The following is a 144,179-nucleotide window of genomic DNA, read 5'->3' as shown; positions in this document are numbered from 1 at the left end:
CGTACTTCTTACATCTCCAGCCTACACACAGTTTGAGCAATTATGCTTTATCAATGATCTTCATTGACACAGTAACATCTAATATATAATTTGCCGCTAAAAGTTACAGGCATCAATTAACTGTTATTTTACTACTGCGCAAAAACTTTCCTATACACATGACCAGTCAAAAGACTCAGGAAGCTTTTTCCACCAGAGTTTATATCTCACAATTCAGACTTTTTTCCCCCTCACAATTCCAGCTTTACATCTTAAAGGGTTAGTTCACCCAAAAATGAAAATTCTGTCATTAATTACTTACCCTCATGTCGTTCGACATCCGTAAGACCTCCGTTCATCTTCGGAACTTAAAAGAAGATATCTGTGTTGAAATCTGATGGCTCAGAAAGGCCTTCATTGACACCAACGTCATTTTCTCTCTCAAGACACATAAAAGGCACATGATTCGATTCGCCAAAGTCACGTGATTTCAGCAGTTTGGATCGCGTGTCAAACTGCCATACTGCTGAAATCACGTGACATTGGCGATCCGAATCATTGATCGAGTGACTGATTCATGGCTGTTTGAATCTTTATTTGAGGAACACGGAAGAGAAGACGACGCTGAATAAAGTCATAGTTTTTGATATGGACTACTTTTATGATGTTATTAGCTTTCTGGACATGGACAGTAAAGTGTGCATTGACTGCATTATGCTCTGGGACTAAAATATAAAACATCTTAAACTGTGTTCCGAAGATGAAGGGAGGTCTTCTGGGTGTGGAACAACATTAGGGTGAGTCATTAATGACATCAATTTAATTTTTTGGTGAATTAACCCTTTGTGCCTTTTACGAGAGAGGAAAAGAAAATGTGGCCAATGAAGGCCTTTCTGAGCCATCGGATTTCAACAAAAATATCTTAATTTGTGTTCTGAAGATGAATGAACACAATCACCCGTCTTACGGGTGTCGAACGACATTAGGGAAAGTAAATAACAACAGAATTTTCATTTTTGGGGGAACTAACCCTTTAAAATGTCTTAATTTTTTTGAGAGTTTATAACTCTCAATTCTGACTTTTTTCCCTAATGATTCAGTTTCATGATCTTTCAATTTTGAACTTCTCACAATTCGGACTTTTTTTTCTTGCAAATACGAGATTATAACTCGCAATTCTGACTTTTTTCCTCTCGCAATTCTGGGTTTATATCTTAAAAATTCTTACATTTGTTCTTACAATCCTGAGTTTGGAACCCTCGATTCTGACTTTTTATTTATTTTTATATCACAACTTTTTATCTTACAATTATGGCTTTTCTCAGAATCCTAAGATATAAACTTGGAATTGCAAGAAGAAGAAAACAAATTAACATATATAAAAAAATATTACTTTTATTACTTATTTCACAATTATTACTTTTATCTTGCAATTCCAAACATGTAACCATTTCGAGAAAAGTCGCAATTACTTTTTAATAGGGACTTTGTCTCAAAATTCTGAGGGGAAAAAGTCTGAATTGCGAGCTATAACCAAGAATTGTGAAATTAAAAAAAAGTCACAATTGCCTTTTATTACATGGCAGAAAGAAGCTTCTATAAAAGAAACAGCTCTTCAAAACATTGTCACAATTCTTTATTTTAAGAAGCAAATATATCTGAAAGTTTCCTTACACTGCATGACCTTCACCTCTTTTCCCAGAGGCATCCACAGTCCTTTAGTGGGCGCGTGAGCCAAGAAGCTCCTGGCATCTTCATTACCAGGGTCATCAGGAATACAATCCTCTGGTCTGTAATCATCTTCCTGCAAAAGCAGTTCTGTGTGTGTATCGCAAAATGTTCACTTAAAAACTAATTTCTAATGTCTTTACATGATCTCTGATGGCATAGGCCTGTTGTAAGAGGGCCAAAACAACTAGAGGTAACACTTTATTTTACAGTATCATTATTATATTACTGGTGCTTGCTTACTGTAACTAACCTTAAATCAAACACTATTCCAAACACTCTATACATAGTAAGTACATGTTGGTAATTACCATTACTAAGTCCTTAATTATATACAATGCACACTGTAACAATGGCACCTTAAAATAAAGTGTAACCCAACTAGCTCATGATAAGTCCGGAGCATTTAATGTCAACACATAAAGCCATGGCCAAACCTTGATGAATCCAGGAGGAGGATTTTCATAGCTGAAAGGAAAAATAACAAAATAAAATTACATACAAGACAAAAGTGCAACAGAAATTCAGCACAGCAGTTTAGATAATAAGCAACTCTATTTTACAAGCATAAGCAAACTGATATTATGCAAATACTCACAAAGTCTCCACATGCTTGAGCTTCTGCACCTCTTGAATCAGTTTTCGGGTTTGGTTCTTGAATTTGTCTTCATCTTGTTTTGACTCTTTGTGCTTCTTTCGTTCATGTCTGTCCTCGTGATGCTCTCGGCTTCGTTTGCGATCTGACATTGTACATTCGTTGGGGGTTGTTTGTTGTTCAATCTAGAAACACATCTTCTGTTCAAAAAGTTAATACTTGAGGAGTATATTGATGATTTTAAAGGCACGTAAGTCTGTTTGTCCACTTCCGGGTGAAAGTGCCTTTTCAAAATAAAAGGCCCACAAAACCTGCATTGACATTGGCATCTAAAATACATGGCGTCAAACACGTACAAAGGTAACTTTATTATACACAAATACATATAAAACTAATTATTTAATTTAAGAATCATATTTTTATTTGGAATTATCTGAAAAGATTGGCCCAAAGTGAGCAATGTACTTTCACTATTACAGTAAATGAACAACTATATGCTTGTTTAAATTTTTATTAACAGAAACCAACTAATTATTATATATAATAATTATACATTTTGTGATTCCAGTTTTCTACAAGTATATGTATGTATGTACGTATACATAAAATGGCCCCCTAATTCACCAATAGAGCATCTTTGGGATGTGGTGGAACGGGAGCTTCGTGCCCTGGATGTGCATCCCACAAATCTCCATCAACTGGAAGATGCTATCCTATCAATATGGGTCAACATTTGTAAAGAATGATTTCAGCACCTTGTTGAATCAATGCCATGTAGAATTAAGGCAGTTCTGAAGGCGAAAGGGGGTCAAACACCGTATTAGTATGGTGTTCCTAATAATCCTTTAGGTGAGTGTATATAGTGTGTGTACTTATGTGCATGTATGTATAGTGTTTTAGGCACGTTAGTATTTTCACACACAAAAATGTTTTAAACCATTTTATATTATATATCATTTTAAAATATAGGTTGGGGCCACAAAAAACATTACAGGTACAGACTAAATAAACACACAGACATTTTTATTTAACTTTTTATTGAAAACAAGATTAAACAACACAATTTAAATGTATCGAGAGGGAAAAATAAATCAGTATGAAATATTTTTGGTCTTTTCTATTTAGTCTGAAGGCAAATAAGCCACCAAATGTAAACAACACAGCACAAATTTAATGAGCATTAAAATAATTCAATGTGTAAGCCAAGTGTAAAGACAATCCTTCTTTTAATGTCAGTGATCCAAACATTGGATAGAAATCTGAATACAAAGAATGAACATTAAACACAAAACATATAAAAGTTATCTTTCTTGTAGAAAAAAAATAACAACAATATGTGGTATCAAGAAAATAATAGCAAATCGTTTGTTTTTTTAAAAAGTCACAGCATGGTTCAGTAGCACAAGATACACTCTTCTACAAAATGATTTTTTTTATTCCACTTGTCCAGATGGATCCAGAAAAAGATTCTTAATGGAAAGAAAGGAAATGTTCTGTTCATTATAACCCAGATTATAATGACTCCTCCACTAGGTGGCATTGTAATACATAGGGAGAAGAGATTGTCCTCCTCATCATGAACTTCAGCAGCTCCTCTCAAAGTGGGCCAGAGTCTTTCATTTTCAACAATCCCAAGGTCTTCAGAGAGATAAGAGGAAGTTCTTTAGACCACCATTCTTACTCTGTTGTTTGTTTTCCAGCATAAGGATCTTTTTGAGGCGGGCGAAAGGTGACGACTTCACACTGACGGACTTTGATGATGAGCCGGAGTTTGAAGAAACTGACCTGTGGCAAGAAAGCATTATTAAATGGTTTTAATAGTTTTGTGAGATGTAGTAGCATATACATTCACAAAGAGTAGCTTACCTTGGTGTGCCACTTGGTGTTCTGCCCACTATAGATTTTGGAGTGGCCCTGTTCACTGACTGTGGAGTTCTGTGTTTACTCGCACTTCCTGGAGTACTTTGGCTCTGTGACAGAGTAGCCAAAAGCTCACGGTTCATTCCAGGTTTTCTGGACACCTTATTACAGGTGTGACACGTTGCCATCTAAGAGAACAAAGTACCTCGGTTAAATGATGGATAAATTATAAAAACACACACAGACAGACACAGACACAGACACAGACACAGACAGACACACACACACACACACATGTAAAAACTATTAATTACACAATCTAACATAAAAGTTTGTGTTTATATAGATATAGACAGAGACAAACTTTTATCTTTGATGTGATCCACATACATACACACATACTGTATATATATATAGCATTGGAGACAATTAAATATTGTCTGGATATACCAATAGACCCTTTTCACAGTTCCGGGTTTCTCAGAGCGGAAGCTGTCATAGTTCGGTTAACTTTTATAGCAGTAAATGATAGTATACATTAAATATATTTTTTGTGTCCTCATTTGCTCAAATAGCAGAAGAAGTGAGATTGATAACGGCAAAAGAGAAATATGTTATTTTTAACATCACTCCCATAGACGCTGTATTAGAAACACCCTCAAGTTGTTTTTTTTTTAAATTTACTGCAAAAATATCAGTGTTATAAATTTACATACAATAAAATATTGCAGTATGTATGATATTGATGACCGTTAGAGCGCGTCATCAGCCAGTGAAAAGGGTCCATTTTAAAATTGCCCGACGCATTAATTTGGTTGTCCTGATAACAAAATTAGTATATGTTTTATCATCAAGGATCAATTAAAATATTCATGCTCTACATAGACAAAACACTGATGTTTTTAATACAAAAAAAATAGCAAAACAATCTGAAGAGAAAATAAAGGATGTCTGACAGCAGAGCAGATGTATTCTTGTGGATCTTAAAATTGGAATGCAAAAATACTGATATGCACAATTAATAAATAATGTTGACAGGCAAGTGTCTCACAAAAACGATCAAGTCAATTGCTCAATCTTCACATGTTGCTGACTGAAACCCAAACAAAATTGCACAAGCAAATACAAGATCAACATAATTTATGGCTTCAGCATGAAAAAGTAACTAAAATGTATAAAAATATGTTTTACTGTGATTAAACCATTGTGCTGCCAAGATTTATACCAATAATAGTCAGCTTTAGCAGACACTTGTGAGCACTTAGCTCAGGTATTTCACACATTGTATATGAACGTGAGCTCTATATACAGCAAGGTACAAAAGTACACTGAACACATGCCCGGAAGCCCTCCACACAGCCAGAACCTGCCAGAGACCGGCACTAAATTAAGCCAACCAACCCCTAGCATTCTACTGACACTTGATTATACAATCTTCTGCTTTATACTCTTTAATACTGACATATTCATTTATTTGTAATTTTACAAATTATTTCCATTTCAAATGCTGTTCTTTTGTAGTATCCACAGAAATATTAAGCAACTGTTTTCAACATTGATAAATGTTTTTGAACAGAAACTGCATATTAAAATGATTTCTGAAAGATCACGTGACACTGAAACTTTGCCTTCATTAAAATATAAAACAATTGTTACAAATGTTAATAAATGCAGTTTTGGTGTAAATAAGAGACTTTCAAAGACATTACAAAAAAAATCTCACAGATCACAAACTTTCGAACAGTAGAATACACAAGAAAAACTTAAATTCATAACGTGGTTATATTTGTTGTATTAATGTAACTTTCAGTATCGGAATTAATCAAACTAAAAAAACTAACATTCTTCTGTGTGGAAACTGAACTTACCGACACAAAGGCTGCCATTGTTTGCTGAGGTAACAGGTGGCTAAGGTGAAATGTAAAATATTTTAGATGATCCACACGTGTATGAGAACAGTGTTTACTACAGCACCCTTCATGTCTGGAGATATAAAGAGCAGGAAGGGCCAATCAGCTGCAGCGAGGGCGGAGTCTGCCCGACTGACTCTTAACTCTGATTGGACTTAAGGAATGCTCTGAGGTGTCCGAACAATCCTTTATGGAATTCCTCAGAAACTTGAGCCAAGTCTTTAAAAGTTACACAATTATTATCAAATAATAAAGCATACATAATTCTCCTTTTAATTCTTCTGTATGTTAAGTACTGCATGCCTTGAAAAGGAAATGTGGCCCAAGTTCACTTGGTTTATATGAGAATTAATTTAAAAAAAAATCCTTGTATGCCACAAAAGTCAATTTAATATTTTCATCTTATTTCATCTAAATAAACATATACAGCAATGCTTTGCCATTTGACTAAAACACTGACCACACTAACCAAAGAGATTTTGGAGAACATTATATCAAGATTACAGCTAAAATTAAAACATCACATACTAGTTAACCACTGCTTTAAAAGTTGAGCGGTTTTCCATATAAAGACAGTAGACTCTGCCACATCCTTTAATCTCCATCACACAGCTCAATCTCAAAATAGATCATTCCCCATGATCAAAATCTGCCCATTAAACATGGTCATAAACACAATGCTCAAAACAAAGACGTCTGATACAGCTGGGCTTGAAATTAATCCTTGGCCGGATTCAGAAGGAGATGAGCGAAATGGACATAGTAGAGATGTCATTCATAACCAGTTTCTATTCCCTTGTTCATAAAAGGAAGGTTCTGGGTCTCTTCTGTAGAGGCCATCTTAGGCAAACATGCTGATTAAAATGGTTAATTTTGGAAACTGTAGGTTAAGTATCTTGCTGGTTAAGCTAGTTAAGAAGCCTGTAAAGGGGACACCAACAAAGCAGCAACTAAAACACAGCATGCCGTACGAGACAAAATATATTTCCAAACAGAAGCAACTAAATTAGCAAAGAAATAATTTAAACAAACACAATTACGATTTGATCTCAGAATTGTTAGATTATAATTTACAACTGCGAGTTTTTATAAAGTCAGAATTGTGAGCTATAAACTCACAATTGTGACTTATAAATTCGAATTGCGAGATAATAAACATAAAATTCTATAAAACAAAAAAATCTGAATTGTGGGACAAAAAGTCACAATTACCCTTTATTTTTTACTCTGTGACGGAAACAAGCTTTCATAAACCATCGACAAGTCAATTAGGCAATATATTCCAAAATGCCTCACAGTCTTCCAACATCATCCAAGCGTTTCATTTTTATGAACAAATAAATGACTTCCTTTCTTCCGTTGAACACTAAAAAAATACATTTCGAAGAATGATGGTAAAATACTGGCAAAAACCCTACAGCTCTCTTGTGTGACACTGATGCAATCAGTCCACATCAGCTGCCAAGAGAACGGAAACAAATAGGGAAAGCAAAACGGAGCTGGAATGACTGCATATAGATTAATCCAATGCCAGGTGAAAGGTCATGCGCAGAGTAAGAATACTGCCAGAGGTTTCTTTTACTTCTAACCCTTCCATTATGTCAAAATGAACACATGTACAGTGAGATCCAAACGTTTTAGATCGTCTTTCTCCTTTAATAGTGAAAATTTGACTTAAAAAAAAGTGTGTGAATTTCATCATGTCTTAAGCCACTGGACTGGCCTACAACTAATGCAGAAATTAATGCATCCATGCATTTTCAGAAATTATGATGCTGAAAATTCAGCTTTGCCAATACAAGATTAAATAGAACATTTTAATATATATATATATATATATATATATATATATATATATATATATATATATATATATATATATATATATATATATATATATAAACAGAAAACAATTATCTTAAATTATAATAAATATCACAATATTACGGTTTTTGATTAAATAAATACAGCTATGGTGAGTAGAAATTACTTTTTTAAAACATAAAATCTTACTTATCCCAAACTTTTTGAATGACTATGTGTGCGTGTCATTTTATATATTTGTTACTTTTAAAGTTAATATAAGATTTGAAAGTCGACTCAGATTTGAGTCATAGATAACCTATATATCATCTATAACAGATAATGAATAATAAAACTGACAGGTACCGGTATGTGCAGGATACAAAAGCTTTGTTTATGTTTGTAAATGCCATAGACAAGCAGTTAAACTGAGCTTTTTACCGAGCTATCCCTAAACTTCTACGCATTTACTGACACTTTGCCTCTCACGCACACACACACATCAGTCCAGCAGATGGGTTTTTGTGTTCTATTAATAGTCTGGGCTCCTGAAATACCCTCAACCCAGCAGCCACAAGCTGGGCTAGACTGTCAGCTCTGACCTTCCTGCTAAGATTCTAGATGCCACAGCTGCCCTTGATATGCAAGTCTGGTGTGTGTGGTGTGGTGTGGTGTGTGTGTGTGTGTGTTCAGCTATTGATAAGTGGAGACCCATCTGCTTTTCAGGGCGATCGATCTGTGGTAGGCCCATCCCCCTTGACCATGCATGGAAAAGCTGCATCACTGATTCGCCCCCTGAGGGGAAACAGGATGTCATAAGCCTAACCTGTATCAAACACAGGCTGGAAAAAGCCACGGTTGCTGGCACAGATGCTTCCCAAAATGTTGAAAGATGCACAAAGATGCACACTTTCATATATTTTAGATTCATTGCACACCAACTGAAATATTTCAGGTCTTTTATTGTTTTAATACTGATGATTTTGGCATACAGCTCATGAAAATCTAAAAAAATTAGCATATCATGAAAAGGTTCTCTAAACGAGCTATTAACCTAATCATCTGAATCAACTAATTAACTCTAAACACCTGCAAAAGATTCCTGAGGCTTTTAAAAACTCCCAGCCTGGTTCATTACTCAAAACCACAATCATGGGTAAGACTGCCGACCTGACTGCTGTCCAGAAGGCCATCATTGACATCCTCAAGCGAGAGGGTAAGACACAGAAAGACATTTCTGAATGAAGAGGCTGTTCCCAGAGTGCTGTATCAAGGCACCTCGGTGGGAAGTCTGTGGGAAGGAAAAAGTGTGGCAAAAAACGCTGCACAACGAGAAGAGGTGCCCGGACCCTGAGGAAGATTGTGGAGAAGGACCGATTCCAGACCTTGGGGGACCTGTGGAAGCAGTGGACTGAGTCTGGAGTAGAAACATCCAGAGCCACCGTGCACAGGCGTGTGCAGGAAATGAGCTACAGGTGCCGGATTCCCCAGGTCAAGCCACTTTTGGGCTACAGAGAAGCAGCACTGGACTGTTGCTCAGTGGTCCAAAGTACTTTTTTCGGATGAAAGCAAATTTTGCATGTCATTCGGAAATCAAGGTGCCAGAGTCTGGAGGAAGACTGGGGAGAAGGAAATGCCAAAATGCCTGAAGTCCAGTGTCAAGTACCCACAGTCAGTGATGGTCTGGGGTGCCATGTCAGCTGCTGGTGTTGGTCAAGGGCAGGGTCAATGCAGCTAGCTATCAGAGGATTTTGGAGCACTTCATGCTTCCATCGGCTGAAAAGCTTTAAGGAGATGAAGATTTGGTTTTTCAGCACGACCTGGCACCTGCTCACAGTGCCAAAACCACTGGTAAATGGTTTACTGACCATGGTATTACTGTGCTCAATTGGCCTGCCAACTCTCCTGACCTGAACCCCATAGAGAATCTGTGGGATATTGTGAAGAGAAAGTTGAGAGACGCAAGACCCAACACTCTGGATGAGCTTAAGGCCGCTATCGAAGTATCCTGGGCCTCCATAACACCTCAGCAGTGCCACAGGCTGATCGCCTCCATGCCACGCCGCATTGAAGCAGTCATTTCTGCAAAAGGATTCCCGACCAAGTATTGAGTGCATAACTGAACATAATTATTTGATGGTTGACTTTTTTTGTATTAAAAACACTTTTCTTTTATTGGTCGGATGAAATATGCTAATTTTTTGAGATTTTGGGTTTTCATGAGCTGTATGCCAAAATCATCAGTATTAAAACAATAAAAGACCTGAAATATTTCAGTTGGTGTGCAATGAATTTAAAATATATGAAGGTTTAATTTTTATCTAATAAAAAATAATGAACTTTTATGACATATGCTAATTTTTTTAGAAGGAACTGTATTATATAATCTTTGGGCAAAGAGGCCACTTTCATTGGATTTTTTAAGGGGGCATCCATGACACACATACCCTTACACATCAGAAAAGCAGATTTTGACATTTTCAGTTAAAAAAAAACCTGAACTACTACTACTGCTAACTGTGTGGATTATTTTGCAGATTTTTTTGTATGCACAGGAAAAATTCCCATGAAAAATCTCTGGCTAATTCACCAAACATTCGTACATTAAAATTACACACTAAAGAAATTTGAAAACATAAGTCGTCTTGAATTAATTTAGCTATAGATGTGTACAGTATGCAACAAGAGAATCAAAAACTATTTCATGGTATAATATGTGCCAAAATGAGTCTTACTGCTTGAGGCCATGTACTCACCCACCACCAAAGTACACACAGTATATTTGTGTGTAAGCAAATTGAGATGCAACCCAGATTCAGTTAAGAACAGTCAATCAGGAGCACTTCAACTCTACACCATCTTTAATGCTTAGATCCATTGCTATTTTCAGTGTCCACAAAGCATTTCAAAAGAGTAGAATCACTGTCCATGCTAAAAATGTACTTCTATAATAGTTTAGTGCACTTAGGTTTTACCCAAATCCACAGACTACATGTGTTCGGGAAGATGAAACGGGTATTAATTCAACTCTCAGCCCGACAAGTAAATAAAAGCATACTTAAAATAACTTTGTAAAGACCTGGCAGAGCTGTCACAAGCCACAGCATGTCAAGCATGTCCCTGCAAGAGACTCCGTGGCTCTAAATGAGCCCCCAACTAACAACAAATACCACAAATCAACAGGCACCATCACCTGGAACTCTACACCACAAAGATTAATCCCAATCAGAAATTTAAAACAATTCATTTTTTATTCTTGATGTTTCTAAAGGTTAAAACTTCTGAGGTGTAAAGCCACACAGAAAAAATATAACACAGTGTGATATTAAGCAGCTGATATTAAAGTCACCATTAAATCAAAATGGACAATTCTTATTTTTTTATGGAATATTGCAGTATTTATTATAAATGATTTATCCATGCACATCTTTTTTTAAATATAATGTGCCCTCGTTATCCCTCTCACTTACGACATCTCTTTTCTTTGATGACGTGTTTAGTATGGCGTAGGGGAAAAAATCGATACAGCATACTAGTATCACAATATTTTGTGCGTGGTTGCCACGTATCGATATTTTCAGGGAGTTAATCTCTATATTCAAAATTTAACCCTAAACTTCATGCTTATAATGCAAGAAATAATAATATTTTGAAATATTATTCTCTTTCTCTCTCTCTCTCTCTCTCTCTCTCTCTCTCTCTCTCTCTCTCTCAAGCTGCACTGAACATGGGCCACTCATTTATGTGTTAATTAATAATTCGACACACAAATGCAAGTCAGCTGCGTGCGGCAAAGCAACTAAACTTTTGCACTATTTGTACACTACCATTCAATCATTTGGGGTTGTTATGATTTTTTTATGAGGTTTTTGAAAGAAGTTACAAGTCAATGTTTGATTAAAAATACAGGAAAAAACATAATATTGTGAAATATTATTACAATTTAAAACAACTGTTTTCTATTTTAATATATTTTAGTAAATAATTAAGTAAATTATTATTGTGATGGCAACACTGAATTTTCAGAATGTGTCACATGATCCTTCAGAATAGGTGCTCAAGTTCTACTTATTGAAAACAGCTTAATATTTTTGTGGAAACTGAAAGTTTGAAATAGAAATCATTTGTAACATAATGGAAACAGTAATACATTTTTTTCAGGATGTCAGAATCGTGTTATATCTGCTAACCGTTGTTGCCTTCATTAAAGGGTTCCAAATCAGTCACTAATGAGGTTTTATGATTTGTTGGTATGCTGACTTAAAAGGCAACTGTCTGTGTAGGCAGTAACTTTCATAATACTTTTTCTAATGATTACAAATTTGATAGCATTAACCTAGAATGAAAAATTATTGATCTTAAAATAGATGGGATGCTAAACTTATGTTCCATTCAAACTGACAGCATCTATTCAAAGCTGACAGAGAAAGATGATCTTCCATGACCTCCACAAAAGAGATTATTGCCTTGAAAGTCTGACCCTCACAGCTAAAAGACTTTCCTCTTTAATGTACTATGGGAAAATATGGGAGTTAATATAAATGAACTCTCCTGACATTGCATTGGCTCTCTATTAAGTTCATTACTCCTCTTGCCAGAGTCTTCCTCTCCTGCAGAGAAACGAATGCCAGCAATGAGTGCAGAATCTAGCAGTCTAACGCCAACCACTCCACCCCCAGAACCACGAGTCTCAGGCAGCGGAGAGCTATGCATCCGTGTACACCAGCACGTACACCTCCATATCATCCGTGGCATCCGGTGCTTTTGAGGGTTACATACTTCTACAAATAACCACATTTTAAAAAGAAACACCTCCAATCACACATTGATCCAGTCACACTTCAGAAAATGAGCTTTTCCGCTCTAAATCATCTTAAGTGGATCTTCCTTAGTTTCAAATCAAAGTCATCCGAGGCTAAACAAATCACTATAAAAGGAGCGTTTCGGTGTCTGATTAATGTCTTTCTGCCAGATGAATGATGATTCATGTGATAGTCTGTAATCATAACTTTAAAAATAGAAATCATACTCCTTGCTAAATTTCCAAACATTTTAAAGTGTTAAATTGTACCCTACAGTCTTCCAAGAGTGCATCAGCAGTAAAGCGCACTCATATAGGCCATATACCAAAGTCAATGGGAACTGCTTTTAGGGCCGCATCAATAATCCTGTCTGTGCCTCCCAAAAGAGGAGCAGACAAACAGATATATACAGGTATACACAGAACGATCACAGAATGATTTTCCCAACTCTATCCGCAAAGCAGAATCCCTGACCTTATTCAATAAACAGCTGAAAACTCATCTCTTCCATCAGCACTTAACTGCATCCTGCTGAAAAGAAAGACATTTCCTCCTCTATGCTTCCCCTATTCCTTAATCTCTCCCTGTTCTAGCTTGTACTATTCTAAGCGATGTCTCAAACGTTGTATTACCAGCACTTCTCATGTTTATTGCATCTTTATGATGAATCCCTTGTTGTATTCCTAAGATGCTTTGGAAAAAAGTGTCTGCTATATGAATACATGTAAATGTATTTTTAAAATGAATTTTGTCCTTCAAGGAAAAATAAATGACTTTACAATAATGCAATTACAATGGATGTCTGGCAAGCAAGAGGGCAAAAGGGTTTAAAAACAGAAAAATGAAACGAGTTGTGGTGCAGTGGACTGTGGTCAGGATGCGCAAGAGCTGCTGGCTCATGGGGAGCCCCGTTTGAATCTGACCTGGGCCATGTCCCAATTCTGTTCCTTCTTTTTCACCCATACCTCCTTTTAGGCCTAAAAAAGGCCCAATACATTTTTTTTTCCGTAAGATTCTGTACGTTTTTTAAATGTTTTTAAAAGAAGTCTCTTTTGCTCACTAAGGTTCAGTTTATTTTATCAAATTATAGTAAATACAGTAATATTATGAAATTATTACAATTTGAAATAACTATTTGAATATAACTACCGGTATTTGAATATATTTTATATACTAATTTATTTGTCGGTAAAGCTGAATTTTAATTATTTTTTAATAAAGATATTTTTTTAACATTATAAATGGGACACTATGGAGGCCGGTTTCTGCCACTAAATAAAAAAAAATTAAAAGAATAATTGCAACTTTTTATCTCAGAATTCCGACTTTTTTTCTCACAATTGCGAGTTTTAAAGTCAGAACTCTGATATAAACTCGCAATTGAGTGATATAGTCAAAATTGTGACTTTTTTTCTCGCAATTGCAAGTTATAAAGGCAGAATTCTGAGATATAAACTCACAATTGCGTGATATAAAGTCACAATTGTCACTTTATTTCTCAGTCAGAATTGTGACTTTATCACGCAATTGCGAGGTAATATCTAAAAATTCTGACTTTCTCAAATTCGCAAATCTGAGATACAAATTCAAAATTTCTCTTTTTTATTTAGTGGTGAAAAAAGGCTTCCATAGATACTGCTATATTGTGAATAGTTTACCCAAATTTAAAATTACTGTGAGGAAAAAAAATCAGTTTTAGTGTCAGTACTACATTAAACTACTATATATAATGTTGAATATAATGTATAATAATGCAATTCTGCTTCAGAATCATGCTTAATTTTATTCTAGTGTCAGCATTGTCCTGTGTATAGGGTTGCCAGCACCAAGTCTAAGCCTATTCATTTCCACCCTCAACATAATACCTAATTTAATATTTTAATCAACAGTAAATCTTTTGTGAACCTTTTACCATGTCTTTGAGTATAGCATTAATATCGTATCAGGAGTATCAACTCGTACACACAGGGTATCATTACACCCCTAATTATGAATGTCTTTACTGTCTATTTTGATCAATTGAATGCATACTTGCTGAATGAAAGTATCTGTTTCTTCCAAAAAGACTTACTGACTTTAATCTTTTGAACAGTGGTATACATATATGGCAACATCGCGTTTGTTCGTTCTTGTTTATATTCATCTAATCTAATCTAATCTCAAGCACCTCTTTTTAAAATACTCAGGAAATGTGAGAGGTAGAAATTGTGACAGCAAATAAACTGAACTTAAGAGGACATAAAACAGGTGGACTTGACCTCACCAGAGAATTGGAGGCCCTTTTAAACTTTCGGAGGACTACAGTCTGTTCTGTGCTCAGTCTTTTTCCTGCCGACTCCCTCCTCAAAAGTTTTCTGATCCTCGCCGAGGGCTTCCGCTTGGGCCGCAGACGCACGTGATGATTGCCCAATTGTTGCCACTGGAAACAGAAGGGGCAGATCAGAGTCTCCGGCAGGGCAGCGGCTGGAATGGTGGGAGAAATATAGATGAGGTTTTTGGCATGGCAACTGGTTAAAATAAAATAGGTGATGCTATGCTCTATTCTGAGGACAGTTTGGAATTTTGGACTTTAGTTTTTCCGATATGTGGTCATCCTACCCCGCTGTCGGGCCATCTCTGAGGTCTGTGAAGGCCGTAGAAATGGATTCATGTTTTACATGAGGAAATGTGGTCGGACTTACTGGGCTTAACTTGGGCTTTGGTTCCTTTTCAAAACCAAGTTTCTGTTCTGTTGCCTAAAGGGTCTTATATAGACTTTGGGAATACATTAAAAACTCTTTACAATGACATACAAGTCTATTAATATAAATAAAAAAGCCATAACTTACCCTTGCTCTGATGCAGACTCCTGTAATAAAAAAGCAGTAAAAGTGTTAGTCTTTAAATCTCAGACTTTAAAAGAGTAAGACTCAAATACAGCAGCTTATTAATAATTCATGGACTTGGCAGAGTTCTCGCGCCCAATCCAGTTTTTTTTATATCTTACAGACCTTATGGGCCAGAGAAACAAGAGAGCAACCATCTTCAGAATTTTGGGTTTTTGCGGTAGCTCTGTATTTTTCTATGGCATCACTGTGGAAGAGTTAATGAAAGTTATCATGTCATCATCTGCTTCAGACATTACAATCAGTCAGCATTGTAATGTCTGAAGCAGATGTCATAACAAATTAGGGATAGCTAGATACCACAGTTTTGCCTTTGGTACAGTACCACAATTTAATACCGTAGTATTGAGATTAAATTGATACCATACAGGGTCTGCCCATTGTACTCATTCTCAAAGATTTCATGTTTATAATCATCACAATAAATCAGTAATTTTCTTGGCAAAGTTTGATGATTCTTCATCAGATTTAGAAGCAAAGTAATTCCATATTTCACTACTACACAGCCCTCTTTATTAATTTGTTTTGGGCATGTTGAGTGAGATTCAACTGATTTATCCAGTTTCTTCCCCTATGTTGTCACATTTGCCAATTTCACATCATGTTTGGTAGCACACAGCAGCATTTCAAGTACCAAAATGAGCAAAATCATGACATGTACTGTTTGAAAGAGATATACCGGTATTTTCCCAGTACCGGCATACTGCAAACCATATAAAATGAACATTTTAAAATGAGTGGTACATTTTTATGAGTTTAAAATTCATAAATCCGTAAGAGCTTGCCTTCATGTGGTGGAAATACAAACCGAAAGACAGAACAGAACCGAACAAGTGCAGCGCTGAAAAGGGGCAGGGCTACATAAAGTCCATAGATTCCACTATGCAGAGTTAAATCTTTGCAACAGGCTATAAAATAAAAAAGATGACTCCCCACTCAGTATTGTTGTCTTCTGACTAGTGAGAGTTGCTGTCTGGTACATTTAATATCCTATTAAATATGTATTTTCAGGAGATCTCACTAAGAATTACAATGTGATTCCTTAAAACTGACATACTGAGGTCAAACTCATGACCATGGATGGCTTCCCATGGCTTTAATATCCCCCAAAACTTTGTTAGTGTGTGCACCCTATTTTTGGACATGGTGATGCGCTTCCTACCTCCTTTATCTGAGCTCCACAATCCTGTCTAAAATTAGTTCACATTGCTAAAAGCTGCCTGTTGTTATTCAGTGGCACGTGCATGGTTAGAGTGGGAGGGTTTTTTTTTTTTATTCTAATCATCTGTGTCCCATCTGCAGCTGTTTGTGACGCCTCAGCGGATGTTTCACAGCATTCCACAGAGCCAGGGCAAACATCTTGTTCCCAATGAGAGCACATGTCAAACACATTACAAACGGGGACAAATTAATTTGTTCCACAAACATTTTCTGTCGATAGTGTCCAAGCTTCCATGGATTTTCTTTTTTTTAATTTTATTTATTTTAATTTCCCATTTGTTCTCTTTGTTTAATTGTATCATTTTAATTTATTTATTTGCTTTAATGACTGAAAGTTGTACATGTGAAGTATTGGAAACATCCACCCAGCACTTTTTTGTTTATTTAAATTTTTCTGAGACATATTTGCTTATTTATTTTTGTTTAATTTCATTTATTTACTTAATTGAATTAAAGCAACAATACAGAGCCCAGCACATGACATACAAGAAGGGAAAAAAAGTAAATTCTGCGCACGTTTTACTATTTCATTGCCTCGATTTATAAATTGTGCGCATGTTTTACTAATTCTTCCCTCGATTTGCTACGCACGATTTATAAAACGAGGGAATGAAATAGTAAAACGTGCGCACGATTTAGCCTACTAGTTTTTTACTGCATGCCATGTGCAGGTGCTCCATAGAACAAAACACCAAACAGTATTTTTATTTATTTGCATGTTTTCTTTTATTAAGTTTTGTTTGACTTGATTATTTCAGTTTTTTTTCTATTTTTTTGTTTAATTTTAACACTTCTGATATTTTCTTAATTTTTTTTAAATTTAATTTTATTGTTTTGTTTAACCCTTAAATTCATGAATGTTTTGCCAATTATTACATATTCGGTTCTTTACCAACCCGGATCTATACTGTATCTTACACAGATGGCTCTCTACCCGTCATGAGGATATAAAACTCTTTTTAGAGTAACAATTACAGAAGAATAAAATAAATAAATCATAATTTGTTACCATTTGGAGTTTGGAATGGTTCAATTTGAGCAGATGTTTTATACCATCATCACTGTTCTCATCAGAGCTCATTTCCCAGTAAATTCAGCATCTGGCTTATATTTGCATCTCAAACACATTCTCAAAACTATCATTTACCACAACTTTCAAATCAATATTTTGATCGCTGACAACTTAACCAGATCCACCGTCAAGTAACAATGACACTATTATTTGATTGTGTTCAGTTCTTGCTCTGCTGTAAATCACTGAGCCATTTCAAGTTTTGCTGATGATGCTTCCTATTCTTTTGTTTTCTGCCTGTGCTAACTGTGAAACGTCACTTCATCATTGTATAAGACATTGCCACCTTGTGAAATTAGGATGAATTGCACTAATTAATTCATCAAAGATTCAATCATTGTTGTGCAGAAAAAAATATACTTGCACTGTTACACACCTCTGACTGTTAGCTACCCTATACAGTCCCTGACAAAAGTCTTGTCGCTTATCTATTTTCTAGAAATACCTGATATTAACCTGACTTTTAATTAATTAATTGGTGTTAGAAATAGCTCATATGAAAAGCTAAAACCCTCCCAAATGATGTTTAATGCACTGAAATAAATAATTTTCACAGATTTTTTTTAAATAATTTAATCAAGACAGAAAGGTCAAAATTTGGCAAGACAAAAGTTTTGTCGCCTATACAGAAATTGAACAAATTTACTGCAAATACAAAAATATGTCAGCAAATTAAGTTGTGGTGCTGTGAGATCAAAATTTAATATCTTATATGACTTCCATGAGCTTGAAGGACTTCATCCATGCGGTTTGGCAAGGATTCATACAATTTATTGATGAAGTCATCAGGAATAGCTAAGAAAGCAGTCTTGCATGCCTCCCAGAGTTCATCAATATTCTTTGGTTTCGTCTTCCATGCGTCCTCTTTCATCCTACCCCACATATGCTCAATGATGTTCATGTCTGGTGACTGGGCTAGCCAATCCTGGAGCATCTTGATCTTCTTCGCCTTGAGGAACTTTGATGTGGAGATGGAAGTATGCGATGGAGCACCGTCCTGCTGCAGAATTTGGCCTCTTTTATGGTTGGGAATATAAGAGGTAGCTAAGATTTCTGGCTCCAGTAGGTCTCCTGCAATATTTGCGGCGACTGTGGTGTAATTCAACAGAAGATTCATCTGAAAATCCACCTTCTGACCCTTTTCCAGCATCCATCCTTTTAGCAGGCTGTGGGCCTTGGCAAATGCCACACGGTTTTTCAATTGTCTTTTGTTTAGTGCTGGCTTCTGGGCACTGATTCGACCATGGAGGCCATTTCGAGACAGAATCCGACAAACTGTTCTGGTTGACACAGGGACTTCAGGTGACCAGGTCTCGTGGAGCTCTGCTGCAGTGGAAAATGGGCTGGCCTTGGATTTTCGAGCCAACAAACGGTCCTCTCGAGCAGTTGTCTTGCGGGGTCTGCCTGACCTGGGCTTGTCAAAAACGTCTCCAGTCTCTTCAAATCTTTTTTTTATCCTCTGTACTTGACGCTGAGACACATTGAAGGTGTCTGCCACATCAGCAGTGGATCTGGTCTTCAGCCTCTTGATAATCAAAACTTTAGTCTCAGGGTGAATCTTAGGCATGTTGCAGTTGATGTGAAAGGGGGGGGTGAAATGCTGTTTCATGCATACTGAGCTTTTTACACCTTTAAAGACTTGGATTCCCATCCTAAACTAGGGCCCTATAATTTCCGCGATCACGGAATCGCGGACGGAATCGCGGAATTGGGATATTAACGTGGAATCTGCATATAAACGCGGAATCTAGTGTTAACGCAGATTTCCCCGGAATTGTACATATTTGTAATGAAATTCTGTGTCGTGTGGGTTAAGAACGTATGTCTGAGGAAAGTGCAGACGGGGGGAAGCAAATCTCCGCGACACAACCCCTCCCGTCATTTCAGCTCGCCCTTCAAAACAATGAAAGTATGGCGAAGTTGGTCTCCACGGCTCTGGTTTCGGCAGCGAAAAAGTTAAGAAACTCGACGCTAACGGCGGTTTCACACTGCACGCGCAGGCAGCTTTGCGTATGGAGAGCGGGAGCCGCGCGCTCGTTGTGCTCAGGCAGCATTGGTCGCGCGCGCACCTGAACCGCGGCTCGTGTATTGCACAGACAGACAAATATTGTCCATTCTGTCAGATTTTCCGGTGTTCTACTCGACCCCTGTCATCTCGTGCTTTGATTTATAATGGGCACATTAGGCAGCAATGCATATCTGCTGCAAATGCGACCGTTTTCCCCTCTGTTAGTCTGTTCCAAACATGCATTTAACATGCTGTAGCCTATGGGTAGTTTACATGATAAGTAACCTTAAAGTTAAAATTAAGCATCTAGTTTTAATCATTTAAAGGGGCCTTTGAAGTTGGGGGAAAAACTTCTGGCAGTGTTGTGTTTTCGTGTATTTTTATTTTTCACAGCTCTGGATATCATAATGGTGATTGTTAAACACATAGAACAATTCACTACATGATTTCATGGTGAAATGTTATTTTTTAATGTTAATTTTCAGCTTTAAATGTTTTACTTAATAGTACTGTATGTAAAAGATGATTCTTATGATTTTTTTTTTTTAGTTCTTTTTTTTAAAAAAAATACTTGAAAGAAAAAGCTACTGGAGCACTTTCATTTTAACTTATATAAACTATTATAATTTATTTTACCGGAAAGTTTAAAGCTAATAACCATTAATATTTGAAGTACTTGAAGTGCAGTGTTATGCCAAATATCATATTTGTCCTAAAAAGTAAATGTGATGTTTGTTACCTCAGTAAATTTAAGGTCATTCCTATTTTTTGTTTTATGTTCTATTATATTAACATTAAAAGCACACTCTTTTTTCACCAAAATAACAGTAAAGGGTAAAAAAAACTGAATTGCCAAACATTTTAACGGAAAAAAAGGAATCTGCAAAAATTAAAATGGAAAAAACGGAATTTGCAAAAATTAAAACGGAAAAAACGGAATTTGGGAAAAAATAAAACGGAATTTGGGAAAAAATAAAACGGATTTTATAGGGCCCTACTAAACCTAGACAAAGTTTCAAAAACTAATGTTGGACGTTTGATGGAGTATTTCTGTGTTAAAAATACTCCTTCCGGTTTCTCACAAGTTTCGGCAAGTTTTTTTCGAGTATGGGTCTACTTGAGGTTAAATAGATCGGAAGGTCCTTGTATGGGCTGTACGGGCTCTTCTCCCGGAAGGGTGCGCGCGCGTGACTAGAGGGAGAGAGAGGAAATGCACGCCGTAAACAGTCTCTCAGGTGCAGATCCAGTCGTCCGTGAACACTTATGACGTGCCGCGCTCCACTTTATTCCTATGGGTGACGTCGAGCGACTTCAACGCTTCAGCACAGCATTCCGGGAAGGCAGCGCTGCATTTGAACCGATTTGAACGCAGAAATGACGGGAAGCTTCACAACATCGCTTCAGTCGCGTCTCAAAGTGGATTTCCACGCCACTGCTGTCACAGGACTTCACCAAATCATACCAAAGAAGTGTGTTTTTGACAGAGCGGCCCCAGCGGTTCGGTCCTGCTTTGGAAGCAGCCGGTGAGTAAATCAACTTCAAATGTCTCTGCTGTTGGCTACCGTCGCATGAGTAAACATCAGTAAACGATACGATCGCGTGCTTCGTCATTCAAATGCGCTAACGGTTAACTGTTACTCCATTGTTGTTCTGTATAACGTTACACTAGTGCAAAACCGTTTTGCTTGCTACCTCTAAGGTCTAGTCACATACAATAGTCCATAAACCGAATCATGTCCTCATAAACTGCGCGTAAAGACACACAAAGGCCCCTAAATACAGTACATACCACAGAGACGGACATCCTGATGTTGCCGTTTCTCCTGTTCAATTTATTTCAGCCTCAGATTTGATTGTGGATCATTATCTGTATTAGCTGATATAGCGATGGGTTTCTCCACGCTTGAGGACATCACCGCTTTGTGCACATTCGTCATTCTTTAGCTCCGCCCACACGATACGCCTCCAGGCGCTCGGTTTTTTCCGGAAAGACTCGGTACAGCCCATATTTCTTTTATAAATATGATAAAACTAAAGACTTTTCGGAGATATGACGGATGCAATACTACTCTATAGGTACTCAAGATTGACATGAGATTGACTGAAACTGAGTGTTTCACCCCCCCTTGAAGGTCTAGTGTACTGGGGTTCTTTTTATACACACTTGAAACCTAATTGATCCATTATTAGTCACAGGTGAAGCTCATATGACAAGGTGACAACACTTTGTCTTTGCAAAAATTGACTCAATGGGCTTTACCAAGCTGTGAATATTAGAATACTTTTTGAAAGTTTTGTTTTTCACTGAAACATTATCACAAAAACTGGTGGGATTAAAATGAGCCATTTCTTGCCAAAAAATCTTGATTAGAAATATATTTCAGCTGCACTTTAGGTCAATTTGTACACAAGCGACAAGACTTTTGTCAGGGACTGTACAATTTCAATGCAATCTTACAGCAATACGTAGCCTACGTATTTAACAAGGTGGTACGTTTTTGTACAATTTGTCTAGACCCCAGTGATGGGTATGATTCTTTCTGTTGACACTTTTTGAAAAATCGTACGAATTTGTACAAGTGAGGTTGAATGAATTCGTCTGAATTAGCCACCTCCTAAAATACTTAGTTCTTGGAATATTTTTTTGGAATTACTTGATTAAGGAATACTAAGAAGGTATCTGATGTCGAACTAAAATGAACAAGGAGGAAGGTAGTGAATGATGTCCCGGGTCACTAAAGACCCATGGTATGCGTTTAAGGGTTAATTGCATTAAAGGGTTAGTTCACCCAAAAATGAAAATTGTGTCATTAATTACTCACCCTACTGTCGTTCGACACCCATAAGACCTCTGTTCATCTTCGGAACACAAATGAAGATATTTTTGTTAAAATCCGATGGCTCAGACAGGCCTTCATTGGCCACAATGTAATTTTCTTTCTCAAGACCCATTAAAAGCACTAAAGACATCGTTACAAAGTCCATCTCTCTATGTGGTTCTAAAATAATTTTATGAAGCAACGAGAATAGTTTTTGCAAAAAATAAAACAACTAAATAACGACTTGTATATCGATGGCTGATTTCAAAACACAGCTTCGTAAAGCTTCGAACAGTTCGATCAGTGTATCGAATCAACGGTTCGGATCGCCAAAGTCACAATATCAGCAGTTTGGCGGATTGACACGCGATCCGAATCATGAATTGATACACTGATTCGTTAAGCTCCAAGGCTTCAGGAAGCGGTGTTTTGAAATAGTCCTTCATTATATAAGTCGTTATTTAATTTTTGCGCACATAAACTATATTCTCGTTGCTTCATAAAATGATTGTAGAGCTAGCCACTGGACTGTAGGAAATGTCATGGTCAATGGAGGCCTTTCTAAACCATTGGATTTCAACAAAAATATCTTCATTTGTGTTCCCGAAGATGAACAGAGGTCGAACGGCCTGAGGGTGGGTAATTAATGACAGAAATTTTTGGTGAACTAACCCTTCAAAACATGTTTATTTTCAAGAAGTTATTTCGTTTCATTTTAATGATTTGTCTTTTTGACTGAAACACACACACACACACACGCACGCAAGCACGCACGCACGCACGCACGCACGCACGCACACACTACTTTCAGTTATTTCTTTTAGTATTATTATATCAGAGTTTTGTTTAACTTTACTATTTTTATTCTTTTATTTATATATTTACCTTTTGGATTTAAAAAAAAGTAATATCGCCACATGACTTCTTCCCCGAGGTAATCTAATTATAATAATTTACCTATAAATAATGCAGGTTCTTTTAAGTGCTCTCAGGACCGAGATAAAGACCCTTTTCAATTTATTTACAATGTACTCTCCGCAAGATTATATCAACAAAGATATAAACTCTGCTCTAGCTAAATCACCTGTGATAGAAATCAAGAAAGAGTATAATGCCCATGTAATGTGCACATTAGTCCACTGATAACTCTAGCAGATGCATCTTATCCCTATTGACCAGCCTGGCAGCAAGACACCTGTGGAAGATACTGAGAGTGGACCTTACATTCAAGAGGGCTTAACACAAGTGGTTTATAAATAAGAACATATCTCATGGCATGGACACTTTCAGACAACAGATTCCAGTAACTTACGTGCATTTAAGCAGTGAGTCAGTGTATGTACCCTGAACTCGCTGATCACAACAAGCCGCCTAACACTCAAAACATCCAGTGCGCTGACCCTGAACATTGGCTTGGGACACATTTAATCTAAGAAAAACATGCCACAACCCAAGGCTTAACGTCATTCATTTTCACTCACTCTGCTGTGAGAACACATAGTCAGTATAAACCAGGTGATTCATAGCAGCATTTAAATATCTGCTTTTTTTGATGATAATAATAATAACGACAGTAATAATAAAAATAATGATTGTTGTAATTAATAATGCTATTTGTAAAAATAATAATAATTATTATTATTAATAAGAAAATTTAAACAAAACAAGAATCTTCAGAAAATCTTTCCTGGCTTAAACAATTGTTATTTTTGTAAATTAATAATAATAATTAATAATGTTTAGTTCTTATAATAATATTAACGATAATATAAAGTTTTATCAGCATTACATGGAAATATCAAGGTTCAGATCCTAATAATAATGATGATAATAATAATAATAACAATAGTAATTTTATCATAAAATAATATTAAAACATTGATTATTAATAGTTGTATAATAATTTATTATTAAAGACCTACGTTTATTTTGACAAATATTAATAACACTAATAATGACTGTTGTAATTAATAGTGTTATTATTTGTAAAATAATACTTATTATTAATGAGAGATGTTAAAAATTCTGAAAATCTTTCCTGGATTTTTTATTTGGCTTTTCACAATAACTCTCCTAAAACAAATAAAGGAATAAAAGAATCTATTAATTAAGAAACTAGTGTTTAATGATGCTACACATGAGACTAAGCTAACACACCAAACAAAAACTCTAAAAATGACCAGCACACTGTTCCAGCAGATGAGATTTGAGTGCACGTGTTTATTTCATCACCTTAATGGTGCATTTCAATTGCTATTATAATTCCACAAATACGAACATAAGATGACTGCACTTGGGCTTTTTAACACATCACTAAAACATTTTTACACTTTTTTATAATTCTCAATACGTGTTGTTCTTTATTCTCTAAAGAACAACATCCAATTACATGCATTAATGCAACTATTCAACAGTAAATAATAGGGTTCACACTCAAAGGCACTGCAATTTTTTTCTAATCTTTTTTTCTAATATGTATTCTCTAAATGTGTATTTACCCAATTGTTTTGGACTGATATTGAATAACTTATTAAATTCACGAAACAAAATAATCTGGTTAAGCTATATTTTGGTTGTATAAAAATACGGGTTTGGAGCAAAATTTGTTGATTATTAATAATTAAAATACCATTATATTATTTAAAATTGAATTTAAGCATTGTATGTTGGCCCTAAAAGATTCAAGTAATAAGGCAAAACATGCATGTAGAATTTTAAATCCTTTTCTGTTTTCAAATTTTGTAAGTTTTCCCCCTGTAACGTTTTTTTCTATTCTCTCTCTGTTGTTTCCTTATGCTATTATGAATGTAATAGATAATAATTGAATACAATTGTGATCCTCTGTATGTGTGGTTTTTGTTCTTGTTATGCAATAATAAAAAAAGATATAAATAAAAACCGTATGAAAAATAAAAACCGTTGTGCTTATCAATTATATGACATAAAAATAATATAATTAAACAATCTGTAAAGGTCATAAAAACTAAAATAACAAAATGCCTTCAAATATAACAAAATGCATTATGCAGTGGAAATGAGGAGTAGCCAGCCATCTACTGGTTTCTTCATGACATTACAGCATATACAGTACAGCATGTTCAAAGTCCACACACAACTCATTAGAAATATAAATGTGAACAGTTGATGAAAACAAGAGAAACGTGCATACTACTTACATGAGAAAGCGCGACTGCTCAGGGCAAATCTCTTTGTAAAGAAGAGAAGCATAGAATAAAAACCCAATGTCGTCTTTGCGTTTACAGGTAGCCATTTTTGATAACAACCGAGCGTCCAAACCAATAACAAATGCTACCTTATTAAATAATTCTGGTGTATAATAAAATAATGTGGAAAAAGTATTTTCCGGTGTTTTCTCGGTCCAGCGTGACTACAGGAAACACTCGAGTCTTTACTTTAAAATTACCCACAATGCCGCAATGCGGGTGAGGAATTATGGGAGTGCGAGTTTTAGTGACACGTAGCTTCTGTGCATCTGTGCTTCAACACCAGCAATATCGTTAAGTGAGTGTTCATCTTGTTTAGGATGTTATTTCTCTACCGCAGATCATCATACGTTCAGTAGCCTGCTACTACTAAATACACGGTGTAATTATAATTACACCTTAGTAGTAGCAGGATACTGATGATTATTAATCAGATTAATCAGATTAAATATCTGCATTTATTTTGATATAGGCCTATATTACATTAACAACGATAATAATGATTTATATAAGTAATACTGTTATTATTGGTAAAATAATAATAATTAATAATAATATTTAGTTCTTGTAATTATTAAATATTAACGATTAGGCTAAATAGATAAAGTTTTCATCCTGAATTACAGGGACATATCAAGGTCAAGATCTTAATAATAATAATAATAATAATAATAATAATAATAATAATAATAATAATAATAATAATAATAAATATAATATTAAAATATTGATTATTAATGGGCTGTTTGTATAATGTATTATTAAAGACACGCATTTATTTGGACAATTAATAACATTAATAATGACAATAATGATTGTTGTAATCAATAGTGTATTATTAAAAGCCTAATGTTATATAATAATATTAACTATAATGTAATATAGGCTAATATAATTAATATATTAATAGCATAATATAATATAATATAATATAATATAATATAATATAATATAATATAATATAATATAATATATGACAATAAGCTATAATATAATTCATATAGGCCTGATATAGTAATATCATTCTTGTTGTCATTATTAATATTAGGCTATCATTTGTCAAATATAGCCTACATTAAGACAGAAGATTTAAGATTTCAAGCGGTCAAAAGAATCCCCGCGAAAGATTCAGGTTTGACAGAAGCTATATTGATTGTTTCAGAAAATAGTTTTTTTTTTCTTCCCGCAATTACTGTCGAGGGACTTAAGTAACCCATTTAACGTTACACGAGAACGGACTCCTCCTGGAGCGTTCGCTGCGTCGCTTCTCATAGACCACAGAGAGGAAATCATCATCACGCGGACTCGATGGCCCGAGGCGCTGCGTCGATGAAATTGGATATTTAAGGCAGCGGAGAAAGCAGTTCACGTTCACACTCAGCGGGCGCGCGGCCAGAGAGACAGAGGGTGTAGGCGCGCGCTCTGTCACTGCCTGACAGCTATATGACACTATAGTGTTGTGAACGAGGCTTCTTATAACGTGACCGAGAAGAGAACAAGGTACGGAAGGACTGAGCCCTCGTTCAACGCGGATGGCTTTTGAGGAGGACCGCGAGCGCTCACTTTAGCGCGCGCGTTACCAGTGCGTCACCTTTCAGAAGAGCGCGTGTCGGTGAACTCCAGCTGCAGGTAGGCGCATACAGCACTCGCACTTTTTATCTTTACAAAAACGTTTAATTGTACTGCGTTTCCTAACTTGTTATTTGACGTTATATATGTTATTATCACCACCACCATTTCTTAAATTATTCTTTCTGAATGTTTGTAATAGGCGACAGGCAATGCCTGCAACCAGCAAATGTTTTCCATTCATTTGCAGCAAAATGGTTCCTTTTGTAGCTTAATGTCTCAATTCACTTCAATCCAGAATAGATAGACATTAGATTTATTTATTTACTTCTTGATTATCCTGCTGTTATTGAACATGTTATTTGCATATAATGCTGGCATTTGGAAAGGGACAATCTTGACTTTGCTTGTTGAAAGCTCAAAATGTTGCCTGTCAATGTCATTGAATGCAAAACTATGCAGGGGTTTGTGCCCTTCTAGCTCGATCAATCGTGTCTTTTTAAGTGAAGGAACCCGCTTAGTGGAAAATAAAGCCTTTCCCATTTCACAGGTCCAAAGTCTTGAGGGGGATGAAGTGTGCTGTCAGCATACTGGAAACGCTAAACTGGCTTGTAGGAGGCAGAGAGCTGAGTGAGTCTCTCAACGAATATGTAATGCAACACCGACTCTGATTCTGCTGAGACCTGCGAATGAAGGCTCAGGAGGTGCAGAGGTCCGCGTGAGCCACTCTGTTAAAACTTGCAGTCCTCTTATAGTTCTGTCACTGCACCTAAATGTAGATGTAAAGCACAGCACGCTGGCGAAATGATAGATGGATATATGAGAGATGAGAATGAATTGGCACCGTGTTTTACTTGTCATATAACGCAGAAACAATTTAAAAAGCCTCTAGGTAGTTGAATATTTTTACATAGTGATTCTCCTTCCCCATTTACTTTTGACAATGACGAAAATACAAATTCACCGAATCCCTGGCTTTTCATCCGTATTGAAATCAAAAACGTTTCCTTGCTCCATCAATCCTTCAAACTGTCAGTAGGACAAAAATAGACGTCAGCATTGAAGCTAAGTGTGGAAAGATCATTTCTTTCATTGCATAATTTTTGGAACAGATTTTTAAAAAACAAAAAGCAAAGAAAAAATTACAAGACTATAAAAAAACCTCTCATGGTAAGCTTTGGTTGGCAGAAGTTCAGCCTGAAAAGAACCGTGGTGCTTCTGGCTGTTACCCACACAAAGACAAACACATCACCAGGTTAATACAAAACACTAAAATTATGCAATAAAAAGAAATGTAACATCATAAGAAAAATAGCATTCATATTTGATACTGAAATCATTAGTGATTTAGTGATTCTCTAAGTGATTTTCACTGCAAATTGCACATTAAAAAAGTTTTTTTAAAATATTTTACTGTAAAGTAGCTACATATACTGTCTGAAATTTACAGAATTTAAATTTGAATGGTAAATTATATATATTTTTTTGCAAACTACAGTTTACAGCAAACTTACAGTACATACTGTCTGATTAAATCTAATATATTAGTTTACTACGTCACTTAATTATTTTGTTAACACATTTTTACTGTAACTGTAAAAAATAAACATTTTTAGATTTTGTTGTTGTTTATTTTGGATGAATTCAGGTTGATTGGGATATTTTTTTTCTATTGAGACGACTGGGGAAAGGTGTCCCAATCAACCTGAATTCAGCCCTGAAAAAGAAAGCAGTCTGGAAGGGAGGGGACCGAAAATGACCTTGAATTGGGACTCAAACTCGGGACGGGAGCGCAACTGCAGGATATGTGCAATTTACATTTTTACAGTGATTTGTTTACACCTTCTCTTCTTATAAAATGGGTTTTTGTAATTTCCATCTATAAAATGGAAACAACACTTATGATGATATTGTTATTTTTCTCTTACTCAAGTAGACTCTTTAAAACCACTAGAATATTTCTAAAGAAGGAAATTATTTGTCCGGTATATAAATGCAGCAGCAAACAAAACCTATTAACCCGCATCAGAATTGGTTTCAACCATTCTCGAACCATAAGATGCAGTGTTGCAAGTGTGTAGCAAATACAGATATTGACTTTGGGCTCTACAGAAATACGTAAGACGATATGGTGCTATCATCTAATATGCTTATTTTTAAATCTTAACTTTGATCATAATACCAGCTAAACAAGCAAAGCAAGATCTGATAAAGCGTTCCGACACATCGCCGTGCAGTGTGTTGTTTCTCAGCGTTTCATTGAGCTTCTGTGTTAAAATCCATTTAATAGCCCCCTTTTTACTTTGACTAAAACAGAATGTGTCCAGTGTTCTCCTCAGACAACCTCGATATGCTTCCCTCGACCTGATTGTTCATCTGATTGAAGTAGAGTTCCTGTCCCTAGCAGGATGGCTGAGCCTGGTACAGAAGAAGGATGTTTGTTGGGCTGTGGATTGCAGTGGGCTTGTTGAAAACTGGGCATCCATTGTTTCGCACACAGGAAGAACTGTGTTGTGGGACCAAGCACAATGGATCCTCATACTGACCCCAAGGTCATTGCCCACACTTTCGCGCACAGCTCCACGTAGGCTTTATAATATAGGAAAGGATCCTTAAAGCAAGTCTCTGCACAGTCATTCGCATTGACATCGTCCTAAACGCTTCTCTGTAGGATTTGGCTATTGTTTTGATACGTACAGTACACCATTGTGGTCTTTTGAGGCAATAGGCACTTAACAAGGCTGAACACGTATATGTTTCATTCTGTGCCCTCAGTTGTTCTCATTAGCTTACATCAATTCTTTAATTACAATTTTCATTAATCGCTCGCAGCTTCCTCAACAAACCATGAAGACCCATTTAAATCCATTTCATTGAGGCACTGATAAAAAGCAATTCAGGTAAGCAAAGGAATAAATGCTTATATAGATGGCCTACTTTTTCTTAAAATAACTCGGCTTTATTGTGTGACAAATCTATGATTTCAATTCACCACTTCACTTTTTGACATTTCCTATTTCCCATGTGCCATAATCAGATCTCAGATCAACTCAAGAGCAGCCCCGTTTTTTTTCTTTGCTTTTTTGCATTAGTATGTTTATTCATTTTACAGTCCTTTTTTTCTCTACAACGCCAGACTGCGTCGTTTCACAGAGCACATCCGAACTCTCAGGTCCGTATTATCTGATCAGGTCCAGACTGTATTTCACTGTTTTGTCAGCACGCAAGTTTTTCCTACCAGCTCTTCTTTCAGTTCACCTTGCCGGGTCGTCCTTGGACTGACTGCTAAAGCGTCATGTAGTGCGTCTCCCAGCAGTTTCAAAAGTAGGTTGGACCCATTTTCGCAAAAGGAGCTGCCATATTTCACTGATTGCAGTCTTTCACCTTAATGGGAGGGAGATATAAGGATGTTGTAATTTGGAATATAAAGGCGAGATAATTAAATGAATAGTTCGGCCAAAAGTTCTGTCATTATTTATTCACTTTCATGTCATTTCAAACCCATCAACGTTTTGTTGTCATGTGCAAAAAGTACAGAATACCTAATATTAGCATTATTTTATAATTTCTTTTTTTATTATATATTTTGTTCAAGAATGTTCATGCAGCCATTTTCCATGTAGAACAGAAACAAACTGTTCATTTAAAGTGCCCCTATTATGCTATTTTAAAGGTTGCTATTTTTGTTTTGGAGGTTTTCCTACAATAGATTTACGTGCATCAAATATCTTTACTGTATCTGAACCACATAAATTTAAAAAATGTTGTAATAAATCCTGAAAGTAGCTAGCCTGACAAGCCAGACCCACATCAAGATGTTTGGTCTGGAAACTCACCATAGACAGGGCTCAATCCGAGGGGCGGGATAAACGGTTGTCTTTCAAATTCCCTCTGCACGCGATAGGATAGCGCTACACCAACCAGAGGCAGACGAAGCAGAGCTCGCTGACTGATTAAACATTCACCGTATCCGGACGGCTAAACTCTGAACACATCTTCCCTTTTTAAGAATGACTTCAGTGCCGCTCTTTGTTCTTTTCTCAGAGAAAAGCTTAACTCCAAGTCTTCCAGAGTCGTGGTCAGAGCTGATTCGAAAGACCGCTGCCGTTCGCCAGTTTCTGTGTTTACTAGAAGCACGCAAACGCAACTCGGCCGTCGTCATTATGGCCCCGCCCGCCGACTCTATACACGATGTGATTGGCCTGGCAAGAGTTAGGGGAATACAGCTCAGAAGGGTATTGAGAGTTCCTAGACGACACTTGCGGGCAAATTAAATTTGCTGCCGCTAGGGTGCGTCTAGATTTCTAGGCTAGAAAGTAGCACAATTTCGCATTTTTCACTGCAAAAATTAAAACACTATGACTACTAAATCTTTTAATACTATTTGAATAAAGGGTGATTAGGAAGTTTGATTAGAATTAAGGCCCGTTCACACCAAGGACGATAACTTTGAAGATACACTGTAAAATGTAACATGGTTGCCTTAAAATTTTATTGAGTTTATTGAAATTAAAAATTTGAGTTGATACAATGAAGGAAATTTGTTTAATAAATAGAAACTCAAAATATGATTGTATCTGAACCACATAAAAAATGGATAAATCATGAAAATAGCACAATTTGGCATGTTTCACTGCGTCATCAGAAATAACACACACACAATCACCCAATATGCCTACAAAATCTTTAAATAATATTTTAATAAAGGTTGTCGAATCTCAAAAAATGTTCATTGTAATAACTCAAAATTTTAATTTTAATGAACTCAAAATTTTAAGGTAACCAGGTAACTTTTTTTCTAAACATTTTTTTACAATGTAACGATACAGATATAGTTCTTAAAATCGTTCTCATTATTAAAGAATAGCAGAGTTCACACCACAGCGATAACGATAAAGGCACAGAGAAACGATATCGTTGGAATCACATTCAGAACGATTTTTTTCCAGTTGATGAACTATAAAATTGACAGCCAATTAGAATCCATTCTGCTATAACAAGCTCGAGCTTTTAAAGTGACAGACAAGTATGCGCTAAGAATAAACAGAACAATATCGTCTGCTGGTGTGAACACAAATATAGTTATCTTTATAGCTATCTTTATAGTTAACATTCTTAGTGTGAACAGGCCTTTATTGATGACTCGTTGCGGCAGTTCGGACAATAACTTTATTTGTTATGCACTTTGATCTTTAAAACTTTGCAGAACTTTTACATTCACAAACTATTACACACTAAAGCAAAAACATAATAGGGGCACATAAAAAAAAAAAATATTTTTTAATTAATTTGAATAAATTAGCATGATACTTCAAAGAATACCATGGCACATATAAAACACATGGCATTAACATCATGTTTTGTTTTTGATCAGTTTTTCAAAGCATCCTAAGCATAATCTGTATGCCGTGAATTAAACATTTGCCACCAGCCCTTCTGTTTCGTCTACCTCTGGGATATACTTGCCTGTGATAAAAATGGAAATGCTTTGCTCTGACTTTGCTCGATACCTGAGGAAGGCTCTCGAGAGATTCTCTGTCTTTGCTGGAAGGTGCCTTACGATGTCATTAACCTCACTTTAAGCAATTTAGGCCAGAGTGTCTGCGTTCCCCTGGCGTGGTCACACGTGAGGGGTAGGGCTAGTCCGATACAATATGAAACAGGAAAGTTATTTTCAGTGTTTGTGGTGGATGTGGTATTCAAGACATGGAAGCGTTCTTTCTCTCTTTTTCTCTTCTTCTCACATACGCGCCCTTCTATATCTCTCCCCCTCATTTACTTTGTCCTTTATACTCAGTCTGTGCCTCTTTATCTTTTTTTTGCAGTACGGCAGCAGAAGTGGGAGAGATGAAGGTGACCTGTGGCTGGGCCAGGGGCTGCAACACAGGACATGGGAGCTGCCTCTCACTCCCGCTCGTGTCTTGTGTTGCAGCCAGTGGAACGGTTGCACTGTCCACAAAAGAGACGCTCGGGGAACATTACACCATCTTCCAGTGGCTCCCTGCGAAATCATTTCACTACTCATCTTCTGTAAGGAGAGTCGATAATGATGTGTAAGTTCCCGATTAAAAGACATTAACGCTTATGTATAAATAAACGGATGCGTGCAAAGGAAAGGCAGAAAAGTAAACTTTTTTTTTTGGTGGCTGGTTTGATTTATTTTAAGAAACTAAGCCACTTTCTTGAATACACCTCGTTGAATACACCATGTTTTAAATGATTCATAATAAAAATATCTCTCCTGAGAAAAAACATTGCATTGCTATTCAATTCATAGAGTGAAAATTTCTTTGTAAGTACTTGGAAGCCTTGGTGAGACTTCTTTCAGACTATGGGTGCTTCTCAATATCCCTCCTCGTTTCCTCGCTCCTCCGTCCTCCATCCTGTGAAAAAAGAAACCGATCGAGCTCAGCCATCTTATAGGTCATCTTAACTCTCTAATTGCACCTCGAGGATCGAGGAGTGAGGAGGCTTGAGGAGTCGTGAGCAAGGATGCAGAGACTAAACATGACGCACATATAAATTCTCCTCCTCCTTCACATCTTGCCACAGTTTATGAATTATTATAATTATCATAAGTTTGTATAAAGAAAAAAAAAACTACACTGTAAAAAAAATATTTTGTTGGTTTAACTTAAAAAAAAAGTAAGTAACCTGATGGTTGCCTTAAATTTTTGAGTTTATTGAAATAAAAAAATTGAGTTGATACAATGAAGGAAATTAGTTTAAACTCAAAATGTCATTGTATCTGAACCACACAAAACATTTGACAAATCATGAAAATAACAAAATTTGGCATGTTTCACTGCTTCATCACAAATAAAAAAACACAAATTTACCCAATATGCTTACAAAATCTTTTAATAATATTTTAATAAAGTTTGTCGATTCTTAAAAATGTTCATTGTATTAACTCACATTTTTAATTTCAACGAACTCAAAATTAAGGCAACCAGGTAACTTATTTTTTAAATAACTTTTACAGTGTACTTTTTAACTTTAAATAAAAAAATAATAATTATGTATTAGCCTACATATGATGTACAAATACAAATTATGTATTCGCCTACATCTTAACTAATTCCTTTTCATCATCTTGGGCAATCCTATTTGTCATTGACTTGAATTGAAATAGCAACTTCGTCCCCTTCAATAAGTGCAAACATTTCAAATTGACAGAGTGAGACCATGTCAACACTGATGCACCTGTGTTTAGTTTAGGAAAGCATAAAATGCACACTCCGGCTGTCTGGTGCCTTATTAATGGCCTTTTATCTTCCTCAAGGTTATGCATGAATAACACAGATGAAGAAGCTTGGCTACTCCACACACATACAGATATATATATATACAAACACACACACAACGGAGGAAAAAGCAGCCTCAGATGATCTATTTGCTGCCATGTGTAAATATTCAGATCATGTTGCCGCTCGGCCAACTGAGACCCGCCAGTGCTGAAGAAAGGTACGCGGTGCTGCCCATTTAAACTTGTGAAATGAAGTAGTTTTCTATCCACTTGATTGGAATTTAAATCCTTAGAGAGAATTGTTTGTGTCAAAGTCAAACGCATTGTGTTGGGCTGAAGTCTGAAGGCAGCATGCAAGACAGGACTGACTGTGCATGAAAGGAGAAGTCTTCAACAAGCAATGCATGTAAAAATGTATGTAGGCTACATGCTTTTATTGTCATTTTTGACTTCATTTTGTTTATTTAGATAAATAATACTTGATATATCTATCAGTCTGCATCAGGCGCTCAGCTCGGAGAACGTTCAAGCAAAGCCACAGTTGAAACAAAAGCCACATGTGACAAGCAGAGATCTGCATATCAAAGACTTTTCTGCTCAGTGTGAATCATGAATGCTCGTCTTTGCACCTGGCAGTTGACAGTATGCATAAAGTCAGACTCAGAATGATTTACTGTGACAGATCGTGTAAGTAATGGGACCAACAGTTGGTTTTGTCATGCCCTTTCTCATGATTAGGGTGACCAAACGTCCTGTTCTCTCAGGACATAGATGTTTGGTTATAGGTATTATTTTGTAATATAACAATTTTCTGTCCATACAGAGGGGGCATACTTTAAATGTATTGAAATTAATAAGACATCTTTGAGTAAACTTTGAGTATCTCATTGCCGGGCCGAGTTTTGAGTTATCAAAATACGGTCACCCTATTCTTGATTAGGCTTGCAGCATGGACTAGAAAACGAAGCGCTCTCATTGGTAGAGTCGGGTAGCTGGCTCGCTGCCATGCCCTTTAGATTTGATTTTGTGCTTAACCTGAGTAGCTGCATTTCATCAAACTGTGTCCAGGTGCTGGTGTGAATGCACAAAACACAGTCTCCGCTCGGCAGATCTATAAATCAATCCCTTTATCAGCAAAATTCATGCGTATCTATTTACATATTCAAGGTCAATATTGCATGTTAAGCTAGGGATCTTAAGAAGGAGCTCTGCTTTTTTAAAATATTATCTCTACTTTGTGATATATTAACCTAAAATGTGCTTTATGTGTTAACATTAATACTAACTGGTTTATTGAGATAAAAATATTCATGACTGTATCCACCGGAATACATTAGGTCATAATGAATTTCATTATGTTTCAAGGATGTATCTTGAGCTGTCTAGTATGGCAGTTCGAGCATCTTTGAGCCTAAGCCTTTCGCCAAATCAAAGACTGTCAATAAATTGCATTCTTAAAGTGGTCCTGACTGAACTTCCTTTTGTTTTTGGGGTGTACTAGAATGCTTGTTCAAAAACATTGTTTTACATTATTACAGCAGCTCTCTCCCCAGTCTGGCTCGAACGTGCAGTTTAGTTCCCATTTTGATGAAGCCCCTCCTTCTGAAATACAAAATGTACTGTGATTAGCTGGCTCAGTGTAATGTGATTGGAACCATTGTCATGCCCCTTACCATAACCGCTTTTGACTCAGATGTAAGCATTAAGGATGGCGGTAATTTCAAACCGATTCAAGCCCGATTCAGACTTAAGAATGTTCACAAACAAGAGGATTTCACAGGACAATTCAGAGTGGTATGTTTTTTGTTGTAATTTTCTTACACATTTTAGATATGATGTTATACTAATCGATCACAAAACCAGGGTTGATATTCCTAAGGGGCAGTAATCACTATATCAAAACTAGTGACGGCTAGCAGGCTAGCTGAGGCAAAGCTTTTCCCTTTGTTTACATCATAGCAACTACATAAAACTTATAATTGGAACTGTTAATAAAAAATAAAAAATAATAAGAAGATGTACATGTTGTGATCCACAAATAACAGATTGTCCCAATAAAGTGAACTGGTTCGTTTCAGGAAAAGCTTTTGTGCGTATAGCATGCATTGTACTTTCGTATGTTCTGAAAGCGGTTCTCTGTAAAATGTGCAGCACACATAATCTTTGGGGTTATAATGTTCAGAGACAGTGTTTAAACTAAATTTTAACCACTTGTCAGCCTTAGGAAGGTCAAACAAATGTTTTGGAAATGAGGTGGACAATACAGCGTCTCTCTGACATAGCGTCCTCTCTAATGCAGCTCAACCAGACCTTGTCCCCTTTTTTTGCGTATTCCTTGGGCGGGGCATTATTTAAATAAGTAAAACTGTGACTTCACAAAACCCGGAAAAAACGCTTTGTAGTCCAAACGAGCCATTCATTGTAGTTCTTGTTTAATATAATATCTTCCTTTGGAGTGGAATTTAGGCTGTTACCTTGCAGATCTTTTTTCTGCTCGAACAGCAACATTGCCCACTTAAGTTTAAAAAATGAAAATGCAAAGTAGGACCCCTTTAATGGTGCGAGAGGATAAAATGCAAGATTTAAACTTTGTATATTATGATATGAAATTATCTTCTTAAATCCCTTTAAGAGTACATGTTTCTTAAAGGAACAGTTCACCCAAAAATTTAAATTCTGTCATCATTTACTCACCCCTGTGCTCTTCCAAACTCAAATGTTGAAGATTGCGCTGGTCCCTTTTTTCCGAACAGTTGCATTCATGCTAATGAAAAGCGAACAAAATAGAAAACAAACAAACTTAATTTTGGGGCAAACTGTTTCTTTATAGCAATAACTTCTTGTTTTTAGGAAAAAATAAAAATAAAAAAATAATGGAAAAATAATCGTTTCAAATGCTGTGAGAGAGAATGTGGAGGAGGGTTATTAAAAAAACATCTATACTCCGTTTATTTCTTTGATAGCTATCTCTCAGAGAGTTAAGACCTTCTGGTGCATTAAAAAAGACTAAAGCATGAGAGAAAAAGGGAAGAAAGACTGGATGTCCTTGACAAAGCGCTGAGCATTTCAGATGTGTGGGTGAGTCTCTGTTAAAGCATTCAACTGTGACACAGCGCACAGACAAGAGAGTTTTATTGCCACCTCTGTACGCTGAAGCAGAGCGCTTGAGTCAGCTTTGATAACACAAACATCGCCCTGCGGTGTCCTCTGCGGGGCTTATAATGGGAGAAATAATGGGCACTGATTTAGCAAAACAACACGCTATTGAACGGTATAATCTTGGCACACAAATTCTGTTATAAAAGCCAGGTGCTGTGAGTTTATAAAGGACAGACAAAGACTTGCTCATATCAGCAAAGCCATTAACAGTCACTAATACAAAGAAATATGTTGCCAGTAAAACCGTGGATGTCTGTGTGAGAAAAAACTGCAATAAAGCATGTGTTATTATATGTGTAATGAAGTGACTTTCTTTTCCTAAACATATCTAACCGGCTTTCATATCGACTGATCATCCCATCATCGTAAAATATTAAACACTCGGAGTGGAAAGACGCCGATGGGAGGTGCAGCGGATACACGGGGAGGTGAAATGGAGGACAGGGAAACCAGACAAGGTGACTCTATCTCTGCCAGTCTCTTTCAGATTGCTGACTAGAGCTCTCTCTTCTCCATCATGGTTTATTCATTTCTCACCCCAGGGCAGGGAACACTTCTGCTAACAGCCGTGTCAAGAAATAAATACGCTTAGTGTTTGTTGCTTAGTGTTTGTAGTTGTGCTGATAGATATGGCCTTAGTGAACTGTGGAATATGCTGCTATATTTCTCCTATTACTAAAAATAAGCATGAAGATGAAAGACAGCATGTTGTTTTAATTAGCATTAGCTACTACAGCTCTTCTTCTTTTTAATACTCTTCTATAGATATTATCAGATTAAAGGCCACTGAGCTTTGGCATTCGAGTGAACTAGGTGCATTTGGTTTGAAACTTACCTTGTGTCCGTTAAAAAAGTAGGCCTACATTTTATATAGTATGAATATATGTAGTCAGTGAAATCCGGATAAGACCACCATTTTGTCATTTTCATATGACCTACGACATCAGTCGCATTGCTTCACTTTAACAAATCCTCTCCTGTGGCCTCATGGAATGGTAAAGTGTCCATTGAATGTGCACTTCAAAAACTGTCCGTAAGTAGTAGGTCATCCAGGTACTTTTCACCTACAGTTTTATGAATATATGAATTTGGACATACTAGTGTTCACATACTGTTTTTGGACTATACAGTCTATATACACCGACTATACAGTATGAAAGCAGGCATACTTGGATGCACGGAAGAATTTCGAAGGCCCTATTTAAACCCGGTATTAAGATTTTGGTGTTTCGGTTGAAAATCCATCTCTTTGGTCCACTTTCAACGACTTCTGTCCTGATTCCTGTGAGTGGAGGGTCTATGGGTGGGTAAATGTATGGGTTTTTTCAGATCCTTCAATCTAATGGACAAAATAAGCTTGCGCGATTTACACATGAAATTGCCCGGAGACAACAGAAAAACACACAGAGAGCAGCAGCTTTTTTTCCATGCTCTGATAGCCGTAAATGAACTTTGGCTAACTTTCTGGAAAGATTCATCATTCATGGGGTATTTTGTTTCTGAAACGTTTTATCTTGATATTTTGTAAATGTTAATACTTTTTTCAGAATGTTCACTTAACAATCAAAAGTAGCATTCCCAAAATGCTTGCAGAGCAATACAATTGAATGCTCAAATATTTTTAAAGCATCTTTAAAAATTGACATCTTGAAGGGTCAGGGAATATTCAGAAATAAGATTTTCTTAGCTGTTGGTCCAGGCTTGTCTGTCTTTCTAGACCAAGCTCAATCTTTTAAGACTGAACATTGGTCTGGTGAGTCTGCTCTGTATTTTCTATTGCACAATAGGCAGTAGATGCTGGTTTATGGAGGTTATTACAGGTACACACTCTTAAAAATTAAGGTTCTTACATGGTTCTTTGGCAGGATATATAGTGCCATGAATAACCTTTAATATAACAAGAACCTTTCCATTGCACAAAAGGTTCTTTGTAGTGCAAAAAGGTTCTTTAGACTATAAAACTGTTAGAATTTTTTTTCGTTAAAGAACCTTTTACAAAATGGTTCTTTGGGGAACCAAAAATGGTTCTTCTATGGCATCACTCTGAAACCCCATTGTTGGTTCTTCCTGGCACCTTTATTTTTAAGGATGTAGTGCTGGTCTCGTCATACTGCTCTCACGCAAATCTGAGCTGGTTGGTCCAACAGCACTCCAGCTTCGCATGCTGGGGACCAGCAAAACAGCATCCCATTGTCTCAGCATGGAAAACCTACCTGCTGGTGAACAGCAATGCTGGATTTTCCAGCATGCCTAACAATCACTCAGCACACCTCAGCAACCGCACAACAAAGCTATGGCAAACACTTAGATGAAAATGTGTTACAATCATTTTGCTGGTGATGATTCACATTTTTGTCAGAACGTTGTTGTCTTATGTAAACCCATAACGTTTTCCAGACAGATATTTGTGTGAGTGCTTGGGATGTTCGTTTGATGGCCACCAGCCATGAAAGCACCTCAGCATGCAGCAGCACTGAAGGATGTCATTGTACTCGCTTTTGATAAATGTGAGGGGGAGTGAAGCAAGGAACAATTCTAGCAGTGTTATCAGGAGCAAACAGGCAGCGTCACGGGGCCCCATCTGCAGGAACGAGATCAGGGCCGTGTTGCTCGCCTTCCTTCACGAGCGTGGACAGGCCATGACTCATTCAGCTGGCAGAGGGATGGCGATTCTCTAGTCTAGAGCATCTTCTAGACTATGTCACTAGGTTTTAAGTTTATAGGTAATAAGTTATTATCATCCCATAAACTGCATATACATATAAAAGTAAAGAAGTGTAGCAGCATGTTATGTTGCAGTCTCTGCTTCTAATTTTAACCAACTACCTATTTCACTTGACATCATTTTTTAAAATTATTTCTAGATAATTTTTAATGAAAAAAAATGTGAAAGTTGAGCAAATCAGGAGCCTCTCAGTAGAACAAGATGACCTCCTTCATTCACAGAGGACACCTAGCAAGGCTTCATTTTAGCGTCACGCTTCATTCAATCTACTTTTTCACCCTTTGTCTATAATTTAGCACAAACAAACAGTTCTGGCTGTTGCCAGGATGCCGAGTTCAAGTTCCTGGGGTATTTGATAGGGGTTTAGGGGGGTCAATGGTTGATGCGAACACACTGAGAGGACTGCTTTTGTTTCCATCTAAGACCCCTTCTGTGGTTTCTTTAACAAGAAGAAAGTAAGAAGGGGGTAAAGTATGCTGAACCAATGTGCAATACTTTGAAACACAATAATCAGCGCTGACAAATGTGCACAAGCTTCCTCAGAAGATGTTCTGCATCCCAGCTAACAAATATATGCTCCAAGAAAGTTAATGTTCCCAATATGAAAATGTTATTTCACAAGTTCACACTTGCATATAATCAATAGAGTATGCATATTTGGCGTGCTGTCGGGGGGAGAGAGCTCCAAGCTCAGAATGTGGCCTGATCCCAGTGTACTTCCCCCGTATCCCTAGCTGGGATAAGAGCAGATAAGAGTGAGAAACTGAGGCGGAGAAGGGGAGGTGAAAAACTGTCATGGGACTGTCATGAGAACAGCTATTTAAATATAGGCCTCCTCATGCTGATTGGGTAGATTACCTTAATGATCCTTTATAACGTTGTTAATAAAATATAATTTCTGAATGTTATTTGAATCTTTTTAAATTTTTTGAAAACATGTTTTCTTAGTTATACAAACACTAATGAAACTTTTCCATTTTGCAAACATTATGGGAGTTACTCCTGAATGTCCTCTGAAAAAGTAGTAACATCTAAAAAAGTTAGACTAATGTCCAACTAAAACATTTCAGACAAATCCTTCCATGAACGATGTAGAAATAGTCCTTAAGTTTTTGTGATGTTGTTTTGAGAACATTATTAAAGACCAGATAGCGCTGAACGAACGTTCTATTAAAGGCACAGTATGTAAGTTTTACCGCTAGCGGTTGCTTATTCAAAACAATAGGCGTAGCTCGATGACGCTGCAAATGAGTGTGGAATCATGGGAGTTATAGTCTTCACATCCACAGTTGATGAAAAGCAATCCAACGGGACTTAGAAATCATGTTCATGGATGAGCTACTGTATTAAAGTTTTATTAGCGTTACAGTGGTATGAAGCAGGGAGGAACCTGTGTAGCAGGTCTCCGACGTGGGAGGCGGACACTCTAACAAGGATGTAAAAAGGCTGCAGCCTCTAGCATCATTCTGGTTTACATGCACAGCTCTTACTGGCCTACGTTACCCCTGCATGGCACACCAGTCCCATATAGGAGCTCCGGAGCTTTAATTATGCTTATGTGTCGCTGCCCCTCCTTTTGTTTTGTTGTTTATGTTTATTTTTAAAGGAACACTCCACCGTTTTTAGAAATAGGGCTCATTCAACTTCTTTCCTACATTTAGATATGTGGGCAAATGCTTTTTCATCTCAGTGCATGCATTGTTTTAGTTTGGCAGGGTCGCCGCTAGCTTAGCTTAGCATAATGAATGGAATCCTATGTTGCCAGCTAGCATGTCCCGAGTAAAAGTGATCCAAAAAAAAAAGAAAACCCTTCTTTACAAAATTACTTATTGTGGTCTGCGTATTCACAACGAGTACAAATAGCGATGCAGATTAAGACTAAGCGATTTCCTAGGCAGATATTGACTTGGGACTATATTAGCACAGGCGAAGCACTGCTACTTGGGCGCTCGGGAGATATCACGGCTCTCATCCTTATGTCCTCTAGCAACGTTTGCAACATGTTGATAATATTTCTGCTCCCAAGCATGTGCTTTTTTTGGGATCACTTTTACTCGAAGGGGAAATTATATCATACCCAGTGTGCCTTGAGACGAAAGTTACGCCTCCTTTTTCTCTGAACTTGAATTTTGTTACATTTGGCAAGAATTCTTTTTTTGACCAAAAATAACGACTTTATTTAACATTATCTCTTCCGTGTTACTCTCTTTTGCTATTCACATTGTTGGGCTATTTACACAGTTCAGCGATTCCTAGTTCACTCACTATTGGCTGAGCACCACATGGATGCGGTGTTTATGTAAATTGCGTAAGACACTGACACAATATAGATTGTTGAATAAAGTCATTATTTTTGTTAGTTTTTTGCACACAAAAAGTATTCTCATCGCTTCATTTGAGTCACAAGGACTATATTAATGATGTCTTTAAAGGTCCCGTTCTTCGCGTGTTTTCGAAGCTTTGATTATGTTTACAGTGTGCAATATAACATGAGTTCATGTTTCGCGTGTAAAAAAACACAGTATTTTTCACACAATTTACTTATCTGTACAGCGCTGTTTCCTCTGTCCTAAAAACGGCCGGATGATTTCCTTGTTCTATGAAGTCCCTCCTTCAGAAACACGTAACGAGTTCTGATTGGGCCAGCGCTTCCCGTGTTGTGATTGGACAGCAGCTTAGCACACTTTGCCCGAAAAGTTCCCGCCTCTTACCATAACGGGGAGATGGAAGCGCTGAATGCGCGCTCTTCTCCACGTGAGAGAGCAACAAGACCACGCCCCCTATTTTGCGTCTTCTTGTGGGCGGAGGGTTAGACAACAAACGGTTCTAGTGGCGTCATTCCTGCAAGAAAGTGCAGGGGTGTGGTCCAAACCGGCCGTTTGCTGTAGGCTTTGAAAGGGAACTTCTGTTAAATAAAATATCTCGCTTGGCATTGAACTTTGAGCTTTATAATTTTACAGGTATTATTTATGCTCTAAAAGCAACATTTCACACTAACTAAAGTTTGAAAGATGGAATCGCGAAGAACGGGACCTTTAATACCTTTCTGGGCCTTGAAAGCGGTCGTTGTCGTGTTGCTGCTTTTTTGGGGACCGAAAGCTTTCGGATTTCATCCACAATATCTTAACTTGTGTTCCGAAGATGCGAACAAAGGTCTTACGGGTTTGGACGTGAGGATATTACTGAGGAGTAATTACTAACAGAAGTTTCATTATCAGTGAGCTAACCCTTTAAACTATATAACAATGATAAGTTTTTTCCTAATTAAAGGTATCCAAACAATTGCTCACCTGTCTAATAATAAGTTATATTAAAGTCTTTGTTGGTTTCTATGGGAGTAAAACCTGAAATTGAGGTAAACATGAATATGACGGCATTGATAGGTGACGCAATGGCCTTTACACTAATCGAAATAGAGGAAATATTTGGGATAATGCAAGTAAAAAAATATAAAAAAATATCACAAAAGACAAAAGGCAAAAATATAACATTGTTATAGTGTTATTTTAGATATTTTAATCCATACATTTTACATTGTGCTTTTAACATTACTGGAAAAATGTTTTTCATTAACTTTTTGAGAGAACCTTGCCAAAGTTCGAAGAGCTGTTAGCTGGGATCCTGGCCACAGAATAATGGCATGGCACGCTGCCTCGTGTAACCCTGGAGCTGCTCTGCCTGCTTAAGATTAGGGACGCCACAGCGACCTCAATGACCCTTCCTTTAGAAGTGGAACACAGAACGATTATCAAATCTTTTGTTTTTATTTGAAAAATCATACAATGAAAGTGTTAACTATTATTATGCAAATGCATATGAATGTGTCTGATCCCCTGGGAAATTCATATCACCGACGTTCACCCTGACGGTGTCCTTCACCAAATAACTGTGACGATCCAGGACCTTCTTGTTTATGTATCTTTTCCTGCAAAGTCACAACTTGTAATGTTATTCTTTGGGAGAATGAGCCAAACCTCATTTCCAAACTCCACAAGTTCAAACAAACAGAGTAAATCTTCAATAAGTTCATTAGCTGCAGACAGTGTTTTGAAGTCTGGCTATGATTTATTACGCTGTTAAATGCTTGCACTCTTACATTTCCCAGCATATCTGATGGTATGTCAGTAGATCACTGCTAAGGCTTAGATCTTAAAGCGGAATCTCCCCAGTCAAAGTGTACCTCATGGTACCATAACAGAGAGGTAGAAAAACAATTTCCTGAAAATGTTGTTACTTTTCCTTACTGGTGAAATGATCTTCCTGTCAATATTTAATATGAATCACTTGTTGTGTTCTTCATTTTTAAGTTGCTTTGGATGAAGGAAAAAATTTAAATGTAAAAAAATATAAAGAATATACCATCAAACCGGAATCTGACAGATCTGTAGAGTAAATGCACCACGGTGTGATTTTGGAGCATAACATTTTCTTTTTACCCTGTTTTGTTAAAAAGATTCTCATTGATATCTAAAAGATCAATTCTGCAAATGTAAGGTTTAGTCAAAAGAACAACATATGCCTATTATAATAAATCTGTTTCATACAATAACCACTAGGTGACAGCCTTCACTTCATCAAGCTATTGTGGGTGTGAGCCTCTTTCTGCAGACATAATAGTGTGTGACAATTTACAAATTTAAACTGTAAGTTTACGGTGGTTGTGAGAATTTAGTCAGATCTGTTTTTATTAAACATATAAGGCGACATGCAGTATAGTACTCAGTTGTGAATTATTAATTGTAGTGTGTGAAAGCACAGAAATGCATATAGACCTACACAACATTTGATATAGATGATTAGAGGTTTAATTCAGTGTTGTTGCCCTTTATATTCAGTAAACAGTGCACCTCAAACAAGGGCTAGCACAACTCTGAACAGGCTTATTAAGTTTGTGCACTGAAGAAAATCAGTAATGTAAGACACATACAATGTGTGCGCCTATCTAGCAAAGGTTGCTGGAGATCTTATCATGGAAATAGAACTCCATCTCTTGCAATGAGTTCCCCTGAGACGAAAAAAAGGAAAATCAATTGGTTTTGGCATAGACAGAAACACAACTGGCAAAATATCAAGCGCTAGCAGGTTCTTGGCATATATAAAACCTCAAGGTGCAATCCAAAATCCTAAAATGAAAACAGAAAAAGGGCTGTTCTAAACAATACTGGTAGCCTATTGCTGAACATGAAGAACATCTGCAGATAGCCTACAATATAACTTTAAAGCTACACTGTGTAACTTTTTTTAGTTTATTCTTAGCTAAAAACACTTAGTTCTTTCAAAAATATATGTGCTCATTAATGTATATTTACTTCTTTTAAGTAATAAAGTATTCTCGTACGTTTATATTATGCCATTGAAAATACATACCGGTGAGGGGTTCGAATGCTGGTCGCCATGTTGCCCCTCCATCTTGAAAGTACATTAGCCAAAGAGGGACATACCCGTTAAATCAAGCTTCACCTTTCGCGTTTTAACACTCGATGGCACCGTGTAGAATTTGAAGAGGGGGATTGCCATGTTAATCTTGGACTAACTAACTTGGCCACTGTAGGAATTAAAACTAAATCAGAATTGAGAGGAACAGAAACTAATATTCACTGGATGGTCATATACCTTTTTACCACTAGATGGGGGAAAATATCACACGTAGCCCATTTTTTTGAGTTCAGACAATCAAACGGTATGTGATTTTTTTTAGGGCATATTTATACAAAAACAATGTGCTAAAAATAAAAAAAAGTTTTGCCTTTAGCTTATGTTGTTTTCTCCCCGAACTGATGACAAACGATCCCCGTTTACGCGGATCCGTGAAAAATGCAAGTCTCTGCAGGTTGGCTAAAAATGCTGTTATGCATGCCATGCCAGTAGCTGGCGATAACACTTTACAAAGACACATTACATGCCTAATATCGTTTTCAAAAATGTGCACTTTGAGAGGCCGTTTATCAGGAAACGTTTTACTAGGACTATACATTTTGTGGGGCTGAAATGCAAACTTTTGAAAACGCATATCAAATTGCAAATTTAGAAAATAACATCATATATATAACATACCGAATACCGGTATTTAGGATTGATGCATGCTGTTTATTGGACTCACATTCAGCTGAATTCATAATTGTGATTTCTTACTTAGAAGCAAAAACTTGTAATGTTTTCAGTCTCAAGAGCCATTGGTGCTCTATCACAAAATAGCTCTGAAATTAAGGGTTGTGCCTTTGAAAGCTGTCACGCCTCACAAGCTCCAGATGGAGTCCGGTAGAAGCAGGACATGTTAGGAAGGACACACAAATTCTTTCCAAAGAAAACAAACTGGGTGTGGACAGTGTTCAGAAACGTCACGGTTCATTACAGATAAGGATCTTACAATTGTCTTTTGTCACTGTAAGTGCATCGTCATACACGAGTCACCAAAGCTCTCTTTACACACAGAAGACAAAAGGGTAAAGGGTGCTAGCGAGCACTTCAACCATTTAAAATGTCATCACCATAGGATCATTATATGGATTTAGTTTTTAATTCATTCATGTTGTTATTAATACATTTTTAATTTGAATATATAATTTTAAATTATCAATCTGCTCAAAAATATACTTTGTCAATAAATAACCTGAACAGAAATATATTATTCAGTTGTTTAAGGTATTTCCCCTTATACCTTTTTGCATCAAAAATTAATTAACAGTATTTTTGTCTTTTTTTCCAGTAAAAATATCTAAACATTCTTAAAAGAAAATAAACAAAAATATTTATTTAAATATTTACATTTAAATCAATTAATTCAAGATTTTCTTTAAAACTCATTTTAATTAGACACTTTTAGCAAACAAGACAAAATGCTGATTAAGAAGATGATTTTTACAGTGTTATGAAAGCATTGCACATTAAATAAATTATAATGGTAACATCTCAGCTATAAATTCAGTGTCTCAGTGTCCATTTGAATTATGCAGCGTATAAAACTGAGACATCGTTCTTAGTTTGATGGCTGCCTTGGGACAGATGAGCACGAGCATAAATGTTTCAGACAAGAGTTATACAGTGCATTGGCAGGGCAGCAGCTCGGCTTTCTGTTCAACATGCAGCTCTACACTGGCCAGCATGCAGTTCATGTTCCGCCCTTGTCAATAATTACTTCTGATCTAGATGATATGCTAACAGTAGTGATCCTGATGAGCAAAGAACATCAGGCATTGGTGGTTATTTCACGGTGTCCACGCATGCTGTGTCATGGAAAATGTCTGCTGATTAAAATATCTGCCTACATGAGCTGTTAAGTGTATTGTGTTTAATATATTTACATTTGTGGGTAACAATACTAATAGGATTGTGGCTTGTGTGCAGATCTGGAAATGATTTGCAACAGGTCCCAGTTATACCTGTTTGACATGCACAATAAAAAGGTAATACTGAAGCAGAGTTAACCCTATTGTGTCCAGACACAGAGGGTCATTAGCAGTCTGACCTTGAACATAAAAGTCTTGCCACGTTGCAGAATGGGAGTTTCTCTGCAAGTGGAGGGCGTTGTTGAGTCAACATTTGACAGAATGCTTACACATATTCTGATTATCCTCCAACAACACGAGCAAGACTTCAATGGCAAGATTATGATTGTTTATAGCTCCGTGTCATTTAATATATAAATTAATTTTGAATGAAAAAAAAACCCATCTTACTGCTTTTCTCCTTTAACAAGCATTGTGTTCACATTTTTAACCATTGATCCACCAACTGGTCCTCATTTGTAAATTCTCTTTGTCAATTCTTTTTAAATTAAAAAAAGTAAATTACTTTGTAATCTTTATAGAGGCTGATTTAAAAAGAACAGTTTCCTTTGTCTGGATTTTCGTTTATGTTCACTCAAAACGATTAGATTTTGGAGCATCACATCATACAAAATAGTATTATATATTTAAAAGGCAATCGATAATAAAATGTATTAACCTGATATGCACTTTTGCTGAATCCATCATATTTAAAGATGTCTTCTCTTGATTTCTTTAAACTCAGGCTTTTAAAACTGCCTGTGAAGGTAATACCACTGTCTTTGCTGAAGATATACACTCTAAAAATGTCCTGTAGAAATTACAGTTACTTACTGGCAGCTGGTTGCCAGTATGTAGTAAACCAGCTTACAGTAAAAATATAGCTACAGATCTGAAAGAAAAAAAAACTGTATGGCATTTTAAAGAAGGACTATTCTCTAACCGATCTGATACACATTTTATAGAAGTAATAGAAGTAAATAAGTGTTACAGATTTGGTAAAAATGTTTGATTATCAAAAATATATAATGAAATTGCATAATTGAAAAAAAAGAATACAAAATTTGCTTATTATAGCCTAGTTGATTCTTTAAAAAACACTATTACACAGTTGGATAAAAAATATAAACAAACAAAACATAAATAAAGATTGATTAAAAAGAAAATAACAAAATTGCATGATTAGACAAAAACAGGATAGATAGATAGATAGATAGATAGATAGATAGATAGATAGATAGATAGATAGATAGATAGATAGATAGATAGATAGATAGATAGATAGATAGATAGATAGATAGATAGATAGATAGATAGATAGATAGATAGATAGATAGATAGATAGATAGATAGATAGATATTTGTGAATGTAAAATGACGCACAGGGGCTTTTGGGTGTGCAGCTAATGCACGCACATTGAACTCCAGCCTTCCCATAATGCTCTGGTCACGTGGCTCACTTTATGAAGCCAGACTGTCAAATCTGAAACTTCCTGGGGTGCGATGCAGTACATGCAAGACTATGACATTTACTTCAGCCATGTAACTCGTCAAAAGATCGCGCGTTTGCGAAAACTCCAGCTACTTAAAGCGATTAGCGCGAGCAGCAGTTGTGTGGAGTAGAGCGGGTTTGTTGTTTGAGGAGGATGTGTGTGTGCTGACAGTGACACGAGCGGCAAACGAGCAGCTCCTTATATCTGTCCAAGAGTACGGCATGAAGAGATCAGGTAAGATCATCAGCTATTGAGTTACACGAGTTTCGCTTATGTGTGTGTGTGTGTGTGTGTGCGCGCGCGCGCAATATGAATGTATGTTTTACATATTAACGAGCCTTCAGTCAGTCAGTCAGAACACTGATACATTCGATGAGGATTGTTGTTGTTTGGATGGTTAGGGAACCATTCACTCATCTTCTTACACGGAAAGTCACTGCCCGGTTGTATCATTGTATTTTGGATTAAATTTGACTTTATCTTAAATACAATTCACATGCTTTGTGTTAGCCTACTTATATTAATAGTTTGATGATGTAATTGGGTTCTGCTGCATCTTTGCGAAGTGATCTCAGATTACTCTCTCTCTCTCTCTCTCTCTCTCTCTCTCTCTCTCTCTCTCTCTCTCTCTCTCTCTCTCTCTCTCTGTGTGTGACTTCTTAAAAAATACTAATTAAAAAGTATACCATCCTTTTGAATTACGGCACTATTCATATAAAATTCATAATAATTCAAGCTCTCAAAGAATTGTATTACGCCATTTGCTACATGCATCATGGTACCACCATGTTTTCAATTCTGCTTTGAACTGTGGTATGTTTTTGTTAGAGTGGTGCTGGTCTGATTGTGTGAATGTCAAGAAAGTCAAAATTCAGTGCTTGTTTGGCACTGCTACTTATTATTTTTTAATTTTCCACTTAATCTTCATATATATATATATTAGGATTTTGGACAACCCTGATAAAAAATGATTTCATGGTTTTATTAAGCCTGATCGAATTGCTGCTCAACTGGTTTAGCTTGTTTAGGCAAAGACATAACACATTTTGTTTGTTTATATTTTTGTCTAACTGTGTATTAGTGTTTAAGAATCAACTAGGCTATAATTAGCCAATTTTTTATTAGTTTTTTTTTCAGTTATGCAATTTCATTATATATTTTTGCTAATCAAACATTTTACCAAATCTGTAACACTTATTTACTTCTATTATATATAGAGTACATTTTATTTTTAAATTTTAATATATTATTTAAAAAATGTCCCAAAAAGTGTTTATGTTTTGATATGGGTGTGAGTGACAATTACTTAAAATTATAATGATAAACCCCTGTAATAGACATATAAAGATACGTATTTATGAACTTCAAGTTCTGATGTTCTGATTTGAGGACAGGTGAGTGAGTGATAATGATAATTTAATGTCATAATTTTAATAAATTGAAAGGAAAGGCTACATCTGTGTTAACAAATTTTAAAGTGGGTGTTGGTATTTGAAAAAAAATTATGGCAGGTAAAGTTGTGGGACGTGTTTTGAAAAAAATCTGACAAATGAAAGCTGCAAATGGAGAGCACTTGTCTGACTAGTAAATCTGGGTTTGTCAGTAATTTTGTACTAAGTTGGCTGGTACTAAGTAACTCACCTAAATGTAAATATTGTCATTACAGTCATATTACAGTATATACACATTAGTTTCCAGCAGGAAGTGGAACACAGCTGTAGTTAAAGACTATAACAGATGTTCTGGCTTCTGATCCACGTGTAGCAGCAACATCCATCTTACTGTAAACAGCATAATGACTAGGGATGGGTATCGTTAAGGTTTTAACGGTGTTACTACTCTTACCGATACTGCTTATCGATACGGTACTTTAACGGTATCCTTATCGGTTCTTTTTGTTAAACTTTATTATAATAAAAATAAAAATTAAGAAATTAATTAATTATTAATTATTAACATTGCTTTATAATCTGAACATGTAAAATATCCATAGTAAAATAAACAGCAATGTTTAAACAAAATGAATATAAAACATCTATTACAGTGCATTTTTACAGGCATTTTTTATTTCTATATGCATATGATAAGAACAAGAAACAAAGTACAAACAAATGGTCAAATAAATACAATAAATATGCAATAAAACACAGATACAAATAAAATATGGTGCTTTAATTTCAGGAAGGTGTACTAACATTACTGTTCGGGTAATGATCTACAAAAGACATCTAATAATCAAATATAAAAACACTGCATAGTTTTCACTGTACAAATGAATAGATTAATGCTTTTTAATCTATTACTAGCTGCGAGTATCTTTCTCTTCGCCTTTTGTTTGATTCACATTAATGACAAAATGGTCAGGGTTTATTAGACGCTGCCCCTTTAAGACGGAATGCAGATCTTATAATATACATAAAATTTTCTCCAAACTATTAACGCCCATTTAAGACATAAATTGTGTTTAAAGGCACAGTCCACTTTAAAAAAAAAAAAATAGGCTCATTTTCCAAGTCCCTTGGAGTTAAACAGCTGAGTTTTACTGTTTTTGAATCCATTCAGCCGATCTCTGTATCTGGCGGTAGCACTTTTAGCATAGCTTAGAATTACATAATTAAATCATATAGGTCCATTAGTATGGAAAAAAGTGGAGTTTTTTTTAAGTGAATACTCTCCAAGCAGTCATTTTGACATAGGCTATTTGTTGTGTGTGTTTGATGGTGTAAACGCGCACACAAAGCCTAAATTACTATAACGTGTAAGTCGCGGTTGGTTTCAAAGCGCACACGCATAAGCTGCCTTGAAGCTGGAAACTCCACAACTCCACAATTTAGCAACAGTAGAGGCTGCATTTTACAATAATCACAGATTGTGTTGATTCTGGCATTAAAATGGGTACTTCAGCACTGGGAAGACGAATCTGTATTTAAACTGGGTCATTAATGTAGTAGAAATGTGAAATTATTTTAGAATTTGGTGCTTTCTAGACTGAGAAAAGACAGAAAATGTGTTTGTCTCATGGGGATGAAAGACTACAATTCCCAGAATGCTTCGCTGCCCTGTGAGGCCACTCCCAAAGCCACCGCTACTGAATCACTTTTACTTTCCCACCACCGCAATCATCTTCATGAAATCAGTTCAGTTAGAGAACAGACACTACAATTAAAAACTAAACATGTCTGTTCAATATATTGTGATTTAGCCGCTGAGGAAGTGTCAGCACAAACAGCAGGAGTCAGATTACACGCACCGTAATGAGCTCTCGTGATGAGAGCTGAGGTAAACGCCGTCCACGTTCACGGCAGTAGTTATCAGCGCGTTTTCAGTTCATGCCTTTGGAAGATTAACTTTAATAGGAATTAACTTGAGAAGATAAAATACTCACTTTGCTCCGCCGGCCGCACCGTTTCCATGAATGCCTGAGTGCAACCCCATCCCCCTTGCGAGTTGAAAACATGCGGAAACGGCTCCCACTGCTGGCTGTAGTCTATAGCGTCTGACCAAACATTTTACCGATGATGCAAATCGATGATATTTGTGTCACCGGAGTAATTTTTCCAGAAATAAAATGCATAAATCTCTTGTCTCAGGGGGATATGAGAGGGGGGAGCACGATCATTTGAATATGCTCCAGGGTTTCTACTGATAGAAAGCCGTATGCTAATCGCTGAAGTAACCCTTTAAGTTTGGGTTTAGAGGGAACAGCTGTGATGGGAAGGAAGTTGCGCAAAACGGAACGTGGCGTATTTAATAGTTTTAACTCATATCTAGTTTTAATTCCTGGCAACCAAAATCGAAAATACAATTAGATTAATGTCACAGGCCTGAAGTGGAATCAGACTAAACTTTTGTTGGCCATCATCGTCACTCATTAACAGGGACTACAGCCTACTTATATTAATAGTTTGATGATGTAATTTGGTTCTGCTGCATCTTTGCGAAGTGATCTCAGATTACTCTCTCTCTCTCTCTCTCTCTCTCTCTCTGCAAAAAATAAATAAATAAATTAATAATAACAATTATAAATAGTATGTGTATTTTCTTCATTGCTCCAGTACCGACAGCAGAACCGATAGCGACAGAGCTTATCGATAGTGCAGTCTTTCATAATTTAGCACCGGGGCTGATTTAATACCGGGTTTCGGTACCCATCCCCAATAATGACAATGTTCTGACTCCCTAGATGGCTGTACTAACATTTTCATTGTCTGAAACTGAGACAACCCATACTGTTAATACAGCACATCAGTCCTTTCTCTCATCATTTTCTCATCCTCAAGTCGTTTAAAATCTGTATGACTTACTGTAATGATACAGAAGCAATGATACAGATGTTTGTCTTTAGCAGGATTAGAACCCTGGTCCCCTGGACACAGAGCTGATGTTCTTCCTGAGTGAGCTAACTCAAGGTCAAGGAAACGAGGACAAACAAACTAGCATCAAATCTTTCAATGGTCACAAAAAGAAAAACAAAAAAGGCACAATGGCTCACTACGACCTAAAAGTATGTACTTTTTTTGTGAAGAAAAAGTACATTTAAATAAAAAAAACAAACATCTTAAGACACATCTTTTCCAATAGCAGAAAAGTATGCAAGCTTTGGGACATACTACTTCATCTATAAAGCTACACTGTGTAACTTTTTTTAGTTTATTATTAGCTAAAAACACTTAGTTTTTTCAAAAAAATAGATGTGCTCATTAATGTATATTTACTTCTTTCAAGTAATAAAGTATTCTCGTCAGTTTATAATATGCCATTGAAAATACATACGGGTGAGGGGTTCGAATGCTGGTCGCCATGTTGCCCCTCCATCTTGAAAGTACATTAGCCAAAGTGGGACACACCTGTAAATTTAAGCTTCGCTTTTCGCGTTTTAAAACTCAATGGCACTAATGGACGAGGTCGAACTGGAAGCCATGTTAATCTTGGACTAAATTGGCCACCGTAGGAGTTAAAACGAAATCGGAATTGAGAGGAACAGAAACTAATATTCACTGGATTGTCATATACCTTTACACCGCTAGATGGGGAAAAATATCAGTGTAGCTTTAACGGACTCTGTCGCTTATGCCGCCTTCACATGCTATCAAAAATTTGATAATTCCCATTAGGAAGTCATGATTACCAGCTCATCCCATTCCAATTTTTAAATGGCAGGGCATTCATATGCAATTTTTACCTCGGAAAGTCGTATTTACCATAATTCCGAGAGCATGTGAATGCAGCATTAGTTGCGTGCATCCCGTCACCGTTTAACTGTCCTGTCAATCATTGTCAGATCTGTCAAAGTTAAAATCCTCTATATTCAGTTTAATTTCCTACCGAATCAGAGAGACATGTAGCTGCACCTTGATTTGCCATGTGTGAGTCTTTAATGCAGAGACTCCTCATGTGTTTGTAGTTTAAATATAATGACGCATTTAAAAGTGAATGGCCAAACGTATCATTACAAAAGTTCACAATGCTGCTGCAGGTGAAATATAATGTGGATAGTACTGAAAAAATATCTTTTCATCAGGTTAAATGCTGATAATAGATCACTCAAACCTTTATCTAAACCTCTCTACTTAACCGTTGGACTCGCACATCCGTCATGTTTGTAGTTTTTTAACACCTTTTATCCGTGTTTGTAGCTCTAATCGAATCCTCGTCCAATTTACAATGGGTTGTGGGCAATATCAGCCGTTAAGAGCGTGCGTCGATCCGCACTTCGAATTCTGACCAGAAATAGTAAACCATCCGGGCATCTTTGGAATACTCTTTTCAGCATACTACGATTTGGGACATACTAATTCAATTTTCAAATACTATTTAGTATGAATAGTATGCGAATTGTGACGCAGTGTGAGAGTTCTTGCCAATGGTTTCCCCCTGGCAACTGGGAGGAGGATTGCAGGCAAAAGACCTCCTGTGCCCCCTTATGACTGCGAGCCATGCCGCTGATCATGGCAGTAGTGTGATTCCTAGTGTTTGGAGGAAGTATTGATGGCTAAAGTTTTACACTTACTTTCTTTTGTGGAACACAAAGGGAGAAGTTTAGCAGAATGCCCGAGCTTCTTTCTACCACACAATGAAATTGGATGGCGACCAAGCTGTCAAGTTACAAAATGGATAAAGAAATGCACTAAATATTACCCAGGCACTACAAACAAAGTCTTACGAAGTCATACGATAGTTTTGAAATGTAAGTTATTATTCCTTGAAAATCTTGCTTTGACCACCATTCACTTTCATTATATGGAAAATACAGATTTACTTACACATTCTGCTGTGAATTTCTCCTTTAGTGTATCATGGAAGAAAGAAAAACGGGATTCAAATGACATAACACTATTACGTTTTTAAATGCTTTTGTACATAACACCAGTTTTAGAACCTCATATTTTAAAAAGTAACCATGCCACAAAGCTGATTTCTCAGCCCTAAATAACTGCAGTTCCCCAGCTTTCCCACATTTAACCAACCTATCAGGTTTAGTACGGAAGTTTTTACGGGTTCCCAGTCAAGGGTTGCTTTCAGAGAGCTCTCCATTCTGTAATCCCAGAAAGCTTTTGTCCCTTGGCTTGTGACCAGTCTTTTGGAAAGGGGCAGCTACATCTTCAGTAGATCTGAGCAGCAGAAGAAAACACTCTTTGATAAAGCTCTTTTCATAATTTTGATTGAAATAAATTTGTTAACATTTAGAAAAAATAGACTTTTATGATTGACTTAAAGGGATAGTTCTCCCCAAAATAAAAATAAAAATCGATAAAAATAAATTCTGTCATCATTTACTCACACTCAAGTTGTTCTAAACCTGTATGAGTTTCTTTTTTGGGTGAACTATCTTTTTAAGTGTTGAAACACATTTTGGGCCTACTTTACTGCTTTTTTTTGAGGGTCAAATATTTTTTTATATTTATTATTTATAATTTAATGGTTATTTTTATGAGTAGGCCTAACAGTTTCATAACAGACATATGGTTTCAACATAAGATGCACAGTTAAACCTATATGTGTGTTACTATTTTTTAAAGTGCACACAGAGGTGAAAGCAATTTATAAGCGGTCACATTTTGAGTGACAGGCATGCAAACTTTGGAAAAACAATATTTATGGCACTCAGACAGGTATATCCAGTTGTGTTGATAGAAAAAACACCTTAATACATTTCTAAATTCACCATTAATTGTGGTTTAGTTATTCCTATTTAAAAGAAAAGTATCCGCTGTACATGCAAACTTACCCACATTTGGTTTTTAACTAATTATTAATTGTAACAATTTACTCATGGAGCCACATTAAGATCTCCATATCTCTGGGATTGTACCATATAGGGCCTTTAAAACCAAGATATCAAAATAAATATTTATTGAAAACCAAAATCTAAAATGATTTTTAAAAAATCTTTAAAACTTTTTGAGTTATAGGTATGCAAACTTAGGGCAAAATAAGTGCTTTTGCCCATTTTTGAAATGTATTCATTGGCATATAATGCAACAAAGATTGCTAAAGTAAACCGATTTAACTAACCAGACCTACCAATCTCTGTAAAAAAAATTTGTCTTTCTAAAGTCATTTAAAGCCCCTGTAATTTGGCTCCAAATCTCATGTGAATATTGTCATTTTGACCCCCTTTGACAAAGTATAGTAGATTAATCAGTAAATATACTCAAGTATACATATAATATATTATCTTTCATCACTACTATGTTTGTCTTTCTTTTGAAAAAAATATTAACAAAATCAAAAATTTGAGCCAGGGATATTTTTCAAAATTTGAATGACTCAATTCACAGTAGTTAAGCCTGTATCTGCCATCAGCTGGCAAACATTTTAACCACAGACTCCCAAATATTTGAAGTGCATTGATGGTCCATTTAGATTATGTCGTGTACAGTTGTGTTGCAAATATACATGTGCAAATGCAACATTCATCGTTAAATAAGGTTGGAGTGTTGTAATTGAGGAGGATTACTTTCTCAGTCTGTCTGTCTGTCACAAACACTGTTCAGCTAAATCCCTGCCTGCTGAAATATTAATGCAGCTCAATTATGTGATTACTCCGTTACCCTCAGTTGATGATGGATTGTCTGTATTCAACCCCCTCAAATTCAGCTTCAGTGATTGGAGCTGGCGGTTAGCATGAGACTTTAGTCAAACAGCCTAGGATTAAAAAGGAAAAAAAGTTTGGAAAAACCGCACCTGCCCGACCCGTTATTTGACAGCAGCCCTAATTTAATTCCATTCCTGACCCAACCTGTTTGACATAAAAACCTCAACCTGAACCCAAGCAATAAAAAACAACATCATGCATTCTGATTTATTGCATTTAATAAAAATAGATGCACAGCCCAACATGGAAATAATTAAAAGAAGGAAAGATGAGACTGTGCATCCATTGTGTAAACAATACAATATTTTTGCTTATCTGCTTATATGCTATTTTAAACAAATCTGCATAAATCACACCATAGGCTTAGGCTATACAGATGCTTCGAGATCTCTATAAATTAAAAGAACATGTAGCCAAATATGAGCATTTACTGCAGAATAACTCTGCATTTAAACGGATGGCTATCCTGAAATTGCAGTTTATACATGGCCATTGGTCCTCTGATAAGATAAAACTTTTATTCAAATTGCAAATAGATCATGGAAAACAAAAAAGGTGTGCTCCCTTAATGACTGAAGGTGTCATTCACTTGCACGTTGCAGTGCGCATATCTTTTTTTGCTATTCATTATAATGTATCTGCTATCTTATCCTTGTCTGGTTATAATTATAATTTAACATTGAACATTGGTCTGAGGAGTCAGCTATGTATTTTCTGTTGCACAAGAGGCGTGATCAACGACCATTATTCAAATGAAGCTGTACACATTTGATTAGTCCTTCAACCAATCATATAATTGCCTGACAAGCCAGACCCACATCAAGATGTTTGGTCTGGAAACTCACCATTGACAGGGCTCAATCCGAGGGGCGGGATAAACGGTTGTCTTTCAGAATCCCTCTGCACGCGATAGGATAGTGCTACAACCAACCAGAGCAACAAAGATGAAACGGAGCTCCTTGATAGATTAAACATTCGCCGTATCCGGTCGGCAAAACATCTTCCCTTTTTAAGAATGACTTCAGTGCCATTCTTTGTCCTTTTCTCAGAGAAAAGCTAAACTCCAAGTCTTCCAGAGTCGCGGTCAGAGCTGATTCGAAAGACCGCAGATTCGCCAGTTTCTGTGTTTACTAGAAGCACGCAAACGCAATTCGGCCGTCGTCATTATGGCCCCGCCCACCGACTCTATACACGATGTGATTGGCCCGGCAAGAGCTAGGGGAATACAGCTCAGAAGGGTATTGAGAGTTGCTAGACGACACTTGCGGGCAGATAAAATTTGCTGCCGCTAGGGTGCGTCTAGATTTCTAGGCTAAAAGGGCGTGATAAACGGGCATAATTCAAATGACTCTGTAATGCAATTGGATAGTCCTTCAACCAAACACACCACAAGAGGCATGATCATCGGGCATCAATCCATCCCTTCTCTATCCTGAAATCATTGTAAATGTATAAAATATTAAATTGACTAATGTTGAAAGACTTTTTTTGTAAACTATACACATTTTATTTGACAAGGCTATCAGTCTGGCCAATGTATCCATCTATCACTAATCTACACCTTCTCTTTCCTCTCTCTCCCTTCAGAAAGGTGGGAGTCTAGGGCTCTTTGACTGGTGCTGTTAGTGGTGCTGGCTGCCAGGTCATGAAGATCCGCTGGTCAAGGAAAGTGGCTCTCCTGGCCAAGGTCTGCTTCATCATTTCTCTGCTGTGGCTCTTCTATCTCCTTATAGCCCCTTCTTCCCCACCATCTCTGGCTGATGATGACGGTCAACGCGACATTCTGGTCCGTGACCTTCCATCTAATGAAGAGGAGGACTCCGGCAACCTCCTGCAGCCTGTTTACGAGAAGCTAGCACCAGACCCCAATGCTCCAGGAGAATATGGCAGAGCCACTCGATTGACCCTCAGCGCTGAGGAGAAGAAAGAGGAGGAAGCCAGCATTGAGCGCTATGCCATCAACATCTTCATAAGCGACAAGATATCCCTCCATCGCCATATTCAAGACAACAGAATGCACGAGTATGTCTGCTACACCTTACTTTACCTTACCTCATTGCTGTGGGCTCATTACACACCCACCTAGCAATGCCTAAATCCTGGCCCACACTTAAAGGTTTTAAAAATCAGATTTTCAAAATGTGAATGACAACAAACATGATGATAAAAAGTCATAGATTTAATATTGTGTGGAGTGCCATGATGTGTCAAAGACAGCACACCACACACTAACAGATTGTATGCTGTAAACACCATATTAAAGGGGTGGTAAAACACATCCTTTCAAAGGCCTGATTGTGTTTGTGGGGTGCACTGTAACATGTTCATGCTTCGTTTTTAAACAGTTGCATTTTAAAAAATATATAATTCACCTTTATTCTACACTGCTCTGTCCCTTCTTGTAAAAATAGTCTGATGGTTTCTGGGTTTTATGAAGCCAGTCCCTCAAAAATACGCAATGGTCTTAGATTGCTAAGCTGGCCCAGCTGTGTTCTGATTCGCTAACTGCCTAGTTCACGTGTTTGATGATCAGTAAGTTATCACGGGCTGTGGGCGGGGCGCCGCCATTATGTGTTTTCAACACTGTCAGGGAGTAGGAGCCTGCTGGATTTACAACACAAGATCATTCACTTCACCTGATATGTTATATGACCTTACGTCAGGGAACAGGGTAGAAAATGGTTTTGTTAGTTGATCGGTAAGGTTATCTCGGGCTGTGGGCATCTGAGCCGCTTTTATATGTTTGTTACAACACTGACGGACCCTGCTGGATTTACAACACAAGATCATTCACTTCACCTGATATATGTAATGTGACATTACGTGAGGGAACAGGGTAGAAAATTATTGTGTTAGTTGATCGGTAAAGTTATCACAGGCTGTGGGCGTCCAGCCACCGTTATATGTTTAAACACTGACAGAGATGAGGCCTGCTGGATTTACAACCTAAGATCATCCACTTCTCTTGATATATGTGACATTTTTTTTGATTGTGTAATGTAATTTGAAGTGTATGAAACCTAACATAAACATTAAAAGACCCTGAGCTCAGTCAGTCTCTCACTTACTCAGTCTATTGCTTGGTGCCAATCAATGCGCTAAAACTAGATTTATATTTTTGAATATGGCAGATGTTTGCTGAACATTCTAATCATATATGTGATACATCGTACGCTGCAGGGACCAGCCTAGAATATGATTGTACGTGTCAAAAGGGTTAACAAACTGGTTTGAAGAGCCAAACAGCATTCTCATTTGTTTACTTCCATGCTAAAACGTACAATTAACAATATCAAATTATTACAGGAAAGCACATTGAAGAAAAATAAATAATACTTACAGGTTATGGCCCATAAACAGCTTCTGTTTTTAAAGTTGGAACTGCTCCATATTTCAGGACAAGCCGTTGTGCGAATCCTGCTTTGAACTCGCGACGATTGTAAGTTTTCCTCAGTGAAAATGTGCAGCACAGAGAGCGAGATTTAAATTTCAACCATTGATCCCTAACTCCCCGTCCCTAGGAAGGCTAAACAAAGTGGACCTACAATTCTTAACAGCGTTTCGTCAGCATTGCAAAATGGCCTCGCCCCCCTTAATTAATATTCTCGGGGGAGGGCTTTATGTAAATATTGAACCCGCTGATGTCAACGAGTCTGGAGGAAAAGGCTGTAGTTCCCTACCGGCCGTTTGCTGTAGTCCTTAGAAACTGATTTCTTTAAAAGCAAATATCTCCCTTTGCATTAAAATTTGAACGTTGTAACTTTGCAGATGTTCTTTATGCTCAAACAGCAACATTACACACTAGCTAAAGTTAGAAAAGTTAAATTGTGTTTTACCACCCCTTTAACTGTATAGAAAAGTCCAGGCAACTACCGAGCAACACAGAAGCATCCATCTAGATCACCCACGCAACCACACAACAAAATGCATCTTAACTGTATTGCAAAACTCTGTTAACCACCTAGCAACACCTTAGTGACCATCCAGGACACCCTAACAACTGCATTGCAGCATGTTAAAAACACTAAACACCTTAGTAACTGTAATGCAAAGCCCTGGCAACCACCTAGAAACCCCTAAGCAACCATATAGAACACCCTTTCAACTGCAGTGACATGCTATAAATGCTCTGAACACATTGGTAACTGTAAAGCATAGGCCTGCTTACTACCTAGCAACACTTTTGTCAACCACACAGAACACTTAGCAACTGCATAGCAGCATGCAACTAATGGTAAGGAAAAGCCCTGGAAACCACCTAGCAACACTTTAGCAAACATCCAGACAATCAAAGTAACCACACAGTAACATGCATCTTAGTAACTGTATTGCAAAGCCCTGGTAACAACATAGCAACACCATGGCAACCACCCAAAACACCTAGCAACTGCATAGCAAAATGCACATTTATATCTGTAAAGAAAAGCCCTGGAAACCACCTGGCAACACCTTAACGACTATCTAGTACATCCTAACTTCATAGCAACAGGTTAAAAACACTCAGAACAACATAGTAACTGTATAGCAAACCCCTGGTAACCTCATAGCAACACCATGTCAACCACCCAAAATACCTTACAACTGCATAGCAACATTATGTATAGAAAAGCCTTGATAACCACCAAGAACAAGCTAAGATCATGATAGTGACTTTTGCTCAGGCTAACCACACTCGCGTGTTCTTCTGAAAATCCTCTGTGCTTGCCATTGCAATTATGTTTATAAAAGCCTGAGGAAAAAAAAAATATTATATTGCATTACAAATAAGCATGAAACATAAATAGGGAATGTGCTTGTTTTCACCATTATTGAAAACAATAAAAAAATAAACAAATTGAAATAATGTCCTGAATTGTGATCCCTCAGGTGATTTATACACTTCAGTCCGCATCACCGGTTTACAGATGTTGTCTGTTGCCTGAAATGAATCCATTGCCTGCAGCCAGACAACACGAGAAAAATGAACAACAATAGAAAATAGAGCTGCGACGTTTTCTCGGAACGGCAGCGCTTTTGTATGAGAATAATTATTTCACGGCTCCTGTCACACAATAATGAGTAGGGTTCAAGCTTCTGCTCTGAAAAGAGAAAGTGTCCCTTTGGAAGAAGAGAAGTGAGACAAATTGGATGCGTCCCCCTCCCCACGCAGTCTTTCAACTGCACTCCGATTTCCACATCACAGGCTCTCCTGGAGATCACACACGGCAGGAGCACATTACTTGGCATCAGCAGGGATTTTTATCTGTTAATGTGAAGTTCTTTTGCTTGCTGTCTGAAATAACTTTTAGGCAAGTTAGTTCTTGTCAAAGACTTAAGCATTACTGCCAGAAATGTTTCTGTGGGTTTTTTGCTTGCGCATTTTTCTTTGTAGGGATAATGATTGTAAATGTGCACAATTTTTAGTTGCTAGGATTGCCACTTTCAGTGTGGTAAAATGAGGGACACCCATCCCACCCCCACCCCCCATTACAAACAAAAAACACCACCAGACTTCAAGGACACAAATATAGAATGAGACACAAACTGATTATCCTTGACACCTTGACAGCTCAACGATGTGACCTTTTACCTTTGATTATTTTATAAATGTTTAAAGAACTCTTATCAGGCTATGTTCCAGTCCGTCTGGAAACATTTATCACTTTTTAGACACTTCTGCATTACTGCATGGTATGATTTTGTTTTTTTAAAATATTTAATTAATGAATTAATAATTTTATTGTTTGACCCGTTTTTATCAAAATTAACTTTTTTAAGACTTCATTAATTGTATATAACATAATTATTATGTAGCCTATGAATAATGGATTCATTTTAATAACTTAATAATAAAACCTTTATAATCTTAATACCAATCGAAATAACATTATTTTTAATATAAATGAATGATCTGTCTAATAATGTCTAAAAATATAACCATTATCTCTTTACCAAGCTTTGATAATGTATGGACTGTTATATGAATAGGTAGGTCTGTTAATATTTTATCCAAATTGAAAAACAATAAGTTTATTCAAGCCCTTTAGCAGCACAGTCCACTGTGAGCAACTGAAAATGCTTTTGTGCAGTTTGCCTTAGTTACTGGACACAGACAGACCCATTGAACCCCACCCCATTCCCCCCATTCAGCCTTGTATTTGAAGAGCCTCTTGCGTTTAACGGTCAGAGACAAGCTCTACGTCATGTGATCTTGAGACGCCGTCATTATGGAAATCAAAAAACATCTTGTCTACTACATGTGAAATGTATTTATTTTTATTTGCTATTAGTATTCTGCAAAATTCTTATGTTTGTTCAGCTACGTAATTTGACCCATCACTTTATCTTTAAATATGTGGCAATCCCATATTTTACATGATGTAGCTGCCGTCAGAGTTTGAAGAGTTCAAGGAACATAATGAAGTCCATATTTATTTAATCAAAAATGCAGTAAAAAAGTAATATTTTGAAATATTATTACAATTTACAATCACTCTAGTCTCTTTAGCGTCCTTCTTGTTTTACGAATTGAAAGTGACATTTTTAATATACTCCAAATGCACCTTTGAATCAGATCACACCATTAATTGTCACATGCAACATTATAAGTCAGCATTCATACTGAAGAAAAAACATATGTCAGTTTCACAGAGCTGTGTCAGGTGTCTATGTTTTAGATGTTCACATTTGCACATTACAATAGTGTGTAGCTCGCAGGGTAAACTGTTTTTCTAAACCACACGATTTGAATAAATGCAGTTTGCTTAACCATCTGATTAACCTTTTCTCTTTTTTGCAATTCCAGATGCAAAGCAAAGAAGTACAACATTCGTCGTTTGCCTACAACATCAGTGGTTATAGCATTTTACAATGAGGCTTGGTCGACTTTGCTCCGAACCATCCATAGCGTGCTGGAGACCACGCCAGCCATCCTACTAAAGGAGGTCATACTTGTGGATGACTTTAGCGACAGAGGTGACGTGACACTTTCTAGACAGACTTCATCTTTTTAAATGTAAAATTCCACTAGTTTAAAACTACTTTTCAATAATTTAAATCCATTTCCGCTCTAGAAGAACATTTGTTTCATCCTAATTGGTCAGCAATTCCACCACCAAGTGATAGTAAAGAATATGTTATAAGGAAGCATGGATTTTTTTTTCAAATTTTAGGTGCTACACAAATAGATGAATATTGATGAATTAAGACCCATTTATGCCTAGAATAATAGCTATAAAGTGCTGTCAAATCAAATGAATTGTGTGTGTGTGTGTGTGTGTGTGTGTGTGTGTGTGTGTGTGTGTGTGTGTGTGTGTGTGTGTGTGTGTGTGTGTGTGTGTGTGTGTGTGTGTGTGTGTGTGTGTGTGTGTGTGTGTGTGTGTGTGTGTGTGTGTGTGTGTGTGTGTGTGTGTGTGTGTGTGTGTGTGTGTGTGTGTGTGTGTGTGTGTGTTGTTGGGAACAACGGTTTATGACCCAAGACCAAATGTGAAGAATGAAGACCAAGAGTCAGAAGTGGGATTAATTAAAGAAACATTTTACTGAATAATAGTTTGCAGTTTCATCAGCAGACTTCAGCTTCAGTCTCATAAGGAGTTTGTAGGCCGCGCTTTCATACATTACATTTCTCAACAAAGTTCTACTCTTTTCAAGGTCTAGCTATGTCATTACTGCAGGTTGAATGATTCTGACTGGCTAAGAGAAAACACATAGTCATAGTAAATTTCCACACATCAACTGATAGACAGAAGCATAAAATCTCCATCGATAAAACTTGACACTGGAACCCTAGAATTAAGACCATTGTGACCTTCTAGGTCGTGAATAGGCGCCAGCTTGTCTGGAACAAGAAGTCCTAATGTAGAAACAACTTAAAGATAATATGTTTAAAATATTTATTGTAATGGCATGTTTTAATGAACAAAGGCCAGTATAACTGATACTGATGTCTCTGGGAAAAAAAGTTTTTTAAACGTTAATGTAATAGACATTCAATTACATTAATGTAACTAATGTAATAGACATTCAATATTAACAGGTAAGAAATATACATAGATTGAATGTTAAAGTTAAAATAGAATTTAACAAACGGTCTGCACTGCATAATGAATTAAATATAGAATAACTCCTTATTAAAGCTACAATTTTCTGTTAACTTTGACAGATAGCTTAGTCGCTGCTGTCCCTTTAAGATCTGCCGCTGCTGAACATGACGATCTGATCTGATGTGGTGCCACGCACATCTCATTTTCTTCACAACTCTTTTCATTTAAGACTGCTCTTGTAAGAATACTCAACAAAATTGGCATAATTTTGGCATAATTCTGTGTTATTGTTCGTATCAAAAGTGATCCAAGGAAGGAACAGTGGTGATGAACCAGCGACAGGGTTATTATGGGCGGCCATGGCTCATTGATTCACTTGGGGAGCGAAGGCTGGCCCGTGTGGTCCGATCAAACAGACGAGCTACTGTAGCTCAAATGTGGCAATGTGATACTTTGGGCAATGTTCTGCTGGGAAACCTTGTTTCCTGCCATCCATGTGGCACGTACCACCTACCTAAGCATTGTTGCAGACCATGTACACCCTTTCATGGAAACGGTATTCCCTGGTGGCTGTGGCCTCTTTAAGCAGGATAATGTACCCTGCCACAAAGCAAAAATGGTTCAGGAATAATTTGAGGATTACAAGTCTGAGGTGTTGACTTGGCCTCCAAATTCCCAGATCTCAATCCAATCAATCATCTTTTGGGATGTACTGAACAAACAAGTCAATGGAGGCCAAACCTCACAACTAACAGGACTTAAAGGATCTGCTGCTAACATATTGGTGCCAAATACCACAGCACACCTTCAGGGGTCTAGTGGAGTCCATACCTCAACTGGTCAGGGCTGTTTTGGCAGCAAAAGGAGAACCAACAACACAATAGTAGGAAGGTGGTCATAATGTTATGCCTGACCGCTGTATATACAGGCACATAACTTACATAAACACAATCTTTTATTTTTGATGTGATTAGTCGCAATTAATCGATTTGACAGCACTACTATAAATATAACTATAATTAATTATTTTAAGTCATTAAATAATATTTGAATAATACTTTACAGACAATAACATTATTTTGATTCTATGTACACTTTGCAGTTATGTTGTCTATTGCTTTAAATGCTCAAGCCAGATGAATTCTGATTGGCAGTGCATGTGTTTTTATCATTCGTCAGGAAAAAAAAAATGATTCCAACAATATCATTATAGTCATGCAATGGACAGCTCTATTCTCCGAGAATTAGAACTATTAATAAAACTGTACTTATCCTCCTTGGTGTGAACAGCCTTCATCAAAGCCTTATTACGTTTCATAATACTTTTATGTTTATGTTTAAAAATCAAGAATTTTCAACATGCCTTATTTGCATTGAAATATTCTCACACATTTGCCAATGTTTTTAAATTTCAAGTTGCAGACATAGTTATCATTCCATATGAGTTTTTATATTAGCTGAGATCCAAATGTGTCTACTAATAAATCAGTTGTTTTCTTGTGATTTGGACATTATTTGTTATATCCTGATGAAAAAGATTCAAATTTTCTTTGCACAAATTACAGGCTATCTGAAGTCACAGCTAGCTCAGTATATCAGTAACCTGGAGCGTGTTCGTCTCATTCGCACCAAAAAAAGAGAAGGTCTGGTACGGGCACGGCTTATTGGCGCCACCTATGCTACAGGACACGTGCTCACCTTCCTGGACTGCCACTGTGAGTGTGTGCCTGGCTGGATCGAGCCACTGCTGGAGAGGTGTGACTTAAATTAAAGTTAAATGTAAAAAAAAGAAACACTTTTCTAATCTACAGTAACAGTTTGTGAAGTGTATTACAATGCCAGTGAGTTGCAAATGCTTTATCGTCTTTTGCCTCAGAATTGCTGAGAATGAGACCACCATCATATGTCCGGTGATCGACACCATTGACTGGAACACATTTGAGTTCTACATGCAGACAGATGAGCCGATGGTAGGCGGCTTTGACTGGAGGCTGACATTCCAGTGGCATGCCGTACCTGAAATCGATCGCAAGATACGCAAATCCAGAATTGACCCCATTAGGTTGGTTTCTGGTCAACTTTTTCCCGAGTCCAACTTTGCTGCGTGGTTTTCTTGGCAATTTAATAAAGGAATTAGAAAGGTTTAATGAGATGGTCACCCTCAGCTGTATGTCGTTTCAATCCTGTGGAACAAAAAAAGACAATTTGACTGTATTTGACAATATTACTATTGATAGTAATATATTTTTAGTTTGTTTATTGATCCATATTGGATATTTATATGAGCTGGTATTGCATATTTAATTGTCCATGCTTAATTCCTCTGTTTATACATTTAGATGTGCTGTCATTTAATGTTCACTTAAAGTGATTGTTTAAAATACATTTAATAAATTTTTCGAATTACGAACACAAATGAAGATCTCTTTGATGAAATCTTGAGAGATTTCTGTCCCTCCATTGATAGCAATGCAATTGACAATTTGATGCATCAAAAAGTTCATAAAGAGATCGTAAAACTAATCCACTAATCCAAGAGACTTGATTGCTTTATATGATGAAAAAATTTAATTTAGGCTATTATTCACGTATAAACTTTGATCAGCGATGACGCGTGAGAACAAACCTCCTTGGTTCTTGCGGAAGCTCAAATGTTCTGCGCAGCAGGAGAATAAACCTCATTGGTTCTCGCACATCAAGCAAACATGCTTGAGCTTCAGTTTACCATAAGTGTGATGTGTAAGTTGATGAATGTTTACAGTGGTGGTCAAAATTGTTGGGTACCCCTGGTAAATATGTTCAAATATGGCTGTAGAAAATAATTCTGCATTGTTTATCCTTTTGATCTTTTATTTTAAAAAATGCACAAAAATCTAACCTTTCATTGAAGTTAAAGAATTGAAAATGGGGGGTAAATCACATTATGAAATAAATGCTTTCTACTAAACACATTGGCTACAATTGTTGGCACCCTTTTATTAAATACTTTTTGCAACCTCCTTTTCCCAAGATAACAGCTCTGATTCTTCTTCTATAATGCCTGATGAGTTTGGAGAACACCTGACGAGATCAGAGACCATTCCTCCACACAGAATCTCTCCAGATCCTTCCGATTCCTAGATCAGTGTTGGTGCTTCTTCTCTTCACTTTAGCCACTCATACTCTATAGGGTTCAGGTCAGGAAGCTTGATTTTGTGTTTAGTGGCAGATTTGTGTCTTGATTTTGATGCTTGTTTTGGATCGTTGTCCTGATGGAAGATCCAACCACAACCCATTATAAAATGTCTAGCAGAGGCCGTCAGGTTTAGATTTTTTTTTATCTGTTGGTTTTTGCTAGAATCCATGATACCATGTGTCTATAAAAGATGTCCAGGACATTTCACCAAACCCTTCTGGTAGATTTACTGGCAAAGAAATATTTTTATAGTTTCGTCTGACCACAGCACAGTCTCTTTTGAGTTTCCAGTCGAGTCTGAAAACTGAATATGCTGGAGTTTGTTTCTGGATGAGCGAGGAGGATTTTTCTTGAATCTCTCGCAAACATCATGGGGTGATGTAGGGTTTGTTTGAATTCTTTTTTTTTTTTGGCTTTTTGACCCCAAGACTCAACTAATCTCTGCGACTCTCCATCTGTGATCCTTGGAGAGTCTTTAGCCACTAAACTTTCCTCCTCACCATGCATTAGGACGATATAAACACACATCCTCTTTCAGGCAGATTCGTAACATCTTTAGTTGATTGGAGCTTCTTAAAGGGTTAGTTTACCCAAAAATGAAATTGATGTCATTAATGACTCACCCTAATGTCGTTCCACACCCGTAAGACCTCCGTTCATCTTCAGAACACAGTTTAAGATATTTTATATTTAGTCCGACAGCTTATCTAAGTGAATGCACACTTTACTGTCCATGTCCAGAAAGGGAATAAAAACATTATCAAAGTAGTCCATATGTGACATCAGTTAGTTAGTTAGAAATCGAATCATGAATCAATATGCTGATTCATGACCGTTTTAATCTTTATTTGAGGTTTGAAAACAAACACGGAAGAGAAGACAATGCTGAATAAAGTCGTAGTTTTTTTTTTTTTTTGGACCAAAATGTATTTTTGATGCTTTAAGAGATTCTAATTAACTAACTGATGTCACATATGGACTACTTTGATGATGTTTTTATTCCCTTTCTGGACATGGACAGTATAGTGTGCATACACTTAGATACGCTCTCGGACTAAATATAAAATATCTTAAACTGTGTTCTGGAGATGAACGGAGGTCTTACAGGTGTGGAACGACATTAGGGTGAATCATTAATGACATCAATTTCATTTTTGGGTGAACTAATCCTTTAAATAATGCCCTGATGGTGGAAATGGAGATTTTGAATGCTTTAGCAATTTTACTACACCTACTTTCTATTTTGTGAACCTTAACAATCTTTTACTGCACATTATTCTGTGGTTTTACTTGTTGTTATGAATGATTAAGGGAATTTGGCCTTTGTGCTTCCTCATATTTATACTACTGTGAAACAAGATAGCTGCTATATCATAGCTGGACAATTTCATGTTCCTTGTCACCCTGGTGTGCTATAAAAAAATGTAAATATTATTATAAATATACTTCAGAGATTTTTTTACTCATAAAAATGTTAAGGGGTGCCAACAATTGTGGCCAACGTGTTTTGGAGAAAAGCATTTATTTCATAATGTGATTTAACCCCCATTTTCAATTCTTTTACTTCAATGAAAGGTTAGATTTTTGTGAATTTTTAAAAATAAAAGAACAAAAGGAGTGCAGATACATTTTTTTACAGCCACATTTGATCATATTTACGAGGAGTGCCAACAATTTTGACCACCACTAAATTAAATCTGTTCATCATACGCTCAATTCATATGGAATCCTTTTATGATCTCTTTACTGTATGAACTTTGTGAACAAAGTGGTAGTCTCTCATTTTCTTTAGAAATTTGTAAATATCTTCATTTGTGTTTTAAAAATGAATAGAAAAAGCGCCATATACATGTATATAAATGTAACTAATTAATTAATAAATTAAATTTAGATTATTATTATATGTTTTTTTAGAATTTAGAATGCAAGTCTAAAGTGTTTGAAACAATATCCATCATGTTGTTCCAAACACTTAAGACTTGCAATCATCTTCATCATTGAGTCAATGATGACCGAATTGTCTTTTTTGGGTGAACTATCCCCAAAATAGTAAATTCTCTTACTGTACATTCTAATGTTATGATTCTAAATTCACGTAGCATTTAAACGATTAATTGTAGTTTTTAGTGTTTTATTTTATATTTATTTTGACAAAATAGTACAGAAATTTAATATTGGCTTTCAACTAGATTTTCATAATTATACCAGAGTTTAGAAGTTTGGTGCATTTATAAATTAAAGTTGTAAGGATTTGAAATGACATGAGACTTTGTAATTTATCTATCCCTTTAAGACATTTAGACTCTCAGTAAAAACTTATTGAAAGTTATTTTCACAAGTATTTTGTGTTGATTAAATTCAAATGCAGTGAATATACTGAATTAAATGTTCAGATCCCGGGGTACATTAAAATACTGTCCAGTCCTGTGCTTGATTTCTCTCCAGGCTTGTCCGAGGGCAGCCCCAGAGGCGCTCAACTGAAACTAAGAAGCACTTACCTGCTAGAAAATTGGTGCTAGGGAATATCTCTGATGAATTGCCAATGCTCTGCTTCTTCTCGCTTCACAGGTCTCCCACTATGGCAGGGGGCCTGTTTGCCGTCAGCAAAGCCTACTTTGAGTTTCTGGGCACTTACGACATGGGCATGGAGGTCTGGGGGGGAGAGAATCTGGAACTTTCTTTCCGGGTAAGACACCTGGATCCTGTATTCACGCTACCTATTGTACCGGTAATTTGCATAGGCTTCTCATCAGAGCGTGTCGACGGGCTCTTGGTAGCATGATAGACTGAGCATTTATAATTAGACACATCTCTCATATTGGATTTCTTTTTTCAGCCTATACTTAGAAATGAAGATTGATTGTGTATACCATGGAGTAATCTTTTATGCATATGGAAACAGAATACAATCCTGTATCTTCTAGGGCTGTACGATATTCATGTATAATTGATGTGCAGTGAATTAAAATATTAAAGCAGGTGGGAAATTAAGATGAAAAATGCCTAAAAAAGAATTTGTTGGTGTCTCGACGGATCTAAAGCCCTGTTCTCATGTCATGTTTTATTTCTGACAGGCAGAACATTCCATTAAAATCAGATGATATAACTTTGTTCGCAGAAAATGTTGAGTTTGTGTGAAAATAAAGTATGAGGGACGAGTCGAATCTCAGTAAATAAAAAATGATGCTCTATTAAATGCATTTGTGTAATAAGCTTTCATTTTAAAACTAAACTGTGACATTTTTTTCAATGTTAAAATGCTTTCTTGTATTGTATTTTAATATGGAGAACTATAAATCAATCACTGGTTGATTGTCCCCAAAAAGAGTCCTAACCATATTTAAAATTAAAAAAGCCATTATTTCTTGCATGTAAATGCGTTATTTATATGTTTCATAATATTTATTAATGTTGTGACACTAATGATTATTATATACTTTTATACCAGTATATACCATTATATACTTCACTTTTATTTGAATTATTAATTAATAAGGTAATTCATGTTGCATTATTTGCTATTTATTTATTACTTTTTAATAACATATCTGCTATGTACTTACATTTTTAATATAGCAAAATGACCAACAATGTCTTTTTTTAAATCAGAAATTCAGTTTGATCAGCTATTTGAAATAGCTGTTGCTTCATTTTAAACATATTTTGTTACAGGTGTGGCAGTGTGGAGGGTCTTTAGAAATTCACCCATGCTCCCATGTGGGTCATGTGTTCCCCAAAAAAGCACCGTATGCACGATCCAACTTCCTTCAGAACACTGTCCGTGCTGCGGAGGTCTGGATGGACTCTTACAAGCAGCACTTCTACAACCGAAACCCACCAGCACGCAAGGTACACGTCCTCCACCCATCACAACCTGTCAGTGGGCGGCACCTCTTAAACATCCTTTGCTGTTGCATAATCTGTGGTGTACAGCGTTTGTGTAATTTCCTCTCTGAACTGCTTCAGCATTTATCTAGAATTGTGCTGTTCTTAAAATTGCTTGCATACTCCTGAAGAAGAAAAACCTGAAAGAGATAAATGTGTTCAGGTTTTGCATGAATGGGTCCGTTCTATCGGCTTACAGTGTTTGTTCTCCCTTTGGCTGTCTTTGAAAAGCTTATTAGCTTTTCAAAGATACTAAAACTAGGCCAAACATATATTATATCACCCTGGCTGACATGAATGTGGCATGTAACTCCATATTACTTCTCAGAAAAATTACATTATTAATGATACAGATCTGTGATCAAATAATAAATCATTCTCTGGTAGCCACGACACCGGATGCCATGAGTAAGAATGTTTGTGCTCTCATGTTTGGCTGTCATAAGTTGTTCGTTTACCTCAGATCTGAATGCAAACACACCCTTTCTTCATACCTTTGGTGAGGTGTTGCCTAAAATAATATTATCTTATTTACCTGACTGACTTTTAGTTAGTTGAAAGTGTGTCGTGGCAGTTTTTGTGTCAACATTACAGGGCAGCTTAGAGGAAGTACTTCACTAACATAGTATTTTTTCCCTATTATGTTAGTGAATGGTTGCTCTGCTGGGTTACAAACATTCTTCCAAATATCTTCTTTTGTGTTCAGCAGAACAAAGAAACTCATACAGGTTTGGAACCACACGAGGGTAAAGTAATTGTTGACAGAATTTTCATTTTTGTGTAAACTATCCCTTTAGGTGAAATTCTTGTTTGATATAATTGAAGTTACAACTAGAGTAAAGATATACAAAATTTAAATAAAGGGATAGATCACCCTAAAAGGACAATTCTGTCATCATTTACTCATGTTGTTCCAAACCCGTATGAGTTTCTTTCTTCTGTTGAAAACAAAAGAAGATATTTTAAAGAATGTTGGTAACCAAACAATTGACGCACCATTGACTTCCTGTCTGGTTACCAACATTCTTTAAAATATCTTCTTTTATGTTCAACAGAAGAAAGAGACTCATACGGGTTTGGAATATCAGTAAAGGTGGTTAAAAAAATCTTGTCATGCAAAAACAAACACATTAGCTTTATCTTGTGGCCTGATTTTGTAGCCTGACAATCTAGACACACATCCAGATGTATGGTCTGGGAACTCAACATTGACAGAGCTCAATCCCAGAGCTCAAACTCCCTCTGCAAGCAATTGGATAGTGCTACAACCAACAAGAGAAACGTGAAGCGGAGCTAGTTGATAGATTAAACTTTCGCAGTATCCGGTCGGCAAAACTCTGAATAAATCTTCCCTTCTTAAGAATGACTTCAGTGCCGTTCTTTCTTTTCGCAAAGAAAAAGCTTAAATGGTTACTTCAGTGATTAGCATATGGCTTTGTATCAGTAGAAAACCAGGACTATATTGGAATGATCCTATCCCTCTGAGATGAGATTTATGCATTTTATTTCTGGAAAGAATCCTCTGACGGCGCAAATATCGTCAATTTGCATCATCTGAGGATTTTTTTGGCCAGAGGCTAAAGACTACAGCCAGCAGAGGGCGCTATTTCTGCATGTTTTCAACACGTGCAAGGGGAGTAGGATCGCACTCACAGCTCAGCTCACAGCTGCCGGCATTCATGTAAACGGAGCTGCGGAGCAAAGTGAGTGTTTCAACTTTTCAAATTAATTCCAATGAAAGTTAAGCTTCCAAATGCATGAACTGAAAATGCGCCAGACTGAACACGCTCTGTGAACGACTGCCGCGAGCGTGAACGAGATTACCTCAGCTCTCATCACGAGAGCTCATTTTAGCTCATTCATCACAATGAATCTAATCTGGCTCCTGCAGCGTTTGTGCCGTGACACTCGCTCAGCTGCTAAATCACATTATATTGACACGTTCAGTTTTTAATTGTAGAGTCTGTTCTCTAACTGAACTGATTTTATGAAAATGAATGTGGTGGGCAAATTATCCAGTAATCCAGTAGCGGTGGCTTTGGGAGTGGCCTCATAGGGCAGCGAAGCAAGTGCATTCTGGGAATTGTTGTCTTTCATCCCCATGAGACAAAAATACATTTTCTTTCTTTTCTTAGTCTAGAAGGCACCAAATTCAAAAATAATTTCACATTTTTACTACATTAATGACCCATTTTGAATACAGATTCATCTTCCCAGCGCTGAAGTACCCCTTTAAATCCAAGTCTTCCAGAGTTATGGCCAAAACTCATTCGAAAGACTACCGTTCGCCAGCTTCTTTGTTTACAAGAAGCACATGGAACCATGGCAACTCTGCCATCATTATGTTAAGCCCCGCCCACCGACTCTATACACGATGTGATTGGCCTGACCAGAGTTTGTTTTTTCCAGCTCACAAGTCTATGAAGAGTTGCTAGACAATACTTGCTGCAAATTAGATTTGCTGCCGCTAGGGTACGTCTAAATTTCTTGGCTACTGATTTTGATTTGCTCTTATAGGAATCTTATGGGGATATATCTGAAAGGATTGTACTGAGAAAACGGCTTCAGTGTAAGAGCTTTGAATGGTACCTGCAGAATGTCTATCCCGGCCTGCATGTGCCAGAGGACCGGCATGGATGGCACGGAGCGGTGAGAGACTAATCTAATCTAATCTAGTCTAAAAAGTTACTCCAGAGGGAATCGTATTAATTTCTTTCTCACTATTTTTCACTGGTTTTATATCTGTCCTGGTTCCTGGTGTAGGTGCGTAGTGTCGGAATCCACTCTGAATGTCTGGACTACAATGCCCCGGACCACAATCCCACAGGAGCTCACCTGTCCTTGTTCGGCTGCCACGGTCAGGGCGGTAATCAGGTAACTAAAATCCAATTTATTATTGGAAAAAATAATTCTGCCCATCAAACAAGTGGGCCGAGACCGCTGAAAAGATGGCTCTCATTACGCTTCCAAAAGAACCAAAGACATGTAAACCAACCAAAAAAGGAAGATGAGACCCTAAAAAGGACAGAATGCTCAGGCATACCTGTTTTTTTTCTTGTCGCAATAGTGACAATGTCAGGCATCAGAACCGTAGCAGCAGATCTTTGTTTGTGTGTGTGACAGAGGGATTCCTGTGACAGTTTTGACTCCTTAAAGGGTTAGTTCACCCCAAAATGAAATTTATGTCATTAATGACTCACCCTAATATCGTTCCACACCCGTAAGACCTCCGTTCATCTCCAGAACACATTTTAAGTTTTATTAGTCTTATTCAGTCCGAGAGCGAATGTATGCACACTTTACTGTCCATTTCCAGAAAGGTAATAAAAACATCATCAGTTAGTTAAACAGAATCTCTTGAAGCATTGAAAATAAATTTTGGTCCAAAAATAGCAAAAACTACGACTTTATTCAGCATTGTCTTCTCTTCCGCGTTTTTTTTCAAACCTCAAATAAAGATTCAAACGGTCATAAATCAGCGTAGTAGTAGTACACAGGTGAACAATATATATAACACAGTGCTAGTAGTTTTTTTATATTTTAATGAAAAAATCTTACATATTGTGCCTTTAATAAATAAAATAAAAAAATTGAGTTCACTTGAACATTTTTAGCCAAGAGCATCTTGAAATTTCGATTTCAGCCTGAAATTTCATTCATTTTCAGAATTTTTCATTCTTCAAAATCATTTTGGTGCATCACTACTTAACACCTATAAGCTGAATATGATGGAGGACAAAGAGTTCTTACATGTATCGTTAATATGGGAAATTTAAATTTTAAGGAAGAGAACGAGATTTGAGCATAGTCTCGCACAGGGAGTTTACCCCACATTTTAAAGCCGCTGTCTTACTCCACAGCCTGACATCTTCGAAATGGATTAAAGCGAGCTTTCTATTAATGCCAGAGCTATCGAGTAACTTTAAAAATCCTTGCATTTCATGTCCCGTTATATAACACCTACGACAGCAGATGCAGGACATCCATCAGACCCTCTTTGTTATATTTGCAGCGAAACAAAGCTAGCTTTATTTGTGCTGAAACATAATCCATCTTGAGATGGGCTGCCCTTTGAGGTTTGTCATTTATCTAGTATCAAATTTGAAGAAATGAATGAATTGCTGGGGATGTATATGTAATGCAAAGGGCAACCTGCAAATGTGTCCGGGTGGCTTATGTCCCCGCTCTGCATCAAGGGACTCTGAAGTAGCACCATGTGTGAGTGGAAATCATTTTTTCCACAGCCTGGGCTAAAAAGGAAACCTTAGCCACTTCTCCTCAAAGATAGACATCTGTATGAAATATACATGTGGATAATGAGACTAATGGTCACTGCAGTTTCAACCTGACAGAGGTCACATCTGTCCACCTGATTAACACTGGAGATTGATTATTTCACAGAATAGCTGTGCCTTTTAGTTCCTTCAACCCTGTTTTTTCTTATTCCAGCCTTTTAACCTTTCCCCTCAAAGGATCTGCTTTTAATGATCTGCTTTGAGAAATTGTTTGCTCATGAATTATTAACCCGACTTTGATTAAAGACATCCGTGCAAAGATCCGTGTTTGTTGCTTAAATTAAATTTGCTGCAGAACATTTTTAGTTTTTCTAGAGGCCTATTTTTCTGCCTTTTGTATTTCAATAATCATGCATTTGCTATACATTTCTTAAAATATATTTAAATAGAAAACAGCCATTTTAAATTTCAATAATATTTTACAATATTGCTTTTTTATTGTATTTGGTTGATCAAATTGGGGTTTGGTTACTGGTGAACTTAAAGGGTTAGTTCACCCAAAAATGAAATTGATGTCATTAATGACTCACCCTAATGTCGTTCCACACCCGTAAGACCTTCGTTCATCATCGGAACACAGTTTAAGATATTTTATATTTTAGTCCCAGAGCATAATGCAGTCAATGCCCACTTCACTGTCCATGTCCAGAAAGCTAATAACATCATCAAAGTAGTCCATATGGGACATCAGTTGGTTGATTAGAGTCTCTTGAAGCATCGAAAATACATTTTGGTCCAAAAATATCAAAAACTAAGATTTTATTCAGCGTCTTCTCCTCCATGTGTGTGACGGTCACGGAAGGACCGCATCGCTAATATGGACTGAAAATGTGGAAATGAACTCTCTCTCTCACGTGCACACACACACACGCACACACACAGAGATTGTTTATTGATATGAGTTTATTATGATTGCCTAGTATTGGAAGGCGCGAATGAAATACCTGTGATTGTGCGATATGTGTCCCATGATTTTAGAGTTCCGGTAGGGAAACAGTGGCGGGAATCTTCGGTTCCGCTTATGTGGGGACTGTACCATTTAATCATTGAGCGTGGGGGTTTCGGGGACAACGCGGCCGAGTTGTTTCTGTTAGTATTTCCTGTTCAATGTATGTGAAATGACATGTGAGGTAACATAAGAGAAGATGTATTGATTTTTCATGCTTTGTCAACCTGTTTCTCCTGGAATCTATATTTATGGGAAAATGTGTAAAGTGTTGTATGTGAGTTCGTCCCTCCCCATGGGGTAATGGTGCTGGCCGCCAGTATAAATGTGTGTATTTGTTTGAATGGCGTTTAGTCTGTGCAGGGGCTGCAGTGGAGAGTGTGGCTTGAGGGCTGCAGGTATTTTCTATGTTTTCTTTGTTTTTCGTTTCTTTTGTATTCTTTGAGGAACTTAATTTTGGAAAGTATTATATTTTGTACTCTTTGTTTTGGATTCTAATTTTGATTTATTTGAATGCTTATTTTTCCAGTTTATTTCTTATTTTCTGGTAATGATATTTTGGGGGTTGGGTTATTTCTATTTTGATGTCTAAATAAATATTCATTTGATACTTTAAACTTCCTGTAGTCACTCTGCCTCTGTTTAATTTGGCCAAACCATTCCTTTTTGGTTGCCCATGGTGGGTGACCGTTACAACTGGTGTCAGAAGTGGGATTGCCAGAAGAGAGCAGTAGTGAGTTAGTTACAATTTTGCCCCCCCCCCCCCCATTAGTCGTTTTTCTTTTCTTTTTCCTCTCTTGCTTTATCACTCTCCACTGCAGACGAAGTGTCAGCCCATAATGGCTCCTAAAAAAGTGCGGGCGGTGCAAGCCGAGGTTGAGGAACCTGTGGGAACTGTGACAGGAGGAGACGATGAGGGTGACTCAGAAACGGAACTGGGGAGCCTTGCTGAGGATGTCTCACTGGCGGAGCTGAGAGACATGTTCCGATCACATTTTGCACTGCAGAAGGCCAGAGACCGCCGCATGGAGCAAGAGGCTGGGCGACAGGAGACTCGATGGAGAGCAATGCAGCATCAGTTCTCCCTGCTACAACAAGAGGTGCATGTGAGAACTACCCCCGATCCAAGACCCAGCAGTGGCAACCAATATGGCCTTCCATCGCAACCAACAGTCCAGCGGGTACCCTCAGTCTTACAGGATGGTCCAAGTGGCGGGCACTCAGCATCAGCAGTAGCATCGCCAGGGGAAAGCCAAAGCCAGAGACACCTGAGAATGGAGAGGGAGCCCCATCTGCAGCGTCTGAGTGAGTCGGATGATGTAGAGCATTATTTAGCTACATTTGAAAGAATAGCTGTGGCGTGTCGGTGGCCGACAACCGACTGGGCAGTTAGGTTGGTGCCCCTCCTGACGGGCAAAGCGAGGGCCGCATATGTGCATATGGACATGGTAGACTCTCTTGAGTACGAAAAGGTCAAGGCAGCCATTCTTGCAAAGTATGATATAAATTCAGAGACTTATCGCCTTCAGTTCCGAGCTACAGAAGTAAGGGAGGATGAAACCCCAAAAGAGTTGTATGCCAGACTTAAAGAACACTATTCTAAATGGGTGCAGCCACAGCATCACACTAAGGAGGAGATTGGAGAGATCATTGTTCTGGAGCAGTTTCTGCGCATGCTGGCACCTGATCTCCAAGTCTGGATAAAGGAGCGGGATCCTGGCTCGGCTGCGCAAGCGGCAAGTTTAGCAGACACCTTTGTGGCAGCGCGACGCAAGACTCAGCCATGGACATTCAAGCGGTGGAAGGGAAGCAAAGATTCAACCAAGCTCCAGCCTGCCTTTCCGACTGCAGTCAGGACCATCAATGAGGGTAAGTCTGTGAGTGATAAGGTTGGTTCTTTCAAACAAAGCCCTGGGTTTAAGGTTGGGGTGCGTAGGAGTCTTATATGTTATCAGTGTGGACAGGAAGGCCACAAACAGTCAAGATGTCCTAGTAATGCTCCTACTCAGGCCAATGTTTGTACTGTTCCAAGACCTAGCTGTTTAGCAGCTCGAGTAGTGTTGCCTTATGTGGAGGTAGTCCTTAATGGGCAAAAGGTTAGGGCACTGGTAGACACAGGAAGTATGCAATCACTGGTGCATTCTGACTTGGTACCTGTTGAGGCCAGGAATTATACCTCCTCCGCACAGATTTGTTGTGTTCACGGCGAAGAGAGGCAGTACCCTACAGCAAGTGTCCAAGTAAATATACAGGGGCAGGCTTACTGGTTAGAGGTAGGTGTAGTGGATGGGTTGCCTTATCCAATGATTTTAGGTCGAGACTTGCCTGTTTTGGTAGACTTGCTTGGGAATAGCACTGACGGCAGTAATAAGGAATGTAGTGTAGCTCTGACCCGGGCTCAAGCTCAGAAATCAAATGCAGATGTTCAGGCCCTTAGTCTGTTACCTTATTTTAGAGCAGAGTTGGAAGTTCAGCCAGGTAAATCTAGGAAATCGAAAAGGCAAAAGAGACGAGAGAAGCTCAGTTTTGCAGGGACACCGTGTGAGGAACCTTGGTTAGAACAGGGTCTAGTCCCAATGGATATCCCGCAGGGGATTGGGTTGATGCAGCAAGAGGATTCAGTGATTGGTCCCCTTTATAGGCAGGTTCAAGAAGTACAAGATGATAGTTCAGGGAGTCTGATGTGTATTAAAGAGGGCGTGCTGTATAAGGGGAAGGGAATAGATGCTCGCATTGTGGTCCCTCAGAAGGCGAAGGATATTGTGTTTGAATTGGGCCATTCCATCCCCTGGGCCGGCCATTTAGGGAGGCAGAAGACGTCAGCTCGAATTAGCTGTCATTTTTTTTGGCCAAATATGAATAAAGAGGTGGCAGAGTTTTGTAGAACTTGTCCTCAGTGCCAGAAGATTGCCAGTAGAGGTCCTCCCAGAGCTCCGTTAGAGCCCCTGCCTGTAATTGGGGTTCCCTTTGAACAGTTAGGGATGGATGTGGTAGGGCCATTAGAACGAAGTAAAGCAGGAAATCGCTTTATGCTGGTAATCACCGATTACGCAACAAGGTACCCGGAGGTTTTCCCCCTCAAGTCAGTCAAGGCTAGGACGGTGGCCATTTGCCTTATGCAGTTGTTTTCGCGGGTGGGTTTTCCCAAAACGATATTGACAGATCAAGGCTCAAACTTCATGTCCAAGCTTCTTCGACAAGCATACAGTCTGCTAGGTATTAAGGGTATAAGAACCACACCTTATCACCCGCAGACTGATGGTCTGACGGAAAGATTTAATCAAACATTAAAACAAATGCTGAGAAAATATGTGAGTGAATCTGGAGGTGACTGGGATCAGTGGATTCCGTACTTATTATTTGCCTACAGGGAGGTTCCTCAGTCGTCTACTGGCTTCTCACCTTTTGAGTTGCTATATGGCCGCGAGGTGCGAGGCCCTTTGTCCCTACTGAAGGAGAGCTGGATGGGTGGCCAGGAGGCCCCCGTAACGCAACATGTACTTTCTTATGTTCTCCAGATGCGGGAGAAATTGAAGAGCATGACTCAGCTTGCCCAGTCAAACTTGGTCCAAGCACAGCAACGTCAGCGGCAGTATTATGATCAAAAGGCTAAGGTCAGAAGTTTTGAGGCTGGAGAAAGGGTGTTGGTGATGCTACCCAGTGATAGTAGCAAGCTGCTTGCTAAATGGCAGGGACCTTGTGAAGTACTCCGTAAGCTGGGACCTACTACGTATGAAGTTGCCAATTCAGGAAAGCGGCGCTCAAGTCGGGTATTGCATGTTAATTTGCTTAAGAAATGGCATGAGAGATTGCCCCAAGTGGCTGAGGTGTGTATGATCCGGCAGGTAGTGGATGAAGATGAAGTGGAGGAGCAATACCTACCATTGCCTTCAGCAAACAACATGGACTTCAATCATCTCTCACCCCCTCAACAGTTACAGCTTCAAAGGATTTGCGGCATAGGGGTGTGCCAGGAGGAACCGGGGCGCACCACTCTGATTCATCATAACATCACCTTGCATGAGGGAGCTGCGACCCGACGTAAGAGCTACCGTATTCCGGAACGTCTCTTACCAGCTTTGAAGGAGGAGGTGAATCAAATGCTGAGTATGGGTATCATTGAGCCATCTAGAAGTGAGTGGTGTAGCCCAGTGGTCTTGGTACCTAAAAAAGATGGGAGTCTACGCTTTTGTGTGGACTTCAGATATCTGAATTCGGTGTCTAAATTTGACTCTTATCCTACCCCACGAATTGACGACTTGATCGACCAGCTTGGAAGGGCTAGGTGGTTGACCACACTTGATTTATGTAAAGGCTACTGGCAAGTCCCATTGAGTGATAATGCGAAGGAGCTGACAGCCTTTAAGACCCCCTGGGGACTCTTCCATTTCTGCACTATGCCCTTTGGCCTGCATGGGGCGCCAGCGACATTTCAAAGATTAATGGACCAGGTACTGGTTGGGCTGGAAGAATACGCAGCCGCGTATTTAGATGACGTCGTAATTTTTAGTTCATCGTGGGAGGAACATCTTGAGCATCTGGAAGAGGTGTTTAGGCGAATTCAATCAGCTGGTCTTACGATCAATCCCCGCAAATGTGCCATAGCCAAGAAGGAGACCGAATACTTGGGGTATGTGATCGGTGGTGGGGTAATTCGGCCCCAAATTAAAAAGATACGGGCAATTCAAGACTGTCCCCTTCCTCAAACAAAAACCCAAGTGAGAGCGTTCCTAGGTATGGCTGGGTGGTATAGACGATTTGTGCCTGATTTTTCTGTTCGAGCAGCAGCTTTGACGGACTTGACCCGGAAGAACTGCCCTGTCCAAATTCAGTGGACGGAGATGGCTCAGAATGCCTTTCAGGACATCAAGGAGGCGCTATGTAATGATCCTGTGTTGTCTTGTCCCAATTTTAAAAAACTCTTTGTTTTACAGACTGACGCTTCTAATACAGGCATAGGAGCAGTGCTGTTACAAGGGGAACTGGGCAATAGGCATCCGGTGGCCTATATAAGTCGGAAACTGTATCCCAGGGAGGTGAAATATTCTACAGTTGAGAAGGAGTGCTTGGCTGTCAAATGGGCCCTGGACACGTTCAGGTACTACCTTCTAGGCCGAGAGTTCCTCCTGGAAACGGATCACCGACCACTGCAATGGATGGATCGCATGAGAGACTCGAATGCACGAATTACTCGATGGTACTTGTCAATGCAACCATATCGGTTTAAAGTCCAGCATGTGCCAGGGAAGAGCAATGCTACGGCAGACTTTCTTTCTCGCCTCCCGGCTTGAAAATGGGTGTGGGGGAGTGTGACGGTCACGGAAGGACCGCATCGCTAATATGGACTGAAAATGTGGAAATGAACTCTCTCTCTCACGTGCACACACACACACGCACACACACAGAGATTGTTTATTGATATGAGTTTATTATGATTGCCTAGTATTGGAAGGCGCGAATGAAATACCTGTGATTGTGCGATATGTGTCCCATGATTTTAGAGTTCCGGTAGGGAAACAGTGGCGGGAATCTTCGGTTCCGCTTATGTGGGGACTGTACCATTTAATCATTGAGCGTGGGGGTTTCGGGGACAACGCGGCCGAGTTGTTTCTGTTAGTATTTCCTGTTCAATGTATGTGAAATGACATGTGAGGTAACATAAGAGAAGATGTATTGATTTTTCATGCTTTGTCAACCTGTTTCTCCTGGAATCTATATTTATGGGAAAATGTGTAAAGTGTTGTATGTGAGTTCGTCCCTCCCCATGGGGTAATGGTGCTGGCCGCCAGTATAAATGTGTGTATTTGTTTGAATGGCGTTTAGTCTGTGCAGGGGCTGCAGTGGAGAGTGTGGCTTGAGGGCTGCAGGTATTTTCTATGTTTTCTTTGTTTTTCGTTTCTTTTGTATTCTTTGAGGAACTTAATTTTGGAAAGTATTATATTTTGTACTCTTTGTTTTGGATTCTAATTTTGATTTATTTGAATGCTTATTTTTCCAGTTTATTTCTTATTTTCTGGTAATGATATTTTGGGGGTTGGGTTATTTCTATTTTGATGTCTAAATAAATATTCATTTGATACTTTAAACTTCCTGTAGTCACTCTGCCTCTGTTTAATTTGGCCAAACCATTCCTTTTTGGTTGCCCATGGTGGGTGACCGTTACAATGTGCCTCCAAAAAGAATCAAACGGTTATTGAATCAGTGAATTGATCAATGATTCGGGTCGCCAATGTCACGTGATTTCAGCAGTTTGGCAGTTTGACGTGAACCGCACTGTTGAAATCACGTGACATTGGCAACCCGAATAAACCTAAAGACTCTTTGGCAATATGATGGATGTAATACTACTTTATAGGTACTCTAGATTAACATGAGACTGAAACTGTGTGTTACCCCCCTTTAAATGACTTTTCACAATGACCGCAGTTAAAAAGGCTCCTCACACTGACACCTCTTCCTCCATGCTTCACTCTGCTAGAGATGCATTTATTATATTTATCAGAGACACTGCTCTAGAGCATCACCATGCAACTCATGTTTTACTGTGATTTATCATTCCACACACAACTCCCATATTCAGAAAAGAACTTAATTCTGTTTTTGATGTTTTTTCTGAGACAGCAATGGGTTTTTAAGAAGTGCATTTGATAAAATTGAATTTGGACCTCTGAGTCGGTTCGTTTGGTTAGTTTGGTCCGGACCAAAAAACAAAAACAAACATAATAGTCCTGGTCCGCTTAGCGTTCACACGGGCATTTTTAACAGCGAACCTAAAGTTACCGAACCAAAGGCACAGGGAGACGCTCACAACCTGATTGGTCGGCTTATATGACGTAGGAGCTCGCTTACCGAACATTCAAAACAATGCTGTGTGCGGATTACACGTGCGCAGAGGTGGGTAGAGTAGCCAAAATCTTTACTCAAGTAAAAGTACAAGTACTTACGGAAATATTTACTCAAGTAAAAGTAAAAGTAACAATCGTAATAGTTACTTGAGTAAGAGTAAAAAAGTATTAGATGAAAAAACTACTCAAGTACTTAGTTACAAGTTACTTTCGATCTGATTGATAAGCTCCAAAAACCCTGAATTTCAGACTACTTAGAGAGCTTTCACACACCTCCATATATATATATATATATATATATATATATATATATATATATATATATATATATATATAATGTGTGTGTGTGTGTGTTTAATTGTTAAACAGTGTAAATTAATGGTGTGCTGGGCTAACCACAGCACTTTTTAAAACATACTTTGTTCTTATATTTTTATAAGTATATGCATTTTTAAAAATACAGTCCCATTTTTAAATGTATATATACACTGCAGACTGTTGTCTGTCCGGATATGTGTATAAATGCAAGATGTCACATTAGGCTATTCAATTTGTTTCGTTTTTAGCCTGATCTCATAAGTACCTATGGCAACGTTTATGCAAACCACAAAATATGTACCAATACGTACATATTGCGACAGTTTCAAAGTGAAATGTCCACTGGGTGGCGCTAAAAGCTTATTTTTTTCCAGAACAGATTTGCGTGAATCTGACATGTTTTGTTACGTTGTGTTTTTAACGTACACCCACACTAAACCTACCCGAAAGTGTTAACAAAAGCAAATGTGACAAAAATAAGATTGTGTCCATGTATTTTTAGCTTGATTTTAGAACTCGTCGTTGAGCTCTTATCATGACTCGTTCGTCATGAGGTTCGCTCTCAAGCTTTTCGCATTGCAAATACAAATCTGTATCAGCTGAGCTATCGAGCAAATCTGGTGAATCAGAAAAGCAGAACATGGAGCTGTGACGCAAAATTCAAAATGTTTTAGTTTACAAACCATAGACTAAAAAAATGCAGTTTTTCTGCCTATATTGTTCATTTCTGTTGGAATTCCTGCAGTGTGTATTGGTATGTATTTTGTGGTTCGCAAAAACATTGCCACAGGTACATTTTGCCAATGAGGTTGCTCGTTTTATGAGAAAGAAAAAAAAAGATATGTAAATGTGCAGATGTGAACGTTTGTTTGTGGACGTGTGTTCGGAGGACTCAAACGATTGTCAATGCTTGCAAAAGAGCGCATGTGAGGAAAACACTCGGACAGTGTGAGAAATAGTTTTACAATAAAGGAAAAGTGCCCATAGTTACCAAATTACCATTAATAGTGTTCAAATATAGGCATTATTGTTACACTTACCGCTGTTGGAGCTGGAATTATTGTATGCTGAGATGTCAGTTCATATTGGTGCACACAGCATGCATTAAATTATGAAACTGTTCTTTTTGACATCTTGGACTGAAAACAGGCTCAACTTGAGGCCTTGTACGGGTGATCTGCCGTAGCCCACACACATCTCCCTCTGCTTCGGCCATCATCTTCTGACTAAACGCGCGCTAATTTTATGCAGGGGATGCGTTCACCTCTCGTGAAGCAGCCTCTCCAACGTTTCGCGAGACTTGCGAACAAGTCATAACTTATTTTAAAATATATAATTAATTATCACCATTGACAGTAGCGGAGGAACGCCACCGAATGTAACGAAGTAAAAGTACAGTTTTTTCACAAGAAATGTACTTGAGTAAAAGTAAAAGTACCCATTTTTAAATATACTCTAAAAGTACAAGTTACCCAAAAAATGTACTCAAGTAAATGTAACGAAGTAAATGTAATTCGTTACTACCCACCTCTGCACGTGCGGGCATTTTATGCGTGTACATATGGCATTATTTTTTACCAGAGAACTCATGAAGAGCTCATGAAATGTTCACAACATTCAAAACAACGCTGTGTGCTGGATTAAACGCGATCATTTTATGCGTGTACACATGGCATTATTTTTTTACCAGAGAACTCATGAAGAGCTCATGAAATGTTCAAAACAACGCTGTGTGCTGGATTAAACGCGATCATTTTATGCGTGTACATGTGGCATTATTTTTACCCGCTGAGAACTCATGAAGAGCTCATAAAATGTTCAAAACATTCAAAACAGCAGCAGGATTTCCTCCGTTGTGCAGAAAAGAGACGGCCGTTCTGTCGTCTGTACCTGCTAATAATGGGCAACACAGGAACTTTGATGAGAAGAACCAGTTATGCTTTTTGTGTGTTTTTTCTAGCATTTTCGAAACATGCTCGTCAGACCAAATATTGATGAGGCTCTTCCTCGTTGCTCTACGTTTGCCCTCTAACGTTAAAGTTACTCATTTTGGATAACGTACACCGATCTTTCCGCGTCGTCAAATCAGCTGCATTATGCGTGGCATCTTGTGACATTATACGTCCGGTTTTTGGTCCGTTTACATGTCTTTGGTCCGTGTTGCGTTCATATATCAATCGAACCGCACCAGAGTTCGTTTGGAAGCGTACCGAGACCCATCTTTTTAGCGGTCTCTGTCCGCTTGTTTGGTGCGCACCAGGGTTCGGATGGCAGCGTTCACATATGTTCAAATGAACCGCACTAACTGAGCAACCGCACCAGGGTTCGTTTTAATCGAACCAAACATGACAAGTGTGAACGCACCCTTAAATGAATCCCTCTTGATGGAAATAAATGTAAATTCCATCAAGAGGTGCATCAGTTTTTGGTCAAGATCTTGTATTGACAATGCAAGAGTCAAACACTCAAGTCTCCTCCAGCACATCCCAAAGACTCTCAATAAATTTAAGGTTTGGATTCAGAGGTGCCAATTCATGTGTGAAAATGTATTAACGTTGGCTCTTTGGACTCATTAATTTTTTTTTTAACTTACCAACTCTAACCCTTTCACCAACATGAAAACTCACAAGATATGTTCCGAATTACTTTTCAAATCAAATGTAATTTTTCTCTCTCTCTTAGTATTTCGAGTACACATCTCAAAAGGAGATTCGGTTCAACTCTGTGACTGAGCTGTGTGCTGAAGTTCAGGATGGAATGACACACATAGGGATGAAGCATTGTCCACAAGACGGTGCTCCCAGACCTCCCGGCATAATTTGGGAGTTCAGAGACGTGAGTGTGTTCGCTTGTAGTTCAGTTTATGAGAAAACAGGAGATAAGAAAAAACCCTTGTTTGGCATGTTATTGTACTGTATATCAGATGTGCCTTCCTGTTGCCTTTCCATGCCTAAAACGAATATTGTCTGGCAATGTTGTCTTTTCAGGATGGCAGCATATATAACCCTCATTCAAACATGTGTATCACATCCTACCGCACAGAAAATGGCCGTACTGATATCCAGATGAGAAGTTGCTCTCCAGGAGACAAACACCAGCGCTGGAACTTCGAGTGACTTTAAACCTCCTGTGAACTTAAATGTAAGTGCAATTATCAAAAGGAACGTCCCTTCCAGGTTGGCATTAAAAAAGGAACAAAGAACAGGCATAAAAATGGGACCTATCTTCCACGTAGTGCCTTTGCGAACCAAAGTGGACATATCTGTAGTGCCAATTCTTGCGTTTCCTTGTTAGAGACGTTCAGTGACTATTACAAGTCTGAAGTGCATATTAAAACTGTTAATAACACATTGTAGCAAATTCAACCACCCAACGTAGCTTTGTGTTGGAGCAGCATTTTTGTTTACATTGATGCACTATATGCTTTTAGTGAATCATTTTTAGACTCAGCAGTAGCTAATCTTTACAACTACTGCACAGATTTTATTTAAATATACCAGAAGTGACTTATTTGAAGATGTTGTGAATGGGTTTGTCTTGATTGTTGTCTATTTGGTTTCCTAAGATGTTTTTTGTGTCATTTTGAGACTGTTTTTCTTTTCTTATCTTTTTTTATATTGCCAGGGTATTTAGGGTCTTTTCACCTTATTTTGTGCAAGCTACATGGAGGATTTTGGCACATTGGTGTAGATTTAAAACCAGCATTTAAAGTCTCACTGAAACTAACGTCAGAGTTCAAATAGCTTCATACGTACACTCCATTTTGAAGTAGATTACAGGAACTGCACTTCAGAGTTAGGGACAAAATATAAAGCAATTGTGGACCAAACATTTTTTCATTGTCCAAAACCGATTTTACCTTGCATTTAAGAACCAAGTTTTCTGCTGTATGCAAGTATCCACTTTATCTGTTAATTGTTTTCCTAGAAAAATGTATAGTAGGGGTGTAATAGTACACAGAAGTCACGGTTCGGAACATAACTCGATTTTGGGGTCACAGTTCAAAATGAGTTCGGTACAATAGAAAAAAATGGTCACACTTTATTTTAGGGTCCTATTCTCACTATTAGGTAAGTATTAACTATGGCTTTTGCCCTAATAAACCCCTAATTACTACTTATTAATAGTTAGTAAGGTTGTAGGTATTGGGTAGGATTAGGGATGTAGGATATGGTCATGCAGAATAAGGCATTAATATGTGCTTTATAAACAGCCAATATCCTACTGATATGCATGCTAATAAGCAACTATTTAATAGTGAGAATTGGACCCTAAGCTACAGGGTGTACTCACACTAGGCATGGTTGCTTTGTACCTTGCCTGAGCGCGAATGTCCCCCCTACCCACTCCCTCACTGGCCTGCACTCACACTTGCACTTAACGTTCTGGGCCGGAGCCAAGTGGCAACCTCCCCCAGTTTCTGTTGAAGCCAATATAGAAGTAACTTAAACTACAATTCCTCGTCTGGCCACTAGGGACAGGCTCCAGAAGTGAGCAGAATCTAATTGAGCCCCATGTTAAAATTCCCAAATTTACAGCAGAAAAACACGGCCAGCTCGTCTCTACTTCATGCTTCAGAATGGCTCATCGAAATCCTATGAGTGATGTCACGGACACTACGTCCATATTTTTTTTACAGTCTATGGGCGAAGCACACTTGCGTCATTCACAATTCAACTTTTTGTTTTAAAGAAGACTGGAAGAAAAGCACTTTCGCTAATAGACTAATAGATTTATCATGTATGCCGTGCAGCGATTTCACTCGACGAATTATAAGATTATTACGGAGGCAGACGACTTTGATGGAGGAATTTGCTGCTTTAGTCACAAACTACAATTCATGTTCATCAATAAAGTGAGAACCAGGACCGTTAAAAAAGTTGTATTCAAGTTGTAACCAAGTTGTTAAGTCTTTCCGGGTCCAAACTACAAACAGTGCGAATATACACACAGTGTGGTGAAATATTACAAACAAAGTTAGAATCATAACCTTTTTCTCCATACCAATATTCCAGATGGTCAGACAGTGATTGATCTTTTATAAATCGTTAAAATATTAATGTCTGTAACACTGTGACCACAGAGACTGTTGTAGACTGTAAGTATTTAAAATGTGTAACTTTTTTAAATATTTGATGTTTATTATGAAAAAATAGCACTCATAAACGGGTATCGATGGGATTCTGAAGTGAAACGAGTTGGGGCTTAGGCGAACTGAGCTCGAGCCCAACCGAACCGCGCTCTGGCCCACCTCTTCCAAGCTGGCCAGGGCCAGCCAAACGCAGCGAAGCACTCACACTTGTCAAACAAACCGGGCTTTGGGGGTGAAACGCGCTTGGGCATGGTTCAGAGTGCCTAGTGTGAGTACACCCAAAGTTTTACCAGAAAAGGCAACAAATCCACAAGTCAATGCGCTGTTCTTCTTCTGCTCCTTTTCCTGTTGTAGTGGTTAACCATAGACTGTGAAAAAAGATGGATGACGCACCTTCAATCTCTTCCACTGTAGAATAGCCAGCAATGTCCCAATATGGCGCTGACATTTTGCGCTGATTCGGGACCATTTGCAGAAGTGAGCGTGAATTGGAGATTCACCCACACTTCCGCCGATTTATACAGTTCACTGCAGAACAACTCATTATGTCAGTGTGATATAAACAGTTATGGAAATGTAAAAATTAAAGTTGAAGTTCCAATCTCCTCCTGGAAATCCCCAGAAAAAGTCCTGAAAAGTGCCTCAATAACTACCCTGACGTGGTCTTACTCAATTCTAGTCAGAATATGTGATTATGGGGCGTGTTTCAACCGAACCAGGAAAGACCTCAATTGGATAGACCGACAACCAATCAGAGCAACAGAGCGACGCATTACGTTAGTTGTCAAATGTCAACAGAACTCAACTACACTGTGTTGCCAAGTCCACGTTTTTTTCTGTGGGTTGTTTTTGATGTCTGCTTGTTGAAGTGACTATGGATGCGAATTTTAGCAGGCAACCTTGCTAAAATAACACACATTTTACCCCCCAAAGCCTTTTTTTTTCCTCCGGAGAACCCCCGAGCTATTGTTTAGGGCTTGTAGTTGGCGTGTTTTGTTGTAAAAACTTGCCAACCCTGTCTGCACGCACACTGGAATAAACGATCTTTGCCGGTGTTGTAAAAAAAAAAAAAAAGATTTTAAGGATACACAGAGTACTTACTCAAGATGATCATCATTTCAGAGAGAAATAGTGAAGGTGAATGCATATACAAACAAGCTCTCCGTTTAGGATATAATCCAAGCTCCTTTGATGACGTGGATGATTATGTTACTGTTTATCATCTGTCCGTCATTGTCTAAAGCCCGCCCTGATGATTTCATTTGTCCAAACAGTTTCTGTTCAGGCATAATTACTCCTCTATGGATCAAGTCCAGACCGAACCGCCCGAGCTCAATTGTTGTGGGCGGGGCTAAGTACGGCTGGCATCCAGGCTACTCAATAACTGTTTTGCTCAAAGAAGCTGTCAATCACAGCTGTTAAACCATCATCACCCCCCCCCCCCCCCCCCGTTTTATAGCATCAAATAACTAACTAAAACCAAACTTATTTGAAAAAATACACTTGAACACACTTGAATCAGCATGATAAAAACGACCTAAAGTGAAAAACAATCTTTGATGAGAGGGCGGGGTTTAGGACCTATACAAGGACAAAATAGAAACTTTTTTTTCAGGACGTTAAACTATGTTTCATTACCGCGCGTGCCCCCTTCTGGATTGGAGTGTGGATAGCCTGTGACTGACTGTATTCGGCGTCTGACCGCATGCACCGAACCATGACGTCCGCACCGTGACGGTTCGGGAGCAATACATGTATCGTTACACCCCTAGTAGGTCATTTATTGACTTAACAAAAAGTGCCTCTTCAGCCTGGTTTCTTTCACAAAAGTACTCATTTATCTTCACAAATCAGAGAATTACAGTACATTACCATGATATTGGCCAAAGTAAAACATTCAAAACTCTGAGAATAAAGTATTATTTCTCAATATCAAGTTTCTCACAGTACTATCAGTAAATATCTTGAAAATGACTGTACATGAACACCTTTATTTTTGCACTAAAATGGATTTAAAATGGCAACATACTTTTTTAGGTCTCCTTTGTAATTGTCTGAATTGAATGGTTTAATAGGGATTGTGGGAAAGTTATCATGAAATTACTACTGATAAAGCACAGTTTATGGTGATTATGTGTTTCGCTTATCGACTGTAATGAAGTATTTTTGGAACATGGAAAAAAGTGCAAAGTATTTTTGTCTGAATAAATTGAATTCAAGTTTTAAATGTTACATTTTTTGTGGTGGTCTATTTATTTTAAAAGTGTGACTTTTCCTTGCCTTTCTGTTGCTGTGTCATCTAGTGGTGGGGATATGTGCTTTGGGATTAGATTGAAATGCAAGCAATGTAATTTTTACCTGATTTACACCCCCTTAAAATAAGGTGTACCCTGCAGAGTTTTACATTTGTGACCTGAGCTTCTCGTACCAACCAGATCATGAGCAAAACACATGGGAGGTTCTGCCAAGTCAGGCAAAAAAGTTTAATGGCACAATTTCCAGGTGTGCCGCGCAATTACATAAATTAAGCTGTAGGTCACTGAACATTTTCATCGTCATGCTTATAACTACAGCACACATAAATTAGGCTGTATTTTCCCCATATGACTTATGGTTGGATTGTGGGCAGTTGATGCATGATGAATCCTCTTGAACTGATGGCAATGCTGTCTTCTTGTTGGTCCTCTGAGAATATCACAGTCCTTTATTCCTAATTGCCATCTTACTCATTTCCCTTAAGGTCATGCAGTGGAAGTCCAAACAACTTTTTTTTATTATTTGCTATTAAAGGATTAGTTCTCTTCAAAGTGAACATGTACTCACCCCATCTCATCCAATATGTTCATGTATTTCTTTCTTCAGTGGAAAAGCAATTCAGTTTTTCGAGGAAAACCTTCTGGGATTTTTCTCCACATGATGGATATCAATGGCAACCAACGGGCTGAAGGTCCAAATCAGAGCAGTTTCAAAGGGCTTCAGAGGGCTCTGCAAGATCACAGCCAGTTTAGCGAAACCATCTGTCATTTAAAAATTGACATTTAATGCTCGACTTCGGTATTGTCTTTCTTCCCAATGTATGACACCATCACGTTGGAAAGGTCATGGCTGTGACGTACGTGGAAGTACCGACCTAGTGCCGAAAAACGGCATCTCATGTTCTAAAGCCCGCCCTGATGATTTCATTGGTCCGAACAGTTTTTGTTCAGAGATAATTACTCCTCTATGGATCGAGACCAGACCGAACCGACCGACCTAAAAAAACTGTGGGCGGGGCTAAGTTCGGCTGGCATCCAGGCTAATTGCAGTATTTATTACGAGTGATTTATCCATCATATGCCCTCATAAGAACTTTGAGGATTTGTTTAATATGAATTGCATTACAAATAAAATGTATTATTATTATTATTATTATAATCCTTCGCTCTTGTGACATCTCTACTCTGATGATGTGTTTAGCAGAAGGAGGGTGGGATAATCTGTCACTCACATGAGATCGACCAATAGCAATTCAAGTCCTCCCCTACATTTTTTCTTGTTCGAGAAGCCACTTCACTCGGATACACATTACAATAGGGAAGAAAAGACTATCACAGTGTAGCGACTCAGGCGAATCAAGCACACAATCGCCAGTTACATTTAACAAATATGTTTTGAAAGCTCTGTGCTGAGTAACATACCTTCCCCCAACACAACAGAGAAAGATTCTCCGTTACCCTGGAAACCATCTGATAAGATGTTTTATGGCCCAAAAGAATTTGGCCACAGAAAAGTGTCTTAGACACAAAGAATTTAAGACACGAGGTTGTAAGACACACGCTTTTACCTCAAATTATAGACAAACCATCTATAAATGAACATGCACCCCAGGACATTATATGTAAACACATAACTGTCTTGTAAAATGTTTATTCTGTATGGTATTTTGCATCTTTTTGTCTTTGTCTTAACAAAGTACTAGTTCAGATAACCTCATATATGTCATGTCTCCTATCAAATTAATGCTCACTTCACGACTTACACTTCCATGTATATCACTTATTCAGAAAATGCAGTGTGTGTTTGTTGCATTAATTAGAGTATGAATGAGACCCACTGATTCGAGCCTTGAAACAAAGAGCCATAAAATCTGCTGAGGAATTTCCCGCCTGGAAATCCCAACAATCTCATTGGTTAAGTCTAACCCTGGAGGGTGGGACTACTTCCAGACCTTAAAAGACCAGTGGAGACAATCTTCTCTCTCTTCTCTGAAAATCTCTTGCTCTTACTTCTCCAACTCTCTCCCTGTGGGAGCCAACACCCACGGTGGCTGGCACTTAAGCCATGCCACCAATGCAGGCCCTCCAAGCAGGCCCCAGCTCTTCCTCTCTTCCCCTCTTCCCTGGTTCTCCTCGCTTCCCTACTGAGTCATCAACTTACTAGCCCCAAGGGCATTATTCAGAAGGAGGACACGGAGCGTCTTCTAAAAGCAACCAGCCGCTCCCTCTCGACTCGGAAAGAACCACCGGACACGCAGGGCATTTGAACTCGGAAACAAACGCACACACGCGAGAAGCCACAACTAGAGCAAGTATTATCTTCCAAATTCAAACTGCTGTAAAGAGGGTGTGTTATTTTCCCGTTGGGACAAGTTAACTCCGTGAAGGTCGTATTTGATGAACTGAAGGAAAGCTGCTTCTTATCCCCCCCCCCACTCTCTTTGTCTCTCTCTCTCTCTCTCTCTCTCTCTCATCTCTCTCTCTCTCTCTTTTATCTCTCTCTAATTTCAGTCTATTCATTATTCTCTTTTATGTATTCTTTCGTTAATATCTATACTTCTACTCTCTTGATGCATATTTAGTATGTACTTTCTGTGTGAATTGTAGTGTTATTTTTAGTCTGTGTTTATTAAACCTCCAAAAGACATTTAATGGGTTGAATCTGTTATTCTGCCACATACACAAAGTCAATGAAACTTGCGATCTAACGTTACCTAACTGCTTATGCTACTATGTTAGTAAAGTAAACTGTATGACCATTTGAAATATTGAACTTGTCCTGATCAGTAAAGTTAATGTTTCTTATGCGCTCGTAAAGCACTAATCCCTTATTGAGAATTGATTTGAAAAGTCTATAACTAATTTGCAGGACAAACTTAGTAGGATAATTTCAAGCAATTTCATAAAGGGTTACTTGTATTTAATTAAACAATTTTCCCTATCGGAAAATTTTAATACGTAATGAATGACTGGCAAATTATATTCATAAATTCATGAATATTGAATATTAAATCCCTTTTGAGTTAATTATTCCCCGAGACATTAAACTCATAAGTCATTGTCGTTACAACAGCTTCCGTTTCATGCTGACTTTAAAGGAACCGTCGATTACACAACCTTGATAATATGTGCAAAATTTAATAATCTCGTAAAAACACGTATAGTGTGCTGGTTTATATTGGGTGTTCTGAATATATTACCCAATATTTTACATGATGGCTGGTTGGACATATTAGAAAAGCTTTTCTACATGGCTCTGTGTTGATATGTGCTAAATGACTGTGCAACATTGTGTGCAGTGTACCATAGATTATTACAACACTCTTTGGATCTTCTACAGAATTGTTAAATCCAAAATGTGTGGCACTCAAATTACCATCTCACCTCTCTGATGGCCTCATCAATAATTAAACATTCATTTGGGTAAACATTTTTTGCTTGCTACATGGATCATCTTACATGTTTATTATAACATATTGCTTGTATGAAGTAAAAAATTCATGTAGGGGGAGGAAAATCATACAATCGGAAAACAATATTTGTTGGGTGTGTATTAGAAAGTTAAAAAAATAAACTTGTTAATACAAATATTTTTTAGCAATTGTAATGACTGAATTCTGAAATCCACTGCTGCTTTAATATACATATAGAGTTACAAAAAAAGTATGTTTGCAAAAACTGAAAGTAAATATTTTGAACAAAATAAGAGGGATCATACAAAATGCATTTTTTAGTGCTGTTCTGAATAAAATATTGTACATAAAAATATTTACATGTAGTCCACTAGACAAAAAAAGCTGAATGTATTAAAATGACCCCATTCAAAAGTTTATGAACCATTGATTCCCAACTGTGTCATTCCCTGGATGATCCACTGCGCTTTTTATTTGTATTGTGATTTTCTTTTTGGAAGCAACAGAATATACTTACTTGTTTCCTGGAAGACAAATTTTGTATAATCTTTTTTTTTTTTTTTGTGAGGAAAAAATTATGTCTACAGGAATGCACAAATAAATATTTTGATTTACATTACAGTGCATATACAAAACCAGAACTATTGTTGCTTTAAATAGTCAAAGTAAACAACACAAAAAGTTAGGCTGTTTATAAAATGTAAATAAGTCATTATTATTTAAATCATACATTTTTCTATGTATTAAGTAATGATCTGTGTGCACTTTCACAGGCTCGTGTGCATATCTTGGCATAACATTGTTTATAGAGCGGATGTGCACTAACTGGATTTGGATTAGCGCTCTGTCACAGTGTGTGCCCCCTAAGACTCTCTGTGATTTGACCTGGATTTCTTTCTTCATGCCTCTTCCAGTTCTGCTGGCCTTATCTGACAAACAAGCCTGCTAATGTGATCACGCAAATCCCTCTTGCAGTGCTCAGACCTGTGGGACATGCCACTATATGGTTGTGGTTGAAAACCAGTAATATTTAAAAAGTACATTTTCAAAAGTCTTCATTGTATTTCTCCAAAACTACTACTTATTAAAAGATGTATAAACCTGTAATTTGTTTTCTTTCAGGTCCTAAGGGTATTGATTTCCCCAAGAAATTAGGGAAATCTTATTTTCCAAGTAATGTGTAATTCCAAACGTAAAAAAGTATGAAACTCTGTCAAAAAAATATTATCCCTATTATCATGAAATAAAATCAGCCAACCTTTTTATTGCAGTAGACCTATTTATTATACATGATTTATGCTATTGCACTTGTAAAAACTCCTAATTTAGAGGGACATTAGGAGTTTAATGAATAATAAAAAGTCAATAAAAATACTGGGGCATACTAAGCCGTAATCGTGACATACCATATAATATGAGCATAAAAACATCGAAACGATGATACAGTTAAAATTATGACATTCTAAGTCACGAAAAGGCCTATGAGATAAGATGATAAACCATATTAAACATTTTTAATATGTTTAAATTACGATATTTTATGTAATAATTCCTAATTTTATGTCATGATTATAACTTTTAACTTCATTATCTTCGTATATCATAATTTCATCATTTTATCTCATGATTTCCAAAAGCATGTTTTTTTTTTCTTTCATGTGGCGGAAATAGGCCTCCAGAAAATGTAACAATTCCTGTTTCCAACTCCTCCCCCTGCAACCGGCTCTGCTCTGAGTGCTCGCCCTTCATGTCGATTAAACACACACACACACACACACACACTTCAACAACAGTTGGTTTGCTACAGATAATGAAATGAGCAAATGATCGCTTTGCTTGGATAGTTTCCCCTTCACTGTAGTGGACTTAAAAATGAAATCTGGCACTTTGAAAACGATATCCTCTAACATGGGCGAACTTTTTTCGAACTTTTCATGAGATTGAACTTTGGATGACAAACAGTTTGAGGTAACCAGTGCGGAATAGAAGGACACATTATGGCAATATGTGGCAGACGGAGTCGGTCCAAGTTCATTCTGTACATTCTCGGTGCTTTTATTGTGGGATATTTAATGTTTCATAGGAACACGCAAAGTGATGTCGAGCTAGCGGTTAGAAGAGAAGTGCCAGTCGAGCAGCGCGAAAATGTGGACGAAGATTTTCTGAAGAAACCTGTTTACGAGAAGCCTCCTTTAGATGTTAATGCTTTGGGAGAGTTGGGTAGAGCTGTTAAACTAGACCTGACTGGAGAAGAGAAGCGAGTGGAGGAGGAGAGCATCAAAAAGCATCAAATAAACACTTATGTGAGCGATAAAATATCACTACACCGCAGGCTGCCTGAAAGATGGAACCCACTGTAAGTTTCAATGCTGTAACGTTACATGAATGCTTGATATTTGTCTCATATTCAGCCTCCATAGAACATTAACTCTTTGATGTAATTATATTAAATTGGTTTATTTAAATTGCACCAGAATGTAGAAAAGGATACAACTCGTAGTTGTTTAAATCCGCTTCGATTAAATGAAAAACAGGGAAGTTGTAAATGCACACAGTGTATTTTGTACACAGTCCCTATCTTTGCCCCAGTGTTTAATATGCGATTACAAAAAGAGAACGTCTACAAATTACCAGCGGAGGAGGAAAACGTTCAATATGGCAAAATGTGTCTAGAGGTGCAGTTTGCAGTTGGCCTTACTCTCATATAAATTATGCAACAACAACAACAACAACAAAACATATATACAATTCAAATGGCATGTGTTGTTTTTAGTTGGTTTTACTGAAGAAATGTGGTAAGTAAATAATAATAAGTAAAATCCACAGTTATCCTTTTTTCAGGAACCATTTGTGGACCCCTAATTACAAAATGACAACAACAAAAACATTTTTTAGAGTCAAACAATTAACCAAATCCAAAGGGTTTGCGTTATTTTATCCAGCTGGAGCAGTTCTTCTCAACCTTTTTTACTCCAATGCCCTCCTTTGTCTAAGACAATATTCGAAGGCCCACATAACTAAGCTGACTAAACTATAATAAATAAAACAAGTGTTAGATAAATTTTCAGGCAGACATTCTGCAGCCTTGACGCTACCAGCCATAACCACCTTATGCCTTAACCACCCGTGATGTGTGGCAGCAGCAGCGCAACATCTTGTGAGAATGATTAAGCAAGTTTATTAAGGAAAAAGGTTCATATTTATACACAAAATAAAGTCAAATCTTCCATGATGTCTAGGCTATCCTCAAAGATCAAAAACTACCATATTTGGCATATTAAGAAATATAATGACAAGATAGGATGTTCAAATGTATGCACGTCCTGAGTTCCTGTTTGTGTGCGAGTGTACACGTGTGCTTAAGGCCTAGTATTATTTTATTGTTTTGTCTTGGTGTGTCCATGATGTGCACATAACGATACAAAGTCAGACAAGGGCAGTTTTACACAAGACTAAACAAAAGTGGGGCCTAGGAATTAAAAAAATATTAACAGTCAGTTTAATGTTGTACATCTAGCATTTTAATTAAAATATTATGTTAATATAACTCAATTTTAAGAATGAGGCCACCGATCGGCACCTGGTTGAGAACCACTGACCACAGGAACAGTCTGCCATTTGTTTTACCTAAATACGTTAAACATGAATGTAAAATAAGGAGCCAATTTATTATTATTTTATTTACATTATGTAATGAAGCCTTCATTTTTTTATAATGATCATTAGGCTTGAACAGATGTGTCTGTGGTGGTTATTTTATGTGTTTTTCCTTTTTAATTAGCAAGCAAGACATTAACTAACAATATCTCTCTATACAGATGTAGAAACCTGAAATACGACTACCTGAGCCTGCCTACAACATCGGTAGTGATAGCCTTCTACAATGAAGCCTGGTCCACACTACTGCGGACAGTGCACAGTGTCCTGGAGACCTCGCCTGACCGTCTGCTGACTGAAGTCATACTGGTGGATGACTACAGTGACCGAGGTATCAGTCTGAATGGAAACTTCTCATACATGTGATTGTCATGAGATGTTAAAAGTGTTAAAAGTTAATCATATTAGGATGAACTTGGAGCATTTATGATTTGAGAAAGCCGGGAAGTAGAAACCTCCTAGACCAACACACAAACAACATCCTAGTAGCAACTGCATAGCAAACAACTATGCAGTAAAATAACTCCCATAGCTTACACTGCTAACATAAAGGTTTGCATGTGCAAACACTACTCACATTTTTGCTCAGGATATTGTAATATTTATGTAATATTTACTGAAATCTGATTGCTAAATTTTAGGGCTGTGCGATATTGAAGAAAATGTGATATGCAATGCTTTGTTAAATAAAAAATATTGTGATACAATATTGATTTAAGTGTGTAAAATTTGGTCTGGAAACTCACCATTGACAGGGCTCAATCTGAGGGGCGGGATAAACGGTTGTCTTTCAAACTCCCTCTGCAGGGCATGCACGTAATTGGATAGTGCTACAACCAACCAGAGCAACGAAGGTGAAGCAGAGCTACTTTGACAGATTAAACTTTCCCCGTATCCGGTCGGCAAAACTCAGAACACATCTTCCCTTCTTAAGAATGACTTCAGTGCCGTTCTTTTCCCAGAGGAAAGCTCAACTCCAAGTCTTCCAGAGTCGCGGTCAAAGCTGATTCGAAAGACCGCCGTTCACCAGTTTCTGTGTTTACTAGAAGCATGCAAGCGAAACTCGGCCGTCATTATGTTAAGCCCCGCCCACCGACTCTATACACGATGTGATTGGCCTGACCAGAGTTTGGTGTTTACAGCTCAGAAGTGTATTGAGAGTTACTAGACGACACTCACGGCAGATTAGATTTACTGCCGCTAGGGTGCGTCTAGATTTCTAGGCTATGTTTCACATTCTTTCTAGGAAAAGAAAGCATCGCTACAACTTTTGAAATTGACCAGCCAACATTTTTTTTTTTTTACATCAATGTAAACAAACAAAAATTGTAATGCCAATATTTAAATACCAGAAACTCTTTGCTTGACTTGGAAACATATAGTTATATCAACTTAACATTAAGGAAATCCAGGTAAACAAAGACACCTGAACTAGGGGTGGATGATTATTTTTGTTATTTTAATTTATCTTTGTTATTAAAAATAAGAACTTAAAACAGTAGTCTTCCTTAAATATACACTGATACATAATAAAGCTACAAAGATTTTTCAGCCAAGAACACCAAGTGATTTTCTCTTTTTCTTTTGTTGTTTTACAGACAGCGGCAGGTTGACTGTATTAGCAGGCTGTCACTCACTTTAAATGGATAATTCACCCAAAAATGAAAATTAGCCCATGATTTACTCACCCTCAAGTCATCTTAGGTGTATATGACATTCTTCTTTCAGACGAATAAAATCAGAGTTATATATATCCATTTTGCTATATACTATAAATCAGTGTTAAAAAAATGTTGGGAAATCATTGAACTTCACGTGACCCTACTAGAGTGATTCCTGATAGGCTGTATGCAAAAACCCAATCACCTTTTAAAGAAGAAAACAAATCATCCACTGACTTTCAAAGCTGCTACAGAAAGGACTTTTGACTTTTGAAATGTATTGGAGTAAAAAGTATATTTTTCTTTCAAATGGAGTGAAGTCATAAGTCATAAGTTTTCAGAAAAAAGTAAAGTACATATACTCAAAAAGTGTACTTAAGTACAGTACTCAAGTAAATTTAAGCATGAATACTCATCATTTTGACATAACTGTGTGTGTATTTGACAGTTTGAGTGTGTAACAACAAGGCACAAAACAGAACTGAAGGGATCACACGCTTTCGAGTGTGTCAGACCGCAGACAGCGCGAGCTTGCAAGGAGTTGTTTTTTACAAGTTATTTCATGTACACTTTTCCCTCACGGACCACTGCCACGCACACACATACTAGAATGTAAACAAGACATAACATAAAGTCCAGGCCTGGTCCTCTCTAGCCTTGCACTGTCAGTCCTTCTTGAGAAGAGACCGGTGTGGCACGCATATGTCACATAACCGGTGTTATTATCGTTAACTAAAACAGAAAGTATTAAAAACACTTTTATTAATTAAAATAAAGCTGAAATAAAATTAAATATAAATATTAGTCGAAAAATGTAAACTACATTTTGTTTTTTATTTTGCCTTGGCAATATAATTAAATAAGTTTGAGTTGAAACACTAAAATGTAAAAAATAATAATTTATCTTAGCAATATAGCAATTTTTAAAAAATAAAATAAGACAGTTACAAAAGCACATAGAGAAATTATTTAAATTAAAATGAACATAAAAAACTAAAGAAACATAGTTCACCCACAAATGAAATTTATGTCATTAATGGCATAATCTCTCAAACTAAATCTAAAATATCTTAAACTGTGTTCCGACGATGAACTGAGGTCTTACGGGTGTGGAACAACATTAGGGTGAGTCATTAATGACATCAATTTCATTTTTTGGTGAATTAACCCTTTAATAAAACTAAAATAACACTGCAATGGACAAAATGTTATCTTATTGAATGAGTAAATCAGATAGACATTTTTTTAAAGTTAATATGAAAAGTTGCTTCTAAACTACCCCTAAACCTACCCATCACAGGAAACATTCTGCATTTTTACTTTCTAAAAAAACTCATTCTGTATGATTTATAAGCGTTTTGAAAAGCGGGGACATGGCCATTGTCCTCATATTTCAACCTCTCCTTGTTAATACCGGTGGCATACCCATGTCATTATACACATTGGTGTCCTCATATGTCACAAAAACATGCCTACACACACACACACACACACACACACACACACACACACACACACACACACACAAACACAAACACAAACAAACAAACAAACAAACACAAATAATGGCTTACTCAAAGTATAATATATCCTATAATAATAATCCTGGAAAAGAAATGATGCTGGATGTTATTAGAATAGTTTACAGTTTTTTTTCTCTCTCTGTGTTTCTATTCTGTGAAGCACTTAGTAAACACTGTTACAAGTATTTAATGGCCATTATTTAAGTTTTTATAGAATTATAAATCAATGTGTTGCAGTCTTTTCAATGAAATACCAAAGCAACAACATCATCTCAGCTCCACCCTGTGGTGAAACGGCAAGTTGTTCCTTAATGCAAAAGCCAATTAGCATATTTCCTAAGTTCTTGTTCCCTTTAGGCCTGCAGCTGTCAAAGGGTTAATTCACCCACTTCCCATGAATTTGACCCACAGATCATTTAAAGGAGCCTCTAGAGAACTACATCGCCACTATCAAAAAGGTGCGTCTGATCCGAGCAAGGAAGAGAGAGGGTTTGGTACGAGCACGGCTCCTGGGAGCTTCCATTGCCACAGGAGACGTGCTGACCTTCCTCGATTGCCACTGTGAGTGTCATGAAGGCTGGTTGGAGCCTTTACTCAAGAGGTGAGACAGATAAACCCCTCTCTACAAACCCAAAACATGCAGTATTTTCACAATTTGTGTATAAATTTGCAGTTAATACTTGTTTTACATAGCATTTGCATAATAAAATGTGCATGCTTTTTCAAGTTAAAGCTAGGCAAAATATCACATCACAGTTTGTTTTATGAGAACTAATATTTATCTCTCCTTTTTTATCTCAAAATTCTGTAGAATTAAGGACGAGCCTTCGGCTGTGGTGTGTCCTGTAATTGACGTCATCGACTGGAACACCTTCCAGTACCTGGGCAACCCTGGAGAACCTCAGATCGGGGGATTTGATTGGCGATTGGTGTTCACGTGGCACAGTATCCCAGAACATGAGCAGAAACACAGAAGTTCTGCCACTGATGTCGTCAGGTCTGTGCTTCATGGTTGCACCTAAGCAGAAACCATTTGAAATTCTAAAATGCTAAAAAAAAAATATATATATTTTTGGCCCTGTTCCAATTTTTTTTTAAAACACAACATGCCATTGATATGTCAATAGGTTTTGCACTTTATTATGCATTGCCTTATTCATGAGGGTTCAAATATTCTTAGCAGAGCAGTTCCTTTTCCATATCTGGAAATTTTGAGATTCATAGGGGACTTATTATGCCCATTTTTACAAGATGTAATTTAAATTCCAATATGTTTTACGCTTAAAATACCTCACAGATAATTTATAAATCCATGTTGTAAATACCCATATCTGACTACAGTCAAGTTATCGTGTTATTGTGCATGCTATCTATATCGCGATGATCACTCTCACTGATAGCATAGTTCTTCTTTCATCATTTAAGTTTATTATTTTTACGCATTTTAAAGCTATATTAGTTTAAACTTCGAATGGATCGTTTTCTGAGCGCACTTATCTTAAGCACACGCACACAAACAACTGACTATCAGACTTCAAGACTCATGAGTAATTTCTCTTTCACATTTTTTGCTCGTTTTTTTCACGTGCTTGCAGAAAAAGGCGTACCAAAACAAAGGTACTGGGTTACCCCTTTTCACGTTTTCTGGGTTGTTAGATCAGATGCACTGGGAACCTGATCATAGCACTTAAACACGCAACAAGTCTTTTCATTATGTACCCTTTAAGAATTTTTTTTTATGTTTCTATTTCAGGCACCACAATTGTTTAGGTCAACAAATTTGAATTTGCTCGCTACTAATTAAATATTAAACAGCATTAAACCCTTTATGCGATTCCTGGAAGTAAATGTAATTTTAGTAGTAATATTTCTCTATGTTGGTTTATATCTAGGTCTCCTACAATGGCTGGGGGTTTGTTTGCAGTTAATAAGAAGTACTTCCTTTACCTTGGCACATATGACACAGGAATGGAGGTGTGGGGTGGAGAGAACCTGGAGTTCTCATTCAGAGTAAGTGCATTTTGTTGCTTTTTCTGTAACATTTTCCTCTAGTTTCTCTCCAGGTTTTGGTTTCCTGAGGGAAGAAAACCTTTGGGCAGATAGTCACAATCCTAATTTGAAAACTGTGTGATGAGTCACACAAGGTTAGGAGGTCAGCCAGCACCTTTGTTAAGTGTATGCCAGCTAGTATGATGACTAAAGCGACCTTCACTGTTTATGCATTATTTACTTGCTCATAATTCCTCTGATTACTCAGCTCATCCCCTGAAGGATTCCAACACTGTTACACAGACCGTAATTGGTTCAAGTTTTGAGTGCCTTGAACGCCAAGGGCTGCGTTTTAACCAGATTTTACTAGGGAACATCATAAAAACCAGACAGCAGCTCTTTCAATGCAATATGACAGACCAGCCTATTTATTATCTGGATCAGCAGAACTCTGTTTTTTCGGGTTCAAGGAGGTGGATTGTTTTTTAGCGGTGTTCATCGGCATGGTAATTTGCGCTACATGGCTAACCTTTTCTAGCTATCACCAGACCAAGCTCAATTTAAAATTGAACATAGGTCTGTGGGGTCTGCTCTGTATTTTCTACTGCACAAGAGGCGTGATCAACAGGCATTTTTTGAAAAAACATGTATGCATTTGGATAGTCCTTCAATCAATCAGACCACAAGAGGCGTGATCAAAGTGCAACGACTCATTGTTTCTCTATCTGTCATCATGTTTAACCAGCCAATAGCGTGCCAGGTGGAAAAGCCAGTCTGTGATTAGTTCTTGCAAAAGTGTAACAGAAACAGTAGAATAGTGATGGGAAGTTCGGTTCTTATCCGCAAACCGGTTCTTTCGGACAGTTCGTTTCAATGATCCGGTTAAAAAAAAACGTATCACTGGTTCTTTTACGTCTTTACGTAATGACGTCATTTCTATTATCCCGGCGGATGAAAATACATTCAAACACATCCATATAAAGTATTTGTAATCTAAATTTAGTATAGTAATAATTATTATTGACATCATCATCATCTTGGATACATTTTTTCATTTATGTTTTGCAACAGCACTCAATACAGCCAGTGTCGTGCAAACACTGATGTTTTACACAGATTAAATAAACTTACATTGACATAACATACTTACACAAAGTATGTTAAGTATGCAAGCTGAATATGTAGTCTATATCAAACCTACTGTATGATTACATTTTAAAATGTGTATCGACTTAGAAATTAAATAAGAAAAAAGCTGTTCCTGAAAATATCATGCATTATTGATAAAACAAATAAATGTTTAATTTGACCCATTTTACAATCCATTGTTTCCAAACTTTAAAATAATACAGTGATCAGACAGCTTTATGATGTTTCCAAACGCGATTAGTTTTATACACTTAACCCGTATTTCGTTCCTCTGAACAAATAACACGCATGCTCGGCTCATCGGTTCTCCGCATCGAACGTGTCCGACAGAAACGGTTTTCGATTCTGCACTGCTGATCCGAGGATCCGAGAACCGCTACGTTCGGTTACACGCGCATGCTCAGTAACAGCTGCTCGTGAGTTCATCAAATCTCTCAGCAAAACATTTCTCGCTTCAGCTTACGATTGGAGTTATAACATCTACTTCAAGATATTAGTTTATTTCTAGTCGGAGAGACTGTCACTCATCTCAGAATGATAATAACTATAGTAACTTGTGGGATCAGCCCTGATTTGAGACGCGAACCATTTAGAACGGTTCAGTTCGATTTGGTGAACTGGTTCGACTGGTTCACTAAAAAGATCTGGTTAAAAAGAACGATTCGTTCGTGAACCGGACATCATTACAGTAGAAATGAATGTACAGGTTTCCAGGCTGAGTTGCCGGGCGAAATCAAATCGCCGGCAGATCAGGCTGGGTTTACCCAGTCTATGGCTAACCTGCTCCGGAGCAGATTTTTTTTCTTGTTGGAGATGGAAAACCCGAACTGGTCCAATCAGCTGTGAGTAAAGTGACATGTATCTGATTCAATAAAGTCACTCCCCCTGTAGTTCTCGCTCCAAATTAAAGCAGTTTATATTGAGAAAGACAAAATTGCTGTATTGAAAAATCTTTCCATCTAATGAGATCACAACCCTGACTATTGTCCTGCAGTAGTACAAACTACACCCCTACAAATTGTTTTGCCTCCTACAATGAAACAGCCAATTATGGTGTAGTATAGCACTATGGTGGTGTTTGAGGAGAGAACCCTAACTGGACTGTGAAGCACTATGTACAGCAGTACAGGAAATGCGCTATATAAATACATCATTCATTCATTCATTCATTCATTCATTCATTCATTCATTAGGGGATATCATCATAGGGCGAATTCCAAGCGTTGTTTTTGCACCCTTGAAGGGCACTTCGGGAAGAGGGTGCCATTTGTAGACGCCATTGTAACAAAAGTGAACAACTGAATCCCTTCACACAGGGGCCTTCCACAAGTCCATAAGCAAAGGTTGCATGTAATGGACACTTCAAGGCAGTAATTTTAGCATTTATGCTCATGTAGTCTCACAGCCAGATCTTCAGACTGACAGCAGAAGGTCTGGGCTTCATCGCAGCTTTCAATGGTCAAGACCCCAAGAGGACGTTTGACTGACATGCAAGTTTACTGCAACAATGTATCCACAAACTTCACAAAACCCAGCGTTTAGTTGATCCTGGTAAGCACTCATTGTCATTGGCGTTCTTCTTCCACGAGGGAGTTTGGAGTCGTGGCATTTGTTTCCAGGCGGACAGTTAAACAACTCAACACACGTCTCGCGGACATCCTGTAGAATTCAACCAATCAGATAACGACTTTGAAACTCCTGAAGTGTTTCTAGATAACTGTGCCATATGCATCAGATGTTCAGCCAGCGGTCCGTGGGCGTGATGTCTGAGGCTGAGACTAATGATCATGTGACATAGGGTGGCAAATCCTCAAGGTTCATTTTAAAGCTCAATGGCGGGAGAATTCGAGTTAACGTATTAAACAGAATAATTCAAGTTATAATAATTCAAGCTTGGTTTTATTTGTGATATATTACACACGTTTTTAATACATTTCATATGAAGTAAGTTAGTTTCGTAGATTGAAATGTGTTTAATAGTAGCATAATTTAATTCCCTACAGTTTAGAACAGCCAAATGTGCCTATAATGCCTAAAATGCTTCCGATGGATCATTACAGATGGCTAATCTGTTTCCTGTCTTGGTGGTGTTTTTCAGATCTGGCAGTGTGGAGGGAGTCTGGAAATCCATCCTTGCTCTCACGTGGGTCACGTGTTTCCAAAGAAAGCGCCATATTCGAGAAACAAGGCCTTGGCCAACAGCGTGCGGGCGGCCGAAGTCTGGATGGATGAATACAAAGAAGTATATTACCACCGCAGCCCTCATGCACGTCTGGTACGCCTACTTGTGGGGTCTGTTGCATAACTCTGCTTTTGTTTGCTTGTCTGCTATTTTTCAATGTACTGTATGTTTATCTCACTATCATCTTTGAGATTAGTGTAAAATAGACTCACTTAGCCTTTGTGAACGATGCACACATTCCTCGGCACAAACCTAGATATTTGAACACAATCTGTTGATATGCTCTGAATGACATTAAGCAGGTGGGCTAAAACTCCTCAGTTGACATTCTTTGTGCTCAGTGTGAAATTACTACAGTGAGAAGTGCCACCTTTTACAGTACGTGTTTGTCATTCACGGTCCCCACTGAGCCCTGTAGTTAAAGAGAGAGGTGCACTTGGTGACAGATCAGGTGACTATTTTCTCTCTGAATCTTGGAGATGCTGCCAGGTTGGCACTGCCAAGTCGAAATCTATCTGATGTGATGCCAGGCAGATAAGTCTCTCTCTCTCTTCAGGTAGAAACCACAGGCAAACACTGGCCTTGCCAGCGTGGATCAGGTTAGACAACCATCATACTCCGCTTCCACGCAAATTCGTAAGAGGATCGCTCTCTCTTTCACCCTCTGAGTCTCACTGCATATTTTATTCATGGCCAAAATCTCTGTCGATTGTGCCACAGAGTCCTAAAGATGAACAAAACGAGGCTCTGTGATGGATCCCGATGATCAGAAGGCTTAATTTGACCGTGTTAAAAAATTAATTTGACTTAATTTGAATCAAAGTGACCGTTTGATTGACCGTGTTGCTGGATGGTACGTGCCTGCCTCAGGACTTTGTTGAGACTGAAGCCTGATCACAGACAGATCATCAATGTGTGTGATGTTGTGCCACCTGGCTGGCACTCACAGCAGGGCCGTACTTTATTGATGAATCGCTATCAAGTTGGTTAATTAGAAGTGCATTTCCTTTCGTTCATCTGCTGAACCTCTTCGACAGAGCTCTACTTCCAACAGATGTTCCTCATAAGGGATCGTATCTCTGGCACCACTATGTAGACTATCACTCACCAGTAATTCTTGCCTGACAGGCGGTTATGAAGGGATACCACAGCCACAAACAAACGGGGGAACTTGGCCTTTATCATTCTTGTTTGCTGAGGTGGGGTTGTAGCATTATTTCGCAAGAGGTTGCTGCATGCAGCTTTTTGTGGTATTCCGCAGCGGGGTAATTGCATCAGAATTCTTAAAAAACATGATGACAAACTTTGATTGGATGTTTGGTTTTATGTGATAATTTTGTGAAAATAGTTGATGTACTATAATAAAGAGAGTGCGTTGTAAACAGTGTGTTCATGTGGCATTTACTAAAACCCTGATATGCTTCAAGCTAAATCGAAGAACAAACTGGTGCAATGTCATTTAGAACAAAATCAGGCCAAATTAAGTTTGTTTCAGGAACTTGAAATTGCTTGGCAAAAGTTACTGGAAAGTATCATTGGTCCATATGCCAATGACATAAAAGGTAGTTGTGCTCTGAGGCTCCACCCTCTGTGACAAGAAAATCTTCTCCGGTTAATATCTATTGTTAATTTTGTCATGGTCGTATGTGAGAAAAAAATTAACACACTAAAGAACTTCTTTAAAGTAGAATCTAAAGTTGTAATTCTAATTGAAGGAAGCACTAATACTGTTTTTCATGATTACTGCTGTAAAAGTCCCTCTAAAATGCGAGTAAATCACATGCATATGTAACTAAATCTTCAGTCTGGGTGACTAAATAATATCTGTAAAATAACAAAAGAAATGTACTAAATGTACAATGGTGATTATATTGCCAAGGTGTGCGTAGAAGGTTGGTAAAGCTGCTTGCTTGAAAGCAATATATTGTATAAAGTGTTATATAAATAAACATGTCTTGATTGAAGTGCATAATTGCAGAGTTAGTGCAAACATTTTTACATCGATATGATCAGATGCTTTCTCAATTGCTGTTTTCTCACCGCTCTCATTTTTCTTGTGTGTTTTTGTTATTGAGAGGAAAGTGTTCAGCACATATTTACATATTCATCTAAATGCCCCTCTCAGTAGCAAGGGTGACATCAAGATGTTCACTAACAGTATAATGCTGTACATTTATTTCCAACTTTTTTTTTTACCCCTATTCAAAGAGTGAATAAGAGCTTTGCCTTGATTATATCGGTAGTCTGGCTCCGTCCTCCTTTGTACTTCCGCTCAATTAAAATGTTCCTTCAGTACACTGCCTGGGATTGCAGTATATTCTGGTTTAAATTTTCGAACAGAGGGAGTGGCTGAGAAGGATATCGTTAATGTTGTGCAAGTTTGAGAGGACATACGTCATGACCCAATGTTAGCGATATGTTATCGCTGATCCAGAGTGGCTGCCTTCAAGGAATTTAACGCTTTTCAATGGAGAGTGGCAAGACTCTCTGTACAACTGAAATGTAGTCTGGTAGACATTTTTTGTCTTTGTTTGACAAAGAAAACAATCCGACCAATTGCACCAATAGAGTTTTTGTTTCACATTCTCTTAAAGGGATACTTCACAGATTAGCATTAAGCTTTGTATAAGTAGAAACCCAGTATTATATTCGAATGGCCATGCTTCCCTCCCTCATGTCCCCCTGAGTTGAGAGAGTTCTGTATTTTGTGTTTGCATTTTGTATCATCGGGATTCAGTTGCTCTAGCCTCTGGCTTTTTTGGCCAGAGGCTAGAGACAGAAGCCAGTAGTAGGAGCTTGTTCCCCATTTTTTCAACCCACCCTTAGGGAGCGGGATTTCACTCACAGAATGTAAAATGCGCACACGGCCGCTCAGGCATTTATAATGGAGCATTGCTGAGCAAAGCAAATGCCCGTTGACTTCCATAGCAAGAAAAAATATTACTATGGAAGTCAATACTGACCAGAAAATGTTTGGTTAAATTCCAACGGCTGGTCCTCCTTCCTTGCTGGTGTTTTTTCTTTAATGAAGATTATTTAATCTCTATTTATATTATAATGTATAATGAATGTTATATATCACTGTACCGTATGGTATGATTGCTATATTAGAGCAATTATTAACTTGTTTTCTTTGCTCGTTTTCAGGAAGCATACGGTGATGTGACAGACAGACTGAAACTCCGAATGCGCCTTAAGTGTAAAGATTTTAAGTGGTTTTTGGAGAACATCTACCCTGACATTCAGGTCCCAGAAGACAGGCCTGGAATGTTTGGCATGGTGAGAAGAGGCAAACGCCTTATATTTACATGCATGGCTTTGTAAACAACAGAGTTCCAGAAGTAAAAATGTCATTAACCGCAGCTGTTAGCTGGTTGTTTTGGTTGAAAGTTTACAATGTAAGAATAGTGGGACATAATGAAATGAGTTCCTTTACAATCAACAAAGTGAGTGGCAAAGCGTAGATTACATTCAAAATATGGGATTATTTCATTTAAAATGGTGAAATAAACAGAATTTTTGTTTTAAATGAAATTAATTTCTATATAACTTTTCACTCACATTATGCCGATAATATAATGTGTTCAAATTAAATATGAAAAATTAGATTTCTGGACCCGATTGTTGGAATATTTCTTTGTTTCTTCTCAATTGTAGCTGAAGAATAAAGGAAAGGTCAACTACTGCTTTGACTACAACCCACCTGATGAACATAATATGGTCGGTCACCGGGTCATTCTTTACCCATGTCACGGCATGGGACAAAACCAGGTAACTGTAATGACACCAGAGACATCCATGCTCAAATTAGCATTCACCCATAGGTGTAAAGAGTACCTGAAAACCATACTTGAGGAAAAACTATAGATACCTTATTGCAAAATTGACTCCATTACAAGTTACAAGTCACCAGTTCCAATATGATATGAGTAAACGTCTTAGGTTCACACTGCGACCCTTCCGAATTATGCTCAATTCCTCAATTCCAAATTATTGCTCAGATCTGATTTTTTTGTATAGCAGTTCACGTTGTCACGCAGCACGCTGTCATGCGGAAGACATTATAAAATAAGTGATTACGCATACAGTGTGATCTGCCGCCGAAGCCAGTGAATTTAAGCTCAGGCAATATGAAAAAGGAGAGGATGTGGGAAAAACGAGAGCAGAGTTTTTAAACATTTATGATGCTTTGCTTGTAAATATAGCTGTCACTGTGATGCTTATAAGTTCTGACACATCGCTGTCCTTTTGCATCTCTTGATAATGTCAGGTATGTAAAATCTTTGAAGTGACTCCCATGAGCACTGAATTGTGAAATATGTTGATCTAGACTGATATAAAAGTTGCAAAACATCTGACTTGTATGGGATTTAGGACCACATATGGAAGTGGCACAAATCGGAATTGAAAAGATCAGATTGAGAAAAATAGATCTGAGTCACATGTGAGCAAAAACAAATCGTATTTGGGCCAGATTTGCTTGCAGCCTGAACGTAGCCTAATGCCAAATTCGTAGACTGCACGATTCTCAAACATGTCGGATCACGGATCTTTTCAAACTGCATGACTATCTGGGGTTGCATTCAGTCGCTGCTTTTTTCACGCTGACCGATGGTTTGGTGACAGGAGGTTTCACACTGCATGACTGTACAAGAGGTAGAATTGCTGAAAACTCTGTCTGGTGCGCAAACTACATTTCACAACCAAACAAACGTGAGATGTGAAGAGAAAAAAACAAAACGAGATCACGCGTGCGTCAGACCGGAGCTGCCCTCTATCTTGCCTGTATAAACCAGTTTTTTTCAGATGTATTTCTAAAAAAATAAAAAATAAATTGTACTCTGAACAATTTGGTGCTTGTTCAAAAATGTAGTGAGTAAGAGTTGTTAATGTCTTTAACACTCACTCAGTGAAAACCCAAAGTAGCCAATTAAGCAGCTAATTACATTAACTCAAATGCTTTATACCTCTGCGTTCACCAGGACATATGCGCAAGACACAGAGATTGTAATGCGTCCTCAGACAGGAATACACATGAAAGTGTTTCTCACAGCTGTAATGTATTATTAAAATGGCACACTAATACACCGCAGTATATAGTGTGTGTGTGTACTTCACAGCACGCTTGTTTTTAAAGCGACAGCAGCGTGACTTCATTTCGTCTCCTCCCTCTCTGTGGGGAGGCAGATGAGCCCTAGAGACTTATCAGTGCACAATATCAGCTATGTACAGCACAACAACACTTCTAATGGATTCTCTCTGTGGATACAATAGAAATGTTCTTTTGTCTGGTTTAGTATATGTGGGTCAATCCAGTTAAGCAGTACCTTTTGAGTCTTAAATGGGAGCTATTATGCCCTATTTCATTTATTAGTTTAATTTGTGATTTCGCAATATTACTGTATTTTTGATTAAATAAATACAGCCTTGATGAACATAAGAGATGTCTTTCAAAAACATAAACATAATAAGATGAGAAGAGAAACCTACCTGCAAAGCTACAGTACTGTGAAAAGATTTAGGCTCTTGTGAAAAAATGTGAGGATGCTTTTAAAAATAATGTCATAAATATATTTAATTTGGTCAATTAACTTGTATTTGGAGGTTGGTTTCTCCAAGCGTCCTGGAGACGTTGCCGCAGTTCCTCTGGATTTTAGTCTGTCTCTGTTTTTTCTGTTTCTTCATTTAATCACAGACAGACTCGACGATGGTGAGATCAGATCTCCATGTGGAGTACACCAGCTTTTTTCAGTCTTTGTGCATACAAAAATCTAAATGGATTATTACAATATATGGAAAAAGCATTGCTTAGAAATGTAAACTGATTTTTCCTACTGACACACTACAGCCTTGGCTTGCTCAGTTGGGGACACAAACATTTTCATCCAAGTTTTCAACTTAATATCCAAATAAAATTAACTCTAAATTAACTGTATCAACTATATCATTGATCTGCCCACATGTTCGCTATATGATAAACTGAGATGAAAACATCACTGTTTTCTCCAGAGCGACTGTACAGCCCAATCAAATTTTGTTGCAATATTTTCCTGTTTAACTGTGACGGTGCTTTGAAACAATCGTCATTGTAAAAGCGCTATATAAATAAAGTTGACTTTTCTACAGCAAAATATATAAATAACTGGTCTAAAACCATTTTTGGGGTAAAATATTAACATGCCTAAGACTTTTGCTTAGTACTGTGTACATTTATTAAAATGTTTTAAAATGACTGCTTTGATTTCATAATCAGTGTCGATTAATTTTCTCATACAACCTACATGCTAAAGTGAATGAATGTTTGTGGGAATTTTCCGCATTATAAGCACGAGACCTGCAGGAATTAATATTTCAATTATGCACAATCCTGTGGCAAAATTTTAGCTCTGATTCAATATTATCTAATACATTAAGATAATATATGTTGGGGACAAAATGTGCATAACATGATTGACCTGTATGTGCCTCTCTATCAGATTTGTCTTTAAGATTTATGTTGATGTGTGTGTTCCGCTACTGTGTGTAAATATTTTCCTTTCTTGTTTTGTGACAGTTCTTCGAGTACTCCACGCTCCAAGAGGTCCGTTATAACACGAGGGATCCTGCAGGCTGTATCGTAGCTGATCCCGTATCCACATTCCTTACCATGCATCACTGCAGTAAACCCAGGGAACCTGTGCCTGAAGACCAGAAGTTTATATTCAGAGAGGTGAGATCTTTGAACACATCAATACAAACAGTATACAAATGTAAATTTATTTATCTTTAATTTTAAGATAAATTAGACTAATCCCAAATACCTGCATATACACTACTGGTCAAAAGTAGAATTTTTATTTTAATGTTTTCTTTTTTTTTTTTTTTTTTTTTTTTTTTAGCAAGGATGCCATAAATTGATCAAAAGTGACAGTAGAGACATTTATAATGTTACAAAAGATTCTATTTCCAAAATGAAGTTCTGAAAAATCTTACTATCTCCGAACTTTTAAACTGTATTGTAATTGCTCAGAAATGCCAGCACATTTTAAGATCATGTTTGTTGCATTTGATTCAACATTTCATATTTATCATTAGAATATTATTTACATTCATATGAATAAGCCACACTGTCACTGGCCTTTAGTCATTAGCAATTCACACTCAATACCCATACCCACCACCCATAATGGTGGCTTTATTTTTGGCTTTTTACTATTTTATAATATATAATTTAAACATACATTTATTAATTTTAAATAGACAGGTGTCATCATGTGGTTTGGCAGTTATTCAGGATAAGAATTGTACACACTAACATGCATGTTTTGCAGCACCTCAAGCGTTCTTCGAACCAAATAACGGGCCAAGTAAATGTCACATTAAAGCTACACTGTGTGATATTTTCCCCCATCTAGTGGTGAAAAGGTATATGACCATCCAATGAATATTAGTTTCTGTTCCTCTCAATTCTGATTTAGTTTTAACTCCTACGGTGGCCGATTTTGTCCAAGATTAACATGGCAATCCAGTTCGACCTCGTTCATGAGTGCCATCAAGTGTTAAAACGTGAAAGGCGAAGCTTGAATTTATGGGTATGTCCCTCTTTGGCTAATGCACTTTCAAGATGAAGGGGCAACATGGCGACCAGCATTCGAACCCCTCACCCGTATGTATTTTCAGTGGCATATTATAAACTTACGAGAATACTTTATTACTTGAAAGAAGTAAATATACATTAATGAGCACATATTTTTGAAGTGTTTTTAGCTAAGAATAAACTAGAAAAGTTACACAGTGTAGCTTTAAAGGGTTATTTGAGAAAGTAATGGACAGGAGGAGGGTTCAGCGTGGCTTCCGGTGTCATTTCAGAAGCAAGCCTCAGTGTGAACTCTTTGCCAATACTGCGAGCGCCTAAAGAGCAGCGTGATGACAGCAGGTTTCTCACTTGACTGTGGAGAATTAGAGCAGGGAGCAAATGAAATGCTAGGGTTGGCTGAGCTTCCTGTTCTATTGGGCCAAAGGCCTTTGTAGTATTTGAACAAACCCTTGACTCCAAGTATTAAACTTTTCTCATAATCTTTGTGTTCGCAGGATGGCTCTCTGTACCATGTTCAGACGCAGAAATGCGTTGAGGCAGTGGACCGGACCGATAACGGGAACCCTGGCCCCGCTCTCCGCTCCTGCTCGGACACGGCCTACCAGAAGTGGTTCTTTGAAGAGAGAACATAGCAAAGGTTCTCTCTACACCTTTCACCTGCACTACAGTTTCATATCAGCTGATCCAACTCCACACCAGTTTATTGAGCATTCCAGTTCCTCCACTTAGGATTGATAGTGCCTTCCTGATACAAGAGGTGCAACAGTACAGACTGTGATTCATGTATTCGATTTTAACATTCTTGCAGTGGATTAAAATTCATCGCTTATAATAGTCGTTCAGTTTGTAATCCTGAAACCTGAAGCGAGTGACCATTTTTGTGCCAATGAGAGTTCTCTGAAATTTCAAATGAGTTTTGGATTTATGACATATGTTGAGTAAAATAATATAACTACCATTCAAAAGTTTGGGTCAGTTTAATTAAAAGAAATTCATGCTTTTTGTCAGCAAGGATGCATTCAATTTATCAAAATTTATAGACTTTTTTCATGTTAAAGGTGTACTTTGTAGTATTTTTGCAGTAAAATATATTTAAAAAAAACACTAGGCCAGTGTTATATATGTTGTTCAGCTGAGTTCTTACAGTATCCCAAACGTTTCCAACTATTTGTAAACTATGAGAAATTGCTATTTTAACCAAGGAGCCGGGATGTCTGACGGAGTCACCTGTCAATTGCGTCAAATCTGCGTTACCCTGAGTTTCCGGTTTTATTTGGCAGAAGTGCTTTACTCTTAGCAGTGTGCAACAAGTGTCACAGCAGCTGCTGAGCGAACATCATGTCATAACATCATTTTAAATTCACTTAAATGTATCTGATATGATAACCAGAGCTGCGTTACCTCATACTCACTGACCGGAAAAACGGAAATTGCGCCCGCGACTGTGTCCCTGTCATAATAAAAGTCCCATTGCTTGCGAGCCATTTGTTCGGTAACGTTAATAACCGCATCAATGAACATGATTTCTGCCAAAGTCCTTTCCCGATTCTTTTCCATGGGCTGTGAGGTGAAGACCACATGTCCCAAGATTCTGAGCTCAAACTTTTTCACAATATTACTGTGTTTACTGTATTTTAGAGTAAATAAATGCAGCCTTGGTGAGCATGAGCATGTCTTCAAAAACATTTTTTTTTTTTTTAATCTTACAGACTCCAAACTTTTGAATGCTAGTGTATGCTGTCAAATTAAATGTAAAAGTCTTAAAACCACAGACATTATTTTAATCATAAATCCCAAACTGCCTTTCTTAAAGCCCACAGAAAGTTCCAGAGTGAATTAGTCTTCCAGACCGGCCTGCAAATAGACATCATCATTTAACACATCCATTTCTCTGCAAGATATAAACACTGTATTTATCATATAATTTCACAGAAGGTAATTTGAGTTATTTTAATAAGTCAGAGCTGCCAGCTCCATCTGCTGGTGCCTTAACCTCCCCTGCTATTCTGCAAAGTAGCTTCTATTAGAATCTTTCGAAGTGACATTTTCTAGTGACTAGCATTTTATCTCCTCCTCTGTGATCTGGTACCTGATGTTACTCAGATCTCGCTCGCACTTAGAGCCTCTTGGCAGCTTCGTCGTGGTTTTATTTTTGGGTAATGAGGCTAGGCTCAGATAAGCAGCAGTGCTGAGAGTGCACATGCCATTCTCTTTCCAACCACTAGATGGTGCCAAATCCTCCGTTTTACGCCATGTCATCAGCTCATATTTACAGTACATGTCTATCATTTCAGTAGCCCATTATGCAGTGATTGAGATGCTAGGTTACATTTTTTATACACTATTACGGTGATTGTTACCTGAATCTGAATGCGTATGGCAGTCTACCTCTAGTCATTAATCTGCTGCATGTGATGTGTTGGGCATATGAAGGGGACAAAACAGAGCTGGATGTAACGGCAAATGCTAGATTGTAGTGGCCAAAGTGCTGTGATTTTTGCTTCATATTTCCTTAAGGTTGCAGAGAGTTTAGAGTGTGTGGTCAGTTTAGAGTACACTGTAAAAAAATTAATCCGTAAACTATCTGGAAAAAGTACACTGTAAAAAATTATATGTTCAATAAGTTATGACAACATATGTTTTTACATTGTTTTAACTCATCAAAATAAGTTAAGCAATGTTAAACTTGTTTTTATTAGTTATACAAGATGTAACTCAATTTTTAAAGTCAGTTTAACATAATTTAAGTTGAAATAACTTAAACATCCAAGTCAATTGCAAAAGTTTAAAATTTGCCTTTTTTTTTTCTTTTTTTTTACAGTGTACTGGCATCTTATTACGCAGATATTATCCAGTCATTTTAGGGACATTTCCGTTAACCGTAAAACACAATGCAATGAAGTACAAAATACAGGAAAAAAATAAAATAAAATTCTGTCAAATTAATGTGCCCTATTTTTACGGATTTTTAAATCTTTAAATTATAGTCTTTAAAATATATATCTGTGGGACAGTTTCCCATGCTAAATGATTCACGTTTCTGTCAAGCTAATGTCATTGGTCATGAATTAGTTTGATTAACTTTCTCAATTATGTATTACTTAAGTAAAAGTGTGGTGCAGGGATGACGTACTTTTGTAGAACAACCCAGGCGTTCACATCACCCAGGTTCCCTCGAGACAAAAACCCAATAGGATTTTTCCATTGGCTTCTGGATTTTTGCAGAAAATAAGGTCTAAAAACCCCTTATGATTCTTATATGTTAACTACGGACCTTATTTCAAGCATTTAAACAAAAACCCACTGACTTAAGGACGATGGTTCCAGAAATGCTAAAATTCAAACTCATTTGTCAGTCTTTCACCACTTGAAATTGCTGGTATGTTTAAAAACAGGATTTTTATTGTCAAAGTTTAGTCAGATATTAACTTTCTGTCATCCTTTTCTCACCCTTATGTCGTTCCAAACCTGCACGAGTTTCTTCTTTGGACACGAAAGAAGATATTTTGAAGAATACACATGCTGCTATTTTCCCAAAAAGGCACTTTAAAAGTCTCATAAAAGTGGTCTATACAAGTCATGCACTATATTCTTCTGAAGTCATATAAAAATATTGTGTGTGAAGAGAGGCAAAATTTAGAAAGTCACAATTCACTTTCATTTTATTACATAAAGCAGCTGTGGCATTCTATAAATCTCTTTTTGTGCTCCACAAAGGAAAATGTTTTAAAAAACGTAAAGGTGAGTAAATAAAGACAAATGTTTTATTTGTTAGATATTTAAAATGTTTTAAGTGGCTTACTAAGTGTTCAAAAGAGGGACATTTTTCTAAAATATGGGTGAGGGTAAAGTTTTCTTTGATGAGGTTTATGGATCTTGTTTTTTTTGTTGTTTTTTGTATTAATATATACGGTTAAGGGCTAACTTATCATTGTCAATGGGGAGAATTGGTTTACTGATGTGAGTCTCTGAGAGCAAATGACATGAGCTCAATACTGGACAGATGTTTCCAGGGCATCAATAGATAAGAAGCTGATTGATTATATGATGATTATAAAATGAGAACCCATTATGTTTGAAGCAGTAGCATTTTTCCTGTCTATCAAAGCCTCAGAATGGACAATGGGTTTGTTTGATAAGGAAGGCCAAAAAAAGATGTATGGATGGCCCTATTGAGACCATTTTGTCGACAATGGAGATTTTATAGTATCCTCCATACAGTGAAAGTACAAAACACAAACAATGATACATTCCCTAGATAAATGTGGTTTAAACCCTCTGGTATTGTTCATTTGGGACTCACACTTGTGTTGTTTTCGGGTCAAAAGTGTCCAAACCTGAAATTAACTTTTTTCCCCCCAATAAAATCAAAATAAAATGTTATTCAGAGGTCAATCAACCTGATTGACCAACCTTTCTCACTCAAATTTGACGTATTGTTACAGCCATACCAGTTCATTTGTGTGTGTATTATAGTGTCTTGTGTGTGTGTGTGTTTGAGTGGGTTTGTCGGTATTGTGCTCTTGATGTTTTAGAGTGTAACCTCTTTGCTGTTAAAATTTTCACTGCATTGTGGCTGAATTATTGATTTATATTTCACGCATTTGCTAAACTTGGCTGATTTGTAGATTGTACACGCAAACATTCTCTGTAGTTTCGCATTTTTGCCCATTTCCCATTAATTTCCTATGGCAGTCTTTTTTGACCATGAACAAAACAAGTGCCCTTTTTTACGAGCATTTAGCATTTTCAAATGAAGTCCACACTTTTGTGGTCCCATAGCGACTGCCACAAAAAAGTCACAGAGTTTCATTCCATTCAGATGAAGTAGTGATTTTAAAAATTTCCGGGATAAAATGGCTGAACATCACCAGAGGGTTAAAGTTCATATCTATGCAGTTTGATTTTCAAATATGCCCAACACTGGCTCATAGTACCAACCCCCAAAAAACAAATGGCCAAAAAAGTGCTGTTGTTTACAGCGGCAGTGAGTATGCACTTTTCTTGGAATAATGAATGATTTCTAATTTAATTTTGCTGAAGGCAGAATGTTTTGAAACTGTATCTATGCTGGAAGGAAAATTCAGGTAATTTTATGCTGTTATGTAAGTGACCTTAACATCAGAAATGAAGGTATTCTTGAAAATGCATTAATTATGGTTACTAAAATGTCTTATTTCTAGCTAAAGGTAAACTCAGTTTTGCTCGTTATGCTACGGTATTTATGTTATTTGCAGTTAGCAATGATTAATTTATTCTGCAAAGTTTCTGAAACAAGATGAGTAGTATTTAAAGGGTTAGTTCACCCAAAATGTTTAATTCTGTCATTAGTTACTCACCCTCATGTGGTTCGACACCCGTAAGACCTTTGTTCATCTTCGGAACACATATTAAGATATTTTGTTGAAATCCGATGTCTCAGAAAGGCCTCCATTGGCCACAATGACATTTCCTCTCTTAAGACCCATAAAAGGCACTAAAGACGGTATAATCAGCGCATTGAATCAGCGGTTCGGATCGCCAAAGTCATGTGATTTCAGCAGTTTGGTGGTTTGACACGCAATCTGAATCATGAACCAAAATGCTGATTCATAAAGCTCCAAAGCTTCAGGAAGATGTGTTTTGAAATCGGCCATCACTATACAAGTCGTTATTTAGTTGTTGTTTTTTGTGCACAAAAACTATTCTCGTCTCTTTATAAAATTATTGTAGAGCCACTGTAGTGAGATGGACTTTGTAACGACGTCTTTAGTGCCTTTAATGGGTCTTGAGAGAGGAAATTACATTATTGCCAATGGAGGCCTTTCTGAGCCATCGGATTTTAACAAAAATATCTTAATTTTTGGTAAATGAAGGTAGCCTGACAAGCCAGACCCACATCAAGATGTTTGGTCTGGGAACTCACCATTGGCAGCTCAATCCTAGAGGTGGGATACGGTTGTCTTTCAAACTCCCTCTGCATGCGATAGGATAGCGCTACAACCAAGCAGAGCAACGAAGAAAGTAAAGGGGAGCAAGTTGATAGATTAAACTTTCACCGTATTCGATCGGCCAGACTCCGAACACGTTCCTTTTTTTAAGAATGACTTACCGTTCTTTGTTCTTTTCTCAAAGAAAAGCTTAACAACAAGTCTTCCAGAGTCGCAGCCAAAGCTGATTCGAAAGACCGCCGTTCACCAGCTTCTTTGTTTACAAGTAGCACACAACTCTGCCGTCATTATGTTAAGCCCGCCCACCAACTCTATACACAATGGCCCTCATTTATCAAGAGTCCGTACACCAAATTTCCAATGTACACCTTGCGTACACCCAAACCCATGGTGACTTTGAGATTTATCAATATGGATGTTGGCGTACGGCACGCTCAAATCCTACGCCAGCTCAGGAGGTGGTGTACGCACGTTTGAGTTAGTGCGAAAATGCGCAGAAAAACAATTCCTAACACCACAAAACGCACAGACAAGATATGCTATATTATGACCCACTGTTAAAAACCACAACAACAACATTCAGTGTTTATTTTTGTGCAACATGAACGTCAATGTTTAATTTGTGTGACTTAACCAAAGCGTTTGATTTGTAGGCATATGTATTCCTACAGTCGCGAGCCTGTGCGCTTTACCGGCCCGCCTGGCCCGGCAGCTGCGCACGGACTGGGACTAAAATAATTCAGACTGACAAAATAATAAAAATGACCTTCTTCTTTAAAATAATAATAAAATCAATAAAAACGACATTATTCTTCTAAATAACAAGCGTCATTAAGAATAATAATAATAATAATAATAAGAAGAAGAATACGAATAAGAAGAAGAAGAATCTTACAAATTGTCATGTAATTATTAATGTGAATGAATGGTACTCCACATCACATCATCATCACTGTCGTACACCCCAATACATGCCGTGATACGAAATTAAATGCTAATTGTTTCAAAACGTGCTGTAAAATAATGCATTGTGATGGTAATTTATCATCCAAACAGCTATTTAAACTGCTGGGGTGCGCTTCTCAACCCCCACACTATTAACAGTACTCGTAATTTGGGTCCATATTTTGTTTTTGTGGGTGCCTTTATTCCCACTCTTTATACTCTTAAATAAAACAATTTCGTTTTTTTTTTTTTCACTTCCCTGGTGATGGTCTCGATGGCGCGCGTCTCAATCATCTCACTAGTTCAGAAGTCAGGACACTGATCAGCGAGTCAGCCCATTGACTTATGTCCTGATCAGTGCCCTGACTAGTGGACTAGTGAGATGATTGAGCGCGCCCGATCTCCACGTTGGAGAAGTTTCGCTTCTTTGCCGTCTTCCGTGTGTCCATGGCGCAAAATGAGGGCGTGTGGGAGGCGGAGACTTGAATATATAGGGGCGTGTTATTCTAATGACGATCGTTTTCAGCCGCGGGATTTATCAAGGGCAAGTATTGCGTACACCTGAATTGCAGAGGTGCGCACAGTTTCATAAATCAGGCTGTGAGAGGAGTGTAAGCATAATCTTACGCCAACATATACACCCGTTTCTACGCAAGATTGATAAATGAGGGCCAATGTGATTGGCCTGACCAGAGGTTTTTTTTTTTTTTCAGCTCTCAATCCAGTGGAGAGTGTCTAGACTACTCTGGTTGCAAAATAGATTTGCTGCCGTTAGGGTACGTCTAGATTTCTAGGCTAGAACGGAGGTCTTACAGTTCTGGAACAGCATGAGGATGAGTAATTAATGACAGAATTTTCATTTTTAGGAGAACTAACCCTTTAATGGTCCATGTTATTTTACATGGAATGGGTCAGCTCATGTGATCTCAACATGAGCTGACACACTCCATGTAAAATAACATGGCAACTGATATGATTTCAGTTTTCATCTCATGTGAGTTTATTTATACAAAAGTCGTGTTCATTTCTTTGTGCGAAACATTTTAGTGAGGAAGAAAATTATTGAGTGCACCTTTAATTGTGATGAAAAACTTTTTTGCTCTAACTTAAAATTGATTTCATGTTTGAATTTTTACACATTAAAGCCATTGAATAACATCCCAATGTGTGCCTATCTTTCTTCACCAACAACCGCCAACCTCTGGCAATCTTTTTCTCCGCTGTATTACACACTCCCATCTCTCCAGCAAGCGTTTGATTTCGTATTCTGGCAAGTCACTCGTGTTACTGCGGAAAATAATAAATGGCAAACTTTTTCCTTTACAAAGCACTAATCTCGTTCTCACTGTGAATGCGTGTTTGTTCTTTCCGTTTATGATGGAGTCACAGTTGCTGAAAGACGATGGAGGTGTCATTGGCAGCTTGGCTGGCTGACTGGCTTGAAGATGTGCAGCTGAGTATGAGGAAGCGCTCATGCCAAGATGCTCCTCACTATGCGCTCTGCCCCGCAGTCATTCTCAATTACTCATTCATGATGTGCGTCTGTTTGATATTTCATACTGTTTGTGGGCTTCTTTTGTATGGTGTCATCTGCCTCGCTCTCCGGGTGCAGGATGGGATTAGTTTGGAACACTCTGTCAGGCTTTAGGAAAAACAGGGTCATGGATTGAAGCTTTGAAAGCCGTCAGATCACACCTGCACTGCTGCCAGAGAGCCGCTAGATGTGCCTTCCCTGTGAATTGGTGTGGAGAACCTTTTCGTCTCACTGAAGCTGCACAACTTCTTTTCCTTTGGCAACGGTGTCCGTGTTGGTGCGCTGTAGTCATCTGCAAATAGGATTAAGACCACGTCACTTTTTCGCATTAGAAAAGGCCATTAAATATTGAAATGATCTCTATGTTGAAAAGCGGCTCTCACCTCCTTGTGATGCGTTTGGGATCTTAGATATGAAGGCAGCTTGCTCGCCCACATCCCATGTGTTGCTTGACAAGGTCTCTGTATACCCGAGCTTCTCTTTTCAGAGATGGAAATAAGCTTGATTTGGCAAAGCGAGATGAGAGAGACTCTGACAGATACACACTATCGTTCTCTACACTGACTGTTCAACTGGCTTGTGTTGTCGAACAAATGACTATATAGCCTTCACTGCATGCGAATGATTGATTTCACCCCATTTGCATTACTTCAGGTTTTCAGTGGGGTTGCATTGCAAAGTCACATTTAGCATTAATGTTCGACGCTCTTTCAGGTGGTGAAGCATGTGAACACCTTTTAACGCTTTCTGTCATTGATAGACATTTCCGTCATAAACTCTTTCCCCGCCAGCATAAAAAAATAAAAATAATTGCCAGCCACTGCCAGGGTTTTTGATCAGCCCATCACTATATAAGTCGTTATTTCGTAAGTCTAGCACTTGGATATTTTCTTTAAAATGTAAAGTGCTTTATAAATAAAATGTATTATTATTATTTAGTTTTTTTGCGTACAAAAACTATTCTTCTCGCTTCATAAAATTATTGTAGAATAACTGTAGTGAGATGGGCTTTGTAACGACGTCTTTAGTGCCTTTTATGGGTCTTGAGAGAGGAAATGACATTGGTGTCAATGAAGGCCTGTCTGAGCCATCGGATTTCAACAAAAATATCTGTGTTCCGAAGATGAACGGAGGTCTAACGGGTGTCGAACAACATTAGGGTAAGTAATTAATGAGAGATTTTTAATTTTGGGTGAACTAACCCTTTAGGTTTAAAAAAACTCTTTCCAAAAAAAAAAAAAAACATTCAGAAAAAATTCAAAGGCTTTTAAAACTCTTTGAAAGTAATAATATAATAAGCTTTACTTTATTTAAGAATTTCAATTTAACTGTAAAAAATAATAATTCCCCGCAAAACATATTGGTAATTTTACAAATTTGGCTGTATTATTTGTGTCCCCTTCAAAAAAATGTTCTTGATAAATTTTGTTATTTGAAATTTACTAACCCCCAAATGTTAGATGAAATTTACGCCCCTGCCTGCAGCAGTACAAACAGCATTATCCATCAGCTACTGCTAATTAAACAGAATACAACGCTTAAAAATGATCCGCATTTTTCTGCTACATGAGCCGTCCTGTGACCACTTAACAAATGATTGACAGGCTGAGTGTTCATTCCCTAAACCGATTCGGACTGCGACCCGCTGTCCTATTATGTTTCTGTACCAGAGACAGCCGTGACATTTCAGGATACCCAATTCAGCGATCTCTGTCAGGTATGGGGATATTTTGAGTGCTGTTTCATAAAAATAACAAAAAGTCACTAAACTTCTGCTGTAATCTAGTTAGAACCTTAGGCTATTCTGGTTTCCTCGGTAACACTAAACAATCATTTAAAAAATAACAGGGATGGATACTGTTGCTTTTCTAACTGATTAGACAGTTGTTGAATGGTGAACTTGAAAAATATGATGGACCTTAAAGGTAAGAGTGCAGCTGAATTGCAGCTATTACATGTTTAGATCCAGGTTTGCTTTGTTGTGGCCTGCAGTAAGAGGTTATACCTCTTCTCCAAGCTTTTTGAGAATTACTAATGGGGTTATTATGTTTAATTTAACTTTAGTTGCGTTCTGTACCTTCATGCCCCACTTTTCCTCTCTTTCTGCCTCTCTCCTGCTACTTTTAAAAATTGAGGGTTGTATCCTTTTGAAATCAGTTTATTATATATTATATTGCACTTCCCCAGAATTAGAGTAATTTACACCATTTGTGTCAAAGCCAATGTTTTCCTACGCTCCAGTCACAGTGGCATTAATCTCTTTGTATACCATACACAATCACCTCATTTGATTTATTTATGGATAATTGCATTTACCCATCTCAGTTGTTTGTTTTTCCTCTCAAGTCATCTTTCAAAGGCTCCATGTGCAATAACCAGCCTCCGAATCACGGCCATGACGGACACTGATGCCAGACAATCTGCAAGGGAAGGTAACTTTGTCATCCTTGTCTGTTCCTTTATGATTTGAGGTGACAGAACGTTGCCCATACTAGACGTACAGACTGAGAGTGAATTGATTAGATTATCTTCACTAAAGCCTTGAGTACATCAGTATGGAAGGTGCCTGCTGCTCTTCACAAAGTCACAGAAGCGCAACCGAGATTCCAGTAACATTACCATTTGTTTTGTCCTTCCTTTTTTTTGTCATTGAAGTATTATTCATATTACAGTTATAATCAGTTAAAAATGTAAAGGGGCCATATCATGTTTTTTCTTCACCCAGATTATATTTTTTCCTTTATAATATTAGCTTTTGATACTTATAATTACATAAATAAGCTATACATTAAAGACTTTAAAGGGAACACTCTTTATGACATGATAACTTACTAATAACTTACTTTGGGGTCATTATCTGTCAGTGACAGTAAAGATATTTATGTAATGCTGTTCTTTTTATCTAAGTATCATTGGTTTCACAAAAATATTACACAGCAAAACTGTTTTTTAACATGATCAATAATAAATATCTCTTGAGCAGCAAATCATCCTATTAGAATGGTTTCTGAAGGATCATGTGAGTATTGATGGTCAGATATACCTAACCTGCATACGTTAGGTCTACTATTAAAGGGTTAGTTCACCCAAAAATGAAAATTCTGTCATTAATTACTTACTTTAATGTCGTTCGACACCCGTAAGACCTCCGTTCATCTTCGGAACACAAATGAAGATATTTTTGTTGAAATCCGATGGCTCAGACAGGCCTTCATTGACACCAAAGTCATTTCCTCTCTCAAGACCCATAAAAGGCACTAAAGACGTCGCTACAAAGTCCATCTCACTACAGTGACTCTACAATAATTTTTTGAAGAGACAAGAATAGTTTTTGTGTGGAAAATTGTTTAAATAATGACATATAGTGATGGGCCGATTTCAAAACAAAGCTTCGAACAGTTATGAATCAGCGTATCGATTCATGATTCGGATCGCGTGTCAAACCGCCATACTGCTGAAATCACGTGACATTGGCATGAATCGATACGCTGGTTCTAAGCTTTGTTCTGAAATCGGCCCATCGCTATATAAGTTGATATTTATTTATTTTTTGCGCACAAAATATTTTCTCGTCTCTTTATAAAATTATTGTAGAGCCACTGTAGTGAGATGGGCTTTGTAACGACGTCTTTAGTGCCTTTAATGGGTCTTGAGAGAGGAAATCATTTGTTTCAATGGAGGCCTTTCTGAGCCATTGGATTTCAAAAAAAATATCTTTATTTGTGTTTCGAAGATGAAAAAAGTTCTTACGGGTGTCCAACGGCATGAGGGTGAGTAATTAATGACAGAATTTTCATTTTTGGGTGAACTAACCCTTAAATGCATACCTCAGGTCGATAGCAACCCGAGACATCATTCACTACCCTGCTCCTCAATCATTTTTTAACGTTAGACATCAACCTTCTTAGTATTCCTCAATCAATCCATTTTAAACAATATAACAAGAAAAAATAATTGAATTATAATTGAATGCCTGTTTTTTCACTAGTTTTTTGTCCAAATTGTATAGGGTCGCTAACGACCCGAGGTGTGTAGGATTGTACGTAGATTTTTTTTGCACAATAATAAATTAATCTATAATGACGAAATAGGGTGCAATTCACTTTTATTCCACAAGGTGGCAATGTCTGATACGCGATGATGAAGTGACCTTTCACTCATAGTTACCTCTGACAGAAAACGAAACAATAATAATTATAATCTGCAAAACTTGAAATGGCTCAGTGATTTACTGCAGAGAGCAAGTACTAAACACAATCAAATATTAGTGTCACTGTCTCTTGATGATGGATGTGCTCAAGAAGCTGTCAGTGATCAAAATATTGATTTTGAAGACGTTGAAAAAGATTTTGGAGAATATGCTCGAGATCGCGAATATGAGCAGATGCTGAATATACTGGTAAACGAGCTCTGACGAGGACAGATGATGATGGTATTAAACATCTGCTCAAACTAAACCCTTCCAAGCTCCAAAAGGTAACGAAATAAAGCATCTTTTATTCTTCTGTAAGTGTTACTCTAACATCAGGAGTTTTATATATTATCACGACAGGTAGAGGTCTATCCATGTTAAATATAGATCCAGGTCGCTAACGACCCGAATATGTAAGAATGTTTGGCGAAACATGCATTTAAGTCTTTGATTCTACAAAATGCATAAAAGAAGAGGCGATTTCAAATACCCAGATGAGCGGTCAGTAAAGAGTGTTTCCATTGTCAGGGAATAAATAAAACAAAATCGCTTAGCTACTTTGTCCTGAGTTACTTTCGCCTGACCTCAGAATGTTGTGACTGACCGATTTGAATCAATCATTTCAGAGTGTTGTGTAATATTTCACAAAACATACTTTTTTACTGTATTTTTGTCAAATAAATGCAGCCTTGTTGTCCAATGTAGCATGTATTTCTCCATCCTTCAATAACAGCCTCTTTGCAACAACCTTTTGTTAAAGGTGCACTGTGTGATTTTTACCGACACAGGACAAAAAAAATTGTCGTCAGAGAGTGACAAGCATTCTGTAGAGCAGTTTGTCCTTTTAGAGCTACTGTAGAAACATGACAACGCAAAATGGCGATTTCACTGTAAGGAGACCCGCGGTGTATGAAGATAGAAATGGCTCATTCTAAGGTAATAAAAACATAACCGTACATAATGTAAGGTCTTTATACTCCATTGAAAACATAATTATATATATTATATTGCATTTCTGTCAGTAGATCCTCATTAATACTACACACTGCACCTTTAAAGGCCCACTGAAATCAAAATGGAAGTTTTTTAGCTTTTAGTATGACTGTGTTAGCCTTACGCCGCATTCACACGGGGCGTAGGCGTTAACGCTTCCCATTTACTTTGAATGGGTGACATCATCCGTTGCCGAACTGAATTGTGGGTTCCGTCGCGGCGCTTCACTCGCGTTGCAAGCGGCAGAAGTTGAAGAATTCTCAACTTTTCAAGCGCCAGCGCAGGCATCATCCAATCAGATCGCCGTATGCAAATATCCTACAGCAGACGCTAGCCAATTGCGTTCATTACAGCTCCATGAACCATCCAGACCATAGACCGTTAAAAATCCAGACGCAGCTCCCGGACCACTACGTGATATTCTTCCCGCTGTCGGCGCTTTTTCAGGATTTAATGTACTTAACAGCTTCATGCACCTGTGCAGTGCGCTGACAACAACTACACGGGCAATCGCACTCACACATACAACCAAATCGGCATCCATTTCCTCTCACAGACTAGCTGTCATAAAAAGGCGCTTTTTTGTGTTGTGTTTTGGTCCAAGCGGCAAGTTAATGTGATTGGCTGTTGTCACTATGACGATCGCGTCAGCACCCAGCCACGCCCTCCATCAAGCGTTAACGCCTATGCCCCGTGTGAATGCGGCGTTAAAGTTATGAATAAGCTGGTATGTTCCAACACTATGGCAAAATTTGAATATAGGAGATATGAGCATTCAAAATTTACAGTCTCTCACTTCCTTAAAAACGAATCTCAGATTTTAATGACATCATCGCAGACTTGCGTCAAATCGTCTGTCCAATCAAATGCTTTCTAGAATCTAAAGCCCGCCCCCTACACTGCTGAAGCTGCAGCTGAAATCGGTCAGTTGTTGACACACATTTACTAATTTCTACATGGTGAAAGGCACATATCACAATATATATGTGATAGGAAACGATTCAGTGTAAATATGCTTTCATTTGAGGCGAATTAAGTCTGTTTTCACGTTAGTTTCACGCACCGCAGCAGCGCACTCACTCCAACGGCTCTGGTCTAAATTTAGACTACAGACAGGAGAGCGCAGCGTGGGTCATATGCGCGAGTCCGCACAGACAACAAACATATCGACCCATTTGAATTCTGCACAGAATGCTCCATTTCAAAGCGATATGGAGGAGATTATGATGGTAAACAGTGTTAGCGGAAACTGGCTTTACCAAACAGAAAGGTCCGCTTTTGCGCTCTATTCAAACTGTATATTAACGAAACGCTATTGGCTGTTTCAAAAAAGGGGAGGAGCTGCTAACAGCAGGAGCCGTTTCAGGGGAAATTACGTCAACACATTGAATAATGCGGCGCGTTTCAAAGTACTTCAGCGGGCCTTTAAAGCGAGCTGGTTTTGTAGCTTTGTGTTAGTAAATACAGTTGTTGGATTAAAGAGGAAGTTTTCAGTTGTTTTCAAAAGTTGAGGATTTCCAAAGTTGAGGGAAATTCAATGTCTCACGATTTGACCTCTTTAAACAGGATCAAACCGGTTTGGTGACAGTTTATGAGATTTGAAGTTGATAGTTATGTTGTTGTTGAAGTCTTTCTTTGTATTTCATCAGATTTATTGATTTGCAGTGCAACTCATATCCTCTCTTACCATTTCAACATGTAGAAAGGAAATTGTCTGTAGCATGTAATCACAGTGACTGAGGGGCCATCAATCTTGGGAAAAGCATATATCTTAGATTTATTTATAGACTTGTTAAAGGTCAAAACGAATTAAACCCATTTTTCACCATTTTTGTGGTCTTTCAAAAATGTTTGACCTTTCGGTTTAAATGCTCATCTTTTTTTCTTTTTTTTCTCTCATCACAGATTATTTGTCAACGTCTGTTAGTGTTCAAGGACGAGAATAAACCTTTGAGGTCAGAAGAGCCTTGCATACTTTGCAAGGGTGCCGTCCAAAAGCATGGAGAGACCTGATGTTAAGCTCAGACGATCTAAGTTTCTCCCAAGGCTACACACCATAAAACGTAGACCTTTTGGTCACCTTCAAGCCATCACCAGAACAACTGACCTCAAGCTCTGCACTGGAAACAACCACGTTTTCAGAGACCTTCAAAGCTTAGGACTAACCGCTTGTTTTATCCAAACTGTAACGGCGACAACAGTGGTTTGTGGAATTAAAAGGTACAAGTGCTCAGGCTGTCTGTGCTACTACAACGAGCTGGAGCAGCTGATGGCACACATAAAGCAAGGCTGGATAGAAGGCTACAGCTGCAGAACATTCTACCGGAAGCTAAAGGACATGCAGGACTGTAGGGAGTTACTGACCGTGCATGAAGAAGCAGCAGCTTCTGAACAGGACCCTCGGCTTAGTGCCTCCTCGAGTCTGAGGCAGGGCACTGGAGACGAGAAGTTGGACATGGTCCTCAGGTGGCTGCAGGACGTAACAATATAACTACAGTGAACGAAAGAGAGAGAATAATTGTCTGAAGTCATGACAAGATGTTGATAATGATTTCATTAAAACATTTATGGCTGTTTGTTTTTTTTCCGTTTCTTTTTGCAATTAAATTATCATAAAATTGGTCCATATGGCTTGTGCACTATATTTCAGATCTTCTGAAATCATACAATAGCTCTATTTATACTATGGGTTGAATGCTTGAATCTGATTGGCTGAAAAACATTCTGAGGTGTGCAATTATTTTCTGAGAAACGCACAAGAGTGACAGCAAACGTAGTTCCAGGCAGTCCCTTGACCGCATTACACCGCGTCCTAACTACACGCGACAAGATTCCAGCGAAAAGCAACTTGTCTGTCCACACCAGATGCGAAGCGACTACGAGATGGAACAAATCAATCAAAAACCACAGCCAATCAGAACAGCGTGTGGGCGGGGCTCTAGCGGCAAGTGTGCGGCACCAGAGATTCAACTTAACAGAACTCGCAAAGAAATTAATAAGTACATACCGGTAACGTTAATCAAATTCACAAATATTACACCATTTAAACTACTAAAAATACATAATGAGTTACTAAAACAATCGTTGTCATAGAATATACGTGTTTGTTCACATGCTGTTTGAACGCTCTTGTTTCAATGTGTTTCATTTCAAGATCTGAGGTAAATTATCCTTTGCTGCTTTTAGTATGACAAAGCTGGGAGCGCTAAATGATATTTAAAGTAGCATTACACACTTTTAATATTAAATAAAGCACATAAACACTACCTGAGATTAACATTGCCATGTTTTGTGTTGCTGTTCCACAAAAATAGAAACCGCTTCTAAAATAGATTCATCGCGTTTCGCCGTCGCGGCTAATTAGGACAAAAACTCGAATTAAAGGAGTACTTCAGTGCTGGGAAGATGAATCTGTATTTAAATTGGGTCATTGATGTAGAGAGAAATGTGAAAATAATTTTTAATTTGGTACTTTCTAGACTGAGAAAAGAATGTATTTTTGTCTCATGGGGATGAAGGACAACAATTCCCAGAATGCTTCGCTGCCTTGAGGCCACTCCCAAAGCCACCGCTACTGGATCACTTTCACTTTCCCACCGCGACCAACTGCGTTCATTTTCATAAAATCAGTTCAGTCAGAGAACAGACACTACAATTAAAAACTGAACGTGTGTGTTCAATATAATGTGATTTAGCCGCTGAGGGAGTGTCACGGCACAAACGCTGCAGGAGTCAGATTACACTCACTGTGATGAGAGCTGAGGTAAACCCATCCGTGCTCGATGCATTGATTCACAGCACATGCTCAGTCTGGCGCGTTTTCAGTTCATGCCTTTGGAAGCTTAACTTTCATAGGAATTCATTTGAGAAGTTGAAACACTCACATTACTCCGCTGCCCGCACCGGCACAATCATTTGAATATACTCCTGGGTTTCTACTGATACAAAGCCATATGCTAATCGCTGAAGTAACCCTTTAACATGGAAAAGACGCCTTTTAGCGCGACACGTAGTGTGCAGTTAGGACATGGTGTTACAGTTCCATATCCCTTTGCATAGTTAACTATAATAATAATGGAAATTACAGGACTAAAAAAAACTACCTAAAGGCTAAACATGACATTTTTTCACTAGCGAGGTAGGCCTAATAACAGCGCTGTTAAGAGACGCACAGAGGTAGCCTAATTCACACAAGCTCTCTGACTGTGTGTGTGAGTGTGTGTGTTTCTGTCAATCTCGCTTTCTTTTTAATAACTTAATTAATAACTGCAGTAGAATGATATCAACGGCTTAAGCCTCCGTTACCAGCTTTAAAATGATGTTTCGGAACTATTCTGAAATATATCTGGATATATCTATCCAAAAGCTGTTGGATGAGACGCCGAAGAAATAGTCTGACTCGATTTAAGTACAAAAACTGGACAAATCCCTTTAAATATATGATCGTATCGATGTCTTGATGTGTGGAAACTGTAGTATAAGCTTAGCGTCGTGACCTCACCACCACCTCCGGTGTGCATTATTTTTCTAATAATTCAACGGCCCGTTGTCAATTATTCCTTACGTGAAAAAGAGAACACAATTTGTCATCAATAAAACCTATTTTAATTTTTTTACAGTTAAATCTGGGTTTCACTTATTACATACAAATATGACTGATAAAGATGTGTTGTGCCAAGTTTGATTAGATATTTAAGCCTCCATAAGCTACTGTTCAAAAGATTACTTGAAGATTTTTTTATGTTTTGAAAGATGTCTCACCAATGATCCATTTGATCATTTATTTATCTGATCAAAAATACAGTACAATCAATAATATTGTGAAATATTACCATTTAAAATAACTGTTTTCTAATATATTTTAAAATGTAATGCATTGCCACTCCAGTCTTTTAACAAAAGTTTACAGAAAAGAACTGCTAGGACATAAACGTGAGTGAGTAAAGGATGACAGAATTTACATTTTTGGGTGAATTGTGCATATAATTGAATTCTTTTATTTACAGTTTATAATAATATGCACAGGACTGTTCAGAATCAGATATTTTGTTGCTTTCTGAAGGAAATGCTTAATCAGGGTGCATCAAATCCAAAAAATATCCACCACAGCTTTAGGTATTTGATGCCGCATTAATATCAGAGACAATTAATCACACCGTAAGCAACATTACCGGTTCCTATTTAAGATGATTCTGAGAAGTGGAGAAAATCTTTCCATGATGACGGTGATGAGCACAGTCAGAACACATATCACACTTGTATGGAATCTGCTCATCTTTCCATCCCAGAACGAATGTCCGTGACATTTCCTGTCAAAACACGCATGTTTCATTCCGGGAAGGGGAAACATCTAGTCAACATGTTCGAAACAGCGGAGGTCCGTTCATTCTATCTATCTATCTATCTATCTATCTATCTATCTATCTATCTATCTATCTATCTATCTATCTATCTATCTATCTATCTATCTATCTATCTATCTATCTATCTATCTGTCTGTCTGTCTGTCTGTCTGTCTGTCTGTCTGTCTGTCTGTCTGTCTGTCTGTCTGTCTGTCTGTCTGTCTGTCTGTCTGTCTGTCTGTCTGTCTGTCTGTCTGTCTGTCTAAATTATCCATCCATCCATCCATCCTTTGATCATTATATAGATCTAATTTTCCCATCCACCCATCATTATATTCTCTAATTATCACATCCATCCATCATTATATTTATCTAAATTCCCCATCCACAATTCATCCATCATTAATTTTCCTATCCATCCATCCATCCATCCATCCATCCATCCATCCATCCATCCATCCATCATTATATCTATCTAATTTACCCATCTGTCTATCCATTATTATATCTATCAGATTTATCCATCCATCCATCCATCCATCTTTTAGGTGTGTTTTGTAAGGGAGACAGTTGCTTGCAGCAAGCAAGAAACGTGAGATAAAAGATATTTGTGATGTGTCAGGCAAAGAAAGAGTGTCCTCTATTTTGTGGTGGGAGACTGAAGTACAAGTGCTTTGAAAGCTGTTTTACAAAGCATTCATGTGTCACTCATAGCTTGCACATGACAGCCACCTTAAAAGATTTGAAGAGATCCACTGCTGACAGGCATGGTGGCATCACTGTAAAGCCCTCATCTATTTTTCTGTCAGGAGTACAATCTTTTTGTTGTCGGATTGCATAGATTACATATTCTCTCTTTTGAGAATGTCGAAGATTCCTCACATTCCAAAGGAGATACTGCTTAGACATTTGCATGTGTGCTAAACCCAATGTTTCGGTATTGGCGCTACAGGACATCCTGTCTTTCTCTGACAGGACGGCTGGTGTTTCCTGCCACAATAGATTGGTCGGCTGTCTCTGCAGTAGGTGAGTGGGCTGTGAAGAGATTGTGTGCAGGGGGTGCCGGTGTCTTGCCAAGAAACCGACCTTTTCAAAGAGGCAATCGATGAGGCCCAGCACCGGGGCTCCGGAACATTCACGCCTGTCAGGTGGGTGGGAGGAAGTTCATACAAACAGTGGTGGAGTGCTAATTGCTCAGGGTTGCTGGCACCCCCACTGTTTGGGTGCAGATGGTGAGGGTCTGTGTCCCTGTGGTGTCCACACTAGCCTTAGGAGGGCTACAGTCTTGCCAAAGCATGCTGAACTCCATATGAGACCACACCTACAACTGACACTGTTAGCAATGTAGCCACTGTATTAGAAGCTTAGACTGTTGATTAAATATGATATGAGTGGAAAACTAACTGTCGATATACTGGAGTTTTCTGGGTGGTTGCTAGCAAAGCTTGACCTTAACTTTTTTCTTACCAGCCACTGTGGTTTTTCAAAATGACTAATCACTCAGAATTTTCACTGCCCTATTCTGCGGAAAATGAGTATTGGAAGCGCTTCAGATATTTCAGTAGAGACGGATCTCACGAAAATGCGTATAAATAGTACGAGTTTGCAATCTCGTGGAATGTATACGCCAAAATGAGTTTTGGCGTGCGTATGGTACGCGGTTTTTCGCGTGCATATGATACGCACTTTATGGCGTATTATACATACGAACCCCCCACCCCAAACCTACCCAAGAGCGTGTCATATGCACGCCATAAAGTGCGTATCATATGCATGCGAAAAAACGCGTACCATACGCACGGCAAAACTCATTTTGGCGTATACATTCCACGAGATTGCAAACTCGTACTATTTATACGCCTGACCATGAGATCGTGTTGTTCAGTATCGATATGTATCGAAAAATCTATATTTTGACATTGCACTTAGTTTATTGTTTCAGATGCTTTAAAAAAAAAAGACTACAGTTGAAAAATGTATATATTATATATAAAATTTTACCCGCCAATGTGGTTAGTAGGAGTGACTGCTGAAATCCACCCACATTTATCAGGTGTGAATGTCAAGCCCTGGTTGCCAAGGCATTGATATGTGCTTACAAAAAACACATCCTAAAGTCTCTGGCTACATCCAAAAATTACATTCTCTTTAAATGGTTAGTAATTACTTTGCACCTGTTCTATATAGTATGAACATGTTTAGTATGAATATAATCCGGACATACTACATTTGCCATGTTGTCATTGTGACCTACAGCATCAGTTTTGTTGCCTCACTGCCATATACAACTCCTTTCCCGTGGCCTCCTGATAGTAAAGTGTTCATTGGATGCACACTTTAGAATCTCAACAGAAGTAAGTCACCCTGGTACTTTTCGCCTTTTATGAGTACTCTGAATTCGGATATACTATTCTTTTAGTAGGGTAGTATGACTTTAAATGCAACCTCTATAATTTTCATGTCTCTAGATATGCCGTGTGGGTCTCTTTTTCATTAAAAGGCACATATCCAGACAAATATTCGGTATATATAATAACCACTTTAATAAGTTGTTAATGCATTTGTTCAGAATGACACAAACATTCATTCTAATCTTTTTTCTCCCACTGCACTACGAAGAAAACTGGACATCCAATAAGATTTGCACTATACTATAAACTAAGCAAATGTGTGAAATTGTACGTTTTCAGACAAATTGCATGTGAAAATGTGAATTTTCATGTAGGTGTGAACAGCACTTAAGTCTACCGAATTCATTCATCTAGTTTACCATCTTTCATGCAAAAAGTCTGGCCACTTAGCAAAGTAATAGCAGATTTTGCTCCTTCATGTTTCTACAGTAGCCCTAAACGGTCAAACTCCTTTATAGAGTAAATCTCTCTTCGATGACAACATTTTTGTCCTGTGTCGTCCCCCGTAGCTTCTCTATGTGCTCTAAAAGGGAGGGGGGGGATGCAATTCACAACCTACCCCTAGATGCCGCTAAAAATGATACACTGCATCAACTTCTATTATTAGCGGTATACCTCAGGGCTCCATTCTGGGCCCGCTCCACTTTAACTTATATACAGTATGCGTCCGCTGGGGAATGTTATTATAGGGCAAAATGTTTCGTTTAATTTATATGCTGATGCTACACAGTTGTGCGTACCAATGAAAGCAGGCAAATTCATTCAAACACTATGAATCTTACTTAGTTTTTGAACAGGAGCTTTGAAAAATGGTCAAAAACAAATGGTCAAAAACAAATAATTTTCTTCAATTTCATGAGGACAAAATAGAAATTATTGTTTTTCATCTCCCAAAATTGAGAGATGGGTTATTAATGAACCTGGCAAACATTTCCCTTCAATTTCTTCCCAGGTTAGGAACCTTGTCGTCTTGGTCCATTTTAGGATCCAGTTTAAAATGGTTGATTTTTCAAAGCTCTTAATGATCAGGCTCCATCTGATCTCAAATATCTTCTTATTCCACCTTCATCTAGCAGATCTTTAAGATCTTCTGATATATTTCTCTTGTATGTCCCTCAATCCCTTTCAAAAACTAAATAATATTAAGTAAGATAGAGGTTTTCAGTCTGCACCTCACTCATGGACTCAATTGGATAAACGTTTTGTACCTTCATTTTTAAGAAGAGAACTTTTCTTTTGTCTCAGGCGTATCTAATTTTAGTATTGTCTTTTTTACATTTTTACATTTACATATTTTCATTCCTTTCAGGAGTTTTGTTGTTGCAAAAATAAATAAATAGAATAATTATGTGAATGTATTGAATGATTTGTGGTCTGCTTTAGTGATCAAACACTGTACTATTGCTCTTGTGCCATGGTCCCCTTTGGTATGTAAATTAATCTTCTACGGTTTTCTTCATTGAAGCCCTGAGTGGTGATGTGGGGTCTCCATTTGAGGAAATGGAGGGAGTCACTGGAATCAACGCAGATATTTTGTATAGTCTGTAATATGCTTCTACTGCATGAGAATTCATTGAATATTCATTATATCATATAAATGCAATATATGCAAAGCTTCTGTTGGACTAAATCATACTTTATTTAAAAAAAACAAAAAAAAACATGCATTCAATATCCTTGATTTGAAACAGCTACATAATGTATCCTTCCTGAATAAGTCAGAGTGCCAACCACCACATACTTCTGTGATTCACAGATCTAAGCCATGTGAATACTAGACTCCATCTGTCAAGTTTTTCCATATCACTGTAGGCTTCTGGGCTTGTGGATCTGTATTACTGTATCTGTGATGAGGTGAGAAGGATAGTGGCAGTTTGCCTGGCAGTTGGGCTTCTTCTTCTAATGAGAGAAGTCTGCATCATTATCGATTGACCTGGTCACTGGATGCGTGTCTCAGAATCTTAATGGGATGATGGGGCGGCGTGCTGAGAAAAGGAAGAACGTGCCAGCAGCAGGCAAATGCTAAAATGTGTGTGGGCAACAGGAGAGGGGAAATTAATAAAATTGTGTGGATGCGACAGTGTTTTTAAGAGGTTTTTCTGTACAAATCGTTTCAGGTAAAAGATTAGGTTAATTAGTCCTTTTGCAATTGGGTTGTTTGCTTTTTATTGCTTTTCTGGCCAGATCATTAAGTATGAATGAAAGACAAAGTTTCTCTTGCATCTGGCACAACTTTAGCTTTATTGATTTATTTATCGTTGGTTTGTTTATTTATTTTTTATTTACTTATATTACTTATTTATTTAACAAAATGGCAGTAGTATATACGCCAACTATAACAGTAGTTTGTATATGTTTGGAGTCAGTAAAACATTTGTGTAAAGAAATGAAAGACTTTTTATCACCTATAAAAGGCTATAAAAGGTTTCTATTTACACCAGGTGTGTTTGCTTGTTGGCAAATTTACACTAAAGCTCCGCCCAGCAATGCTATATATATATATATATATAATTATTTTTTTTTCTTATTTTTTATTATTATAATTCATATATTAACTTTATCGCCAAACAAATTTAATGTATTTTTGTCATACATGTGTAAGCATGGGTTTTACTGCTAAGACAAAAGCTGAGATCCAATGCCATTGCAATAAAGCAATAAAACTCTCTAATCTGGAGAGAAGATCTCACAGAAGACTGGCCTGCCCCTTTTCCCTCTACCCTCTACCTGATGCAGAATGCAAATATACTACAGATGATATATTTGTGAATCTATTGTTTTATCCCTTTCATGTCTGGTGTCTTTTAAAAGGTCTCAGTGCGATGGGTAAATTAGTCTCAGTTTCACTATAGTCACTAGTAGGATGAGAAAGATTGAAATGTTTGCGAATTCTGGGCTCCTCTTTGAGTGGTCTCTTCAAAGATATCCAAAACATCTTTTTACAATCCTTTATTCTTGTCTGAGTATTTAAGGAAGGGTAGCAGAGCTGCCATTTGGGAACATTCTGTAGCCAGAGCCCCCATGTTGTGTTCGTGTCCTAGTGGCGCACACACACATTGCATGTATTGTGTCAGATATCATGACTCTTTGAAACTATTTTCATATACTTTGTATATCTTTATGCTGACAGTTGTGTACCATGGATTCGTGTTTGAATACGTTATTTAAGTTCTGTCTGGCATAAATAAATGTCAATCTTGATTCATCTTATCAGTCCGAAATCATTGAGCCTATTTAAGTAGTGTCGTATGAGGAGTTTGTAGGAGTTTCCGCAAATTTTTCTGCCAGGACAGATTCATACAGAGGACCCCATGAACTGGAAAATGGCACTATGCATGAGGGGCAATCTGATTTCTGACTGTTATTTTTTGTTATTAATAAGTTGCAGCTCTCGTGACTATGGTTCAAATTACACTTGCTGTTATGAGTAAGCATGGGCGACTCACTTAAAGGTAAAATAGTTCGCTCTGCAATACTCTATAATAACAGAACTGACTAATTTGCGTCCGTGAGGTAATGTAATTAATTTTGCGAGCATTATCCTCTGAGCGACTCTTGGTCCCATGGAGGAACGAATGTTTGAAGATAAGAGATACTAAGAGAAGTCAATTATCTCAATTGAATCACAACTAAAATGATGATAAGATTGAATTTATTTTATTTGATCAGGGACAATGCACAGAAAAAACATTAGTCTAAAAAGAAGAGATGTCATGTGCCAGGTTATAGCAAAAAATGCTAATTTCCACCCGCAGTCCCTGGACAGGTAGATGTTATAAGCCCTACGTACAAGAGTTCATAAAACATATACAGAATAATACATAAAATCATTACTTCACTCACATCATAAAAACACACTCCACTTCAGGAATCACTCACTCACTCACTCACTCACTCACTCACTCACTCACTCACTCACTCACTCACTCACTCACTCACTCAATACATCGTTCATATCACAGTCAATTCAGTGCGTACAGGTTTGCTTTAATAATAACCACTATTTGGTCAGGAGTCTAAATGTACTGTAGTTTACATGAGATAATTTCGTTTGGAAGAATATTCCAAAGGTTCGCTGCTTTATAAAAGAATGATTGTTGACCATATGTGGTTCTACATTTTGGAACGCTGCACTCTCCTCTGACTGTCGACCGTGTGGCTCTAGAAATTCTCTCCGAATTTAATGTGACAAATTTTCTCAAAGGGGGAGCAGCGATGTTATGGATAATTTTAAATAAAGCAGAAATTTGATTATATTTAATAAGGTTTTCAAAACTCAAAATATTATATTTACTGTGTACTTTGTACTTTGTACATTGTAGATGTTAAGTTACAAACATAACCAATTGAACAAAGTCACATAGATGGGAGTCAGATCAAAATTATTAATGGAGTCCGAATTTAAATTCGATATGAGTAAATTAAGTGCTTTTAAAAGAAATGCTGAAAAGTCTTACACGCAGAAGTTCTTCGACCAGGCCGTAAGATTCCGTCCGTGGGCTAACGGATGGACCTTACACATGTGATTAGGTATTCCAGGATTTCTATTAATGTAAAACAGAAAAGGAGATCTTAATGCACTTTCTGTCTGAGTCTTCTCCTCTCCTCAGCCCATCAGGTCTCTATCACCAATCTATACTGCTAAGTGTTTCAAATTGTCATTAACCTTGTCTATGTAATTTCATTCCAGCCATTTAAGCCAGATGCCCTTTTTGGAACAAACATTCCTTCTCCTTAGATTGATCTCATTCCATAACTCTGGTCCTGGAGCAAAGTTCCAGTGGAAGGGAAAAGGACATTCATGGTGCATGTGTGGTAGGCTTCATTAGTGTGTGTGGAATGCATGTTTATTGGAGAATCAACAAGATCGCATGGGTCATAGCGGTGTGACGAAGGCTGTCACAATTTTTGGGACAATTGTCAATATACTGAATTTGAGGTAAAAATCATACCCTATATCTTGTATTGTTATTTATTGTATTGACAACTCATCAATTAAATATTTGAATAATTTGAATTGGAATAATTTTTAAATAAACGCTTACAACTATATAAGTTGTAGGGCTGGATAATATGATGATATATATAGCATTTATAGTGATAAGTGATCACCCGGATTTAGACCTATATAGACCTATATTGTAATCTATTCTAGCTTGATGTATTTTTCTGGCCTCGAATCAGGCATATATAAATGTTAGAAAACACGATTCCTGGCTGCATGTCAATATCCATGGATCACTGGATCTTTGCTAAGTTGTAAATATGTATAAAAAATATTTAAAAAAAATAAGTATACTGGTTGCCTTAAAATTTTGAGCTCATTGAAAATAAAAAATTTAAGTTAATACAATTAACATTTTTGAGAATCAACAATCTTTATTCAAAAATTTAAAAATATTTTAAAGAACGATATTGGGTAATTGTGTGTTTTATTTGTGATGATAGACCCAAATTGTGCTATTTTCATGATTTATCAATTTTTTTATGTGGTTCAGATACAATAATATTTTGAGTTTCTATTTATTAAACCACTTTCCTTCATTGTATCAAATCACATTTTTAATTTCAATAAACTCAAAATTTGAAGGCAACCAGGTTACTTACTTTTTTTAAGTTAAACCAATCAAAAATGTTTATTGTCACAGTTGCTAGGCACCAAAAGAACAATCCCCATAAGCTAGACCATCACATTTAGAAAAAGTTTGGTTCAACCTTCCCTCGCTTTGAAGGCATAGCCTTAAAGGTAACTTCACCGCTTTTTCATATTAAACTATGTTATTCCCTTAACTAAAACGAGTTGATACAAACCTCTCTCGTCTCAGTGTGTGCACTTAGTCGCTCTGCAAAATCCTCTGGGGGAGATTTTTCAGCTGGGACTTTTTACTGCGCCGAGTCGAAGTACTCTCAGAAGTGCTATTCCGCCATACATTATAGTTATCCTTTTTAATCCGCCTAGAAAAGCTCCACGTTTTATTTCATGTCAGCATACTAGGTCGTTCAACTATTCAACTATAACTGTATTTAAATAGGGAAAACGTGGAGGTGTTTGGTTGCTTCTAACTTGATCTCTGTTTGGTACCTAATAAATAAACTGGGCTTTATTGGGCTAAGCTAAATGCTATCAGATCGTCACCGCGCGTCAAAGCGATTAAATGCACACACTGAGACGAGAGAGGTGTGTATCAACTCGTCTTAGTTAAGGGAATAAGTTTAATATGAAAAAGCGGTGAAGTATCCCTTTAAAGATGGAGCAGTTTAATATAAAAAAGCGATGAAGTATCCCTTTAAAGATGGAGCCCCTGAATTGAGACGCAGCTATAGAAACATGCAATACAGAACCCCAGACGAATCCCCCTACCTTTTTTTTGGTAAAGTAAATATTTTGAAATACAGAGTAGAATGTATTTTGTAAAAGTGTTTACATCTCGTACACCAAATACTATGTTTTAGATGTCAGAATCTTTGCAAGCATACAAAAACGATTGTGTGCAAGAACCAAACTTTGTGCACATACAATTACTAATGGGATCCTTTTGCTTATCCACAGAAAGGTAGTGCTTTTATCGGTCTGCTCCTGATGTTGTGCTGTTCCAAACAAGCAGTAATTTACCAGAGGCCTACGAGTTATTTACCTGCCGTCCTGCACTGCAACTCCCCCTTGTGTTTCAGCCTTTGTTGATTCCACACATGGCTTGCTTCAATAGCACCTTGTTTGCAGAGACGGCAGAAGCTAAATCTGCTCGATTTGAAAGCTGTAGGGTAAACAAACAAAGTATTTCAGTTGAAGGTCACAGATGTAACTTAAATTTAAAAAAAAAAATTAAATAGATGGGAAACATATATTTACTCAGGATTTTGAGGTGAAATTCGGCCATGTGAGCTGATTAGCAGATAGGGTCTGAATACTCGACTCACTATAATAATTTTATGCTCATGTCATATAATATGACTCCAGTGTCTGTGCTGGTGTGGCTGTGGGCCTGAGGGGATTTCAGCTCCTTTTGTCTCAAGCCATCGTAGGTTGTTTTTTTTTTTAGCCCCAGCCTGACTGATTCTGAATACAAAGAGAGAACCGCAGATCTGGAGATGGAGCCCATGATTTGCAGTGGGCTTTGGAGTTTGTAGTTGGAGCAGGGAGACTCAAGGAGGATGACCTGATGCCAGGAGGGCTGATGGAGAGATGTGTGGCGTGACCTGGATAGATGCAGGGTTAATTATCCAGAACCGACAGCCATCGTGAGTGACTGAGGATCACGACTCATTTCGACATGCCATGTGAAGCTTCGAGGCTTGTGACATCCGTGGAGTATTTCAGGAGCCCTCAGGATAGTCACATCATGGCTGGATTTGAGTCCAAACAAACCAGTTCAGACCTGTCATCAT

General features: G+C 37.7%; 4 protein-coding genes and 1 long non-coding RNA gene across 5 annotated transcripts in view; 2 read left to right on the top strand and 3 right to left on the bottom strand.

The window, feature by feature from the left end:
- rp9 (RP9 pre-mRNA splicing factor) overlaps positions 1–2,600 on the bottom strand; it is a 6,813-nt gene extending 4,213 nt beyond the window's left edge. The window contains exons 1-4 of the mRNA XM_067425245.1: positions 2,306–2,600; positions 2,145–2,175; positions 1,654–1,783; positions 1–21 (exon numbers count right to left, since the gene is read on the bottom strand). The exon at positions 1–21 is cut by the window's left edge and continues 71 nt beyond it. Of these exons, the coding sequence (XP_067281346.1) occupies positions 1–21; positions 1,654–1,783; positions 2,145–2,175; positions 2,306–2,454 (331 nt within the window). The 5' untranslated portion in view covers positions 2,455–2,600. The remainder of the gene's footprint in view (positions 22–1,653; positions 1,784–2,144; positions 2,176–2,305) is intronic.
- Positions 2,601–3,511: 911 nt separating this feature from the next.
- Positions 3,512–26,101, bottom strand: c19h18orf21 (chromosome 19 C18orf21 homolog). The gene is made up of 5 exons (XM_067425738.1): positions 25,859–26,101; positions 15,506–15,525; positions 14,941–15,140; positions 4,169–4,350; positions 3,512–4,087 (listed from the first exon to the last, which is right to left on the bottom strand). The coding sequence occupies exons 1-5, from the start codon at positions 25,951–25,953 to the stop codon at positions 3,943–3,945; spliced, it is 642 nt and encodes a 213-aa protein (XP_067281839.1). The 5' UTR covers positions 25,954–26,101; the 3' UTR covers positions 3,512–3,942.
- Positions 26,102–30,569: 4,468 nt separating this feature from the next.
- LOC137047710 (uncharacterized) lies at positions 30,570–37,788 on the bottom strand. Its single transcript, XR_010899231.1, has 4 exons — positions 37,419–37,788; positions 36,253–36,326; positions 33,776–33,858; positions 30,570–30,859 (listed from the first exon to the last, which is right to left on the bottom strand). It is a non-coding gene; the product is annotated as an uncharacterized lncRNA (long non-coding RNA).
- Positions 37,789–49,319: 11,531 nt separating this feature from the next.
- Positions 49,320–92,273, top strand: poc1bl (POC1 centriolar protein homolog B (Chlamydomonas), like). The gene is made up of 11 exons (XM_067425005.1): positions 49,320–49,600; positions 59,052–59,486; positions 64,249–64,418; positions 67,051–67,240; positions 67,362–67,547; positions 71,229–71,346; positions 72,333–72,509; positions 75,063–75,194; positions 75,309–75,419; positions 87,632–87,784; positions 87,937–92,273. Exons 2-11 carry the CDS (start codon positions 59,110–59,112, stop codon positions 88,063–88,065), a joined length of 1,743 nt encoding a protein of 580 aa, XP_067281106.1. The 5' UTR covers positions 49,320–49,600; positions 59,052–59,109; the 3' UTR covers positions 88,066–92,273.
- A 5,200-nt stretch (positions 92,274–97,473) lies between these two features.
- On the top strand, positions 97,474–117,700 carry galnt12 (UDP-N-acetyl-alpha-D-galactosamine:polypeptide N-acetylgalactosaminyltransferase 12). The gene is made up of 10 exons (XM_067424884.1): positions 97,474–98,065; positions 99,528–99,697; positions 102,962–103,151; positions 103,362–103,547; positions 104,443–104,560; positions 107,787–107,963; positions 111,018–111,149; positions 111,528–111,641; positions 114,424–114,579; positions 115,941–117,700. Exons 1-10 carry the CDS (start codon positions 97,707–97,709, stop codon positions 116,076–116,078), a joined length of 1,740 nt encoding a protein of 579 aa, XP_067280985.1. The 5' UTR covers positions 97,474–97,706; the 3' UTR covers positions 116,079–117,700.
- The last annotated feature ends 26,479 nt before the right edge of the window (positions 117,701–144,179 follow it).

The sequence above is a fragment of the Pseudorasbora parva genome, chromosome 19 (assembly GCF_024679245.1).
Source record: "Pseudorasbora parva isolate DD20220531a chromosome 19, ASM2467924v1, whole genome shotgun sequence".
Taxonomy (NCBI): Eukaryota; Metazoa; Chordata; class Actinopteri; order Cypriniformes; family Gobionidae; genus Pseudorasbora; species Pseudorasbora parva.
The sequence above is the reverse complement of the archived record's forward strand: the minus strand, read 5'-3'. Positions and strand labels throughout refer to the sequence as shown.

Bases quoted from the DNA above. Each gene is read 5' to 3' on its own strand.
- galnt12 (XM_067424884.1), top strand. From the start codon at position 97,707: ATGGCAATATGTGGCAGACGGAGTCGGTCCAAGTTCATTCTGTACATT. The intron at 98,066-99,527 runs GTAAGTTTCAAT...CTCTCTATACAG, and splicing joins CCTGAAAGATGGAACCCACT to ATGTAGAAACCTGAAATACG. The intron at 114,580-115,940 runs GTGAGATCTTTG...TTGTGTTCGCAG, and splicing joins AGAAGTTTATATTCAGAGAG to GATGGCTCTCTGTACCATGT.
- c19h18orf21 (XM_067425738.1), bottom strand. From the start codon at position 25,953: ATGGCTACCTGTAAACGCAAAGACGACATTGGGTTTTTATTCTATGCT. The intron at 4,351-14,940 runs GTGAGGTCAAGT...TTGTTCTCTTAG, and splicing joins AAAGGGCCTCCAATTCTCTG to ATGGCAACGTGTCACACCTG. The intron at 4,088-4,168 runs GTAAGCTACTCT...TTCTTGCCACAG, and splicing joins ACACCAAGTGGCACACCAAG to GTCAGTTTCTTCAAACTCCG.
- poc1bl (XM_067425005.1), top strand. From the start codon at position 59,110: ATGAAGATCCGCTGGTCAAGGAAAGTGGCTCTCCTGGCCAAGGTCTGC. The intron at 67,241-67,361 runs GTGTGACTTAAA...CTTTTGCCTCAG, and splicing joins ATCGAGCCACTGCTGGAGAG to AATTGCTGAGAATGAGACCA. The intron at 87,785-87,936 runs GTGAGTGTGTTC...TTGTCTTTTCAG, and splicing joins TAATTTGGGAGTTCAGAGAC to GATGGCAGCATATATAACCC.